Here is a 142,786-nt window from a genome sequence, read left to right on the forward strand (position 1 = left end):
GCTGCTGTGCAAGGAAGGAGGGTGCGGTGATGGGTGGTTGCTAGGTGCGGTGGTCGATTTGGGGCTGCTGGTTGTGTTCAAGGCTTGGTGGTTATTAGTTGTGCGGCTTTATTGATTGTTGAGGGTGAAAGTACAATGCTGCGTGTTGTGCAATAGGAGGGTGGTGGTGATGGGTCGGCTAGCAAAGAAGGGGGTAGCTATTGGGGGTGGCACTGGGGTGGTGGGGGCTGAGTCAGGTGAGGGATCGTGGAGGGAGGAAGGAGATGGTGGGGGATTATTTTTTTTTTAAATAAAGTTTATTTTAATTGTTAATCATAATTAAAGTTTTAATTAAGAGATAATTAGAGTGTGTTAAACGAATTTATAAAAATAAAATAAAATTGTTAACCAGACATTCAGGTTGTAGGTAAATTTACTTGTTTAAAGCGGATACCAATTAAAGGTGGTATTATTTAGAGAAAATCAAAAGGTCGACTTGTTTTTAGCGGACGGGTGAAAGGTGGTATTATTTAGAGCAATTTTTCCTATAAAAAATATAGGCATATACGAGTATTCTCTAGTTTCTATTTCTCTAGTTTACGGATCATGGAGTACTATTATTAAAAAGAAAAAGTAAAGGTATAATCATGTAAAGGGTTCTTTCAATCCTTCATCGCGGTGTTAAACTTGCAATCGAATAGCAAATTGAGCTGATTGAATAACGGATGTAGGACATTTTTTCTCTCTAAATTAATATTTTTCACGATAAATAAGTTATCGACCCTACTATGATTAGATCAATTATCATATGATCGATTTAGGTTAAAGCATATAACCTAAAGCTTTGTTTGGTTCAATATTATTAAAGGAAAAGAAAGGAAGGGAAGAGATAAGAAAGGAAAATAAGGGAAAGAAAAGAAACTATATCATCTAATGTTTGATTTGATGTTATTAAAGGAAGGGAAAAGAGAGGAAATTATTGTTTTGTATGACATTATGACAAATTATTTATGAGAGAATAGTTTTAATTGTATTGATGATCTTGGCTAATATTTATAGCGTACATAAGATAACCTACACAATATAAACTCTATCATATAAACTTCCATAAATCTATCTTAGAATATCACTAAGATATATTATTATCCTAAATATAATATCATAAGATATATATGGAAAATATATCACAATAATATATTTTCCTATATTCCCAACACCCTCCCGCAATCGTAACGACAGTAACACGAACGTTACGATTGGAAATTCGCACTTTGTTGAAGTTGATCGAGTTGCACTAATCTGTTGATGTCGCCTTCAATTTTTTTTTTATTTAAAAAAAAAGAACTTTTGCTACCACGACCCTTTGCTGGTGTCCATGGTCTTCTGTCACGGCCCTTTGCTGGTGTCCGTGGTCTTTTGTCACGGCCCTTTGCTGGTGTCCGTGGTCTTCTTTGCCACGGCCCTTTGCTGGTGTCCGTAATCTTCTTTGCCACGGCCCTTTGCTGGTGTCCGTGATCTTCTTTGCCAGGCCCTTTGCTGGTGTCCGTGTTCTTTTGCAATTTTTTTTTTTTTTAAATAATAAATAATACGCCAAAGGTGGCTTTTCTTCATCTCCTTGGAGATGCAATAATGGAGGAAGCACACTCAAACACTACAACCTAACCAAATCACATATGACCATTCATATTGATCACGTATCACATGGTTATTCCAAAAAAAAAAGATTAAATAATAAAAAAAATAGAAATTTCAAAGAGCAATACTATTGCATAGCGGAAGCAAATTTATGAATCCCACCGGTGGGTTTAATATTCTAACCCACCGGCAGGGGGAGTATTTGTGTGAACGGTCCCAAGATTTAACCTGCTCTTGATACCATGACAAATTATTTATGAGAGAATAGTTTTAATTGCATTGATGATCTTGGCTAATATTTATAGCCTACATAAGATAACCTACACAATATAAACTCTATCATATAAACTTCCATAAATCTATCTTAGAATATCACTAAGATATATTATTATCCTAAATATAATATCATAAGATATATATGGAAAATATATCACAATAATATATTTTCCTATATTCCCAACACATTAGTAAAGGAAGGAAAGTAAAGGGAAAACTAATTTTAAGCTTGATAGATTTAATTTCCGATTAATTTTTAGAACCAAACATAGGAAACCATATTTTTCCTTTCTTTTCTTTTCCTCCCAGCCAAAAAGGCCCTAAATTTGGAAACAAGGTTCTTTCAAATATTGTCTAGCCATTTCTGCATAAATAAGGGTGGAGATTGAAGAACAAGAATTCTATCTCACTCATGATCAATTGAAGATTCCACGAGGTCATGTAATTTACAATTAGCAATTCTTGATGACACCTTGTTCATGAAATACTCCGTAAATAATTTACTTTCCATTGAAAAAACAACAAATTGGTACAGAAATGCAATATAGCTCCTAATGATTGAGGAGTAAACTGAAGATCAAGCAGAAAATTTCTCTTGGGGATGATTTAAGGCACATCACTTAAAATTGATACACATCCTAAAGAACCTAGACAATATCTTTTGGTCCGAATAGAGAAAACATGTTTCCTTTTTTACTCTTTCTTCCTTGAATCCTTGAGTTGGCCCCTTTTGCGGATTCCAAGACAGAACCTTAGACGCCAGGCATCAATGAAAATCTCAGGCACACAGGATGCTATGCCCCAGAGAAAAGAGTGTGGCCAGTAAGGGGTGCAACGAGGCTCGTAGCCTATGTGGCGGATACCAGCCTTTGCATAACCATCTGTTGATGGGACAAAGAAGGAAGATCTCTTGATCGAAGCCATCTTTGTTGCTACATAGAGTGGAACCTGCAGCCATGAGCCATTTGCAATATGTTAAGAAAATGAGAATTAAAAAAGCTTGAAACTTGAAAAGGTGCACCCATGAGGCTTGTATCACACAATGTAAACATCCAAGAACAGAACAAAATTGGCCGCTGAGGCAACTTAGGACATTTGAATCAAAATTACACAATTTGTCTCTATAACATGTAAACATGAAGCGATTAAATAGATGCATCAAAGCCTCGGTGACCTGCAAACTGCACCAATTTCACAGTGATACAAGTCTATATAAATTTAATTAGTTGATACTCAAAACCTATTATATATGATAGGTTTTCTATACACACATTTCAAGCCCTCAGCAGAAAATTCCCCTGCAGGTTGGTAAATCGTGTCAGGAGTTCATTTCAAAAGCTTAGTGAACATTAGAGATGGACCAATATTTCAATAGTACAGGAGGATATCTCTATGAAGCCAGGGTCCACTAAGTGTAAATAAGGTAATATGGACTATACAGTATGTTACTGAAAGCATATAGAAGTTAATGTGCTTTTAGCAGAAGTATCCAAATTGCATGTCATTTCTGCTTTGTACCACGCCCTATGTTACTCGGACTCTTCATTTCACCTCACGTACCCGTGTCGGACCCTCGACACTCGGACATGGGTATGACACCCGGACACTTCACTTTTAGTTCAAAATCATGGATTTTTTTCACAAAATAGCCGAGTCGGACGCTTGGACACGTATTCGTGTCGGACATGGGTACCCGAGTCCAAGAAACATAGACCACACCAATTAAAATGAAAAATCCAATGCTTTTCTTTGCTAGCAACGGAAAGACTTTGACTATAAGCTTCTTATATCATTTTAAGGTGTGATCATCACCAAAGATCACAACAATATAGGAAAGACACCATAGCTAAATCACACCTCTAACAAGGAGAAATTAAAATTAACAAACACAGAACAAGATGATAAACTTGCACAGGCTAGGAAACTAGAAAACTTCTAAGGATGAAAACAAAGATAAAAGGCTGAAAAATAAGAACAGCTTATAGAGTGCAGGAAAGATGATGTACTAATGTTACAGAAGAATTTATTGTTGCTTCTTCCAGAATGCAACACAAGTGTCATCTTGCGGCTGTGTTTATGGGGGTAGGTTGAGCATCAAAAAAGGCTACAAAATAATGGAATCAAATGGTGTGTGTTTTGTGGTGCTGAACAGAAGGACCTGGACCATTTATTCTTTCTCTTTGAGTAGAATGTGAAGCTACAGCAGGGAGCACTCGAGTTGCAGGATTACCAGAATGTTATATAACACACACATAATTAGGAAGTAAGTTCTAGAAGTTACAGTGAGGTACTAATATAAAAAGAGGACAATTTCTAAAGCTTTCATCCAAGACTTTATTCTTTCACATCCAAAATTCCTGAAAAATAAATAAGTTCCTTTTCTCTTATAAAAAAATAATTATACTTTTTCACATTTTCAACGAAGACAAGGAGTGGGAGAGAGCAAATAAGCGTCTTCCTATAGGATCTCTTAATAGAATTCTTCAAAATAAAATAAGCAGTAAAGGCGAGCCAATTAGCAAAACAAGGGATCATCTTACAAGAAAAGAAAAGTAGGTCAATAATATTCTGAAGGTTGCACTGATCCAGCTAAGAAAAAGGCAACACGTTTTGAAATGTTCTCCATGATATATGGAAGGGCAAAGCAGCAATGCAAGTTAATGTCTCACATGTATTACTTGTGCAAAAATATAATACCAAAATTAGTTCCAGGGTGGTTAGAAATTTGGCTTTACTGTCCATAATCCATTCAAATGACTAAGCATAAGTCACTACCTAACATGTTGTATACACCAAAAAATAAGAATCATTGATCCAATTGATCACAAAAACGTCCACGCGTGACGGCATTGGTATATACTTTACTAAAATCTTATGATCAGTAATATGAAGCACCAATCTCATGTTTCTTACGGACAGCCAATAAAAGCACCAATCTCATGTTTCTAGTTTCTAATATATTGCATAAAATGCAATAGTATAAAACATAGCTACATTAGAATCTGACTTCACAAATGATGATTTAACATAAAAATGCATAGAATTATCAATAATAACTAGCTAAAAAACAACATAAAATTTGATCAAAGATGAATGAAACAGTACCTGACACTGCACATCAATCCCCATATTCTTGTACTCAACATACAAGCACCTCGAAAACTGATCAATATACCTAAAAACAAATCACAAAAAAAGAACAAACACATCAACATCAAATCGAGTCGCAAATTCTTGTATCAGACGATCTGACGGTCAAATCGAGTATTATCAGCACGAAAAAAGAGCACAACTTACGCTTTAGTGGCAGCATAGACTGAATAAAGAGGATCAGATGGAATAACAATAGCAGCACCAGAACCAATATTAACAATAGCACCTTTCCTCTTCTTAACCATTGTAGGCAATACAGCATGTGTAATCTTACTAGTTCCTTCAACATTAACTTTAATCAAATTATTCAATAATTGTTCATCAACTTCATGAAAATACCTAGCATAAGGGTAAGAAACCCCAACATTATTAATCAAAATCCCAACATCTAAACCCTCAATTGCTTCTTTAACCCTCTTAACACCTTCATCTAAATCCCCAGAAAAATCAACCACCACAGTTTTTATCTGGGTATTTGAATTTTTACTCTTAATTTGATCACAAACATCTTTGAGTTTGTCAGGATTTCGACCCACCAAGATTAGATTAACCCCTTTTCGAGCTAATTGGAAGGCGAAACCCTTGCCAATTCCATCAGTAGGCCCAGTAACAACTGCCCAAGAACCATATTTCTTCAAATTTTTTGGGGGTCTAAGAAAATTGATATAAACCCAAATTAGAACTCCTAAAAGGGTTCTTAGAAGAGTGAAGGATCCAATGGCAAAGAGGAAGATGACCCATGAAGGTTGGGATTTGAGTTGGTGTAGTAAACAGCCCGCCATTGATGGAGCTCTGTAAAAAAATGATGTGGGATCTGAAATGAGGATCTGAAGAAGAAAGGGGTTGATTGAGAGATTTATATAAAGAGGAGAGAGAAAGTGGGTGAAGTTTGTTAGCTGCTACAAGTAGTATAATATGGAGGAGTGACGGATGAGCAGCATTTAATCAAATGGTAGAGTTGTACTGTACTTTGTTTCAATGTGGTCGTTGGAAGTTGATGAGCTAAATTAATGAGATATGAATGTTCACAAGTGTAAGTAAAAGTGATGGGTTGAGGTCATTGAGGTAGGCATGGCAAATTGGCAACGAATGACACATACTCCGTATTAGATTGTTGATTTAAATTACAACTAGCTCTTTTTAATATTGATTTCAAATCAAATTATCAAAATTACATTATGATTTCAAAACAATAGTTTATAGAAATACACAAATAGAGAGGTCTCTACTGATCCGGTTCAATCCTTATTTTCTTACCGACTATGCTCACTAATTCTAACTCGAGCACATTTAATTAGTCATACTCTTAACCACGATTTGATTATATGTATGATATAACCTAATAGACCTAATCACTATGAACCGAGATTTCGAATTCATAATTCTAAATTAATTATTGGTTCCTAACTCGAGCAGGTGCGTGAATTGGTTTGCCCATACTTGTATTTGTGTTGCAATTGTGTTCAATTTTGCCAACCCGAACAAAAACCACCTTCTCTAAAAAAAAAAAAAAAAAAAAAAAAAAAAAAAAAAACTTTAGCAGGGGTCAAGTTAATTTTAGCAGGGGTCTAACCCAACCCCTAAAGATAGAGAACCAGCAAATCCGCAAGTTGGTGTTGAAGTAGCAACGTGGGCTACTTGGCATTCTACAAGGAAATGAATTTATAAAGGCCCAATCAGAAACTTGGTCCAAGTAAAATTATGATGATCCATGAGACAGACCATGACTAAAAGCCACTCGGCCCACTTATCAAACATGTTTTTTGTTGATGCGATATTGCAACATTATTCTAACATCCAAAATGTTAAATTACAATTTTACAAAGGTAGAGCATAACATGATTAACTTTTGATGTCAAAAGTGTTTCATATTGGATCATTGTCATCATTCATTTTACGTTTGTTCCTTGGACTAGAAATCTAGAATCATGCTATTTTGAAGATGTTCTCAGGAAATAACTTACAAATAGTCAAATACCGATATTTGTATACTAAACGCTTAATATTCTCCATATAAAGACTAATAAAATGTACTCAACAATCAACGGCCCAACATAACACAAACGTAATGCACTGCCAAGGATAATCGTGACATTAATGAGCTTTGTACTATCTCAATCTTAATTCCTCAAGCAAAGGCTGATTATGGGACATGGAAACTAGGCTAGCTTGTTCTCCTTTCGAAGAATTTTCTTACGCAAGTTAAGAAAATATCGAAGAAGCAACCAATTCACCAAGGAGTCAGGCACCGCGTTGATCAAATACCACTGCAAAGCATGAGTCCAGTAAGGAACACAAATGGAGTCATACCCAATCCATCTTACACTCGCTTTGCTGTACTGCTCCGGTGAAGGGACAAAAAAGGACGATCTCTTTATGGATGTCATCTTTGTTGCTACAAGCAATGGTATCTGAAAAACAATAGTCCCCAAAAAAGCCGTTCAAAAATTGCAATAAAACAGAACTCATCCACATTGTACAACATAATCAATTGACGGCGTTACCTGGCACTGAACATCAATTCCAAACTGCTTGTATTCCAAACTCAAGCTTCTTGAGAACATAGCAACATATCTGTGTAATTTAGAGAATTTGATGATGTCAGAATAAATTATCACGTTGATTACATGATTTTAACCGAGATGTGAAAACTAAATTTAGACGGAAGAATTCCTTATTTTTCATGCATAGATCAACAAACAACCATTTGTAGAATTTCGCCATTTTTTTTAATAGCACAATATTCCTCCCCAACTTCTCTGCAATTTACAATCACCAAAGGTTGGAGTTTGAAATAACTGAGTTGCAACTAAATTATTGCTACTTCCATAGTTTGACAAAAATAGATAAATTCCGCACAATTAAGGTTCAAATGCACCTAAACAACCACAATTTTTTTTCCTAGGGTCACAAATCTATTGAACAAAGTTTTTGTTAGGATTTATAACAAATTGAATGCTAACTAAACATTAATTATCCAAGACTTGAACTTTGTCATCCAAAAAGCTTCAATTAAGTAAGACGGATCAAGTGTCACAACTTCAGCAGCAAATCCAAGTACATAAGTCTAGATTCAATTGTCACATTACTAATTCATATTCCATATTAACGTATTTCACCACATAAAATTCATCTAAATCTATTAATCTAAATTATTAACTAGCAAAGAAATATAAGTACATAAAACAGAACATTAACTATTATCTAATCATTTTCAACACCCCCAGAAGAAAGAAAAAAAATATTATCTAATCATAAAGCAAAAATATTAATCCATAGTCGGGAAAAAAAAAAAAATTAAGCAAATGGAGCAACTAACATGAAACAGAACGAGTAGAACTTACGCTTTTGTAGAAGCATAGATGGAATTAAGAGGGTAAGAAGGAACAACAAGAGAGGAGCCACTTCCAATATTAACAATAGCACCTTTTCTCCTTTGCAACATACCAGGAAGAACAGCACTAGTAACCCAATTTACACTCCCAATATTCACATTTACCAAACTACCTATCCCTTCCAAACCAACCTCATGATAAAATCTTGCACCATTAGTAAATGATCCAACATTATTAACCAAAATCCCAACTTCTAATCCTTCAATTTCTTTCTTGATCTTCTTCTTAATCTCCTCCCCACTAATCTTCTCAAAGTCAATGACTATAATCTTAATCTTGGTCTTAAACTTTGCCCAAATCTCGTTAGATGTAGTTTGGAGTTTTTGGAGGTTTCTACCAATCAAGATCAAGTCAAGACCTTTGGAGGCTAGGTCAAAGGAGAGAGATTTACCAATTCCATCAGTGGAGCCAGTGATTAGAGCCCATGAACCATATTTGGTTAATTTTTTGGGGGGTCTTAAGAACATGGACCAAACCCATTTGAAAAAATTTGAAGATTTGGGTGAAGAAAACCAGGAATCCTATTAAGAACGAGACTAATACAAGGTTATCTTGATAATTTGTGGAAAATTCAGATGCGGCCATTTTATTCGAAAGAAAGATCCAATAATGTTTTGTGGATACTCGCACTACAAAAGAGTGATTAAAGTAGTAAAGTACATAAACTATTGATACTCGCAATATAAATTGCAAGTATCCCCTTGTCAAGAAAACTTGGTGGTTGAGCTGAATATGTTATCATTGAAGAATAAACTTTTCAATTATCACCACATATGTAAGTGTTTCACATTTGTTGAAGAAGAAAGAGGTTTTTAGATGTTTTGGAGTCATTTTTGTCCCTAGCACGCTTTTGGCTAAAAAATTTGGGGTGTTTAGAGAAGATTTTTAGAGATTTTGGGGTCATTTTTATCCTTTTAGCTAAAATGAGTTTTTTTTTTTTTTTTTTCACACAAATTAACATTATATAAGGCGTATAAAAACAATATAAATTATTTAGTTTAAAACCATAAAGCATAATTTGTTATTTTGACTGATTGCACCTACCAATTTGCACTCATTCTGCAGTATCCTTACAATAATTAGGTGGAATTTTCTTTTATGTTTGTAAAGAATTTAACCAAGGAGTATGTTCTAACAAGGTTTTAATCAACTATGGTTAGCTTAATTTCTACGGAGTGGTCTTTCGATCTATTGTAATTTTGAAGTAGAACAAAATTTGATGCATCAATTATAGCGGTAGATTGCAAAACCTAATAATTAAAAAAAAAATAATAACTCTAAACTTTTACCAGGAGGAAAACTTAGAGAATTGATTGATAGATATAAGTCATATAACCCAACAATTGGGTGTTCTCTAATTGAAAAAAGAATGGGGGTTTATGAACATAAAATAGATAACTAGCTATAAAAAAAATGAAAGAAATTAGTAGAGTTGGTGGTAGTTGGGAGTTATAAGTTGCTCTATCAATTTATTATTAAGAAAGGGGATTGGTGGTAGTTACGAGCAAAAAGGTCTCTTAAAATGCATTATATTAGGCAATAAAACTAGAGTTATGCTGATTAATGAACCGGTGCTTTTTCTGTGTGTCAGATCACACCGTGTGGTCGAGGTTACTTATTCAAGGATAACTTATTTAAAGGAACTCAGTCAGTTAAGGGTTATTTATTTTGAGGTTACTCAGTCTAGCGCATTTTCTGTGTGAGAGTAACCACTGATCAAATAACTTCGGCCTGATCGACTGAGTAATCCTTGACCGACTGAATAACCCCTGAATAAGTAACTCTTGAATAGATAACCCGGTCATCCACATATAAATTTTTTTTTAACCAATATGAAAAAATGTTGCCTAGATCTCATTAGATGCGGTTTGGACTTATTGGAGATTTTTACCAAAAAGATCAAGTCAAGACCTTTAAAGGCTAGGTCAAAGGAGAGAGATTTTCCGATTCCATCAATTGAGGCAGTGATTAGAACTTATGATTTTATGAACCATAGACCATAGTTGGTTAATTTTTTGAGGGGTCTTAAGAATATGGACCAAACCCATTTGAAAAAAATAGAAGATTTGGATTTTGAAATCGAAGAATCCTATTTACAACAAGGTTGATAAGTACATGGTTAATTGGTTATCTTGATAATTTGTGGTTGATGTAGATCCTGCCATTATTTCAAAAGAAAGGTCCTACAATATTTAGTGGATAGTTGCTGGAAGTAAGTACTCGGTAGTCAAGTACAACTAACTATAATAGAGTATGTACGTATGAGTGTTTATAAATAATTTTAGTTTAATAAAATCAGTAAATTTATAGAAAAAATATAATAGAGAATCAATAAAAATAATATATGAAATTGATGTAAATTAGTCCCAAGTTCGTATACTAATCACAAAATAATAAACCCCCAATTTCATTCCAAAAACCCTTAGTGAAGAATACCATCATTTAATTAGCACCAATTTCATAAATTAGGTACCTAATTTTGTGTTTTATTTGTATAATTTTGATTTGCAATTATAAAAATCGAAGAACATATCGTAAATATATGAAAAAATCGAAAAAAAAATCTATATGTAAGACCTACAGTAACGTCATATATATTGCTTTGGGCAATCTGGTGGAAAAATTTAATGTTTTTGAAAATTATATGTTGTAACTTTTTTGAAAAAAATATTGGTGATTATTACTAAAATGAGAAGAATAGTAGGTGTTTCGGTTGAAAACAATGGGACCTTGCCGAAGGTCCGCTGAAGTGGAGAAGACTGGATTCGGTCCAAGTTGTGTTGGGCCGAAGGTTTCCTGCACAGTGAACACACGTAAACTAGCCTCGGGGGTGTTTCCGAGGAAGGCCCCTCCGATGCTAAAGTCAGTACAATGTGTAAAAGGAAGACACTATGCAAGAGAGTTTGTAGCTTGAGGCTTTTGTGGAATATTCCTGAATGCAAGAATGAGCATATGAAATGGAATATCAATGTATATGTGATGTCCCCTTGAATGTGTTAATATGATGGCTTTTATACCTTGTCATACTTGGAGAGGTTGGGCTTTAGCCCAATTGGCTTACTTTGTGGGCTGACTTTTGACTTTTGAGCAATTGGAGAGTTGAACCTTGACCTTGGGCTTTTAATTGGATCATTTAGTGCTCCGGCCCAATTTTGACTAAATTGGACCCAAACAACTTGCCCCCCAGACCCGATTTGGAAGAATGACGGGTCGGGTTTGATTTAACTCAGAAAAGGAGGGAAGTAAATGATTTAATTGATCCAAAAATTTGAATTTAAACCGTAATTAATGAGATAACAACGGTTAATGATTTGCGGAAGTTGGACGGATAATGGGCAGTTTAATCACAAGACATGTGTTTAATGGTTACTTAGTGGGTACTTAAGAGAAATTAAAGCACAGACTCTTCGTATCCCGTACCTGGAGATATAAACAGAGGCGCGTCATTCTCCTCACTTATTCACCAACACGAACCCAGAATTCTTCGAGAGAGAAACCAAGAACCCGCATCAAAACTTCGCAAATTCCCCGAGCATTGAGCTTAGAAACTGAGACTTGCCACTACGAACTCGTAAATCGGCAACTTTCGCTTCAGATTAAGGTAAATTCCTTTGATTTCAGTTTATTTTTCTTCGAATTCGAACTCCTTCCCCTTTTCTTTCGACTTTTCTCTTCGAAATAATCCATGGCAAGAGGAGTTAGAGGTAGAGCCCGTGCTCCAAGAAGAGCAAGGCTGATTCCCGATCCTAGGAACAGGATTGGGACCTGGAATGGTCAAAGGCCGGAGTCTGACCCTGCTGAAGGGATTAGGGCGACTCCCCTTTCCTCGGCTCCTCCTCAAAGAACGGATGAGCCGAGTGCTTCTGGACGGGATGATGAAATTCCCGCTGTCCTTTGGGATATCCTCCCTGGGTTTTCAGAGTGGGAGAATGCCGAAGTCGCTTCGGCCATGATAAAGAACCGCCCCTACTCATGGTGGGTAGAGAACGCCGATCAATATCGATTTGCCGAGCAGATTGAGTTGCACTACGGCATTTTTGAAGCTGATGGATATTGGTGCCGAATGCCCTCAGCATCCGATAGAATCCATCGTCCACCCCCGGGGTATGTGGGGGTGTACACGAGACAGCTTCAGTATGGGCTGAGGTTCCCTTTGGACGTTTTCGTCCGAGACTTGCTGATCCATTACAACATTTCCCTATGTCAGCTAACCCCCACCAGCATCCGAAGGGTGATGACATACTTATGGGTCTGCAAGTTCTTCAAATACGTGCCGAACCTGCACTGCTTCAGAAAGCTCCATCGGCTAGTGCCAAATATTCAGAGTGGGCACGGAAGCCATGGTTCTGGGTGGTATCGGATTGAGTCCCGGCCCCAATACTTGACCATGTGGCCAAATGACTCTTCAGACAAGGACTGGAGAGGTCAATGGATTTGGGTTAGGGCACCCACAGATCCGGGCCACCCTTGCGTCTTCAGCGCTCCCCGGTACTTAGCTGAGCCTGATCCCGAAATGGGAAGTCTAGGTCCCCCCGCAGATAACGGGGCGGATCCGAACCTGGATCAGCAACATATCTTCGGCAAGCTGCCGAACCCGGGGGGGAGTGGTCGAATGCAGCATATCCCGGAGACTTGGCTCCCCGATACGCATTACGTTTTCCAAGAGAATATGCTAGCAGCTGTTGGCCTCAGCCGAAAGTTTAAGGATGGTAAGCTTCTTCGGCTGGGGCCGAGGCTTTTAACTACCTCTTTTTCTTCTCTCGCTTTGCTTTTTTATGCTGTGCCAACATATCTGAGCTAAACTTTTTCCCTTTCCTTTTTTCAGAGCGGGACGAGACCAACGTTGGTATTAACTACGCTCGTCTTGGTGTTAACCGAGAGCGAGTTGTAACTGAACGGGCCCCGTCTATCACTGAGCCGAGGCATAGGGAAGTTCATCTGGATTCTTCCCACTTCCAAATTGAGGCTGTTGCTCTGTATCAGAGGCAGAAGCCTTGGTGGAAGAAGAGAGACCCTTGGTTTCAGCTGCTGAACGAAGAAGCTGAAGCTGCCCGCACAGCCGAAGAGGTTGCACGGGTACTTGAGGCTTGCGAAGGAGGAGAGGGGTCCTCCAGAGCTGCTGAAGCCGAAGCTGCAGCTAGAGCAGCTGAAGAAGACGAGGCTTTGCTGAAAACCTCGGTGAGCTTTCAGAAAACTTTTCTTTTCTTTTTTTTTTTTTTTTTTTTTTTTACTCACACTCTTCTTCCCCCCTGTCTGTTACAGTCTGAAGAGAGTAACAGACACAGAGAAGGCAAAGCTCCTGTTCGTCCCGAAGATCAAATACAAGAGTCTTCAGACTCAGATATGGACGAGCAGCCCCTTCTGAAAAGGCGCCGAAGGATGGCCATCATCGGCCCTCATGACTTTCAGCAGAGGCCGATGACCATCGGCGTCGCAATAAGGGAACCTGAGGAAGGCAATGGATCGCCGAGGGTTCCCCAGCCAACACCCCAATCTCCTCAAAAGACCCCTCCGCCACCTCCTGAGATGGAGGTGGATCAGAGAACTCCCGAACCTAAGGGAGGGGTCCAAGAAGAAATCAAGAAGAGTGCTGCTGAGCACGAAAATAAAGATGCCGTGATGTCCAGTGCTGAGGGCTTCACGGCAGATATCGCAAGAGAGGTTGAGGCTTTCGTCCTCACCCCTGAAGAAGAGGAGGTCATAGTAATTGACTCCTCTGAGAAGGACGATGCTGAGGCAACCAAAGCTAATCAAGCTCCATCGTCGTCCTTCCCTTCTTTCCAGACTCTGCATTCTGGAGAAATGGGTTTCTCGGCCCCCCGAATTCCAATCCCAGATCACATCTGGGACCTCATATGGGGTCAAAACCGAGAAGGAGCTGCAGCCTACTTCGGCAATTTTGCTGGCATGTCCGAAGTAGACAGGGCAAGGATCTGGTCGCTGAAGGCCACTGCTGGGATGGGCGAATCCAGCAGATCAGTTCCTGACCCAGCCAGGTCTAACCAACTGCTGATGATGCAGGTAATTTTCCTTCATTTCCTCCGAAATTCAGCTCTTCATATATATATATTTTTTTTTTTTTTTATTTATTATATATTTTTTTTTTTTGTCTTCCTGTTTTCAGTTCGTGCACAATCAGACTCTCACTGTAGAGCTGATTGATACCCTACAAGATAGGGTAGACGCTGCTGTGCACGAAAAGAAGGTGGCTGAAGAGGAAGTTAAGCTTGCTAAGCTGAAGCAAGCAGCAGCTGAAGAGAAGCAGCAGGAGGTTGAGGAGTACGGTAAAAAAGCTGCCGAAGCCCTGAAAACCTTCTGCGATGCTATGGAGAAGGAGGTTTTTCCCCCACTGATGGAAGGGGAAAAATTCCTCCAGGAGCATATGGGAGTGGACGTCTCCAAATTCAAGGCTGCTATTGAGAGCCGAATTCAAGAAGGAACTGCTGCACAAGCTGAAGTGCAGCAGCGTCTAGAGGCTCTTGAAACCAGCCGAATGGCTGCTGAAGAGTTGCTCCTGGCCAAAGACGTCCAACTCTCAGAGGCTGCTGCTGCTGCTGAAGCCCAAAGAGCTAAATTTCAAGAGGCTGAGGATCAACTGCTGATCCAGAAAGTTGAAGTGGCCCAGGCTCAGACAAAGGCTTTCCAAATTCAGCAAGAGCTGAATGAGCTGAAGGGTTCCTCCTCCAAAGTCGCTGATGAGCTGAAGAAATCCAAGGAAGACTTGGAGGAGACCCAGAAGAAGCTGGCTGATGCTGAGGCTTTACTCAAAGTCCGTGTTTACACCCAAGAGGAATATGAGATGGGTTTCAGAAACGGATTCCGAGTATGCCGAAGAGTCTGCCTTCATGCTGAGCCGAAACTGGACTGGTCTAAATGTGCTGAGTGGGTTCAGAATCCCGAAGACCCTCACATGAAGTATGCAACTCCAGCTGAAGCTGAAATTCTTAAGGCTGAGGAAGCCGAAGAGGAAGCTGAAAGACTGGAGTTGGAAGCTGAGCAGAGGGAAAGGGAGGCTCGGCAAAGTGCAAAGCCCGCTTCTTCTGCTGCTGGGGCTGAGGCCACCATGGGGCTCAACGCTGATCAGTTTGATCCTCCGGCTGAAGCATAGGAACTCGGGCAGTCGTCTTCAGAATCTTGCGGTTCATCATGCGCTTAACTTTAGACTTGCCGCTTTCTGAGTTTTTTGCCTTGTTTTTTGCTTCAGCTTGCCTTGTCGTACAGCAGTTTTATTATTTTTTTTTGCTTATGTACGTATTTCGGCAGCTGTTATTTTCCGCTTGTGGGCGGCTGCCGATACTGAATTATTGAACTTGTAGCTCAATTTTTGAGAAATATTAATCTAATGCTCTTTTCTTCAGTTGCTTTATTTTTGAATGCTTTACTGTTTCTTTTCTTCAACTCTGCCGAACATAGTTGCACTGAGTGCTTCTTGCCCCCACAGAAATTGAAGTATGACTTCAGTTAAATAAGCAATTTCTGAACTTCTTCAAAATGGGTATCCGAAACACAGGGCCAACTGGAGGCAATGCTTCTGGGATACAAGTCTTACTGAAGATTGACTGTCTGAAAGCTGGATATCCGAAACACAGGGCCAACTGAAGGCAATGCTTGGGACATTAGCTTTCTGGGACTAACCTCTTTAGAACAAGTCTTACTGAAGTTTGACTTCAGCTGAAACACCACCGTTCTTAAAGAAGACGCGTATCCGAAACACAGGGCCAACTTAAGGCAATGTTTCGGATAATGGCTCTCTGGGATACAAGGCTCAGTTAAGGCAATACCCCAGAATTGTCCATGCTCATGTCTTTGGAGAACAGGTCTTACTGATGTTTGATTTCAGCTGAAAGACCAGTGTTCTTTAAAAAGACTGAGTTTTATAAGCCATCTGAAACCCAGTTACCCGAAGGCGAAGGTTTCAGACGAGGCTGATTTAAAAAGGCTGTTATCCTTGATTTTCTGTCTATCTTTGAAAAATGGATACCCGAAACACAGGGCCAACTTAAGGCAATGTTTCGGATAATGGCTCTCTGGGATACAAGGCTCAGTTAAGGCAATATCCCAGAATTGTCCATGGACTCATGTCTTTGGAGAACAGGTCTTACTGATTTTTGATTTCAGCTGAAAGACCAGTGTTCTTTAAAAAGACTGAGTTTTGTAAGCCATCTGAAACCCAGTTACCCGAAGGCGAAGGTTTCAGACGAGGCTGATTTAAAAATTTTCAACTGTTGCTGTTATCCTTGATTTTCTGTCTATCTTTGAAAAATGGATACCCGAAACACAGGGCCAACTTAAGGCAATGTTTCGGATAATGGCTCTCTGGGATACAAGGCTCAGTTAAGGCAATATCCCAGAATTGTCCATGGACTCATGTCTTTGGAGAACAAGTCTTACTGAAGTTTGACTTCAGCTGAAAGACCGGTGTTCTTTAAAAAGACAGGTTTTGTCAGCAATCTGAAACCCAGTTACCCGAAGGCGAAGGCTTCAGACGAGGCTGAATAAAAAACCCTTAAAGAGTAGATAGAACAAAGAAAATTTTGAAAGGATAAAAAGTTGTAAATATTTATATAAATGGCGGCTCCAAGGCCTTTCATTAGTTCAAAATGTACTTACAAAGATTGTTCTGCCCCGAAGGGTTTACACATGGTATCTTTTCAGTACATCAGCGTTCCAGTGATTTTTCAACTCAGTTCCATCCAACTGCCGAAGTCGGTATGTCCCTGGCTGAAGCTCATCATATATTTCGTAAGGTCCCTCCCATGTAGCTGAGAGCTTCCCATGGATTCGGCCTTTCTGAACTGCAGCAGCATTCCGAAGGACAAGATCTCCAATTTTGAGAGGCCTTGCATGGACCCTTCGGTTATGGGAGATGAGGTCTGAACTTATCCCGGGCATATCAGCTGCCGAGAAAGCAAACACATCTCTGTTATCCCGCAGGAGCTGAATAAGTTCACAACGGGTGTTAGGATCAAGGTCCATCCCGATTGTTACACATTTCTCAGCATCTCCTTCGGCCAACTCAACTGTTTCAGTCTGTTGGTCCATGTCCATTGCCGATGGACTGGACTCTTCAGAATCTGGTCTGCTGCCAATGTCAGCAGGTGTCCCAGTCTTTATGTTCTTCGGCTGGCTCTCTGAGTCTTTCGGCTCAGCTGAAGAGTCAACCTTTTCCCTTTCGGGACCTTTTTCTCTGGGCACGGATCCTTGGGCCGAAGCACTTAGGCCTTTCGGCTTTTTTGTGCTTGGCTCTCTTTCTTTTTCCTCCTCATCCCTGTCGTCATCTGGGCGACTACTGGATGGCTTGAGGTAGTTGCACCTTCGGGCGTCCTTTTGGTTGCCCTGTATCCTTTCGGGGAAGCCGGCGTCTGAGACGTAAATCATCAGCTGATGATAAGTTGAGACGACCCCTTGGATCTCGTGAATTATGGGTCTCCCCAAAATCACGTTGTACACTGAAGGAGCGTCGATGACCAAAAACTCAATCATGACGTTCCGGGCTGCCTCATCGCAACCGATGGTGACAGGAAGCGTCACCTTCCCATCTGGATAAGTTGAAGCCCCATTGAACCCGGATACCGGATAGGGTACCGGCGTAAGGTGCTTGGGCTTCAGCTTAATTTGGTTGTAGGCCTTTCGGAACAGAATGTTTGCTCCGCTGCCACCGTCAACAAGGACCTTACTGACGTCGTGGTTGGCCACCGTGGCGATGATCACCAACGGATCCTCGTGAGGGAACGTAATCCCCCGGCAGTCGGCGGCTGTGAACGTCATGTTCGGCACCGGCGACTGGGGAGATTGAATGTCAGCGTTGTTCACCTGGTGAGTCAAAGCTCTAAGGTGACGCTTGTGCTCCCTCCGAGAGTATATTCCTCCCGAGATAACATTGATCGGAGGGAATTTCCCCTCCTGTTTTTTACTGTTTTTCCGGGGGAAATCAAGGTCCTGCCGAGAGTCCTTTGCTAACCTCTCGGATTCTTTTTTCTCGCGGTGATCCGCGATGTATTTTTTCAAGTATCCCTTCCGGACCATGTCCTCTATCTGGTCCTTCAGCTGGATACACTCCTCAGTGTTGTGGCCCGAAGACTCGTGGAACTCACACCACTGATTTTTATTTTTTCGCTGATACCACTCTGGGAGTGGTCTCGGCTTTCGGTAACTCTGCTCCTCCTTCGTCACACTGTAAATTTTGGCGCGTGGAAGAGAGAGCGGAGTGTAGGACTCATATCTGCCTGTGTATGAGGCAAACCTGTCCTTCTTTGGGTCGCTGGCCGGAGATGGCTCCGGAGCCTTTGATTTTCCCTTTGCCTTATGGCCTTGGCCTTCAGACAAAGGTATTTGCCTCTGTTTCCCTCCCCCGGATTGAGGTTGGGTTTTTGCTTTATTCCATTCTTCGGCTCGGATGAACTTATCCGAAGCACTAAGAACTTCCTCCAAGGTCTGAGGGGTATGCATGACCATGAAGTCTAGGAATTTTCCTGGCTGAAGGCCATTCTGCATTGCAAAAACAGCTAGCCCCTGGTCCAGCTGAGAGACGCTTGATGACTCGTTACTGAAACGGGTCAGGTAGTCTCGGAGGCTTTCGGTTTCCCCCTGTTGCAGACCCATGAGCTCTGCGGTAGTCTTCTCTCGGCGGTTTGCCGTGGAAAACTTGCTCCTGAACTTGGAGGACAGATCATCCCAACCTGTTATGGAGCCTTGCCTTACTCCCTTGGAGATCCACGCTTGCGCGACCCCCTTGAGAGTGGTTGGGAAATATTTGCACCAAGTCGCCTCGGATCTGGGGCAAAGATGCATATGAGTCTCATACGAGGCCACGTGGTCCTTCGGATCCGTGGTCCCGTCATATGTGATATGCGACGGTATTTTAACCGTGGGTACGCGCTCTTCCAGTATCCATTGCTCGAATGGTGAACTAGCGGGAAGCATAATGGCCTTGCCCTTGTTCCTGGCCGAAGGGACCGCGCTCCGCCCTCTTAGAGAGGTAGGAGTGGTTTTCGTCCCTGGCTGGGAAGTCTGGGCCTCGGCTGCAGGGAACGAGAGGCGACTACGCACGCTCGGTTCCTGGCCGCCGAGTCGGTCAAGGACGCTTCTGCGAGCAGTCTCGGGTTCCCGGCGAGTAGATTTTGGCCGAGAAGCTGAGCTGCTGCTCTTATGCGCTGCTGGTCTTGAGGATGAGGATCCTTTAAATAATTGAGAGTTCTTTTTCCTCTGTTTTTCATTTTTCCAAGAATCCTCCTCCCACTCTTCCAGCTCCCGGAAGGAAGGAAGCTTCCCACCGTCATGGTCTAACTTCCTCCGCTGATGCCGGGTATGCGGAGGAGTTTGATCACGAGGCGGTGGCATATTCTGTGCCCTCATTGCCTCCATGAGTACTGCCAGCGCTCTTGCCACCTCTTCCGAACTGGGCCCCGTCAAAGGGGTCCCCGGCCGAGTGTGGTAATGAGGCCGTGCAGCCGATGGTTGGCTTTGGGACACTGAATATGTCCTATGATCAGACTGACCCCTGCTAGACCGAGAGTGGTCCGGCCTATATTGAGAGTCATGCATTATAGGAGATAGGGAATCCTCCTTGTGTGATCCTCCCCCCGAGCCGGCACCCTTGGGAGAGTTCCGGTCCGGCGAGGGCGATGGTGTAGGGGTTTTAGGCTTTTCGCCCGCTCCTTGACGGAGGCTTTTGCTCTTGCGGTTCTTAGCCATGGCTGCTAAGATAATTGCAAGATGATCTTGGTTAGGAATTTGGCTTAAAGATTTTTGAAAGTCTTCCCCACAGACGGCGCCAAATTGTTTCGGTTGAAAACAATGGGACCTTGCCGAAGGTCCGCTGAAGTGGAGAAGACTGGATTCGGTCCAAGTTGTGTTGGGCCGAAGGTTTCCTGCACAGTGAACACACGTAAACTAGCCTCGGGGGTGTTTCCGAGGAAGGCCCCTCCGATGCTAAAGTCAGTACAATGTGTAAAAGGAAGACACTATGCAAGAGAGTTTGTAGCTTGAGGCTTTTGTGGAATATTCCTGAATGCAAGAATGAGCATATGAAATGGAATATCAATGTATATGTGATGTCCCCTTGAATGTGTTAATATGATGGCTTTTATACCTTGTCATACTTGGAGAGGTTGGGCTTTAGCCCAATTGGCTTACTTTGTGGGCTGACTTTTGACTTTTGAGCAATTGGAGAGTTGAACCTTGACCTTGGGCTTTTAATTGGATCATTTAGTGCTCCGGCCCAATTTTGACTAAATTGGACCCAAACAGTAGGTGTTCATTCCAAAAAAAAAAAAATCCTTAAATTAATTTTCAAATTAAAATTTACTTCATTAGTTACTCATTACTTAATATTAAGATCTTTTTATGTACTATGTATACATCTATTTTAAACAATCAAAAATAAAAACTAAAATACAAAAGAACTAATGTAGATGGGAGTACTCACTATATAGATGGGAGTATTCACTCTCATGCAAGAAAGCAAATACTTCTGCTAATCTGAGTGCAGTTTTCATTCTTTTCTCCCATGAAAAATCTTTGCCATTTCCTGCGAAAATCATTTCGGAGTACATTTTTTTTTTTAATAAGTAGCGAAACTATTGAAGAATTTATCACGCTTGTAGTCTAAATTAAGGAATTATTTAAAGGTTTATTAGCTTATAAAACTCACCATGTAAGTGGTGTTCTAACGTTTTGTTAGCCACAAAGTTATACACCAACATTCACTCACGACGAAAGGTACAATAACCTTTCAAGGAAACAATATTGTCATGCTTAAGATGTGTAAATGTGTAATGGTTTTAACTTCTGAGATAAATTCTGCTTCTCCTTGCAAAGGGCCCCGGACATTGAGCTTATCGCGACACGTGTACCATAAAAAAAGGGTGCCTCTGTAAACATTGCAACAACAACAACAAAGCCTTAGTCCTTTTAGGATGATGTGCAGATATTTAGAGAAAATATATAGTTATGATTAATGCTTCAATTTTGGTGTTTTTTTTTTTTTTCTGATAGGGAATTTGTACATAACACGCGACACAAGCCAACAATCATGTGTTAGTCATCTTTGTCTAGCTAGTATGCAAGGTGATTTACTGATTTAGCAGCTTCAATTTTTAGTAGAGAAGGAAAATGAAATTTTTGTGAGAGAACATAAAAACATTAAAGGCAATTAGTTAGTTAAATGCAATAAAGTTATTCCCTTTATTTTCGAATAATTGACAAAGTCAAACATAACACATGTGTCAATACAATAATTTAACCTTAGATATATATGAATAAATATTAATGAAAAATATTTTAAAGTTGACATATATAATGAAATTTTATATCAATACCTATGTAAAAATATATTTTATGATAGAATTTATTTTTAAGTTTGACCATAATTTTTACTAATATAAAGGTTCTTAATATAATTTTTAAATTAATTTTCATTAATATTTAATTATAAAAATAAAGTCAAACTAATGCATTGACATGTGTGTAAAGTTGACTGTGTCAGATATTCTGAAATAGAGGGAGTACACGAATATTGTAAAAAAAAAAAAAAAAAAAAAAAAAAGTAAAATATGTTAATTATTTAAAAACGGAGAGAGTAGTAAATTTGATCCCGTACAACCCCTCAAGATCTTAACTAACTAACCTAGTTGATCTAAAAGTTCATAATTTTTTTTGTAATTTGGAAATATGTATTACCCAGTAGCTAGTATACTAGTCATATATAGTTTATGTATTACTTACTTGGTGAGATCGAACAGATGCAGCTGAACTTATAGATTGGAAACCTAGCATGTGGATTTTGAAAGCAGGAATTATTGGGGTTGTGGCTCCTATGCTCGTCTTTTGTCCTGTGTAATAAGTAGCTAGATCCTAAGTGATCAGCCCTAGAACTAATTTGTGATAAATAACTTATTGTTCGTGAATAATATATTAATAAGTACGTATGAGTACCATATTGTATAAAATTAAAGTGACTTTAATTTAATGACGAAAGTCTGAGTTAATGGTCGCGGATACAGAAACCCCCACACGAGGATACAAAACAACATTATGTTACAATTTATTTATTATCTTCAAAATATACCTTTATATTTAATTTATATATGATGATATCAAAGAATTTGATTAAGAGATTTGTTATTGAATTATGCTGATGATCTCCTTCGTGTGCCTATAGAGAGGCGCCACGCATCAAGCCAACTATTGGGAAGGTAACTAGCCAAGTATCATTGAAGTGAATGTGCCCAAAAGGGTGTACACCTTGCTTCATACCCAATACGCCGGACTGCAACCGCCGTATAATCCTCAGCCGTGGGGATGAACAAGGTTGGTCTCTAGACGGATGCCACATTTAAGGTCATTTTGGTTACAACATACAATGGTACCTTTGAACACAAATTAGTTAATCAAGGTAATAATTCTATATCTGTACTACATTTGTACTTTAAAGTTTACAATAACTTTGTTTTATGTACCTGGCATTGCACATCGATCCCTTATTCTTGTACTCCACATGAAGACTTCTCGGGCTGCCCAACGTATAATTTGGTCCCACATCACCCTATAAATAAAATGTTCTCGAGAGAAGATTATCCTAATTTATAATTATTTTTATGTATATGAAAAAAAAAAAAAATTTAATTAAATTAATTGTTTATAAAAAGTATTCTGATAACGATGTGACCTTATTATATTCAATTTAAATTTCATCTAACTTGTCAATGTCAATCCCTTTAGAGTTTTAACAAACGATAAATTCTAATCATTACTACTTGTATTAACTACAATTATTTTTCCCGTCAAAAAAAAAAAACTACAATTATTTTTATGTGGATAGATTACCTAGTCAGATCAGTAATAATAATAATGTGGGTATATATATCAACTATCTTGCTAACGAGTACTTTCGAATTAGTTAGCTATATATTGCTTCAAATAATATTAATGGAATGCATATCATAATTACATATCTTAATGTTTAATTTACTTTAATATTTTCAATTTTACTTTTTTTATCTAACGCTTCGAAAGGTGTGTGGTTAGATTTTGCCACACATCAATACGAGTATATGATTACATCCAAAACACGTTGCATAAAAACATGCCACAGTTGAGGAAGTTAGGCCAATTTCTCAATGGATCCTCATTTAATAATATTTGGCAGTTGAGAGTTGGAGCATTAATTAGACATAATTCCATTGGAACTAGAGCTGGGCATGAGTTGGGCTAGCCTGAGGGTGGCATGGACAAGACATGGTAGCGATCCGACACGGCACGAGAAACGAGGGGTGGGCCGTGCCTTGAACAAAAAAATAAAAATTAGGCACGAGCCCGCGGGCGACACGAACTTTTGGCCCGTCAGAACGGCCCACAACACGGCCAGCCAGCACGACCCATAATAATAAAAATAATTAAAAAAAAACTATAAATAATAAAAATAAAAACAATAAAAAGAATTATTATAAAAATAAAAATAATAAAAAGAACCATAATAATATAAAAAACTATAAATAATAGTAATAAAAATAATAAAATTAATTATTTAATAATAAAATTACTTAATTAATAATAAAAATATTGGACTGGCTCGCGACCCGGCACGACCCGGCCCACCAGGTACGTGGGCTGTGCCGTGCCGTGCCGTGGGTTAGGATGTGCCATTTGATGGCCCGACACGACACAACCCGTCATCATCCAGGCCCAACACGGCACGATGCCCAGCTGTAGTTGGAACGTAAGGTAGCTACTAATTCTAGTAGATTGTGTATACGTTAACATTTCTAATTTCTACTCCATGTTCTATTTTAATTTGTCCAAATGCGTATGTCATTTTCTATTTTTAACATGTTGACAGTTCATTTTTAGAAAGGTTGGTAATCAGAATATTCAATCTTAAATCCTTAATTACTACTATGAAATAGATGGGTAACCACTGACAAACCAACTTTTTTACCAAGTATTCATTAACCATTTCAAATTCAAGCGAGGTTATTAATATGAATAATAAATATTACTATGAAATATTTTGTTCGTTTTACAATAAGGTAAAAATTAACGAGCGCCTTTGAGGCGTTAAATAAGAGAATTAAATATCAATCAAGATACTAAAGTATGATACTCGGCTGATTGACGCGTGATTTGACATACATTTCAAGCATAATACTATTTTAGGTAAATAGTAACATGCTATACCGTACCGTGCTTTTTCGTGCCGGCCCAATACCATCTTTAAATTAAGTAAAAAAGAACGGAGAAAATATATATAAAATTAAACAGTATAAAAGTAAAGAAAAGGAAAAGGCAGTTATATAATTATAAAATTAAATAGTTGCACTTACCCTTTAGTAGCAGCATAAATGGCATAAAGAGGATGAGAAGGCACAACAATGGAAGCACCTGAACCAATATTTATAATTGCCCCTTTCCTTTTTTGTAACATATTAGGCAAAATTGCTTTAGTAACTCCATTTATAGATCCAACATTTACTCGCAAAATCTTCATCCATGTATCTTCATCTATTTCATGAAAATACATAGCTGTTGGATATGTTATTCCCACATTATTAACCAAAACTCCAACATCTAACCCTTTAATAACACTCTTAACCTCTTTTATAGCATATGATATCCCTTGAAAAATCTATTGCCACCACTTTGATGTTTATGTTACGGAACTTGTGTTTGATATCACAAGCGACATGTTCAAATTTTGTTGCTCTACGACTAACAAGGATGAGGTCGAGGCCATGAGCTGCGAGCTTAAAGGCGAAGGCTCTTCCGATGCCATCGGAAGAGCCAGTGATTAGTGCCCATGAACCATAGATTTTTTGAGGTCTTTTGGGGGTCTAAGAAAGGAGATGCATGTCCATTTGAGGAGACTTAATGTGTGTTTGAAGATGAAGAGGATGCCTAAGAATGAAACAAGGGATATACATAGAGGTTGGGTTAGAAGGAGGTCATTGCAAGCTAGAAGCATGGTTTATTGTTGGTTAAAGAGAACAAATTCTTATTAAAAATTTCATGGGGGATATCTACTTATATTAAGTAGCTAAGTATGGGTACCTATACAATACATTTAATTATGTCCCCTTCAATAAGTAAACGCCGTCTTATTAGTTGCTCCATATGATCAACGTATGATACTCTTCCATTCTCATGTACTCCTTCCATTAACTATGATAATTTTCTATGGGGTAGTCGTAACAGGTGTTACAACTATAAAGAAATAGTAAATACTCATTATAAGGTTGTCTCAATTAGAGGTGTCAAAACTACACCCGACCTGATCCGAAATCGACCCGAAAAATATTCGATTCAAATTTCGACTCGCATGGATACAATAATTTAATATGACTCAATTTTAAAAATGAACCCGACCCGACCCGACCTCATCAGACCTGATCCGAACATCCAAATTGACACCTCTAGTCTCAATTAGTACACTCATTAATTTTTCTCAATATTCTAATGGTCCTCATACATATTCACACACCCTTTATTTGTGAATATAATACTCATCCACTTACCTTTTTATTAGCATTTTTAATTTAACTATTCACCCACTCGCATGATAGTAATCAAATGAATAAAGTATTGAACTATGCAAAATGAAGTGATGCACTAAAATAGCTACAAAAGGAGTAAAACTTTGCATAAGAGACTGAGTTCAATACCAATATGATAAAAGGGAGTGATAAATGTAAGAGGGAATACCAAACTTTATAAATTTGGAATTGTATAGCAATAACATAAATCAAGCAATGCTATAAACAAAATGTTGCATGCCTGCAATACAGAACACAGATATACAAGAAGAATCGACAAAATTTACTTACATTCAGAAGAATTATGTACGTTAATAATAAAGTTAACCTCATGGTCTTGTATAAGAAAAATGCAGAAACTCCTTTCCAATAACTCTCAGAGGAGGTTCATATCACACCATATACTTTTAAAATACCAGCGATTACAACAAGCCTGCTTGATCCATCCATGTTCCCAACCATTCTACTCTTCGATATTCTGGATCATCAGGTTGGTGGAGATGTGGCAATATCATTGATTTGTGAGGCTCGAGATATGGAAAGTATCCAACCCTGATCACGATTGTTGTGATGGCATAAGATTGTCTTGGTGAAATGGATCATCAGCGGCATGAACATAGCTGAGTCTTGGAGTGACGTTCCAGCTCATAGCCAACTCCAAATCATGTCCATTAGCTTTTGCTCCAGCTTCTTGAAGCTTCATGTAATACATGGATGACCAATATTCCCTTGCCAAGTTCTTTCGAAAAGGAATTCAAAAGGGGTTAGTCACTTAGTCCCTCATGTTCAGAAGAGGTATTTCTGTATCAGTGGGATTTTAATGCTGTAAAACTAAGCAAGAAATATCATACCGTTTTTATCAATTGCAATAGCTCATTGAGAGCAGTTTTGAATAAATCGGGGTGAGCAAGATCAGCAGAATTTAAAATTTGTTGACGAGTCCGGTGGGATATGTTCACCTCCATAGGAGACCCTGGCATTGAATAGTTTCCCGTATTATAAAGTTAACAAAAGCAAGCAAGAATGTGTATGAACTCCATAAATATCTAATTTCAACTCAAGTGAAGGGTCAGATGGATTCTACATGCTTATGGCTTATGGTCAACCAACATAAACAGGAGATCAAAGCTTGTGCACACAATGAAGATTACTGCAGCACAATTCCTATTTCAAAAATATATATCAATGGATCTATAGGCCTTGTTTTCTTCACATGAAAACTCTTCGATATCTAAATTATAGAGCTTATTCATCCCTGAACCAAACTCATCTAGAGTAAACTTCTTAGCCTTGATTTTAATAGGATTTATTTGAACATCATAGCCCTGTGTGCAACTGAACTAATTAGCCTCGAACTGAAATATATCTAAACGGTACTGAACTTTACAGGCCTTATATTAAATTTATCTGAGCTTATGTGAGAAAACTCATTTTCCTAAAAAGAAAATATTTGCTACCAGCAGGATTAAAAAAAATTGAGATAGCAAATTTCTTAATTAGCCAAGACAATACAGTAATATAGTTGCTTTTGTATAAACGTGTACAAGAATATCTTGAGAGGGATAAGCAACCGTTTTGGCACTAACAAGATTAACAAAACGAAGATCGTTTTGGTGATGCGCTGAATGTAAAATCGAACACACATTATCATCAATTTAACTGATTTTTTTACTAGCAGATTAATAGATGAAGTCTGAATAATCTTCTTGACTCACCTGCAACAATGTATTTCTGAATAATGTGCCTTGCCATATAGATTCTTCTTACAGTGTCATCTGCAGGTAATTTTCCAAGCTCCAGCACTTCCTCATAAAAGTGGACACTCTCCCCAGCCAAACAACTGCAGCTCAAAAATATTAAAACTCATCGTCCTCTAAACCGGCATTAAAGAATGGTAAAATTACATTGTTTATTAATCAATAATAATTCACCTTGAACCTCAATAGCTTTATTTGGATAGCCAATGTGTACAGCAGTATAGAGTACTCCAATATTAACTAGGTAATCTAATTTATGTCGAAATTTGAAAAATTTGAGGAGAATTTAGAGAAAAGAGATCTTAAAGAAAAGAAACCTGTCAGCAAAAGCCATAAAGGATTGTCGGAATCTTTTATCCAAAAGAAGCTTATCAAGAGGTTCATTGCAGTCAATGGCCATTGATTGCCTCTGTAGCTGAATTTCATTGCCAGGAATGCCTAAAGCCTGACCCATGCTTTCGTATCTGGGGCCCTCCCTTTTCCTCAAGCTGATTTGTGAGAGAAGTGGTTGTGAGCTTGAATAAGAGAAGAATGCCAGTATGAATATGCTTGTCTGTGGACCACAAGATTTGCCTGAAAAACATTAGTCGACTAAACTATAAGATGAGCTTCAGCTAAAATGAGATGTAGACTTAAATGGTCACAGCCAACAGCCCAGCAGAGCAAAATAAGTTGCATACCATTAATGCAAGCAGAAACCTGGAGCCAACTCGAAGCCATTCAACATCTTCATGAATTTCATTCAGAATATACGCAACCACCCAGAAAACTGAAATTCAAGCAAGATAATAAGATAAAAAGGAAATCAATTGTGTGATTTCAGGTAGGAATAGACAGTCAGCCATATCATCCAGTTAACTGTATCACTCACTGCATATGTACCATCTAGTTAACTGTGTCACTCACTGAACATCGTAAGCCAGTGAAAAAGCTTGATAAGAAGAAGCAGCATACCAAGAGAAACTGTAGAAACAACTACTCCTCGCCAAAGGTCTTTGAGTTCATCAAATCTGAAATTCACATGCTGAATGGACCTTGTCAACCCAACAAATATAACAACATATGCAGAGTGTAGGACCATTGATGGAGTGACCCACCGAGCAGACATTTGACACCTATAGTTCAATGGTTTCTTCAGCTGTATAACTGCACCAGAATATACGCAGTGTTGAAAATTAATCAATTAATAATGGCAGAATCGTCAAGAAAATCCAATATGCATAGAAGAATTAGAGTAAGAAAAAGTTGAGCAGAACAGTGACAAATAAAACTCAGTTTCAGATAAAATGGCTTTGACACCATCAGCATCTTACTCAAGGATGCAACAACCTTAAATACCCTTAAAAATTAAGGAAGAGTTACTACAAGCCTACAACCAACAGCACACACTAAGCCATACTCCATGTATCGTATGTTCATTTGTTTTCCTCTGAAATTGTTAGAATTTTGAGATACATTTTACGGCACAAATGTCCTTGATATGCAAATAAACCTCCCTTTTTTGAGGGACTACTATCAAAAACAGAATTCAAGCCCGCATTTACTAGAATATACGACTATATGTAGTACGAAGTAGTGTTGATACTTGATACTGACCAGTGACCACGGTGGTAGATGTTTGATCTATTAACAGAGAAATACAAGCAATAAATTTGGTCAATAAAACAGTCCACTTACTAGCAGCTCCAGCAATCCAAGGGAGGAGAACCAATGGGAGAATTATATGTGACCTTATAGGTGGTAACCGCTTCCTGAGACATGAGAATTCTGAAAGTTAAGCTATATCCCTGAATTGGCAAGATAATACACCCAAAATACGCTTTTATCAGAACCTATCTAATTAATTCATCACTACAAGAGTACAAAGGAAACAGGAGGGTTTACATGGCCATCTCATACTCCTATGATTTTATCATAGAAACTTAATATTTCATGTTTTTAAGTTAGACTTACTTGACAAAAATGAAATAGAGATGGTAGACTTGTACTATGCGACAGCTAAGCAATAAACCAAATCCGAATGGTCCTTCAAGCCAAACTGCAGACAAGTAGCTCAAAGAAAGTTAGATTTGCACAAAGCTGAGCAAACATATATATTTTAGGAAAATTTGAAAAATACCACCATGTATTGTTTACATTTTGTACAATACCACCACAAGTTTTTTTTTTATAGTATAATACCACCTAGTTTTCTCAAAAACCTAAAAAACTCCCACCATTTTTGCCCAACTCCCTTATATGACGTCACAGTGGGTCCTACTAACCAATTTTCCTTCGAATTTCACCTTTCTTCTTCCCTAATCATCCTAATTAACCAGTTATACCCTCGATTTTGCATTGTCGTTTGGCTTGAAGAACAAATTAGCGAATAAAACCCCTAAATAACGCCTAATTGATATTAAAATTAGACAAAAAGGAAGAAGAAGGAAGAACAGAGGTGAGAATCAAGGGAAAAGAGAGGAACAATTGGTAGTGGGACCCACCGTGACGTCATATAGGGGAGTCGGGCAAAAGTGGTGAGAGTTTTTAGGTTTTTGAGAAAACATAGGTGGTAATATACAATAAAGAAAACTTGAGGTGGTATTGTACAAAACGTGAACAATACATGGTGGTATTTTTCAAATTTTCCTTCAACATATGATGAAAGTGGATACTACCTGCCCAGATATAGCAAGACTGCCACCATTGCCTTCTTTCAATGCTGATCAAATTGACTGACATCTATGATGAATTGTGCAAAACAACTTACGAGTTAGAAAAAACGTAGCGAATCAAACATCTAGCAAAATTCACCACAATGTACATGCATCCTCACCACAACCGATACCAAAAGGTCCAAGCTAGCAAGAATCTGTACAGCCGGGACCCAAAATGCACTGCCTTTTGGAATTGACAGCTTGTGATATAGGAACGGGAATGCCGAACGGGCAAGAAGCCTGTACAGGAAAGCAAAAATATTTACAGTATAAGCAAGCATACTACCAAGCCATCAAGACATAATAGCAAGCCTAACTTCAAAGCTTTGGCAACTCATGAAAGTCTTGGGGGATGGTTCAGTACCCAAGACCTCAGATCGAATCCTATCTACATTACTATCACTACCTAGCAAAGACAACACATACACCCAACAGACAGTAGATTTAACAATAATTTCAGATAAGATCAATAAATTTTATTAACTGAATGAAAAAATTGGATAGTCCAAAGTAGCATTACCCTAGAGACTAGAAATTAACCAGCAATAACCAAACCAATTGATAAGTAACCCATCAACTTTTAGCATAAAATTAACCAAAAATCCCCCAAAAAAACTCAGAAAAAAACTAATCAAAAACAGTATTCAGTGAAGCACATTTTACAGGTTCATATAATTAAGTTAAATTAGCACAAACAAGCAAGAATCATTGACCCATTAAAGCAAAAATGATATTATTAAAAGGGTTAAAATTAAAATTGATGAACTAATTACAACTAATACAAAAATGATGCAATTGATAAAAGGGGAAAAGTTAGAGCATACAGAAAAAGAGAAATGGAAGATACAGAAACAGCAACATAGTCAGTTGGGCAACCTCCAGATTCTGCACATCCTTTCATTTTCATAAATCTTATTATTAACAATTGAAATTACTCATATCTCTAATGATGTTGCTGTAAATCAGATGTTTCAGCTTCCATTATTCTCTCTCCTCTTTTTTTTTTTGTTTTTTGTTTGTCTGCTGAGTGTTTTGAGTGAACACAGTCAACGGTCATAGACGTCAATTTCAACGTTTGTTAATTGTTATTTTATGTTTATTCCTTTGAAAAATCTGATAGTCTGGTATAACGTGATTGGCACATGCTCTTCTAGAAGGGAGGGAGGTGGTGGTGGCCGGTGGGTCGGTTTGGTAAGGGAGAAGCTTTTGGGAGTATGTTTGGTCGAGAGAAGTTTTACTTATTGAACTCTTTTAAAATTTTAACTTGAGTTTTTGATTGAGAGAAGCTCGAGTAACCTCTCAAATAACCCCTGACCTGATAACTCCTGACTGAACTCCTTGAATAACCTCTAATTAAACTCCTCAAGTAATCTCTGATCGAGAAACTCTGACTGAACCCCTCAAGTAACCTCTGATCGAGAACCCCTGACTGAACCCCTCAAGTAACCTTTAACCAAGTAACTCGAGTAATCCTGTCCATATGATGTAGTCAACCACATATAAAAAATGGCCTAAAGTTTAATACAATGATGGTAAAATGATGAATCGTAGAATTGACGAGGGAAAAGAAAAGTGGTGGAATAGGAGATTTATTATTTTATTATATGTAAATTTGAATTACTTGTTTGTAAATTATGTTAAATTCTTTAGCACGTTGAGGACTAGGGGTGAGCAAATCGGGTACCCGGTCAAAATTTTAGGATCCGGACCCGGAATTGGTTGGGATCGGGTCCTAAAATTTGGAACCGGAACTGGAACCGGTACAACCGGGTCCTAAAATTTAGGAATTGGAATTGGTTCCACCGGGTACCGGTTCCGATTCCGGGTACCCACTTATACATATAAGTGTTGAAATATGATACAAATCATAATATTTTTTTTGGTGTATTTTTACTTTTAGCATTTAATACTTATATTTTTATATACATTAAGCTATTTTAATTATATTAAATATTAATATTTTTTTATTTTATTTTACTAATTAGTTACGTTCAACATATTTTTGTTTTTTAAAATATTTTTTGTACAATATATGTTGGGTAACCGGTATTGTAGAGCGGAGAGAAAAATCTAGAAACTTTAAGGTTTTGTTTGATAGTGGGTTAAGAGTTTTATAAGCAGTTGGGCTTAGAAATTAAAATGGGCGGTACATAACTCTTTAGTTTCTTAAAAACACAAACAATTCACATACTATATCATATACAACCGGGCACCCAGTGGGTACCGGGTCCAAATTTTAGGACTTGGAACCGGAACCGGTTACAACTGGGTCCGAAATTTTGGACCCGGTCCCGAAACCGGTGAGACCAATTCTGGGTCCAGACCGGACGGGTCCTAACCGGTTTCGGATCCGGTATTGAATACCCTGGATCTTTGCTCACCCCTATTGAGGGCTATTATAGTAATCCTTATAGACATGATCAAAGGCATACTGCATACACTTCATTCTATCGATTTTTCCACAATTTAACAAGAATTACTATTTTTTTTTAAATTGCAAAAAGTTGAGATATAATTAGAGATTTTTGTAAAAAAAAATAGAATTTGAGATATTGTTTGATTTAGATTAACAAGTATCCTAATTCCTAAAGAATTTGTGTAAAAAAAAAAAAAAATCCTAAAGAATTTACTTTTAGATAGAAAACAATATTTAATGTATGATATATCCTAAACACAATATTTTTTTTATCTTTTCTTTGTGCAATATATATATCTTTTTTATTTTTTGGTGAGATTGTGTGCAACATATCTTTTAATAACCCAATATAATTACAAATTAACAATCTCTCTAATAATATCAAACGTTGCAATTAGAGGGCAACAGAAAACTCCGTATATATTAACTCCAATGGTAAATTCTTCTAATAAGCAACGTTCAACACTACATAATTAGCATGGAAGGATCATCATCAAAAACAAAGAGCGATAAAAGGCTTATAGAGGTGACCTTAGCATCAGGCAAAATTATAGAAACACCATATTGGAGCCGGAAACTGAGTCTTTATAAGCAAATGCGTACCTACGCTGTAGTGTAGATGGATCCGGCTAATACAATCATGACTCGTCTTGACAAGCATGGTGGTTCGAACCCAATATGGAACCACAATTTATTCTTTGTGGTGGACAAAGAAGGTAACAAGCAACTTGTATTCTAACCAAAACTTCAAGTTCAAGGTCATAAACATAGAAAAATATTCTTCTGCCGTAGGCCTCATGAAAAAAGATCGTCTCATTGGCACTGTCTCCTTGCCGATGAAGGATATACTTGCTCATACAATTTAAAACTTCAACAACTGTAAGATTATGAGTCAGAACCAAAAAGGCGGGGGGCTGATGCTCGCGGGATTGATCAACATCAAAACCAAGTTGAATACTTTACTCGTGTTTCTTGGAGAAGGACCGGAACGTAAAAGAAGTGATTGAGAATTGCCCCGTGTGCACGATTTGCTTGGAGGGAGTTGATGAACAGAACCACGAACAAAGGAGAGATGGTCTAAGTGTTAGATGTGTGGGTTATCAAGATATGTGGTCACAAGCTTCATGAGGCTTGCATAGTTTCTTGGTATAACATGCAAGGCACACACTTGTCCTACTTGTTGTAGGGTTGTGCATCCTGATGATACAAGTATTGTATTATAACTGCGTAGTTGCATAACTAATTGGGGTAATCATCATTTTTTTTTTTTTTTTTTTTTTTTGGATAATTTGATTGTAAGAAGCAAACTTTTTGGCATGCAGGATGTTAATTTGAATTGTTATTTATTGGTCAGTTCATGGTTTAAAAATAAAATAATGTCTCCCAATTCTAATCAAATATGTTAGAACCTTTTGTACATGGCATATTATTTATGCCCATATATCTCGTCTGCACATCGACCCTTAAAATGCATATAATGATAAAAATTAGCATTACAGATGTCAATTGCCACACCTTGTGCGGTTGTGCCCCCAATTGTATAACAAAATGGCACAACAGTACAGTATCGGATGGTAACACTGGCGGAGCCAGGATTTTCAAATTGGGGGGACAAATTATGGATATAATATAAAAGCGAAGACAGTTGCATTATAATGTATTTAATTCTGATATACCAAAGCACCAACAAGAATAGAAGTATAAGCAATCACATGATAATGCACTAACAGGATTATAAGCAAAGGATATCACAAAATCTAAAGTGTTGCACATAATGACACTTAATCAACAAAAACATAATAAAAGCAGAACCAAATATACTTGCCTAATGGAAGTCCATTTAATATGGGCAGCTCCCAAAGATTGTGTTTGTACATAAAAATGGCTAAATGTTGCTCCTTCACCGATGATCACCTCAAGAACATAATTAGTCCAATAACACTTGTTACCATCTCCACCTAAAAACACCTCAACTATACCCACCTCTCCTCCCTTCTATCAACACCAATACTCTCGGGTTCGAAACCGGCAACATATTCGACTCGGCATCACTCCCTTTCAGTGAGAAAGACCTCAAATTTAAAGGGGCATCAACTCGGCACCCTTCAGGCACATAAATAAAGATCAAATCAGGAGCACCAACCCCATTTAAAGACCAAAACAAATCCCCTTCAATATTTGACACAAATTCCGATACCCTTTTCAGAATATATAGCCTCAGAAAATAAGTAAAGTATGGGGAGAAAGAAAGGGTTATTGGGTTAACAATTAAAATTGCAAATTGGGGATTTCAAATTTTCAATTAGAAGAACAAATTAATATATTTAAGAGTTAAGACATACCTTTAGATGCAGCGAAGACCAGAAGATGACCGAGGCGGCGACTGGCGACTGACGGACGACCGACGACGATGAGGGGTTTGGCAGGCAGCGACCGAGCGACAGACAGGACTTTGGTTTTTTTAATTTTGGTGACTGTCGAACGGAATTGAAGGCTGTCCGCTGTGCGCTGTCGTCTGTCGAACCTCGTCATTGGCCTCACTGCTGCGAACTGCCGGAGAACGGTGGACAGCGTCAGGCGACTCTGGCGAGGTGAGGGCGAATCGAAGAGAGAGAAATTAAAAATTGAAAGACTTAGGGTTTGGCTGCAAATGTCGCACAGAGCACTCTGTAATTGCGTTTTTTTTTTTTTTTTTTTAAATTTTTTTTTTTTTATTTTTTTTTTTGAAAATGGGGGGACAAGTGTCCCCACTCGTCCCCTTCTAGCTCCGCCCCTGGATGGTAATAATCACTAACGCAACCACAAATCACCTGGTTACATGCATAAATATGTGACTTGCATGGTAAGTTTGTATATATATATACATTAAAGTTTTAGGCTTATAGCTCGATATTTGTGTAAATGATCTTGATGTCTGTTGCCATAGAACGGCGACAACAAGATTATATATTCAGTGAACGAGAAGCCATTGGCACAACTAAGCTTGAATAGACGATTGTAGCATAGCTATACACAAACCCTACAAGTGTTGCCCTGAAAAGAAAAAAAGGTGCAACCATATATGACACATTATCAAGAGAGAGGACTGGCGGAGTAATAGCTCACCCCTGAAAAGTTATTCCTGGATGTATGAGGGTAATTTGATGATCAGATGCAAAAATTCATTCAAGTTACTAGTATATTCTTTGTACCAACCTCAATAATCCCAGGAAGTTAAGGAAACCAATAATCAGATAAACTTTCAATTGTGATTTGTGAGGCAGCATGTAATAAGGATAGAACAACACCATCGATTCTTATTAACATGCTTCAAGCAAAAAGATGGGAGGTTTCATGATTTTTAAGTGCACTTCATGAGCTTCTAGTACATCATATAACTCCAAGCATAAATTTGTGGATTTTATGCTCTATAAGGCAATAAGCTATAACACTATGTTAAGAGGTTAGAATAGTTCACTAGTTTAAAGTTTGCCACTTAATTTTATTTTTTAAAAAACAAAAAAACGAAATCACTTCCAAAGATCAAGTTAAACATTTGAACAACCCTAAGCCTCAAGATAAATACAAGAAAAATTTGTAAAGAAGGATCTTTTTGAAGGACGCTTTTATGAGATAAGACCTTTTAAGACAAAATTTGTAAAAAAAAAAAAAAAAAAAAAAAAAAAAAGACCTTTTAAATTACCTAAGGTTGTGAGGAGGACTTTGGTTGGTTGTCCCGAGAGTACAGTCAACGCCTGGTATTCTAGGTGACATTTGTCACTGACATGAATCGAACTTTGCACCTTAAGGATGCAAGACGGTCTTCTGTGTCACTGCATGGTCTGCACCAAAAGTCAATTCTTAAAGGGTTAGGTGTCGGGAGGCCGGGTCACATTAAACTTTAAGTGGACCGAGTCAGGTTGAGACCTGTCATTTTTGCCCCAACCTTTTTACTTTACAAAAATATGGCATCCATTTTCGCTCTTCCTCGATAGATAAATTGATATGTGACTCTTTAAGTTTCTATATATGTCCGTTTACCAATTATATATATATATATATATATATATATATATATATATATATATATATATATATATATATTAATTAGAGAAGAATCACAGTACATAAATTAAATCTGCCTTAAATCCCTAAATCAAGGGTTGTCAATTCTCATATTTAATCACTATTAAAATAAATCAGATTTCAAAACCACCAATATATAATAAAAAACAAGCTAAATTCAAGTTTGATTGGAGGATAAAAATGGAGTCGTTTGACTCTTGAAATTACCCTTATTATCTCTCCTTTACCCCTATGAATCTTACTACATACAATTGATACAACGAGGAAGCCCCAATTTATCACCTTGGTAAACAAAATTCGTTTATCAAGAGGAAAAATTGTAAATAAATTTACAAAAATGTCTAGCCGGCATAGTATTTTCGTAATAATATCAACAATTGTAGGTCTCATATTCACTAAAAAGTTGTTGATTTATTTACGATTTTACCATTTGATAAACAAAATTTGTTTGAGCGATCGGAACAAAAGTTTTATTGTAATCAATCCCCTCTTGTTGATGATTAGTTGATTTTTGAACCCAACCAAACGTGATTTGAGATGGTCAACATTCTCATTGATCAATTTTCAGTTTCGAGAAAGAAAGTGGAAGTATATGTACTCAAGGTTTGAGGTTTTATTTGTTGAACGATGGGATTTTATGTGGCTCAATTGTGTATGATTCACTTTTCAAATATGATATACTCAATGACAAATTTGAAGTTTTACCGCTTTTACCTAAAGAAAAACAATCTCTAATTTATTTGAAAAAAAATTATAACTTTGTCAATGGTTCAATAATTGGTTATGATAAAAGCAAATTATACATTATTCTAATGGTGGAGAATTCGAAATAGAAGAAGGAGATGAAAAGGGAGTGGGAGAGGAAGAAGATGATGTTGAAGGAGTGAAATAGGAAGATGGAGAAAGAATGACAGAGACGGACCTAAAATCAAAGCAATGGGATGATCCACTTATTTTTAATAAAAAATTCTTATTAAAAATATTTATAATATGAAAAAAAAAACATATTTAATATTGAATTATTAAATATGATAATGATTATGTGCAAATTTTGAGTTGTTTATTAATATATATAATTATATTTGTTAACTATGTGCAATATAATATATATGTAATTTCACGTAATTTGTTAATTTATAAATAATTTCATGTCATAAAATCGTTACATTACACAAAATTAAATTTGTATACACATTATATAAAAATATTATAATACCATATTAATTCTATGAGCATTAAAAAGGTAATTATACTTTCGTAATGATTTACAAAACAAAATAAAAGTGTAATTATTTTTTTAATAAAATACATTTTTGTTTCTTATAAATAATGTTTCATATCTCAATTAAAATTTATTTATATGTTTTAATGATTTATATCAATACATTTATTTATATTTTGTTAAACTTTATTTTGATATTTTAAATCCACATATTTTGCTAGATTCGTCAATGGGGGTAGAAGAAGAATTTTCTCAAGAAATCGAATGGCTTGTGGAGAAATGTTTCCTATACAATAGTATTTGGGAAAGTTTGTTTTGTATGAATTTGGAAAAAGTACTCCTTGGTTAGAACCATTAAACCAACCTAATGTGACTAAGTTTACATTTGATGACAAGATTTTTGTTAGGAGGATTTGGTTGTTTATCATTCTCATGAAAATGAAGCTTCAAGAGTGTTGAGGGCTGACGAACACTTGCATTGTGAGTTTTGTATAAACATATATATATTTATATATATATATAAAAGTTGACTAACGTAAGATCAAATCTAAGTACATTATGTGCTTTACAATTATGACATCTATTAGCTGATTTTTACTCTTTAATTTAATTATTATATATGATATGTACATTGTTAATAATCTTCTAAAAAAACATATAAGTAATAAAATAAATTATTTTCAGCATTTTTTCATTTGATTCTCTTTTATCATAAAACATTTAGGTGGTGAAAAATCTTGTTCTTTTTTTAAACAAAAACGCTAATAACTTCAATCTCATGTTTAAGGAAAAAATCATATACCTCGTTATTTCCTTGATTTATAATCATAGAAAATGTGCTAATTTAATATCTATCAATAATTTGACCTATTTGTCCAATTATAACTCGCTAATTAAGCCATAAATTGTATCTTAAACTTGAACAAGCTGCTGGATATTCATAGGAAGACAAACATCAGAACCACTAATACATTGAGATGCAATAACAGAATATGTTGCTTGAGTTAGATGATAGCCATCCCAAAAGTAGTGTTCGTCGGGTGCTAAGCATGGTGCTTCCACTGGTATGCACGAGAATGTACCATTTCCCCATGCATTGCAACACGGATTGCTACTATCTCTTAACCCTGCAACATTACGTGTACATGAGTCACTTCGAGGTCCATTCATTTTAAAATAGTTTTCGTCAATAATACTTGGTCTATTGAGCACATTGAAACTATATTGCATATGAAATATGTAAAAAGGCTTACAAATGTTGGCATACCATATTTTGTGGGATTGATGACAGCATCATATCCTAGTCCATGTGCTTTCCCTAAAATAAAATGTGAGTCTTGGAGAGTAGTAGTTAAATTCTTGAGCAATAATCCAAGTTGAGTGTTGAACATATTCACGATTTCATTTTTAATTTCATCGCATTTTCCATTTAGTTTTGAACTCTTAACAATCGATGGAATGCAACCAATTGGACCTAGTTCGAACACCAGAATCTTCCTTGCTCTGAAATTATAGAGTTTCTGCACTTTTAAAACAAAAATTATGTATCAAATATTATTTGTGAAAAGCTAACTTTTAAAATGATGCAATAAATCAATAATTTAAAACTAACGACAAGTAAATGTAAATTTTAGACTTTGGTACGTACACAATGTATTTCTCGGCTATAATCTCATTACTACACAATTTAAAATAAATAATCTATGTAAAATTGATAAGATAACCTGTAATTTTAGTGATAGTGTATCAACGAGGAGTTGTGCAAATTGTTGAGGATTATATTGTTTCCTTGTCTGAACAGGACCAAAATAAGTATTGATGTAATCATTATTTCCCACTGAGAAAATGAAAATAGACTTGGCCATGTGTTGGGAAAGCTCGACTGAGTTTTTATATTTTGAGGACAACTGTTTTTCAACTGTCTCTTTGAACATTTTCATTTGTTCATCTAAATTCAAGCATTCACCCTGTAAAATAAAAGACGCATGTTTAAACATAAATTATCTTTAATTACGACTTTGTTTGTATATCAATAAAAATTAATACTTTGTATTATAAACTAAAACAAATTTGACAAAATTTCATGCGATAACTTTTTTTCGTTGTGTATTAACAACAAAAAAAGGTACAAATATGATAACCTATTGATTTAATTTTTTTTTTTTTAATCTTTTAGAAAGTTTGAATTTACAAAATATATGATAATCATGTGTCATGCATGGACATTTAGCGTGTTTTGTGTGTGGCTGGCCACACCGTGTGACCAACTAACACACGAGTAACCCCTGACCAGATAAATCCTAGCCGATCGAGTAACCCTTAACCAAGTAACCTTGAACATTTAACCCTAATTGAATAACCTATGACCAATAATCCTTGCCGACCGAGTAACGCTGACCGATCGAGTAACCCCTGACTAACCGAGTGACCCCTATTGAGTGAGTAACCCCTGATTGACCAAGTAACCATGACCATTCTTTTAAAAAAAAAATATGGCTAGCCACATTGTATAGCCAGCTACATATGAAAGTTTGTGATAGACATTAGAGTCACTACACATAAATCATCTGAACTTTCTTTAATACACACTTTTTTGTTTACTTATGAAAATGTGTGGGCCTCACTTTCTTGTAGCCCATAAACACTCTTTGGGTCAAGTTTGACTTACCAGTTCACTTTACCATAGCACTTACCAAATTCCAACCCAAATCCAATTGGACTATTAGTCTTGCAACAAACACTTATATTTCCCCAAATAGGCACATACTTGACTTGAGTAAACAAAATCAACTAGCCTCAAAACTCTACAAAAATCAGAATACTTACATACATCCAGGTATATCTAAAGTTCTAAACGAAACATAAAAAATTTGGCTAGGACTTACGAGTCTACCTACCACATGCTTTAGTAGCTTACCTAATTGGGACAGAAGAATTAAATCAATTATTTACCCAAATAAATAAATAAATAAATAAATAAATAATTATATACATATAATTCCATCATATGTTATTGAAACAAACAATCACTGTATAAATTTACCCTTATCTACTAATAAATTTATAACACTCGATCAAACTAGGCTCGTGAACCACAAGTTAAAGCAACTTAGCTAATTTGGATAGAAGGAGTAGCTAAATCGATTAATTATATACTTTATATAATTCCTTCATATGTCAATGAACAAACATATAATCTATCTATACTAGTATATTAAAAGGCGTTTCTAAAAACGTCTATGTGTCACATAGACTCCTCATTGCGCCATGTCATATACTCAATTCCTCAATATTTCATGTGACCAACTTAATTCCTCAATACGCCACGTCACCCACGTAACCAACAATAACACTATATAATGCCTTAACTAAATTAAAAAAAAATATACTTCCTCCGTTCTTTTAATATCGCATTACTTGCCTTTTAGGAAAGTTTTACAAATATTGCATCACTTCCATTTTAAGACAAAAAATATCTATATTCACACTGCAAATACCCAACATACCCTTACTTTTTTCTCACTTACTTTTTATTTTATCTTTACATTACATGGACAATTTTGTATTTTTATGTTTCTCTCTCTTACTTTTTCCCACTACCAAATTTTGCCTCCAAAACCCCTATGATGCAATAAAAAAAAGAACGGAGGAAGTATGGATGATGAGGTTTGAACACACAACCTCTTAGAAGAAAAGTCATTGTTTAATCATCTAACTAATTGTCACTTATGTTATAATCTTTCACACAAATTAATGTTGTACTACAAAAGTATTGATAACATATACATATAAACTATTAAATGTCTTTTAAAAAATTAACAGTTGTACAACTAAAAAAAAGTAGCAATCTGGGGCAACGCGCGGGCTATATACTAGTTGGACTTTTAAAACATGGTAATAATAAACTCTACATGGTATGTATGCGCAAATAAGCTAAGTGAATCATAATTGTCCTCTAGTGGTATGGATTGTACCTTCTAACCTTGAGATTTGGGGTATACTCACTAGATCGAGACACTTTGAGGGTGGTGATCACTTACCCTTTTCCCCTCACTCTTAAAATGTTAGACTCATAAATACCAGACCAAAAAAATTGTGTGGGTTGAGGTACGGTCAGAATTCTTCTCCTAAAAAAAAAAAAAAAAAATGGCAACTAAGTAAAATCTTGAATATATGATCTCTAATACATATTACTCCCTCTGTTTTATAATGTTAGTCCCATGTACTATTTTGGGTGTTTCAAAAAGATCTATCCATATTGAATGTGTTCCATTTTTAATTTAATTTTTTTGGAATAAATTGGTTGTGGATTGATGACATGGCTGTAAGTAAGGAAATCTCTACCTTGAATTATGCATTATATGACTAATGCTTTTCCAAAATAAAAATCAAAAAAGTTAAATAAGGTAAACTAATTATAAATTATTTTGTACTTTAATGTTAGATTCCAAATATTCTTCTTTTCTTATTTTATGTGATTGATTTCATATGCGACTAACATTATGAAACAGAGGGAGTATGATGTAGGAAGATAACGAAGTATGATTTTTATTTTTTTTTTACTTTATCTATGTGATTGACTTAATTATATCACCACTAAGGCATTAATCGAGTAGGATAAGAGATAGTAGTATTGTACACGTATGCATCATTGTTATTGCATTGACAAATACAATTTTTTTTTTTTGTTTTTGGTGTCTAGAGAGCCACAAGGACATGTAATGAAAATCAAATCCAGAATCTTCTGGGATCGAGACAAATATAATGTACGATGTCTAATTTTTTTTGTTGACAAAATATTTTCGTTACTCATACTTAATTGCATATTAGTATTACGTTAATATTCAGCGCATAGTTGAGATATATGTAAATTAGCCAAAAAAAAAACTAAAGTAACTTATCCTGATTTAAGACCTACAATGAAGATAAGTTGGGCCTAAAATGGCAAAAATATATATACGTTAATACATACCAATATGCGTGCCAAAGTTCCATATCACTATATCAGTATATCACATTGAATGAGCAAAATAATTGCAAGACACAATCAGGACACCATTAATCATCCTACACACCTTTTTTTACTCATTTGCTCATTAGCAAAAGCGATAAACGAGTAAAAAGTGAGTATAATTGTCATTTGGCAGGGTTTAGGGTAACTAATTGGTGTATACTACCGAGTACTCCGTAGTATACTGTGTGCTACAGAGTACGTGACTACGTCCAATACATCTTTTATATAGTCTGTATAAGTTTATAAAGTGTTAACACGTACTATACCACACCCAAATTTAAATTACATCATATTTCCTGTGTTTTTGAAAGTTCGACTCACTTGACATTTGCGCGGTTTCCAATGAACATCTTTGACTATGAATATCTCCGGTTATGTATAAGTGAAACTTATAAAAAGTTGATATTTAGAAAATTTATAATAAGGAGAATCTAGCAAAATCTCATATGTTTATTTATTTCTATTGTATAAATCATAAAATACGGTCAAAGTTATTTTCTTTTGACCACATAAATAGTAAGTGAGTCGAATTTTCAGAAACCGAGGTAGTATTACTTATTAATACCCTTTTTATGATCAATTAAATTTAGAGACTAAATTATTATGTGAAAAGAGTTAACATATGTATTGCTTACAATAAACTTTCCTGTTTCAGGAAGAATTCCGCAAGACCCAGAGGCGTAGTTATACCCCAAATACGACATTGGCTGGAATACGCTAACTCGTGGAGGAGGATACGGCACTCCAAGGTAGTCAGCTACATACATAGCATACTCAAACCAATCAATTTAAGCTCAATAGCAAGAATTTCGAATATGTTTCATTTTACATTCATATTTCTAATTAATAATACCATAATTGTTTATAAATTTCAAGGGAGCGAGAACTAAAAAACCGATGTTAAAAATTTCACTATAATTCTCGTGTCTACTACGTTAAAACTAGATAAACCGCACATAGTAATTGTGTTATACGTACCTATAAAATCGGCAACGGTTTTTCCATTAGTAAATCTTCCCGTTGGTAAACTTCCAGGAAAATCGAGACCATATGGGAAATAATTAGCCTTAGCCAATGTAGGCAATAAATTATTATTCCCATTATCCAATGTTGAATCACCAAATATATAAAGCCCTGGAACAAGAGGTTGTGTTGAACTACTTTTTGTGGACAGCAAAATTGAGAAAAATAAGAATAATATGTACAAAAATATTTTTCTTGAAACCATTATTTGCCTGAAAAGATAGAAGGGGTTATCAAATACAAACAGTCGAACAGGAAAGCCACATTTATTTATGGATAGAAGATGAATGAGATTTATGATTTTACTTTGCTTTATACAGTGGGAAGAATACGAGAGTGAAGGATAGTTCAAGTTGAAAGAACTCCCCTTTTGATTCCAAGAGATGATGGGATCGATTCTCATCACCTTTGCTTGTGGTTCTCTAAACACCAAAAAAATTTAGTGGGAAGAATATGAAAGGGGGTGACGCAATCTGCGTCAATTGTCACGTAGCTTTTTTTTTTTTTTTTAAGGTGAGTCATGTTGCTTTCTTGCTACTTCTTGTTCTTGCAAATATGGGAATTAATCATTTTTATTTTATTTGTTGACAACTCTGAGAGATTTTGGTGTATAGGAATTAATCATTTTTATTTTCAAAAAAAAAATGACGATTGACAAATCACAAATGTCTAATTGTCTATGCATTATTAGTTTCATTTAAAGAAAAACAATATAAAATATTCTAAAATTGGGAAATGGTAAACTTAAGGGAATTTGTTTATTATATTGACTTTTGAATGACCAAGCATGGAAAGATTTTATATTCTTATTTAAAGCTCCATATAATATATATATATATATATATATATATATATATTCCGTCCCTAATATTTTGTTCCATTTGACTTTTCATGCATGGTCCCCAAAATAAGTCTTGAAACTATTTTTTTTTTATCTCTATTTTTATACTTGAATTGTAAAAATTATAAAAACTAGATTTTAATATATAAAATATACAATGAGATGAATCCAAATTAAAAAAAAATCCCATACGACTATGTTATTTCTAATAGATTAAGAGTAGTTTATGATCAAAGTTTTTTAAGTTAATTTGACCTATATTTACAACACAAACTATTGGGTGCGGCAGTCCGCACCCAACAGTTCGTGCGGCAACCCTCAAAACGAAGATGACGAAGTACGACTTGCGATGAATGTGGACGAAGATGACGATGGACGAAGATGACGATTTGAATTCGCTTGGGCTGCGATTTCAAGTGGTGCGATCTCAGGTTGTGCGTTTTGGTTAGAGGTGGTGTTTGGGTTGCGATTTAGGTTGGAGGTGGTGCGATTATGGGCGGCGATTTTGGTTGAAGGTGGTGCGATTTTGGTTGGAGGTGCAATTGGGGGAGTGCAGCGGTGGTGGTGTGATGGTGCGATTTTGGAGGTGCGATTTTGGGGGTGCAATTGGGAGGCAGCGGTGGTGGTGTGATCGGCAGTTGGGGAGCAGCGGTGGTGGTGTGATGGTGGCGGGTTGGGCAGCAATTGGGGAGCAGCGGTGGTGGTTTGATGGTGGCTATTGGGCGACAGTTGGGGGGAATTCCACATAGTTCGTTTATTTGGGGATATGGAGATAATTGGGAAACTCCACACTCATTTGAAACAGAGAGCAAGAAAGAGAAGAAGAGGTGAAAGAGGAGAGAGAATGAAATAAAAATATACGATATCAGTTAACATTAGGGACATACTAGACATTAATAAAAACGTATCAGTCAACAAAAGATAAATATCAACTAACAAGAGGAATATATCAGCCAACAAAAGGTACTTATCAGTCAATAGATGGAACATATCAGCCAACAAATGAAGCATATTAGCCAACAAAAGGATGAAATCAACAAATAAAAGCAACATGTAAGCCAACAAAAAAAAACATATCAGTCAGCTACATAAAACATATAACCAACAATTAAAATATACATATCAGCCAACAAAATAATGATATCAGCCAACTAAAGAAACATATTAGCCAACTGATGTCTGATAGCAGCCAACAAAAGAAACATATCAAAAATTATAAAAAAAAACATATCAGCTAAGAAAATGAATATATTAGCCAACATAAAAACCATATCTGCCAACAAATGAAACATATCAGCCAACACATAAAACATATCAGCTAACAAGTGAAATATATCAGCCAAGCTTGCCGCACGCAAATTTTCGTGCGGCAGTCTACACCCAATACCTTTTCTATTTACAATGGGGAAAATTTGTTATATACACCGAGTGTACCGTATACCCAGGATCATTTGCTCATTTAATCAAATAATTATTGGATATTATGCTCAATATAACATTATACCTCAGGTTCACATTAATAATATTAAAGGTCACTATCTATATTCAATATAATATTGATTACGAACGTATAAAACTTAGGTCCACAATAATATTATTAAAAATAAGTCTGCAAGAGTTTTTCCCCATCCTCAAATCTTCACTTCAATATAAGCTTCAATGTTCTGTCAATGTTGATGGATTCAAAAATTTACAAATAGTGGTTTGGACGTTTCGTGGCAGGTGTGGGTTACCATTGTCCACTGACCACCAATCAATAATCTGAAGTCATAGATTAACTAATTTTGGCAACCACACTCTCAATGATTATCAAAAATTATAAATTAAAAGTTTTTGGCATATCTTTCCTTAAAGTACTCAGTTAAGGCTATGTTTAATTAAAAGTTTTTGACATATCTTTCCTTAAGTACTCAGTTAAGGCCATGTTTAGCTCATCTTATTATTTTAAAACCATATATTCCGTACTTTATCATTTTATGTGCGAATTTCGTTGCTAAATATCCTTAGTAATAAAAAAATTATTCAAAGTTCTTCTCTACCTTATAAAAAGTACAACATTACTTTTATAAATAGTGTGCAGTCAATTATACCCTTTAAAGTGTATTTAAATATACATTACTTCCTCTATTTTTAAATACTTGCTCCATTTCTCCATGCGCGGAGTTTTAGGAGAAATTGGAGAAAGTAATAAAATATTGAGGTAATGGGGTAGGTAGAAGAAAAAAAATTAAAAAAAGCAAAAGTAGTTGAGAGAATTGAAGGAGAAAAAATATGAAATTAATAAAATATGATTTATGGTGGGTCCATTAGTAATGAATTAAATATTGTAAAAGTTTTTCAAATAAGGAAATAAAGTATTTAAAAACGGCCGAAAATGAAAAGTGGAGCAAATATTTAAAAACGGAGGAAGTATTAATCTTATGAATAGTGTGTTGCTAATTATACTTTTCAAAATGTGTATTTAAATATATATATCCTTATTTTAATGTACAAGTTATTTATTTATTTATTTATATATTATTATATCCGTTAAAATGTATGTTTACATATATACCCTTATTAATATGTACATTTTTTTACTATTATCTTTCAAAATATGTATTTACATATATACCCTCACTAATATGTATAAATTAATGTACAAAATGGAGGCCATTGATTTTGGAAGAAGAATGGATGTTTAAAAATTAAAAGTAAATTGAACAATGAGAGGCTATTCCTCAACCAAATGCATCATCGATCTGATAAAAGCTCAAACTTTGGTTGTGATTGGAGTTATGAATACGTCAACCACTACTTGAATAGAATTTACAACATGCTAATAAAGAAGTTGGTTAGTGGGTACACTTTGGTAGTGTTTTAATTACGAAGTATAATTTTTTTCCTTGAGAAAATTTAAGGGACTTTATTCAAAGAACCCACTTATAGTCTTGAACCCCTTGTATATCCTCTAGTGGAGTGATAGATAATCCTTGCATTTAAATTCTCAACAAATATATTGTCATATTTATTGAGAATTTGAAGTCTTGAACCCCTTGTATATCCTCTAGTGGAGTGATAGATAATCTTGCATTTAAATTCTCAACAAATATATTTATTGAGAATTTGAATGCAAGATTATCTATCACAATAACTCACACATTTTTGAACTGTTTCTTCGGGGAAGGATGCTGAGAAAACTTCCCACAAACCCATGCAAGATTATTTGTCAATCACACATTCCTCAAGTAGTGTTTTTGTTTCTCTCTTTTCAGTTAGTTTTTATCTAATTTTTATGTTTTTATTATGTGTTTTTTCTCTGGATTTTTCCAAATTGGGATTTTTTTTTTTTAAAAAAAATTATTATGTAGATGGCTAGAAATCCGAAACAATATTTTGCTTTATAATTTGGATTTTTGTTTTAAATTTTTGCTTATGAATTTAATCAAATTTACTAGGTTTATATTGATTTGTTGTCAGCACTAACCTTGGTAGAGGAAGTTGATGAAAATTGAAGGGAAAGGGTGTGTGGTAGAAGCAACGGTATGACAGGTGGGAAGCAGGCCCGACTTTTTGCATGTCCAACATGGGACATGTAACTGGGCCCCAACAAAATGGGTCCTTCAAATTAAAGGATTTGATTTATTTAATAAGCAATATTTGTTGTAATTATAAATTTATATATCATGTTTTAGGTAGAAGCTGAGTGGTTTTTAAATTTAAAACCATAATATAATGTTTAGGTGGTCAATGGTTTAACCGTTCAATTCCTTAATGCTATTATTTAAATAAAAAATAAAAAAAAATCAAAACATAATGTTAATAAAAATAAAAAAAAATTAGATTGAAAAATTTTCTATTATCTTGGAATTGTTGAATGTATTCTCATTATTCAATTTGAATTTATAGGCTACATAACTATTCTTTTATTTATTGTTGTGTTTACTTAAAGATACATTTATTGTGTAGAAGACATAAATTACTATTGACTAAGATGGTAAGTAATGTGATATTATATTCATGAGGTTTAATGTTCGAATCTTATAAGATATTTTTTCTGAGATCTACTTTATATTTATTTTATGTAAATTTGATGTACTTATTTGTAACTTATACTTTTTTCCCCTTTAGCACGTTGAGGAATATTATTGTAATCCTATAGACATGATCAATGGCATACATTGAACACTTCATTCTATGTTCCACAATTTAACAAGAATTATTGAGTATAAGATATTTCTCCTCTCTTCAAAATCCTAGCTTCCATTGTTGAATTTTGAAGGGATTTTTATCGGTTTTAATCGGTGGAAAATTCCAATCCTTGTTTCTTTAAAGTTTTTGTAGGTTTATAATAATGCTTCCTCCTTTTGGGAGGAACTTTTCTCCCTCAAAAGAAGGGTTTCTGATCTCCTTCGAAAGACAAGGGATTTTTCGACCTCCTTCGAAAGACAAGGTTTATCTCCTCTTTTTGGGGGAGAAATTTCTTAGTTTTGAATCCATCCACAATATTAGATCTAAAGATTGTCGTGAAATTATTTCATTGGTGAAAATGTTATCAAGTTTTCGAATACAGACAGATGAATCAGAAGAAAAACATCCTCACGGCTACAAAAGATCGTTAGATTGTCTCTCCAACAAGGCTGAATTTTCCTGCGATATAAGCAAGAGATGTTTCACAGTGCAAGATTTACTCGATGATCGTAGTTTTTATGAAGGAAAATTTTATTTGATTCAATATTTTATGTATTTGTTAGCGTCGAATCTCTATTGTAGATGTCGTATGACTTTTAATTAATGAAATATTTTTGCTATTCAAAAAAAAAAAAAAAAAGAATTACTACGAAATATTTTTTTTAAAATTGCAAAAGATTGAGATATAATTAGAGGTATTTTTTAAAACTAAAAGTAGAAATATTTTTTGATTTAGGTTAACATGATCCTAAAGAATTTACTTTTAGATAGAAAACGATATTTATTATTTGTTGAGACGTGAGAGTTGAGATTGTGCAACATATCCTTAACACTATATAATTACAAATTTACAATCTCTCTTATAATATCAAACGTTGCTAGGGGCTTGCCTCTCTCCTTCACAAAAAAAAAAAAAAATATCAAATGTTGCTATTAAAGGGGAACAAACAGTATATAAGGAGGTTTTTTATTTATTTTATTTATTTATTTATTTATTTTTTGTAAAAAAAAAAAAAAGAGCCGTGGATGATGAAAATCGATTCCAAAATTTCTTAGAACTGGGAGGGGAGCAATGTTCAGCACTACGTTAGCATGGAAGGATCATCAACAGAAACAAAGAGCGATAAAAGGCTTATAGAGGTGACCTTAGCATCAGGCAAAATTATAGAACCACCAATATGGAATCAAAATTTACTCTTTGTGGTGGACAACGACTCAAAGAGGGTAACAACTTGTATTCTAAGCATAGTTTCTTGGTATAACATGCAAGACAAACACACTTTGTCCTACTTGTCGTAAGGTTGTGCATCCTGATGAAATACGCATTCTATCATAACTGCATAGTTGCATAATCAACTAATTGAAATAATCATCACTTTTCTTATTTTTCTTTTGGATAATTTGATTTTAAGAAGCAAACTTTTGACATGATGTTAATTTGAATGGTGATTTAATGGTCAGTCTCATGGTTAAAATTAAAATATTGTATCCCAATTCTAATCAAATTTGTAAGGGTTGTACATTCATAACCTTTTGTACAAGCTAAGACAGATTTTTTCTCGTCCGCACATTAACTCTTAAAATGCATAAAATGATAACACTTAGCTATGAGAGTACGACTGTATGACGTCATAGTCCTTATGCTATGAGGTTAGAACAAATCACTGTTTTCGAGTTTTGCAGCTTACAAATTAAACATTGGTGCAATCCTCCCATTAATTGTCAAGATAAATACAAACGGAGTATTATAGTTCATATGTGATTTCACCACTTTAGTATACTACAATGTAGAAGCCTAAATGTAATGCTCCGAAGTTGCCATCAATACTTGTTGGATTAGGAAACTTGTTATTATTCATTTATTCATTTTTCTGCCTTTAATAATAATGTGTTCTGTCCTGGTAGAACAATAATGTTACAAAGAGATTTCTATTTCTTCATCAAGCCATCTAATGAACTTGGAATTCGAAAATTTATCAGATCATACTCAGTATCACTCATATATATGAAAACACTTACCATTGCAGATGTCAATTATCACACCTTATGCCAAATTGTGTATCTAAATGGCAGTAATCACTAAACTATTAAAGGCTAACACAGCCACAAATCGCCAGCTTACATGCAGAAATCATTGTTTTCATGTATATACATTAAAGTATTCTAGGCTTCTAGCTCGATATTTGTTTGGATGATCTTGATGTTTGCTGCCATAGAAGGGCACCAACAAGATTATTCAGCGCATGAGAAGCCATTGGCACAACTAAGCTTGAAGAAACGATTGTAGCATAGCCATATGCAAACCCTACAAATGTTGCCCTGAAAACAAAAGGTGCATCTAATGCCAATCATTTGACTAAAGCAAGCAACCAAATATGATGCATTATCCATAGACAAGACTGACTGATGTCTGTTGATGAAAAGGGAGGAATAGAATACCAAATAGCAAAGGATGATTTCCGACCACTTCCCAAGTGTAGAACGCCAAACAGAGCTGCAACTGCCAAAGCACTTTTCCAGTTCAGCCCCAGAAGCGGTAGCAGCCCACCCCGGAAAAGTAACTCCTGGACATCCCATCAGTCAGTTAGAAAACTGTTGGGCCGTTGAATGAGGGCAATTTGATGATCAGATGCAAAATTTCATTCAGGTTATAAACTCTATGCTAACCTCACTAATCCCGGGAAGGAAAGCAACAATCAGATAATCATATGCCTCTAGGGATGTCAGGACCTGCATTAACAGAGCACAAAAAAAAAAAAAAAAAAAAAAAAAAAAAAAAAAAAAAGACAAATGATTTGTAAGAGTGGCTAAGGAAAAAATAATTCGGAAATTAGACCTTTTCGCTCCAGGGAAACTGTACTTACCTGTCTATTGGCTCCTTCACTTGATTCGGAAAAATCAGGCCATATCTTCAGTAATGTATACCTTGACAAGGATATCAACACAACCAAACCAATAACCAACTCGAGATGCCATACCTGGAAATCAACTGTAAGAGAAAAGAATATATGTTACTCTCATGCTCTCAAACTGAACAATAGCAGAAACAGTATGAGAAGACAAAGATTAATTTGACAATCCTTTGACTTAATAAAAGTTGGGAATATTGACCCCTAGTAATGACAGATCCACTTTATACAGCACCTTATCATGGAGGTAGTTTGAAACAGGAGGTAGAGCAATAAAAGCAAAGTATATAGTAACTTACAAGTAAGCTTTTCGCAGAGGATATCAATTGACGAGCATTTGAATCAGAAAAAAAAGCACACACACACAAAATAGAACCATAATGAACAACACCATCAATTCTTCTTATTAACATAATTCAAGCACAATGATGAGGTACCAGGATTTTTAAGTACACTTCTTGAGTTACTGGTACTTCGGTATACCTCCAAGAATAAATCAGTGAATCTTATTATCTACAAGACTTGCTAAGAGGTAAGAATAGATCACTATTTATGAGTTTGCCACTTACAAAACCAAGAAAGATCACTTCAAAATTTCAAATTAAACATTGGTTCAGTCCCTCCAATTAAGCCTCAAGATAAATACAAACGGAGTATTATATGTGATTTCATCACTTTGCTATACTAATATGCAGAAGCCCAATTGCAATGCACAGTGTCAATTCTGTAAAAGATGTTAATAGAGAGATATGGAAATGAAACTTGGGAAAAAGCAGTAGCTCATACATGATACTTGGGAGCAGTCAAAGACAGGCAATCCTCTTGAAGATGCAATTTGAGATACCTGCAAGCTTGCCATCAACACTTGTTGGATTAGGAAACTTGTTACACAAAATTTCCTTGGTGATCAAACCACTCTAACATATACTACCTCCGGTTCTTATTTTCTTAAACAAAGAAATATTATTTGTGAGACAAAAGATCCTTTTGCTGCAAATAAAAATCAACGCAGGTAGTAAATGATACCACATAACAACGGTAACTTCTAATTAGAATTTGGATGTATGTAAAATATCGAAGTTAATGCATCAAACAATTATCAAACTGTCTTAGATAAAGAGAATTCTTGGACTAGCTAAAATATGGACCAGGATAGTAATCAAACTAACCTCCCGAATCGCCAAGCCTAGAGCCGCTATCAGCCCAGAAGTCACGGTACAGGCTCGAAGAACAGTGCCCCTTGAAGGAACATCATTAGTAACTAAATTAAGCTCACTTCTCTCATTCACCAAGGCAAAATCATCATTGATGGTATCAATCTTTGAAGGGACACTATCTTTCTCCCCATTATCATCATTGAATGAATTCTTACTACTATCCAATTTCACCTCACTTTGCTGTTCCTTAATTCTCTTCAGTTTCTTGGCTGATTTTCGGCCTGCGAAAGCCACTATCCTACCTCCAAATTCCTACTTCACAGGATCAAAATTGAAGCACATAAGAACTACAAACCCCATCCAAAATCATCATCCCAAAATCAAGATTAAAACTTCTAATTTCATGGTAATAATCTTACAGGGTTTAGCTGGGTGAGGCCAAAAGTGTTTCCATCTGAACAAATAAAGCCCAATATTCAACGATGTAAAATTAAAGCAATAAAATTAACCAAATAGTATCTCAAATTACAAAAATGAAACTAAAACAATAGTGGGTATTCACTAATTTACAAATTTCTGTAAGCAATTAGGTAATTAAGATAGGAAATTGAAGAAATTTGAAGAATATTAATTGAATAGAAGAGTATTACTGATGTGGGTTTTGTTGGATAAGAAGTTAGCTGCAATCCTCCACCTCCAATAATTTGCAGTGAGCAATCCCATTTTATCGTCAGTTCTTCAACAAGCAGCAGCACATACAGTACAGAATTGCCAAATTGAAGAAGCAAACTGACTTTTTTTTTTTCCCTTTGTTTAATCTCCTTGATAAAATGTTTAAAAGATGTCAACTTTTTGCGATTGTTTATTTAACAACTTATCACGATAATTACAAATTATTTTTACTCAAGTAATAAATTACTCCCTCCGTTTTATTTTATATTATGTCTTTATTATACTTGCTAATGGTGTAAATGTCAACATGTTACAATTTAAATAGAATGGATACTTAGAGGGATCAAGATTCAAGAACATGCAATAGTGATTTTGATTCAAAAAGTTAATAGTAATTGCCTTGATCATATTGACGATTAATCAATCTTATTATACTGGCCATCTAATTATTATGCAATATAGCATGAAGTTTTATTTTTATTTATTTATTTATTTTTTTTGAAAACCAGCATGAAGTTAATTTTAAATCCTTTCAGTTTGTTTCAGCTTTTTTTTCTTTTAGGTGTTTAGAGCCACAAGGGTGAAATTCTTTTTCAGTTTTCGCACAAGGTAAAAATATTGGCTATTTTAATTTGACATTAGTGGTAAAGTTGATAAATAAGTCACCCGTAGAGCATTTTTGGCAAATAGGCAACATCCATGGAATTCTTGATCATAGCAGTATGGGGACTATGGGCCTTGATGAAGACATAGAAATTAGAAATCTCTTTGTAACATTATTGTTCTACCAGGACAGAAAACATTATTATTAAAAAAGTGAAAATGAATAAATGAATAATATATTACTATTAACATCAACAAAATTAATTTAGTAGATAACACTATATGTCTATATCTATAATCTAATACAATTCTAAAGTATCAATAGTATTGCTGTTGCGTGTGGCCTAGAAATCTATCCCTACAGCCAAACTTCATTACAAAATGGTTCCCAGTAACCATATGTGCAAAAAGAGCCAATATGCAATAAACCCAAGACGAGCTCGTGGCCGACTCATTAACAATCGACCACCAGATACCCTGCATGAATTGGAAATGAAGAATTAGTACCGGGGTAACAAATGAGATATGACTCTAAACGATTATCAAGTTACTTAAGATGGGAGGCTTTGGCTACTTATCATATTGGTTGACAAAATGAAGGCATAACATTAGCTTCCCTAGGCCGGTTTGATAAAAAACGTATCCATCTAAAACATGGATGAGAAGCCTTGATAGTTGCTGGAATATATCCGGCTTTGAAATGCAATCTTATGTTTCACAAAATTGTCTGGTACATTCTACTCATGAAGTAGAAACACAGTTTGTTTCAATACAGAATCAGAGTACGTCATTTCTTCATTTGCTACTACTACGTTTAGTAAATCTATTCCCTAAACTCCATCTTAAGCCCGTGTTGTGCACTTTTGAAAGTTTGGTACATATGTTTCACTCACCAGTTCATTTCATTTCATTCCCTTGTCCTATAACTTATAAAATTGAACACGTATGTACTGAACATTGACACGTCACATATAATAAGATTCAAGATGAGATAAAAGCTTACCAGATTCCATCAATCCGATCAGCTAATATCTTTCCTTGTATTGGAACAAGACCTGATGTGTTAAGAGACTTGAAGACATGACCTGAAAAAAAAGATGTGAAATTTAAGCATCCCAAAAATTGTAAGAAAACTGTAAACCAGAAAGTTCTCAGCCCATTATTATACTGACCTTTATCCTCAACTGGTTCATTATCCAACAGTCGACTTGATTCTGAATCAATATTTACAGCAATATGATCACTTGACCCCTTCCGCAATGTTCTTACATGAGTAGAGGATGGGACAGGAGAAATTGTAGCTTTTGATATGGAACCCTGAAAAAAAAATAAAAAATAAAAAAAAAGGAACTCCTACAGTCATACACCAGTCGGTGGCCGGCACATATACAACAATAGTTAAACATGCCAAACTTCTATGCAGCAATATCACAGTTACACTAGCACACTCTCCAGAAACGAACAATGATATATACACCAAAACACATGAAATCTGATAGAGTAACAAAGACAGAAACTTAGAATCAGACTTTAAGACTTTTATATGAAAACTATTGGAGGATACCCAACTAAATTTCGAAATTTAGAATAACTAACCAAGAAATACATGTAATGCCTTAATAGTCAAAAGCTATATAAGCAACCCCAGTGCACAAAGCTATCCAAAACCTTCTAACTCATGACACATTAATAATTTATGTAACCAAAAAGACATAAGATACAGAATGTTAAGTAGGTAATTACCACATCTTCAATTTCAGAAATCTCAGATGCTGAGGGTTGTGAAGTTGCTTCAAAAAGGCTCCTTTCCTGGATTGTATCAGGGGGAACTACCCTAGATTGAAGTAGATCTTCAAGTTCTTTCACCTTCAATAACAATTCATCCACAGCTTTTTGACTTCCATACAACTTTGAATCAAGTTCATGGACTTCAGATTTAGAATTTTCAGACTCCGTAATTATAGCCACTACCATCTTTTCTAACAATTGTAAGAGATCCCTTGTAGGGATTGTCCCCTGGTCCCCAATTGCATTGCCTCTGATTTTATGGATGATCCTCTGCAAACCTGATTCAAGATCAACTAACTGACCCTTGACCTCAGCCAACTCTAGCTCATCACTGTCCTTCCAGATCTCTGAGCCAAGTTCATGGTCTTTAGCTTTCAATTTTTCACATTCCAAAGTTAACGCCATTACCATCTTCTCCAGAACTTGTATAAGATCACTTGTAGCAAGAGGCTTCAAGTTATCAATTTCATCACCTCCCAAATTCTTGATAATTCTTTGCACACCTGCCTCCAGATCAAGTAATTGCTCTTTAAGCTTTGCTAATTCTTGCTCAGAATTGATGCTCTTTTTAACCTCTAATTCAAGTTCATGAACCTTGGTTTTCAAATTTTCAGAATTGGAGATTGTCGTCACTACCTGCTCTTCTATTACCTGTAAAATATCATCTGTAGAAAGAGGGTCCCCAATTATATCTCTGGTGGCAAACTTCTGAATAATTCTGTCAAGCCCAGATTCCATGTTTATAACTTTGCTCCTAACAATCGCCAATTCTTGCTCATGGCCAATGCTTTCTTGAATTCTTTCCTTCAGATGTTCTATTTCATGAAGTTGATCTGTAAGGGCAGTCTGCAGTTCCTCTTTTTCATGGGAAAGCAATTCAATTTGATGTTGCAACTCAGGAAAGGTATCAACTACATACAGCAGCTTCTTTATTTGGGATGAATCCTGAGGCTCCAAGTCCCCACCCTGAGAATCTTCCATTAATACATCTATCCCATTTGTTCTACTCACAAGATTCTCCACATGAGATGCCCAATAAAGTGCCTCTCCTGCCTCTGAAATCGAAGACATAAATAATGAAGTAAGATACTAATTATGCAAAAGCTCACAATATTACAAGTCCTCCAAATATTAGGTGGACAAATTTTGAGGGAAGAGACGAGTATATATACAAGAATATGCTCACCTTTCTCTTTCATTAGCAAACTGCTCTGCAATGATGATATCTCAACATCTTTCTCCCTCAAGCTAGCCTCAAGTTCTTGATTATTTTCCATCTTAATCTTTAGCTCGTTGCATGTATTTTGTAGTTCAGCTAAATTAGTCTCCAATTCACGGACCTTCGTATTGGATAGATCCCGTTCCTCCAGACTCTTGTCAGCAACTATTTTCAATTCATTCAAACTATCCTGCAATTCCTCGACTTTTGACGAAAATTCGTTCCTTGAATTCTCCAACTGCTTGCACACACCACAAGCTTTTCTGGTAGCAAATAACAGCATCTCAGTAGCTTTCACGTGCTTGTTTTCACTAAACTTTGGCTCGTTTTCTACATGATCACAAGATGTAGTTATTTCTGCCATTTGTTTGTCAACTTCAGATTGCAACACTTGTGTAGCTTCAGTACAAGCAGACAGCAAAAGTGAAACATCATCTTCCAGAGGGACCACTTTATTTTCTAGAGCTTGATAATCTGTTTCCATACTTTTCACCTTCTGGTCCAGGAATTGTAGCTCCTCAGCCATAGATGTTATCAGTTTGCTTGTAGACTGTAATTCTCGCACAATAGAAGTATCACATTCACTCAAAAAGGAAGAAAAACCATCAACTTTCTCAGAGAAGGTCCTTTTTCTCATATGAAAGCTTTCCGCTATCTTCTGAACATATAAGGAAATATCACTACCCTCTACTGCATCTGCATGACCGCTAACACTATTCAAACTGACAATTTCATCAAGGCTGACTGAAAACAACTTTGACAGGCAAGAGGGTTCCTGATAAAACAGACAAGTGAAAAACTAACAATAAGCTTCCTTAAGAAACACCAATGGAAGATCAGCTAAAACCTGGAAACTTGCAATCAAGAAACTTAAAATATGATATGAAGCTTGAAAATGTGAAGGAATTTACTTCAATGTTTTTGGAATCAACCTTTAGCTTCACAACAGGATTCAAAAGGTTGAGAGGGGGAGGAGGTTCCTTAAAACATGGTCAATTAACACATATGTGACAATGTGTCCAAACTCCAAACGATAATGGTAACCAGCGAGGAGGGTATAAAGGATGGTAAAAAAATCCAAAGTTAAGGGGAGAGAGAGAGAGAGAGAGAGAGAGAGATAATGAGAAGAGAATATCTGGTATGACGCAGGTGAATGCAAATGCAAATTAAAGATTAACAATTATAAGCATATGATTGCATGTTACCTCAGAGACGGGATAATTTTCTGGACTCAACTTAGCACATTGACCCCTGATGATATTGAAGAAGTTTTCCATCTCTTTGAGGCTTTCAAATTTTGACTCGCAAAATATTCTCAGAGAAGAGAGTAAAGTCTCATCTTCCCCAAGCAGTTCAAGTCCTTTAAGGTGATCAAAAAGCTCCAAGGACCTGCTTTCCAAGCTACCATGAGTTCCAGCCAACTCCTCTAAACAGGTATTAAGTTTGGAACTTAATGTTGATATTTCCTGTTCAGCAGCTTTCTTTTCACTATCCAGTTCAGCAAAATCATTTTCCGCCTTTGAAAGTGCATCTTCAAGAGATTTTACTCTCGAGTGTGCCTCTTGCAGCTTGCTATCCCAGATGTCAGCTTCTTCTTTCAACTCCTTCAAGTCTTTCTCCAAGTTAGTTCTAATTACCTGTGCAGCATTGTTTTCATCAGTTAACACAGAAATTCTGCTCTCTAAATGAGATACTGTATCTTCAAGAGTTTTCACAGTTGTGGTAGCATTTGACAATTTGCTGGTTAGATCAATAATTTCAGATCTTGCTTTATCTAATTCTTCCTCTGCAAGAAATCTACTAGATTCAGCTTCTTCCTTCTCCTTGCCAAGCTTGGAGAGATTGGTTTCTGCGACTGCAAGAGAATTTTCCAGCGCTACTTTAGCTGCACCGGCTTCAGCAAACAACTGTGCCTCTAGTATCGCTTTATCCAGTTGCTCTTGAGCAGAAGCCCGGCCAACTTCGAGCTCTGTCTTCTCTTGAGCAAGTTGAGAAAATTTCTCTTCTGCAACTGCCAGTGCATCTTCAAGCGGCTTGATAGCTGACTGAGCTTCTGAGACATTGGTAGTCAAAGTTTCAATTTCAAGCAATGCATTTTCCAACTGTTGCTGAGCCTGTTCTTTGATAATTTCACACTCGCTTAAGTACCCAGCAAGCCATCTCAATTTTTCAACAGGCTCTTCAAAACTTGAATCTGCAGGTAGTGTAATGCTACTAATTGACTCTGTCAGAGAATTTAACAACTTGTTGCTCATTGAGAGATCCCTTTCTAGTAGATTTCGTTGATCATTTAGAGCAAGAAGATCTTCCTCCAGCTTTGCAATGCCCTGAACCTGTTCAGATAGCCTACTAGTCTCATCTTCATAATTACTGATTGCCAGAACTTTCTGCTCTAGTTCAAGCTTTAACTTCTCGATTTCTGAACTCTTCTCGTCAATAAGTTGCTTCAGGCCTTCTCGTTCTTGAACCAGTCCCTTTCCCTTTTTCACCGCCATTGATAATTTTTCCCGTATTAAAGACGATTTTTCCTCAGTCCGTTCAAGATCCTTCTGCAGCTTGTCATTATGTTCCTGAAGAGTGGCTATTTCTTCAGAAGCCTTTGTTGAATCAACTAACAACTTATCCATCGCTGCTTTCATCTTTTGGGTCTCATCTTCCAACAAATTCTCGTGGAGAGCCAAGTCTTGATCCTTAACATACAAGAGCTTCTGCAAGGTTTGATAAAAATCATCTTTGACTTCTGATGATTCATGAGTTGAACTGCTCCGTTCTTTTATTGATGCAAGGCATTTTTCTACAAGCACGCCTGCCTCTGAAAGTTGGCTTTCATCTGCTGTGACTTCAGAAGCCTCCAGCAAAATCCTCAACATGTCTTCCTTCTCCGATACAGCTTGATGCTCTCTTTGAAGGACTGCTTCAAATCTGTGACTCATATCGTCCAACTCCATTGTGACATAATCCTTCTCCACTAGGACAGTTGAAAGTGAAGCAACTAAATGGTCCATCTCATTGGAAGCCATGTCCCTTATTCTAGAATTCTCCATAAGTGATTCTCTTGTTCTTGTAATCTCATCCTGTAGCTTTCCTATTTCAGTATTTGCCTGATCAAATGATTTGGCAAGCCAGTTAAGTCGAGATTCAAGGTCTGAAAAAGAAATATTTTCTGGGAGATCAATTGACAACAAGGCATCAGCCAGTTGATGGAACTTCATGGAATCATCCTTCAACGCATTCCTCTCTTCCACAAGCCATCTGATTCTTTCAGTAACATCCTTTGAAGTTGACACCTCTGGAATACCACTCTGAAGTATAATATCTTCCAACTTTTCAAGCATTAGATCTTTCTGCACTAGCATATCTTGCAATGATGCACCTGACATTTGGCTTTTCACCAACTCCTCCTTAATCAACTCAGCAGCTTCTAGCGCACTGGACTTCTCCTGCAATTCAACAAGACACTTCTCCAGTTCACTTGTTTTATCAGCTATAGTTTGTTTCAGTGAGTCCCTCTGCTGAACCAATGCCTTCCCCTTAGTCACAGCCATGGAAAGCTTTTCTTTGGTATTAGAATACCTGTGTTTTTCCTGTTCGAGTTCAGCTTTCAATTTCTCAAGTTCTGCATTTGCTGAGTCTGCAATTGCCCTATGCATGCCAAGTTGCTCCATCAGCTTACTGTTTTCGCTTTCCATATGGCTCATCTTCTCAACAAATTCTGTTTCCTTATTTCTGAACCCCAGCAATTCTTCATTTGCTGCAGCATATATCACCCCAAAATCAGCCTGCTCTGCAAGTTCAGGCCTCAACTGCGCTAAACACTGCCTTAGCTGATCACCTTGATAAAGGAACCAGTTATAGTTTTCCATCAAAGAAAACACACTTTTCTCAACGTGAGCTATTTTCCCTACAAGAGAGTTATCCAGTAATTCTCCTACATACACAACAGATGCGAAAGAACTCAGCATCCTGTTTGTAGCATCCTCCATGTACTGATCCTTCTGAAATTGAACCTCAGCTGACTCATTTTGAACCGAATTCATATAAGAATTGACAACTTCACGTGACACTGAAGCTTCTGTGGATTTTGTATTCAAATCCTGAAACTCTTCTACAACATTCCTAACAAACATGGAGCATTCATGTATCAATTCATGCAGTGGTGTTTGTTCTTCATCTGCATGAAACCGGTCAAGAGACCCAGATTGTTTTTCATTAAGCAACAATTGCTTATTGATTAAATCCCTCATCTGATCTCGAAGATTGGCAATCCCTTTTGCAGCCATCTCCATCTCATCCTGCATTACCGAACAAAAAAATAATATCACTATACCATCTAAATTTACAAAAGTTTACAAGGGAAAGGTCTGTGAGAACAAGTGAAAACCTTGTGTTCCCTCACAATGCTTTCTTTCTCATTCACAGTCTTATCTAGCATGGCTCGCAGCCTCTCCATTTCATCCACCATGTAATCATTCTGCATCTCATTGTCCAACCCGCTAAATTGAGCCCGGGGCTCATGACTTCTGTCTTCTTCCCACTCTGGGCTCTCTTGAGTCATCGACTCTCTACCATCAGCTCCCAAATCCTCAGGGGCATCAAGAAACATATCTTCCCTCCCAGCATCCTCAGACACCACCACACCATCAGAATCTCCACCACTTCCATTATTATCCGCATTCACAATCACCCCGTCATCATTACTGTTATTACTATCATAATTGGCTTCCCTTGAGCTCATTTCCTGCATTAATACAACACAAGACTAACTTAATCCATTGACATCAACAATTTTATTGAAATAGCAATCACCTACACAACCAAATATAGCAATAAATAAAGCCATAAAAGTTCACCCTTTATTCAATATACATCAATGCCTCTAGAGAAGGTCTTTCCCTTTGTGATAATAGAGACATTTCCAATCAATTCTTAATACATTACACAATAGTTGTCTATTATAATACACTCAGTATAAACCAAGTTGTCGAGATGATACAGATCAACCCCTTCTCGCGCCAAAGATCTTACCCTTTCAAAAGTAACTTTCTTTCCATCTCTTTTCCATTTCCATTTCCATTCAAATTCCAATTAACTGTTTTTTTTTTTCTTTCTAATTCCATTCAATTATTCACCTACATAAAACCCTACTATCTAAAACTCAAAAAAAAAAAAAAAAAAAAAAAAAAATCTAATTCCATTCAATTATTCACCTACATTAAACCCTACTATCTAAAACTCATCATCAGCTTATTCAATTTTTCATTTCGGATTCGAACATGAATACCATGAACAACACAAGTTTCAAATACTCTTCCAAAGTAATTATTATTTCTATAATAGCTCTGTAACAACAATCTAACAAATGAACAAATTAAAACCCAAAAAATAATCAGCAATCAAACAAATAAAATGACAATATAACTAAAATTAGTAACCAAATTAAAAGCATTAATGCTAATAATCAATACCTGATTATTAGTTGACTCAGAATTAACACCGACATCTTCTTCATCATCATCATTAATTCCTGCTACTGCTGATGATGTTTCTGGGTTGTTCTCAGAATCATAATTTCCCGACATTCTTAATCACATTCAATCAAATTAATCTACAAACAAAACTCAGAATTCAATCCCCCAAAAAAATTGAGAATTTGAAAAAAAAAAAAAATACCAATAAATCTGGGAAGAAACGACGTCGTAATGAAGAAGAAATAGTGTTTGTTAGTTGACTCTATGTAGAATTGTAGATCCAATTGAATGAAATCGTAGAAGTGAGGTGAAGTTGGAGAGAGAAAGAGAGACAAAGGAAAAAGATGATTGATACGACGTCGTTCTTTTCAGTCGATGCAATACAAATTACAAACCTTAATTAATTTTTATTTTTAAATATTTTGTGAATACCGATGTTTTTTTTTTTTTAAATGATTTTGTATTTTATGGGATTTAGGGAAAATATAATGAAATAATGATGAAAGGAAAGTGAATAATATAAAAGGAACAAGCAAAATGAAGGTGTTACGTTGTTGGGACGAATGTAAAAGGAACAAGCAAGGCAAAGGCGTTACACGATGAGTTTGGGGATGTGTGTGATGCGTCGACTGTTTATGGTGTTGGACTAAGTACCAACTCATCTCAAATCTAATATTTGTCAAACTACTCTATTCCAAGTTGTACAAAGACAAAAACATCGTGCGATTATCTTTTGTGGTGCTTTTTGGTGCGCTATGTGGTGTGTCGGTAATAAGCTCGGTGAAAAAACTATCGGATTAGATCAGACTAATGTGTGATATGAAATGACATGACATGTCACGGTAACGTACTTGTTGGACATGTATTTTTTTATTTAAAGAAAAACAATGTTGACAAGTTATAAATGAAGTGGCATTTTTGGGGAAGTGTATGGACTCATACCTCGTTTTGTTATATTAGTTGAGAGGATTTTCGAAAACATACACTCGAAGGATTGATTGATTTTCTTGGCTTATAAATGGGTAGAGTCGTAAGATTTAGAGAAGATTTTGCGTGAGACCGGACTCATTGTGAGTCCAATATGTTTGATAATAATAATCTAATACCAAACAATAATAATCTAATACCAAACAATAATAATTTAATACCTAACAATAATAATCTAATACCAGCAAATAATAATAATCTAATACCTGACATTAATATTTTTAGGGCTTATTTCCCTACACTCTCCTCTGATTTTCTCTCTCTTCAACCTTCTCCTCAATAAACGCATCTCCTCTTTCTCTCTCCTCAAGATGAAGGTGTTGCGTCAATGGCGGAATTTTCGATGGCCAAAGAATCACTCACCATGCTTATGTCAATGGCGGCACCTTCATCATCATCATTTAGGTCATCTTCTTCGCAGCACATTCGTCATCATCATCTAGATCGCCTTCTTCGATCCTACTTCTATATGCTTCAATCTTCCTATGTCAATGGTGGCACCTTCATCATCATCATCATTTGAATCATTTTTTTCGCAGCATCTTCATCATCATCATCTGGATCTTCTTCTTTGATTCTGCTTCTGTATGCTTCGATCTTTCTATACTTCGATTTTCGATGAGTCACGGTGATCGTATTTGGGCGACGAACTCACTGGGAGTCCGTCTCACCCAAATTTTTTCGTAAGACTTATAATAGTTACTTCCCTTGATTTGAGCTAATTACATATTAAAAATATATTACAAACAGGTAAAATTTGATTAAAAAAAATGTGACCTTAACTCTGTTTATAACTAAGTGACAAGATGTAGCTCATGTTAAGATAGATGTAATGAAGTAGCAAATGTTGTTTCTCAGTTTATGAAACTTATTTCCTTTAAAGAGCATATATGTCATATAGTCTCCAAACTTGGCAATCTGGAATTCAATGAAATTATTCTTTATGGAGTATATATTTATTTAAATAACCTTGAAATTGAAACTATTTTTTAAGTGTGTATATATAGTTTTGCATGAATAGATACTTTTCGAAATGAAAAGTTAATTTTATTTAATGTTATAAAGCTTGTACCCTAAATTTCCAACCAGAATTTCATTTAATAATTTTTTTTAGCTATTATTGTTTGACTTACCCAACTTTAAAATCTATGAGTAGTAATAAATAGAGACTGCTAGCATGTACATGGATTTTCCAAATAGTTTTTTGAAATAGTTCTTGGAAGAATCAAGAGAATCAATTATAGCCTAATTTTATAATGAGGTTCTTGATTCCATTTTAGTAGAGATTCACTTAAAAAAGGTTCTTGTGTAAGGCATATTAAAATTATGGTTATGTATCTACGTGTTTTTGGCATGTGGATTAAAATTTTGGAGTAATTATTAGGGAATTCAACATTGTAAGGGTTTTTTAGGGTAAATATCTTGAGTTGTGTAACTTGGAGTAAGTATAGCCCACTACCTGGTATGGATAGTTGGAGTCCATACTACAATAAAAAAAATAAAAAAAAAATAGAAAAAATAAAAATAAAAAATATATGTAAAATTTTAAAAGCTAAAATAAAATGGAAAAGGAAAAAGGATTAAGGGGGGTAAAAAAACAGGAAGAGCTAAAAACACTAACTACTCACGCAAAAAAAGCTCTGGTGGTCGGAAAATCAGTCCCACAATCAGAGTTTCAGTACTCTTCATCCTCAAGGAGCGGTGCTCGATCTACCAAAGATGCGAATTTTGTGGCTGATTCAAATGAAAGAAGTTATTCGAAGTTTGATTGATGAAAGATGGTAGTCGAAGGACGGCGAACGATGTTCAAGGTCTTCCAACATAGACGAGTTCTCTGCCGGATCCCAACTTACGACTTCAGCCATGAAAAATGGTGAGTTCTATGCTTGGAATTTTCAGAGTTCGAAAGATTTTAGGTATGAGGGTGTTGAAGTTGACGACGTTAATTGTTTATCGGTGCTCAGTTATTATTGACTTGTATACTGTTATTCTTGATTTGTATATTGTTATCTTTTATTTGTATACAGTTATTAGTAAATTGCATACTATTATCCAATAAATTATTTTTGGTGAATTTTAAGTCTTTGTCGGTGCTCAGCTATTATTGACTAGTATACTGTTATTATTGATTTTGTGTACTTTTATGGTTGATTTTTATACTGTTATTATAGAGTTAATATTGTTATTGTAAAATTGTATTTTAGTATTAAAAATCCGATAGTGGTGGTGGACTAGTGGTAAGGACGGTGTGGTAATTCCACCGACACAATGTACTTGACGAAGAAGAAGACGAAGACGAAAACGAAGATGATGAAAGTGTATTTTGAGAAGTTTTCCGGCGAAAACTCCGGTGGAAAAAAGATGGAAAGAGGAGAGAAACTATATTTTTACAGCATAGTAATTTCTGGTGACTTACTATGAAAACATTGCATAAAATTACATATTTGCCTCCCGTATGGACCCAATGAGTCCATACCTGATAGTGGTCTATCACTACCCCCTTACTTGTAGGCATAAAATAATAGAGAGAATGAAGAACCATTTAGCAAATCATATACCAATAAATAGACTTTATATAAGAGCATCCAAGATCCAACCACAGAAGGAAAAAAAATAAAAAATCTAGGCATTACTACTTACTCATCATCCATTTCTAGCTCATTGGCCTTATTTAAGTCAACTTATGTCTTGTTCTTTTGAGCTAAGGAAAACATAATAGGTGTCGAGAGAGCAACGCAGAATAGATTTAAGTACTACGTAAACTAGAATGATTATTATTATTATTATTATTATTATTATTATTATTATTATTATTATTATTATTATTATTATTATTATTATTATTATTATTATAACAAAAACCTACAAAGTCAATTGATTTACAAGAAATTAGTGGGGAGTCGAGATACAATCTGGGCCCCCACCCCTCTAGCTATAGCGAACCCGATCCTGTTGAATATATGAGCAGCTGCACGAGCACCAATATCCTGAGTCCTAGCAAACGCCTGAATCCGCTTCAGCAACGCAACAGCATCCTTCTCTAATTCCCCCAATGAAGAAAAGGAGAAAGGAAGAAAACCATAGCCAATTGCCCTGCAACACGCCCCATACTTGTCCCGCTTCCGCTGAGCTGCAGCCGACACAACACGACCAGGAACAAAGTCAGACAACCCAGATTGAGTCAAAGGAGAAGACCCCGTCAAGTCAACACATACATCAAGACCTCTTTCCCAGGAATAAAGCAACACATCTTCCGGTCGAAGGGCCCCGTCATTCCCTCCAGTCAACCCAACGTTAACCTCCTTCCTTGCAGAAATCCCAGAGCGGAAACAAATATCAACAAGGGTATCACGAACAACGTTGTGCCGATATTTAATACCTACCATCCCAGCACAAGACACCGCATGATCCCCATAAATATCCCCATCAAAAACCCTAGAGCAAGCAGAACACGGAGCCGAAACGGAGAACAAGGGAACACCCAACCGGTAGCAAAGAACACAACGGTAAGTCTTACCATTCATAGTCTGACCCAAACCTGATATCGGGACCGCTCGCAACCAGGCAGATGTGTGATCCCCCTGATGGGACATCCATAAGGCGACCTGACGCGGAGATAAGGAGAAAGTGGATTCTACAGATGCAGTGACCTTCGCGAAATATATATCTGCCAAATTTTTTCATGAGGTTAGGGGCAGCGATCTCACTAGGGTTACGCAAAAGGTCAGTATCCACAGTCCTATTAAAAAGACTAAGAGCGCCATCGAAGGCCGGACCTGGACCATCAATACCAGAATTGCGAAGAAGCGAAGTCTGAAGACCAGAAGACTGCAAACGCGACGCAAGGAAAGCATAGTGATGAACATCGCCCGCTGAATAGACACCCAATCCACCATAAGAAAAAGGTAAGGTGGCAAGTCGCCATTGCAAATCACCAAAACCTGGCCCCGAAGCAGTTACAATGCGCTCCAAAGAACCTCGAAGGGCCACATCAAAAGAAACCTGGGCCGCTTCAAAAAGACGAGGAGGACACGTACGCATAGAAAAGTAGAGTTTTGAAACCCCAGTACACGCACGAAGTAGTAACAGCTCACATTGGGGATCCTCAAGCTTAGCAACAACATCCATGAGCTCAATGGTCTTCGAAACTCTCTACGAAACAAGCTTACCACAGAAAGAGGCATCCGCACTGACAGGACCACCAAGCAACTTAACACCATGAACAGGACGAGCAATGTCAGGAGGAAAGACACCGGCCAAACGGCTACGTGGGTCCTCCGTGGGCCAGAAAACTTCCGTTTTCTCAACGTTAACATGGAGGCCGAGACTAGGTCCCTCCACCAAAATCAACTCCATGACCTTCCCTACCACCAAGGTGTCACCAATAATAGTGCCATCATCCAAATACCAAGCCTTCAAACATAAGTCGAAAGAATCCCTGATTCGACAAACCAACGGATGGAGCACCAAGGCAAAAAGCAAAGGGCTAAGAAGATCACCCTGCTGCACACCTTGACATGACCTTAAGGTATGCTCCCCATAAAACAGCCTGGCTGGAGTAGAGTAACAGAATTCAACCCAACGCGAGAGAGCTGGACAACGGAGACGGACCTCACGCAGTAAAGCCATACGATCAACCAAATTAAAGGCATTCCGGAAATCCACTAGCAACATAGAGAGGCCAACATCACCACCACGAGCCTCAACCAAACGATTAACAACATGAAGAATAGCCTCACCACCCGCCAGCACACCAACACCAAACTGAAGACCTCCTAAATAGTTTCCCAGACGCGGACCAATTAAAGCAGCCCCAACCTTTGAAACCAGACGCCTCCAAACAGTACCCACAGCAATAGGTCGAATACCACCACCAGGCTTAACAAGTGGCGTGAGAGGAGCACTGGCGATGTATTCTCCCAACACAGCAGGACATTTCCCAGCGAGAAAGAGATTAACCACCTGCGTAATAGAGTCTACCAACTCATCCGAAATAGCAACTGCAGCACCACCCAAGCAATCCATAAGGTGTTGAGCACGCAAGCCGTCTCTACCGCATGACGTACCACGCGGAAAACCCGTAATCTGATCTAAAACAACAGCAGGATTAGCAATAAGGGGCTGATCAACGGGGATATCCGGTAAGATAGGAGCCGGAAAGGAAGGGTGCTTAGCTTGCAAATCAGCAAGAGTAGCATCATTGTAAGGGGCAAGACCAGAAGACGAAAGCACCCGAACCGCAGCAGTGTAATGTCCGTCACTAATCTTTCTCTTACATTGCGTAATATTACGCTCAGACAAATCATGCACATCATCAGCATCCAACAGAGGTAGAGACACATCAGCCAACGTATCCCGCACAAGATGCACAGGACCACCAGGCTCACACCAAGATCGAATAGCAGCGGAGATACTCTCTTCCTGCCGCTGCCGCCTGACACCCGAAGAACACTCACGACTACTCCTTGGAGAAAAGGTTTTTAGAACACAAAGAGGCAACACAAGCAGTTGAACCCAACAAGAGACGTCATCAGGCTTGCATATCACCTTATCAAGCGCACCTTTTAGAACCCGAGAGAAACCCAAGCGACACTTAGGAGGAATAGATTTCACCGAACGAAACCGCTTAGATAGCAAACTATCCAAGAGAGCAACATCGAATGCAAAAAGAGGCTCACAAGGCACACTAGGAACAAGATCAGATACTCCCGAAGATGGACCCTGCGGTTTAGAAAAACCATAAAGGATGAACCGAACAATACCATCCCCAGAATCAGGTGGGGCCACAATATCATCAGAACCAGGACCATGTCGACACTTCGTACGAAAAGTATGCGTCTTGAAACACTCCCCAAAAAACCAAATTCCCATACGACGAAATGTTGACTCCGCCTTTAAGAAAATGGCCAAATCAGAAGAAAGAGAGTGTCGAGTCAAATCTCGTGCATCCCCACAACAATGACGATCACGGAGATGAGTGAGTAAATAAGCTTTAGTGAGCCCATTACCTCCACCATCCTGACACCCATTAAGACCCACAAATGGACAATGAAATCAAACTATAGGAGGCACAACACCCACCACAACTTGCCACGAGAAGAACACAAAACAGCACACCAAAAACTACACCAAAAATGCACCCGAACTATACACTAAAACCACACCCAAAAAGCACCAAAAACTGCACCTTATACACACCAAAACTGCACCCGAAACTGCTCTGAAACCACACCAAAATTGCACCAAAATCACACCCAAACGGACCACCAAACTGCACCCAAACCCGAGCAGGAAACTGCCTGATAAACAAAGAGAAAACCGTTTGAACCTTGCGCTGAAAACAGCCTGAAATTCGCCCACAATAGCCCCAAACACGACCACAACACACCTGAAAACAACCCAGAAACGAAGCCTATTTGCCCTCAAAAAACCGTTGCTGGAAAACCACCCAAAAACTCCCTGAAACTGCACCAAAACACGCCTTGAGATCGCACCCAAAAAATAAGATGATCGCCTAATTTTAAGCCTGAAAAAATGCCCCTTAATACGATTGAAACCGCTAAAAAATTGAAGCCCTCGCCGGACCTATTAGCGCCTGGAAAATTGCCGGGATATGGACGTGGAACTTGCCTGAAAACCAATCGGAAGCCTGAACTACCCAACTGCCTTACCTTCGACGGATCTTCGACCGGAGAATGACGTGTTAGCCAGAGCCCTCGCTTGACCTGATCGAACGTCGGAGATGCTGCTGGAATAGTGACGCAGAAGCCTGAACTACCCAACCCTAATCGCCCCTAAACGGGCCTAAACGAGGGAAAAGCAGAGTTTTTAAATATTATTATTATTATTATTATTATTATTATTATTATTATTATTATTATTATTATTATTATTATTATTATTATAGAAAAATTACAAAAACCTACAAAGTCAATCAATTTACAAGAAATTAGTGGGGAACCGAGATACAATTTGGGCCTCCACCCCTCTAGCTATAGCGAACCCAATCCTGCTGAAGATGTGAGCAGCTGCACGAGCACTAATATCCTGAGTCTTAGCGAACGCCTGAATCCGCTTCACGCAACAACATCCTTGTCTAACTCTCCCAAAGAATAAAAGGAGAAAGGAAGAAAACCATAATCAATTGCCCTGCAACGCTCCCCATACTTATCCCGCTTCCGCTGAGCCGCAGCCGACAAAACACGACCAGGAACAAAGTCAGACAACCTAGATTGTGTTAAAGGAGAAGACTCCGTCAAGTCAACACATACATCAAGGCCTCTGTCCCAGGAAAATTGCAACACATCTGCAGGTCGAAGAGCCTCATCGTTCCCTCCAGTCAACCCAACGTTTACCTCATTTCTTGCAGAAATCCCAAACCAAAAATAAATATCAACAAGGGTATCACAAACAACGTTATGTCGGTGTTTAATACCCACCATCCCAGCACAAGACACTGCATGATCCGCATAAATGTCCCCATCAAAAAACCTTGAGCAAGCAGAACACGCTGTCGAAACGGAGAACAAAGGAACACCCAACCGGTAGCAAAGAACAGAACGGTAAGCCTTACCATTCATAATCTGACCCAACCCCGATATTGGGACCGCCCGCAACCAGGCAGAAGTGTGGTCCCCCTGCTCGGACTTCTATAAGGCAACCTGACGCGGAGATAAGGAGAAAGTGGATGTTGCAGATGCAGTAACCTTCGTGAAATATATATTTGCCAATTTCTTCATGAGTTTGGGCAGCGATCTCACTAGGGTTACGCATAAGATTAGTCTCCACAGTCCTATAAATAAGACTAAGAACACCATCGAAGGCCGGTCCTGGACCAACAATGCCAGAATTGCGAAGAAGCGAAGCCTGAAGACCAGTAGATTGCAAACGCAACGCAAGGAAAGCATAGTGCCGAACATCATCCGCTGAATAAACACCCAATCCACCATAAGCAAAAGGTAAGGTGGCAAGTCGCCATTGCCAATCACCAAAACCAGGCCCCGAAGCAGTTACAATGCACTCTAAAGAAGCCCGAAGGGCCACATCAAAAGAAATTTGGGCCGCTTCAAAAAGATGAGGGGGACAAGTGCGCATAGCAAAGTAGAGTTTTGAAACCCCAGTACCCGCACGAAGTAGTAACAACTCACATTGGGGATCATCAAGCTTAGCAACATCATCCATTAGCACAAAGGTTTTCGACACTCTCTGCGAAACGAGCTCGTCACAGAAAGAGGAATCGGCACTGACAGGACCACCAAGCAACTTAACACCATGCACAGGAGAGCAATATCTGGAGGAAAGACACCTACGAGACGGCTACGTGGGTCCATCGTGGGCCAGAAAACTTCCGTCTTCTCAACATTTACATGGAGGCCGAGACGAGGTCCCTCCATCAAAATCAACTCCATAACCTTTCCTACCACCAAGGTGTCACCAATAATAGTGTCGTCACCCAAATACCAAGCCTGCAAACATAAGTCAAAAGAATCCCTGATTCAACACACCAACGGAAAAGGAAAAGAATCCTTGATTCGACACACCAACTTATTATTATTATTATTATTATTATTATTATTATTATTAATTATCAATTTTTTAAAAAAAAACTAGCAAACTAAGAAAGGAAAAGAGAACAAAGAAAAAAAAAACAAACAAACGGAAAAGGAAAAGGAAAACTACTGACTATAGTGAATTACTCCCCCCCCCCCCGTTTTAAAATACTTGCTCCACTTTCCATTTCCAACCGCTTTTAAATATTTGCTCCATTTCCTTATTTGGAAATTTTTTACAATATTTAATTTATTTCTTATAACTAGTGACCCAACATAAATCATATTTTATTAATTTCATATTCTCTCTCCTCCAATTCTCTCAATTACTTTTGCTTTTTATAATTTTTTATTCTTCCATCTACCCCACTACCTCCATATTTTATTACTTTCTCCAATTTCTCCTAAAACTCCGTGTATGGAGAAATGGAGCAAGTATTTAAAAACGGAGGGAGTACTAAACATCCTAACTGACAAAATTCTTTATCCTTCGAAGCTTCTAGAATAGATATAGCCTAAGCTACACCAATACCACTAATATCTTCCAATAAAATAACACGAATGTCCTTTGGAATCACCACCAAAAACACCCTGCTCTGCTTCCACTCCATAGATAGAAAGCCCGATTAGCCTCTCTATACTGGTTGATTATGAATCATGACAAATCAGATGTTATTTTATCCATCTATTAGTTTTTTTTTTGGTGATACATCACACACTCAATTGATTGATGTGACGTAATAAATAATCCTACCAAATCACTATCAACAAATTTTATTTTATTTATGCATTGGATGTAAGTATGTAACCTCACTTTTTATTTTGAAAGATGGATGTAACCTCACTTTAATTAAACTATACTCCCTCTGTCCCATAATAAATGAGACGTTGGACCTTTTTCACTATTTATGCATTAGTTTTTACCATAATTTTTTTACTAACATAATAAAAACATATTATATAAAAATAAAGTCAAACTAGTGTATTAACATGTGTATAATGTTACTGTGTCATGTATTATGAGACAGAGGGAGCATAGTTTAATTAAAGTGAGGTTACATCCATCTTTCAAAATAAGAGGGAGTACATGCCTTTCATTTTAAAGCAAAAATAAGTCTTTTGAGTTTTGACACCCAACAAGATATAAAGTTAAAATAAACCCATTTCCTCAACACGAAAAAAAAAAAAAAAACAAAAAAGTTTTAAAACCCACAATTCGTAAAGCAAGAAGTTACAAGTTACAACAGATTACAGAGATGAAGAAGACAACAATGGAGCAAGGGAAGAAGGAAACTAAGAGAGTGCTGATAACATTTGACATCGATAGAACCTTTATTCGAAGCACTGGTCCCAATTCCAACCACCTTCATCGTCAAGCTTTTTCCCATGCTTTGCTCCAAGTTTTTGGAATTGATGGTACAATCGATGTCATTCAGGTTTATTAATTCATAATCTAATTTAAGCTTTTTTGGGGTTTAATCTTAGATACCCACTTTCAAATTTTGTTACTTTGTTCTAATTTGGGTGTTTCTTCATATAATTTGTTCCCAATTTGATTAAGGGTATTGTTCATGTTGATGGGTTTTTAATTTTACTATTGAATTGGTTGTTTTCAATATTTTTCTTGAAATGGGGCATGATAATTTGTTATTATGGAATATTATGAGTACTTTACAGTCTATATGATCCAGTTTATTTGTCAAAAACCTGTGTAACATGGAAAAAGCTCCGGTTTCAGAATCGAAAACGTTCTGAAAATGGGAATGTCTCAAGTCCCAGTCATTTTTAGGCTTCATTAGCTTGGAAACATTGGGGTTTTGGAAACAGGAAAACCTCAAAGTCCTAAAATTGGGATAGGAATTGAGAATATTTCATTGGTCATGTTTAACAATTTTTGATTGTTTCTTCTTTGGCCTTTTTGTTTCAAATTTGAACGGAGTAAAAGGGTTGGCATTTGGTTGCAATCTTTTTCTGAATCTATATGATAGTCGCTTCTTTGTGATTGGAGGTCTGATTTGGATACATGTAATCCATGGGAATGAAATTATGGTGATTTCATTTGGTGCTTGTTCGTTTTCATTAAGAGAAATATTTAAATAGCAACTTCAAGTTCTAAATTATGAAATTTGGCTACTAGTTGGTTGCTACTTTTTACTTCAAGTTGTTTAAATAGCAATTGACTACTATGAGTACACGAGCTTAAGTCTTTTGGCTAATAATAGAGAACTAATATTCTTGTGCAGCATCATGGTTCGACCGATCCTGCAATCCTTGTGAACACGCTTGTCCACTATGGGATACCATCTGAGGTTGGTAATTGGTATCCATTTGGAATCTTGCTGCATTTTTACTCTCGATTTCATATATTCATGCCTTATTGGAACTTATTACTTGCTTTGTTTATGATAGAAAACTGCTGTAATTGATACTCCTAGTCACTAAAATAGAATTTATTTCTGGTCTCTATTGCACTCTTTTATGCGAAGGTAATAATAGAAAAGTACCATTGCAATAGGAGTTTGATACAAATCACATGATTTTTATCGCCAGGCAGGGTTAACTAATCATTGCACTCTTTTATGTGAAGGCAACTATCTCCTCGAAGTAGTTATATACAGTATAAGCTTAGATGAGGTGAGGCATTTAACATGGTCCCCTAGCTAATAATCTATAAGTAAAGGCCCAACTGTCTCAGCGCTTTCGTCTATGAGGGATATATTGCTGCTGTCATTACTGGCTCAACGTCTAAGAAATTATACTACAAGTTGATGACCAAAGTGCTATATACTAGTATATGATTGCATAGACTAATTCTTTTGTCCTGATACCCAAATGGTTTAGCTCTGCTTTAGCTGTGTAATTTTAGCTGCTAACTGCTTGTTTATATTTGCACACTTATCCACATGTACATCTGAGTTATGATTTTGTTTTCGTTGCTTATAAAGGTTTCTACTGAAAAGCTCTCGGATTTAAAGTCAAAGATGATTGAATATGCTAAGGGTCATGCTAAAGACATTGGAGAGGGTCTTGAAGTGCTTCCTGGTGTTGAATCTCTCCTTCAAACTTTGTCATCAAGAGATGCATAGTCTTTGGACTAGTAAGTGTGCGTAGATGCATGTTTCTTGCTTCATATCCTACACAATCCAGCATAACTCTCATTTGGTTGTCAACCACCTGCTCTGAAAGTATTAGTTGTGGTCTCTGAAACTTTTTGTACGATTGTCTCTTTTTCAAAGTACCTTTATTTATTTAATTTTTACCCTGAGGACTTCTCTAGTCATTTCTGCAAGAAAACTCAAATAGGAGTTTTAGCTTTGAGTTTGAATTCACTTCAATGCATCAGGCATTCTATATTTCCATTTGCATGTGGACATGAAGTAGTGGGAAATAAAAGAGAAAACCTCCATAGATCAGTGGGGGTGGGGGGTTTGGGTACTGATGCTTTGTGTGGTCGTAGGTGCTCCACTGTTCAAGCTACTTTAGAATTCATGGTTATCAACAATTCGACATCTTTTCTCTAAATTATATATCGACTTTGGTTCAAGCTGGTATTCTTTGGATAGGTGCTGCCTGCTAAAAAGGCTTAGCCTCTATGCCTCGGGTGTTAGTTTGTTTGGCTAAATAGGAACAGTTGGAAATTCTAAGTTCAGTCTATTTCCAGGCAACCTATAAGTTTCTAGATTTATTTTGGTCTAAAGGTGCAATGTTATCTGGCTACAACACATGCTTAAATTAAAGGGATTAGAATTGCAGTAAATGACCTCTGTTATCCGAATCTGATCACTTTTGCGCAGAATTCTTTTGTGATTTTGTCTTAATACCCTCGTTATGCTCTAGGTTACTGGCAACTTGGAAGAGGTTGCATGGATGAAGATGGAAGGCTTGGGCATCGAGAAATATTTTAGTGTTCCACATATTGGAGGGTTGGTTGACTATTCATTTGTATAACTTGATCGATCTTTTTCTACATTATCCCTGGCTGATGATTACCTGATCTCAGGTTTGGGAGTGATCACATTGACCGAGGTCACCTTGTCAAAATTGCAGCAGAAAGGGCTGAAAAGCTTTTTCCGGGGAAATTTGATTTGCGAGTGCATGTTGGAGATACAGTATGTAAAATTGTAAAATCTGTCACCTTCAAAAAGAAATTTGATTGTCAAGATATTTGCTTACTTTTTTGCTTCATTGCTTCAAACACAACCATGCTGTAATAATAAATGGGAAGATGTTTTATAAACCATGGCTCTAATCTGCTGGTTGACATGTCTGCTTCTTATGCAGCCAAATGATATTCGAGCAGCTGAATTTGGGGGAGCTTTGGCAATTGGTGTTTGCACTGGCATCTTTGGGAAGGAGGAGCTGGATCCAGCTAGCACTGGAGGAGCTGTCGTTCTCCAAAATCTTTCTGATTGTGAGAGCTTCTTAAATTTGCTGGGTCTTTGAAATTGGGTCCCTTTGTATACTGGTATTTCAGGTGACCACAGTAATTATTGTTGTTCCAAATCTATTGATATGCTTGAGTGGAGTTCAAATATTTATGTCATGCAATAATCTTACATTGACTGCCATTTCTAATATTTTGACAATCTTTAGCAGAACTGTTCACAAAGTTTGGGATAATGAAATGAGATGGTTGTACATTTAATTTCTTAGCTTTTCCAGTGACTAATATAGTACTTACGAAGTTACAAACTCTCCCTTAGTTGCTCTTGCACCTCCCCTCCACCCTTCCACAAAATAACAGAAAGATATTTATCAGCTGAATTATGGTTATGATGTCAAAAATGGTGAAGCTTTTATAGTTTTATTAATACTAGGGCGGCTAATGTGTGGCCGCGCGTGCCATTGCTAGCCATGTTTGGGAAGGTCTTTCGATTTTGCCTTATGTCACAACTTTAGTTGTTGGTACCATTAATGAGGGAAAATATGTAAACAAATATTTATGAGGGTATTAATGTCCCCACACTATTCTTAACAGTTCAAAGACTGAGACAATTAACAATAAGGTCAAATAGGTAAATACATATTTTAAGGGCTATAATTGTCCAAACACTATTCATAAGAGTTATCTCAAACTTTTTAAAAGGTAGAGATAGGGATTGGATTTTCAATTATTTCTAGTAATTTTTTTTCCCTCAAATTCTCTCCCTTGCTCTCAGTCTGATGGTTGAGAAGATCTGAATTTTTTAAGGTCTTGAAATGAACACTATAAAATGCAGTCATATTGATTATGACAGAGGCCCCCTAGCTATAACATTGGTGGAACTGTGGAAGCCTTTTTGTGCACAATGTTTGTACTACACTAAGCATTTTTGTGCACTATGTTTGTACTACATGAAGCCTTTCTGCATCAGGTTGCTGATGAAATTAGTTCTACTCAGCAATCACGTCACTTGATCTTTTTTTTTTTTTTTTTTTCCCTGGCTGGTTCTCTCGTTTATTGATTGAAATCGTTGAATATATTATTGCTTGCAACTGAATGACCCTTTACATTTTGAAACTGTAATAATGGCTAATGACAAAGATATACGGGGTATAATAATTGAGTAGTGGGAGCATTTTGCTGATGCCTTATATGGAGTAGTTTAAAGTTGCAATCAATCACAGTTGGTGTAATTTTTAAAATTAAAAGCTAGGGTAAAAAGTTTGCCATTTGCCATTTTCAAAAGGAATATAAAATATTGGAGTTCATTGACTTCTGGCAGGTCAACTACTATTCAATATTCTATATACTGTTTTGGTATGCTTATTCATTCCTTTTGATAGAAGTCCAGAAGTCTATAAAGTATTCATAATTTATATAAATGGGTGTATGAAATATGCTGAATATTCTCTGTGACTTTGAACTTTTAAAACAAGGTAGAACCTTGTCTTTTGAACTCTGTTTGCATCTATCTCTACAAACTACCTTGTCAGAACCAAAAAATCCTCAGAGGAAAGAGAGATGGAACAAGGGAAGAAGGAAATTAAGAGAATACTTGTTACATTCGACGTCGATGGAACCTTAATTCAAAGTGATGGGACCAACTCTAACCATTTCTTTCAGGCTTTCTCCTATGCTATCCTGCAAGTCTTTGGAATACATGGTACTATCAATGTTATTCAGGTGCTTTATTCATTATCTCATTTGTCAAGCATTTTGTTCATATTAAATGTCCACTTTATGGTCGTTTTTACTTCTGTATATTAAGTTTATTATCACTGGTAATTGGCCCCACCTTATTTTTGTCTTTATTAGTTTGGGTTTTGCTGATTAATAATAATGAGTTATATAGATTAGGATGATAGTTGAGCAGAATTTCCTAGTATATTGGGTGGTTTTCCTTAACATGGAATGTGTTAGGTTTGCTGTGATATGGCATTAACTGATAAATGATGTTGTTAGCATCTCAAAGTTTGGTCAGAAATCATTAATACCTGAACGACTAATCAACCATGTATGTCCTTGATTTTTTTTCCCATTTGATCATTCCTGTAATATGTCACCTCCATTTTAATTTAAGGGAGCTGAAACACAAATGTTATAGCTATGGATATGATGGACTGCAAATGGTGATGTAACTTCTACTGGTATTTCTCTGATGTGAAGTACAGAGTAGTTGATAACCTGTTGGATAAAGGGTTGAATAAAAAAGTTTACTTTTTCTTCTTTGTTTGTTTATTTTTTTATTTTTTATTTTTATTACAGGTTTAGTGTATATTTGACTCCTTGGCCCTTGCCCATTTGCCCTGCCCTAGGCTGCTAGGCAAGTGCCAATTAGATGCATTGGGTTGGGCAGCAGTATGGTGCAATATGATGTTTCACTTAAAATTTTCTTGGTTTTGATTGTACTAAATCATGTTAGTGCACATCTTCATGCCTGTTTACTTTGATTAAGAAAATGGTTAAATACAAGAACTTGAACAATGAATGTTGTGGATGCTGGCTATTGCTACTCTATGCATACTGCTTTAAGTTTTGTTAATTGCTTTCCTTCCCCCCATTTTTTAGAATTAATGGAAGCTAAATCATTGTTTTATTGATATAATCCTAATGATTTTTTTCAGCCTCATGGTTCGACTGACCCTGCAATCCTCGTGAACACACTTGTCCACTACGGTATATCATCTGAGGTTGGTAGCTTTCTGGTATTACTGCAATTTTTGTTGTTGTTTTTACTATCATTCTATTTTTGCAATGTAATTTGGGGAGGGGGGTGTTTGAGGTTCTGCTGTATTAAATTTTCGCACTTTGGTCTGGAAGACATCTCTGAATTTTCCATAGCATTCTAGCTATATGGTTTCCTTGCTTTGGCTTTAGTTACTAGTATTTCCTACTTTGAACTAGGCCAGATAAGTGTGCTTCAATTTATGTTTCACTCCCAATTGGCCCAAAGAAGAGGTATAGCCTTGTAGGTCTTCAATGCCACAATATTCAGATCGTAAACATAAAGCTCCTGTTCACTTAAGTTTAAAGAAGTCATCAACTCATCAAAGGTTTAGGTTGATAAGTCCTTAATCGATATCATGTTGTGCTATATGGAGTAAGTTATAAGTAAGACAAAGAGATGGACTATAATAGCAAAGAAAACGCTTTTTACTTCATTCCATAAATAAACAGATTAAATTGTAGCATATATGTTAAGAACCAAACAACTAACTAAAGCTAATAAGTTTGAACACTATCCATGATCTGATGAATTGGTACCATGGCTAACCCACAATCAACTAAATTTTAGCAACCTAAAACTTGCTACAAGCCTACGTATTGATTGATTACATAAAATACTCATGCTCCTATATATATACCACTATATAACTGGCCCATCAAGTAACTTCCCCTAGAACGAGGAAATATATTAACTCCTCTCAAACTATACTACACTGAAGATCCGACGTCGCACCTTTCTTTCAATTCGGTGACACTCATTTCACCATTTGCTGTTATTTTTCTGATCGTCCATTTTGACAATATCTTAATTAAATTTCTTCTTGTTGTATCAAGGTTGCTACTGAAAAGCTCCCGATTTTGATGTCAAAAATGACTGAATATGCAAAGGCTCACGCTGAAGACCTAGGAAAGGGTCTTGAAGTGCTTCCTGGTGTTGAATCTCTTCTTCAAACCTTGTCATCAATGGATAATGTAATCATTGGTTTGGTGAGTTCATATAGACATTTTCTCCTTGATATATTTAACAATTTCTTTTATCTGGTTGTTTTACTTTGTTGTGAGTCTTGTGCTCCAGAAATTTGAACCTATTCAATCATTATTGTGACCTCTCATTATAAGGAATAGGATATCTCTCCTATTTTTTGCGTTGATACAAACATCATTATAAATGAAAATAATTATTCAAATTTGGACATAAGCATGGTCTTTTTGATAGATATCATAATTTATGGGTATCAAGAAAATTAACCTGCTAATTGGCAATGCTGTTGGTGCTGATATATTTACTCCTGATGCTTTAATTTGCTAGTTGTCTGACTGCATTCAGCTTAAACTGTGAGTAGCTTTGATTGCATTCGACTTGACTGATTACTCTGATTCTGTCCTACAAGGTTCTGCAGTTTGCTTTAACCTTTATGTCTCATTACTCCTGCTATCAGGTTACAGGTAACTTGGAAGAGACTGCATGGATGAAATTGGATGCATTGGGTATCAAGAAGTACTTTAGTGTTCCGCATTTTGGAGGGTTAGTCAAAAAAACATGTCAGCCATAAGTTAATTGTTTTGTTAGATTTCCATGATTGATGATAGTTCATTTTTCAGATTTGGGAGTGATCACATGGATCGAGGTCATCTCATCAAAATTGCAGCAGAAAGGGCTGAAAATCTATATCCTGGGAAATTTGATTCCCGACTGCATGTTGGAGACACAGTATGTGGAGAATCTACTCCCTATAACTTTGCTTATTAGATGAGTTGCTTCCTATGTTCCTATGATTACCTGCAGAACCTTGGGTTTTTTTTTTTTGTCTCAAAAAGATGATCTAGTGTTCTGAATTATTTGGATATTCTTTCGCAGCCAAACGATATCATAGCAGCTGAATGTGAGGGAGCTTTGGCAATAGGAGTTTGCACTGGCGTTTTCAGAAAGGAGGAGCTGGAGCAAGTCAGCAATAGAGGCGCTGTGATTCTTCAAGATCTCTGTGATCATAAGAGCTTCATAAATTTGCTAGTAATATAAGTTGAATTATGTTAACACGTGCTACATTATGTAAGCAAGGGGTTGCAATATGTCCTGTTATGCCTTAAATAACATCTAAGTTTATCATTTCAAATCTTAATCTGAATGCTCTTTAAAGCTTGAAATCAGCCAAATTCAGTTATTCACCTAGTGTGGTCATGCTATGTAGAGTACTTTCGTGTATATGCTCTTTCACCTCCCTGTTTTGGAGGAGCTTTCCTGTTGCAATTGTTGGTATTTAAAGCAAAGTATCTTTTTTCAAAGATGTACATCCAAAACTTAAGTTGACTTATACCCGTTGTCACTCTCCCAAATTTTGTACATTCTTTTTTTTTTTCCTCCTCACAACACTTTGACTATTCCACTATTTATATGCTTCATTTTGATTAGGCATGATGATTTATAACTAAGAAAAAATATTTTCACTTGAGATCTTGTTAGATTTGCCTCTTTTTTTTTTCCTTTTATAATATCAAATTTTATAATATTTTACATAATGATAAATAGAGAGCTTTATATTAAAGATATTAGTGATTTAAATAATGCACATTCAGGATAATCTAAATCACACTTAGCAACAGATATCCTGAATATTTTCATGCCAGCAAAACATACTTTACAAACCAAAAGAACAACCAGGGCATGCGATAAATAGAGAGCTTTACATTATACTAATATATATACCTTGACAATTGCTAGGCAGAGATTATAATTACATGTTGGAAGATTAGTTTTTCATTCTACTGTACACCATTTACATTGCATCTGGCTTTTTCTGCTGATTTCAGATGAATAATTTTACCTTAATTCTGTACAATTTTCTGACTGATTCATCAACCATTTTGGCAGAAGTACAGAAAGCTCGAAACTAATTTCAGTTATATGACTAAGTTCTTCTTAAAGAGCTGGATTATGTTAAGTAATTATAATAAACCCAGAAAGGAGCTTCTGTTTTATCCTTTGGCAAACTTTGAATATAGAGGTAAAATCTTGACAGTTCCTCTGTTGATACTGCCTCTGCATCTATTACTTCAGATTCACTTGTCAGAACCCATAAATCCTCTGACTTTACTCTTTTTAATCCTCCTCTGCAGAAGGGGCATGATGCAGACTTTGTATTCCTACAGTTTTTGGACAAAGAAAAATTCAGCCATCCATTCATTCTTAAAAAGAAATATATACAAACGAAGTAAAAAATAACGCGGTTATTTGACTCATACCCTAGTCCCTCCTCAAGAGTCAAGACATATTCTTATCGCCTTTAAAAATAAGTTTTGGGATGAACAAGTTCAATTACGAGAAATTCTTGTGCAAAGAACCAAACTTGAGTGTCTCAATAAACATCAAATTTAGAACCTTGAAAACTTTATGACGGATGTATGTTAAAAGGTCACACTCAAGAACGAAAGCTATATTATTTAGTTTTTCGACTATCACAAGGAGCGTTAATCTTGGGTGTAAGTAACCACGCAAAACTTTTGACAGTGTTGGGCGGTAAAAAAAAAAATTACTGTAGTTTTACCAGTTTCGGTAACAGTTGATGCACATTGCATGACAGCAGCCAGGCAAGACCATTTTAGTAGTCGGCACCAAACATATCCCACATTCATCCTCTCTTTCTTGATCAATCACATTTTGAAGCCTACCCTGCCCTAAGAAATTCTCCTTGTCACCACTTTTCTTGGTCAAATTTATTCTACTTTCGCGCTCCACCAAATCATTGTGAAGCCTTGTAAGGGAAGGAAGTATGATAGCTGCCAATTTTGATATTGTTTGAAGCAAGTTAGCACGATACAATAATAATATTAATGAGCGATGATAAATCCATCTCAAATATGAGCAAAAACGACCAAATCTTCGGGACACTTTTAAAATTAAGTTTTTTGCCATGTATTGGGACGTTGTTTCAATTAAATAAATCCATCCTTGCTATTGGATGACTATAGTATTATGTACTCCGTAATTATTTAATGATCTTATTATTTATTTAATGTACATACCATAGAATTCTCTAACTGTTGCCTTGCTTCCTTGGGTAGATATATGGGTTCTTCCATCTGGATAAACCTATATTGAAAAATTCAACGAATTTGATTAATTAAACTAGCTTAAGAAAATTGTTTGCTTGGGAAACAATTTTTCATGTTCATATCCCCCAAAATAATACATGTATGTAGTTATGAATTCGATTCTCTATTTTAATAACCAAGAGTCCAAGATAACGTATTTGGGGACGTAAACAAGACAATAACACCAAAGACCCATTTCCTAAGAAATTCTACTTCCTATACTCGCGTTTCACAAACCTAACAAACCCAATAGTCTTACATGTATTGTAGAATAGCGAGTTTAAAATTAACCAATGTAATAGCTAGCAAAACATGAAATGATAAAATAATCGCGAACAAACATAAAAACATATTAATTCTTTTAATTTACTAAAGTCTAAGAAGAAAGACCAACCTCATATATTAGAATGTTGAATAGATTGAAGTAAAGTGGGAAAAGGCAGGAACAAGAACTATCAAGCCATTGGAGCAAAAGATAAAGCAAAGGTGACAGTTGATTGTACTCCAATTTCATATGAAGGCAAACCCCTTTTTTTGGTTTTGGAATTGCAGCTACCCTGTTACAAGAAATTATATAGACATATTAAACATAACATTTCATATGAATCAATATTTTTCACCTTTTTCTAAGGCTGTAACTTTTTTTTACATACCATATATATAAGTAACGGAAAATACAAAATTAGGTAAGCCTTCGCCCCGTCGACAACTGCGCACGGGGCAAAGGCGTAAAGCATAAGATTATGTACTTACAGGGCATTGGCATGCTGTATATCAGCTTCTAACTCCTTGAGTAAATCTTGGTATGAAGACCTTCCTACTTGGTAATACACCATTTCCATATTTTCTAAGAAAAAAAAATTAAAACAAAGTTTAGTGGCTATTTGTTTTTCTAGGAAGTGTTTAGGGATGTTTTCTAGAAAAATTGTGGTTTTCAGGGAATAGAGGAGAGAAAGAAAGCTCAAACTTTGAGTTTATATATAAATATTAATGGGAGATTGTGTCTAATAGTGAGTAATAATTAATTAAGGTGGCAAAGTATGATTTGTGCTCCTCATTATCTTCTTGTGTTTTGAAATATATTTCCTTCTTTTTAAGACAAAAGCAGATTCTATTTGGAGTAGTATAATTAATTGTTTTAGTGGTTGTTGGTAGGTGATTTTTTTTTATTTTTTATTTTTTTTTTTTTATTATTATTATTATTATTATTATTATTATTATTATTATTATTATTATTATATTTTGAAGGGATTATTTTACATATATATATTAAAATGGATTATGACATTATGATATGGACTAATTATTATTAGTTAGATTTTTTTTTTTCCAATATTAAATATTATTGGTAATTGTATGACTTTAGACCTTATTATTATTTTGGAACTCATATCTCCCGTGTCCTAAAAGAAAAGGGCTTAGCCTAGGTCATTTTTTTTTTTATATTTTATTTTACTCCGTATTTTATTTTATTTCTTTTTTGAAGGGTTGACATAATAAATAGTCTTAAAGGTAGAGGGATTGAGAACTTGGGAGAAATATAGCCAGCCACTAGACATCACCCCCTGATAATTTGGCCTATACTTGCAATTAATGTCAACCATTTTGCTCTTTTTGCAAAAATAAATAAATAATACTGTAGATTATTCTTACAATCTTACTAGCTAGTAGCTACTCGTATATAGTGTGTTTCTTGTTAATTAAGAATATTCCCAGTTATTTGTTTAAAAAAATACTAGACTTTTAAGTATTCTCTAACATTTGTAATTGTGTAAACATTGGTGTTTTTTTTTTCTTTTTTTCTTTTTCTTTTTCCCTTCTTTTTTAATATTTGACTATGACAATTTTTTAATACTCGTATCAAAAAATAATTAAAGATTGCTAAGTTTCTTGTGTTATACGTAACTTCGTATTACACTTTTTATGGACAATGATCGATATTGAGTAGTTTTTTTTTTTGTTTTTTTTTTCTTAACATATAGATTTAGATTATTCCTTCAATTTCTCACTTGTTTACCAAAGAGTCTAGTAGTCTACAATTGTTGATTTTGTCTTCTGTTTTTTTTTTTAATTATTATTATTTTTTTTTTAAATCCCTCTTAAAATATTTATTTTATTATTTAATCTTTGAGAATATTTGATATGTGGTGCTGTGATGTACTCTGTAATTTATAAGCCTTACAAGTCAAAGTCAAACTCAATGTCACTTCAAAATTCTACAATTTATTATTGCGTCATCATTAATTACACTACTAAGTGTTACATATTTCACTTTTTATTTACAAATTGATTTTACTACAGAGTAGTATGATTAAAAAGTACTCGTACTACGAGTACATATTTGTATTGAATTAAACGAACTCAATTTTTTATACTACTTCCGTTATATATTAATTGTAACTTTGCGCTATTATTTGTGAGACATAAAATATTTCAAAGTTGTAACTAATATATAACGGAGGTAGTAAAACACTTGAGAGGTCAAACTAATCATTGGACAAGGCTTAACCAAATTAGGCAAACAATAATTATATTTATTCTTTAAAAATAACTTTAGGAAAAATACACTTTAATAATTCCAACTATGGGCGATTTACTTTTAATAATCCCAACTAAGATTTATTATCTAATAATCCCAACTATGCTATCAGTTTGCCTCCAATGGTCCCAATAACCGATAACCTGCTGAAAGTGTTTTTTTTAGCCACGTGTCAACACGTGATTGGTCCAAAATTTTAAAAAAATAAAAATAAAATAAAAACATAAAAAAATCCCAAAATTCCCAGCCACCACCCTTTTTCCCCACCGTCAAACCCTAACCCCCACCCCTAACCTCGCCGGAAACGGCCAGCCACCCCCCTTAACCAACTAAACCGGCCGGCCGACCCCTTTTAACCCACCCCCGAAACCACCTCCTAGCCAACCCCGACCCCCGAATTTGAAGCAGCGTTTTAACAAGGTGTGACTGCAGGTGGTGGCGGTGATTACTCCGAAGCCATCGCCAAAGAACACGCCTGTCGTCACACTATCTCTGTGAACCAAAAAATCGCTGCGAAGGTGTGACTGTAGGTGGTGGTGGTGACTATAGGTGGTTTTTGGGGGTCAAGGTTGGCTGGGCAGGTGGTTTTGGGGGTTGGGGTTGGCTGGCCGGTTGGTTTCGGTGGCTAAAAAGTGGTGGCCAGCCGGTCCGACGAGGTTAGGGGGTTGGGGGGTTAGGGTTTTACGGTGGGAAAGGGTGGCTGAGATTTTTGTTTTATTTTGTTTTTTTGTTTGTATTTTTTTTTTTTTTTTAAATTTGCACCAATACTTATAATTTTTTTTTTTTAAATTTGAACCAATACTTATAATTTTTTTTAAATTTTCTTTTTAAATTTTTTTTAAATTTGAACCAATAATTATAATATAGTATAATTAAATCTAATAATCATTATATTCATTATTGTTCTACACTTTTTACTTGTTTTGTGTAATGTTTCTATATAAGTAATCCAAACTATTTAGCCAATTAAATCTAGTCATCATTATATTCATTATTTCCTTTGAAGCAACATTAATTATCTATCATTGGTACATGTATAAACTAGACCGAAAACTAATGACCTGATAGTTACGTATCCTACTAATATAGACTCGATATCTCTTGTAACACTCCTAAATCGAACCCAAACAAATGTCCTAAACTAGTTGTCACCTTTGATCATGATGATTTCATATACGAGTATGAAAACGTACTTAATTTTTCCGATTTCATATAAACTTCCAATCACATTAATCATAATAATGATCTTACGACAACTGCATAATGGCCACCTTAATGCGAAATTTATATACGCTTTTAAATGCTCATCACATCAATCAGTCCCAAAATCTATCTCATATAATCAACTCGATCATAATTAGAAATCGGCCTCCAATCGGCCATTATACCAACTAGATTAGCATCAAGAGGACTAGATCGAATAAAACACATCATCATCAAAATTACTACATCACATGAGTATCAAAACTTATATAGAAAGATCGATTTAAAAAAAAAAAAAAAAAAAAAAAAAAAAAAAAAAAAAAAAAAAAAAGAACGAATCTGCTCTATAAACAAAAATATTCTCTTGTAAATTGCTGCTTTGAAATTACAATCACACCTTTAATATATGCCAAAGGAAAATATAATGAACCGTAATAAGTAAATCAAAGTAAAAAAAAAAAAAAAAAAAAAAAAACAATAACTAAACATATATGTTTAAAACCTAAATAAAAATAGTAAATTCATTATTAATGAATCAAACCCGAGGAATAATCTTGGCTCTCAATGGATTCTTCATGATCACAGTAAACTCAAGCTTCTCAGTAAAGTCAACCTTACTATTTTCCGGAAATGCCCTCCATTCAAATTCTTGGACCAACCTTGCAATCAATAAATTCACATGTATTGTTGCCATACTTAGACCCGGGCACACACGTCTACCAGCCCCAAATGGTATCATTTTCACTTCTCGTACCCCCGTTATATCCGCATCTTCCCCACCCGTTAAAAACCGCTCTGGGTCGAAATTTTCTGGGTTTTTCCAAAGTTTCGGATCCTCGGATATTCCGGGTAAAAATAATTCTACATTGCAACCCGTGGGGATATGGTATCCCCCCAGGGTAGCAGGCTCAGTGACCGCGTGAGTTAGTGAAAAGTAAGTCGGAGGGTGTTTTCGTAAAAGCTCCTTCACAAAGGCATGCAAGTAAGGCATCTTATCAAGGTCCGCCTCTTCAACGGGCCGGGTACCCACTGTGGAGCGAATCTCGTTATACATCCTCTCTTGTATTTCCGGGTTCTCAATGAGTCGGGCCACGGCCCATTCGACAGCGGTCGCAGTAGTATCAGTTCCCCCGTTGATAAACTCCGAGCACAGGGTCACTATCTCGGGCTCATTCGGGCCTGAATTCCGACCCTCAACCTTGACCTCAAACAGCGTGTCGAGATACGAGAACTGCATTGCCGTAGGATCCGATCCAACCCCGGCCCGAAGAATGGCCCGTCGTTGTTCGATGAATGGGCGAAGCGTCTCGATTTGCTTCCTCCGAACCTCCAAAGCTTCCTTACGTTGCTTAGAGAAAAACAAGCTAAGAATAGGGAGAAAATCGTCAATTCGCGGGTTCACCGTAATCAACACCTCCTTTAACGTGTGATCAATCTTATCGATAGTTTCCTCACTCATATGAACTCCGAAACACATCGACAGCAATATGGTAAACACCGCGAAACGAGCATTCTTCAGCACGTAAACGACGCCGTTTGGGTCCTTCTCGGCCTCGGCTTTGATCCTTTCTATGAACGTATCCATAGCAACATTACGCACACCTTTAAACTCCTTTAGTCTAGATGAGCTAAGACCGTTTTGAACCATGTTTTTTCTTAGGGACCGCCAAACCGGACCGTAAGTTGCGGCATTGACAGTAAACTTGTCGCAACTAAAGATCCCTCGAGTGGGGGTCTCAGCGGGTCGGGTGGCAAATACCTGACCCTTTTCGATCAGTGCCTCGTGTGCTAACTCGGCGCTGCTGACTATAATCAAAGTACGTGACCCCATCTTGAGGGTAAAGATGGGGCCGTACTTTGGTTTAAGGTCTCTTACGTATTCAAAGAAGTATTTTCCCGAGTTAGCAACCTGGAATAGGTTGCCAACTATGGGCCATCCTGGAGGGCCTGGGGGAAGTGTACGCCTTTCCCCAAACCTTGACGATGATTTGACCTTACTCTTAGAGGAGGAGGAGGAGTTATTTTGAGTGAAGATGAATCCAAAGGAAAGAGTTGTAATCAAAAGGATTGCTAATGAGATAAAAATGAGGTGATAGTAAGAAGAGAAATCCATGATTGTATGTACACTCTGTTTAGTACAGTGTGCGGTAAGGGGTGTGAACGAGTCGAGCCGAATATTTAGAGAAGTGAGTGATGAGTATAGAGAGGCAGTTGTAGCATCATAAGAGAAAGTGGAATGGTGGGTAGGAGTTAGAAGAGGAGGGGGGTATAAGAAATGGAAAATGCTGGAAAATTTAGGTGATTGTTATGAAGGGTACCTGTGAAATTTTAATTTCCAACGCATTGGTGAGGCTAGTTAAATGTTGCAGCTGCCAACTACAGCCCTAATAATAGTTAATGTTGTATAGTGTAGTGGGACATTTTTAGTAGTATGTGGACTATAAAATTATGCCTTTAATTTCATGTTATGGAAAAAATCATGGACATTCTTGGTATCTTCAATATATAAATGTTTAGTCAAAGAGATAAAAATTTGATTTAACTCTTTTAATAAAGGCTAACTAGTAGGCGGCTATAGATAGGTGAGATTTTGGTTAGAAATTTTCTTCTCAATTTATTTGATTATGTGAAGTACTCCGTATGTGTTTATCGTTTTCAAGGTTGGTTTTATTACCACTCGGGTAATTATATACAAGTACGTAGCTTTTAGGGTTACCAATAATAATAATAATGTATGGCAAACAACTAATGCGTTGATCGGTGTAGTTAATGTTTTACTTAATTTACCGTATTATTCTTTAGTTATTTTTAATTATCAATAAGTTAAAATAATTAAAAGGTTGATATTTTAAACCTATAAAGTGAGAAAAATTAAACAAGCTAAGATCTCACGTATGTATATGACATCTTAATTCTTAAGTAAGAATAATCACTAAAAATGGTTAATGTAAATTTTGTGAACAAGCAACGTCAGATGTCAAAATATGCTAACTAATTAAACAAGAACGAAGAAAATACATTTTGATGCTCATATAGGATATTACTCTAGCAGTAATGAATACATAACTTTAATAAGGGTCAATCGGAGTTGTTTATACGTAACATATTTTCATTTTAACTCCTCGGACGATAAATATAGATAATGTTGTCCGTATATATTAAATGTGATCAACAATTTTGTCAATTTACCATCAAAGAAGTAAATACTTAAATAGTTAAATGTGCGTATGGGCGGTGGATAGAAAGACTAGTTTACTACAATTAAGTCAATAGGTAAGGGCAGTAGGTTATTAGTTTCATTTAACTTCCGGTATGAGATAATTTGTCAAAATTAAAAACTTTATTAACTTTTTTTCAATAGTGGTTTAGAAATATGAACATTATTAAGAATTATGAATCAATGATATTCCATATATGTAGCCTTAATGTATAAGCTTTAAACAATTTTTTTTAATGGTATAAATTTGAGAATTCTGGATAAAAGTACGCTCGGATCAATATAGTCAATATTAATGTAGTCATGTAATAGGAAGTTTTGAAAGAAAAAACATATATATCCTACAAAATAGTAAAAATATGTCTAAACTTCATTAAATTGGGGGTTAAGGTTTAATCCTCTAACATTTTATTTAAAAATAACAATACTTAACCACTATGCTACAAGTCTACAACTTTTTATATGTATTTTTCAAACACATACTCCGTATTTTTTATAACCAATAACTATAATAAAACCTGGGAGGGATCAGGCCCCTCCCCGCTACAATTAAGATCCGTCATTGGTTAACACACTATTCATACAAAATTAATGTGTAGGTGTAAGCTTGTTTAAAATGAATATTGGACATATATGATAAAATATTAAAATGAAGGCACTCCTTCCATGCCTCCATCACTCCATGTATGATTAATTGTAATAAAAACAAAGTTTAAGGGAAATTGTAAGGCCAGATGTTGACCAAAGTGATTATTTCATTATAAAAAAGTAAAGTTTGTGGAATATTAAATGGTTAGTAGGAGAGAAATAATAATTTTTCCATTCTTTAAATATTGTAATATTTGTGATTTTAGTTTTGACATTATTTACACATTAATCTTTAACTACATAAACTCCATGCGTTTCTAAATACTCGCAATAGTTTGACATTAACGCTATATTTCGTATTAACTTTGATTATAATTTATTTTTACTACTCCGTATTATATAAAAATCAAATGTTATTGTTATACTTCTTCCGTTCTCTTTTAATTGCAACGTTTTGATTTTCACACTTAACAATAATTTCACACTTAACAATAATGCATAATTTCAACTCTTTATATATATAATTATAAAGTTTTAAAAAATATTAAAATTTGATATTGTACAAATATAAATGGATCTTGCTAATGAGTGCCCCGGGACGTTAAATAACTAATTTATATACAACTTAAAATAGTGCTAATTTTGGACACGTTGATCGGGGTAATTAATGTTAATGAGTGCCCTGAAACGTTAATAACTAATTTATATACAACCTAAAATAGTGATAATCTTGGAATACATGTGAAAATCACACGTTGATCGGGGTAATTAATGTTTAATTACCTAATATTTCCATTTTTATTTCTTTTATCTAACACCCGAGACGCTTGTAAGCTTTTGCCAATATAAATTTAGACGAATCTTATAATATTCCACATGACTATATGTTGTCCAAGATATAATAAAGTTGCTCAATTCAAATGTGACAACATGAATAGTGCAATAATTTTCTAAAATTGTAACTAAAACAAACAAAGGAAGTAAATTATATCTATATCAAATTTTATAATCTTGGGTCACGAGGAATTGTCATGTTTTTTTAGACCTTGGTGTAAAAATATCTTGTGTGACACAATAACACAGACATAACACAGTGACAGTGTGAGTGCGTGACAAAAGTTTATTTTCTTTTCCTGTATACTTCAGCTTTAATCGACTACAGAGAACCATTTTTTTTTATGCTAACTACAGAGAACCAGTGGTTGCTTTCACTGTTTATTTGGTATTGTTGCCGCCAAAAAAAATCGACATTATGAATTATATATCTCATCAAAAACTTTAATAATTTCTGCAAAATAAAGGTAATGCACTCAACAATTCAACCTTTTTTCTATATCAATTACATTACTGTTTGCGTAGAATCAAACAAACTCTCAAATTCTACAAAATTACAGTTTACGATCATGAATTTTTAAGTGCTGCTATTATATTTATATGTTAATTATCTTTGAAATGTTGATTTTTTTTCTTTTGCTTGATTCTGATTGGAAGATATTTATATAACCAGATTTTGCTAAGAACTAATTGAAATGTGTAGTAATTGCAAATTTTGCCTTGAATTAGACCTAGCTCTTCCGAATTTGCTACTCCTTATTAATTTTTGCCTCAATTTGGGGTTTTTCGTACTGATACATTTTGTATTACCCTAATTAATTAAAATGAATATCTAATATCATAATATGTCTTTTTCTTCAAAAAAAACATCATAATATGTCTTTAAGAAGTTATTTTTCTGTTTAATCCTTTTCAGTTGTTTATTGTGACCTGTGAGTGTGCACGTTTTTTTTTCAAAAATGTGAGTTTATCGCGTTTTGTAGGGATAAAATTGCGTAAATCTAGACCTTATTGTCGAAGTGGGTTTGGATGGGGCTTTTATTGTGTTATGTAAGCTAGTAACTTCAGCTGTTACATGAATCATGTGTAACATACTACAAGTCCATAACATTATTATTTATAGTTCGATGCCTTCGACTGAGGCGATTTGTAGGGGGTCTGATACATGTATGCAATGTCAATGCTGCACTGTATAGAGGTTATTGCTGTTGGAACCTCTTTATTACTCAGACTTCTTAAAGGGGTTGGCACCTTGGTGGGTCAATATGTTACTCCCCGAATTGAGCAATTTTGCTATTTTACTCGGGTGGGCATGGTACAACAAGGATAAAGGTGTCGAATCTATGCCCTTTACCTGACCTTACACTCGGACACTAGCTACATTAACCACCACTAAAGACGAGTATGTCTAACATGTCTTAAGTGGGTTTGATGAGTATTTATATATATGTATCCAAAAGGCTCTAAAGATAAAAGTTGACTTCAAATATTCAAGCCAAGTAAAAAAGTATAATGTTAGATTTTGTGTCCACATTTTGCCTATGAATTATTTTCATATTTTTTAGTTTAGATTATCATTGGTGAAAACTGTGTTCAAGAATTTAAGATGCCATGTTCTCTAGCACATGTTTAAATTATTGACAACGTTATAAAATTTGAGTCTTTAGCATTTAAATTTCTGCCCATACCCAAGTCAGAAGTATCATAGTTTGGCAAGTTGAATTGATTACTATGAATGATGAGGTTGCAAGCTTGTAGTTTGCAGCAACTGGGTGATATCTTTTCAAATCTTGATCCAGGTTTTGTTTTGTATACCAGTTGCACAGACACTGTTGTAAGTAGTCTTCAATGGTGACGGGTGGGAAAGCTTGTCCTATATAGGAAGAAGAGGATGTGATGACTTTATAACTCATTATGTGTTATGTGTGTGTAAATATTTTGGGCCTACAATAAAGGGCTTGGTATGCTAGTGTATAGGTCATTTGTATACATATGCATATATGTTACGGTCCATTGCAAGGTATGGGATTTAAGTCCCACATCAGCATATGGGGGGCTAATGTGGGGTTTATATAGGGCAATGAGCTCTTCTCCTCTTGAGCTAGCTTTTGGGGATTACTCTCCTATTGTCCTGTATCAATATACGAAGCATATTTCTAATCTTACACTTAGGCATGAGCACGAGTTAATTAAGGATCATATGCACACTTAGGCATGAGCATGAGTTAATTAAGGATCATATGCATATCATTAAGCATTAACAATATATATTACTTCGTATTATAATTTTTTTAATCACGGTTATCTAGATAGAGTTGAATGGTGGGTATATTTTCTGATTGATAAACTGCCATATCTAGAATCCTGGAACATAGTTGAATTCCAGCAGCATGTATATGGGGCTAATATTATCCTAAGGACAAAGATTAGTCTCGTTCTATTCTATTTTGTATTAATCATTTGTAATTTCTAACGGACAAAAGTCTGTGGTGCGAAGAGTGTAATAGAAATGGGAATGGACATGCCCCAAAATTCAAATTTTATCATTTTAAATAATTAGATCAAGTAATTTTGTACAACACATGACTATGCAAAGTTATGCTACATTTGTATGGGTAACATGAATTATCTTACATGCTTATCTTGCAGATGGGGTTAAACGAGCATTTGACAAATCTGGACTCTCTATCTCAAGGAAGCTTGTCAGCAATGTTTTCCTTGAAGATTGTGCTCTTCCACTACCTGAAGAAATATTCTGGTTGTTTTCTGCTCCTTTCTCTAACATCACTGCATCTTGTACAGCCATGATAATTTCCTGCATTTTAGGCCGTGAGGTTCCATGTTGTTCAACACATTGTATGGCTACTTCAGCCACTCTCCATGCAGACTCTAGCTTTACGCTGTCTGCTAGCAAAGGATCAATCATGCTTCCAACATCCCCCTTACGGATTAATGATCTTGCCTACAGAAGGGCAAAATTATCACTGATGTTGGTCATACATAATTTGCTAAATATTAAAGATATTAACCAAGTAAATGCATATCAATTGTGGTTGTTTTTAATTCATAACGTATGGCATGTTATTCTTGGTTAGCTGCATGTGCACTTGATAATGAAGTTTAATATCTGCTGTCACTTTTTGAGGCTAGACCTCCAGAAACCAAATTAATTTCATGTTTCATATGTTGGAAATTTGTATAGCTACCTAAGATTCTTTGCTGTAAGAATAATTTATCCAATGATTTAAACATACAATGCCCCTGAATTATGAAGCAAAACAAACATACCCAGTGTACTATATTCCAGTCAGTCCCATAATCTTCTGTGATGGGCTTTCTTCCAGAAATCAGTTCCAAGAGAACAATACCAAAACTATAAACATCGCTTTTCTCAGTGAGCTGCTGACATGCATAGTACCTACAGGAGCAAGGTACATGAACAGTTAAGTAGAAAGCATGTTTGGAAATAAGAAATGATTACTTAGATGTTTCATGAAGAATCTTACTCCGGGTCTAGATATCCTACTGTTCCTTTAGCTACGCTTGATATGTGAGTGAGATCTTCTTCAGCTTGTCTTGAAAGGCCAAAGTCTGCTACTTTGGCCCTCATATTTATATCTAAGAGGATGTTGCTAGTTTTTACATCTCGATGAATGATACTAGGACTGCATCCAGTGTGCAAGTATTCAAGGCCTGTGAAGCCAGAATTTAGCATGCCTTTGATACCATATAATTCAGGGAGAGAAATTATTCATGTAATACCTTTAGCTGCATCTTCTGCAATGCGCAAACGAGTTAGCCAATCTAGCTGTCTCTGTTTGATAGAATCTGTCAGACAATGACTTATATTAGGTGTCAGATTGTATAAGTTAAGACATGATCACAGACAGTATAAGTAAGAAATTGGGTTTGAAAAGCAGACCGTGTATGTGGTCTCGCAGGGTCCCGTTATGCATGTATTCGTAGACCAAAATTCTATGGTTTGCTTCTTCACAATATCCAATAAGAGGAACCAAATTTCTGTGATGAATTCTTGATAACAGGGAAACCTGCAATTATCATATGGTTCATTAGGCAACATTAAATATCTAGGATTGATATTGCTGGACTTCTCTCATGTAGAATTTAATATACTAAGATTACTAACTTAGCTTGATAATGCTTCAAAATTGGACTTAAGATGGTTGTGTACTATTCATGTTTAGCTGAACTTGCAAAGTTAAGGCTTTGTATGAATTGTATCACATTCGAGCTGAATTTAGTTGCATGACTTACAGAACTGCTTTCCTGGCCACTTTCTTAAATGTGTATGATTGTAAACTCTTTTATACATATAAAGGTAGAGATAAGATTACCTCTGTTAAAAATTGTTTGGTTCCCTGGCTTGTTGGGTCACCTATGATTTTAACTGCGACCTCCTTGCCATCCTTCATCCTACCATAATAGACAACTCCAAAGCTTCCTCTTCCAATGTTCTTGGTGAATTTCATAGTGGCAGCTTCTATTTCAGACAGCTTAATGCAACAAGCTACACCATCATCCATTAGATGCGCCCCTCGTGTGAGGTTATGGCCGTTTTGAGGCTTGGTAACTGCATGCAAGGAGCCCCCTACTTCATACAGAAATATAATAGATTTTTGTAAGCTGTTCGCCCTTGATGTATTTGACAATACAGGTAATAAGCATAAAGTTACCTTTATAACTATTTTGCTGAGATGCCTTTCTTCTGAATTTTCGCAGTGATAGCCAAATTACTAGGATTATAAAAGCTACCAATGCTGCCACTGAAATTCCTACAACCAGCTTCACTTTTGTCCCTAGTCGCATTCCTTTTGTTAACCCAGGATTTCCGTTGTAGCTGCAACAGACATATGCTTTAGAACCACAATACACTAAGAGTCCCCTCTTGGAGGGCATTGGGACTGGTAATTAATTTATTGAGTTTTCTGCATTTGTTTGAGGTGTACTCACTTGAAAACAATTTTCCTGCTTAGTAATGCCGGAGGTATTTTACCACTAAAGTAGTTGTTCTGAATGTACCTGCACAGGAAATGGAAATTCTAGATTGCTGAGTACCAGACCAATTGGTTGTATTAAATTACATGCAATTCCATCATGAGATAGGAGTTTAAGGCAAGTTGGGAGAGGGTCTGCCTCTTTTTTTTATGAGACTTACAGCTCCTGTAAACTCGGTAAGCTACTTAGATAAGAGGGTAAAAATCCATTGAGTCTGTTGTTCTCTAAATGCCTGCCCACGGAAGAAAAGTGTGAGAACATCGTCAAAATTTTGCCAGAAATCTTATCAATAGTATGCATGTTTGAGCTGTAGCTTACACAATTTTCAAGTTGAGGAGGTTACTGATGTCAGGGATGGGTCCAGTGAAGGAGTTACCATCCAACCACCTGACAAATTATATTAGAAATACAATGAATAGCTGCTGAAAATATGTACAAGTTCAATTATTCCATGAATTAGAAAAACAAGCTTACAATTCTGTCAGTGCATCCATATTCTGAATCTCAGGTGGTATAACCCCTGTCAGATTTCTCTGTGATAAATGTCTGCATGGAAAACCAGGAGAAACCTTTAGTACTAATTTCCAATATGCAAGGATATCTGTAGTCTTTTCTTGACAAACAATTTGATCATGGCACTTGCTTTCTTATGGTACTTTTCACCCACATTCAAATCTTGAATTTGTCCTTGTATATATATAGAGCAGTTTGGTTTTTAGTTGACATTGCAGACTGCTCACCCTTGGAAGTTATAGGTATGAGTTATACAGTTTCACTACTAAACTGAACGGAAGTAGCCTGTAGCCCTAACGGTAACAATCTTACTTACATTGCAGTGATTCGTCGTGGTGCAGTTGAGCTGCAGAGTACCCATTCCCATCGTGTTGGAGTGCAAGGATCCCCTTTATCTTGTTTCCCCGGGTCAGCAGGCAGCGTGGCAAGAATGGCATTAAGGGCAATCACTTCCATCAGGAAAAAAAAACATAATCAACATCAGTTGGGGTTTGTTTAGGTGAGGCAGTATCTGCTAGAAACTAAATTTCATTTATTTCTGTATCACATCACAAAACTACCATCTTGAGCATCAGCTTTTGAACCAATCTGAACATATTTGCTGATCTCAATTGCACTCAAGAGCGGACCTTCTGTTGAGTCTGGTGTCTTTACAAACGAAAACGACAGAACAAAATCCAGAGTCACATTCATGTAGCTAGGTTCATAAAGCTTGTAGGTTCCATTAGCGTTCTCTGCTATATTCACAACTGCATTGCTGTAATCAGGTACATAAGGGTGCTCCATTCTGAACTTCCGAGTCTCATTCGATCTCAGATTTTCTATCTCTGCAAAATATGCAAAAGCTCTAGCATTGCCTGGAAAATCCTCTAGGGTCAGCCGGTAGGTTAGGTATCCTTCTGTACCAACTACCGCAGTTTGCATCACTTTAACGGGTGGATACTCTCTGTTGTTCACTTCTATGTTCTTTGTTGTATCGATTCTTTCTGTTCCTGGAGCTACTCCTACTAGAAAGTTTGGCCTTTTTACTTGGTCTGATTCCCATACTCTATCAAATGGGTCGTCCGGGTACCTTAAATGAAAAAATTCTATATTTGATACTCATGGTTTTGCAACAAAACATAGTGGACAGTCAATAGATATTTGTATAACTGTTACATGTATAATAAGCAAACTGTGGTCATTTCAATAAAAAAAAATAACAACCATTCAATGCAGAGTATAGTTGTCATTTCAGATTTTGTCATACATTACAGTTACTCAGTATTTTCCAAGAAATTGGTTCATACCTTATGGGATCTTTCGTAGGAGCTCCAAAATTCACCCTAGCAGCAACCTTCATGTAGAAGTTGTCCTCATAATCCGTGGCGTACATTGAGAGATTCAGTGGGCGAAGCTCCAGGGTAGAGATAAAGGGAGACCCTGTAGTTGCACAGCAAAGACAGACATCAATGGAGCTTGAAGGTGCTCTGATGATCATCTCTTTAACATACGTTCTCGATCCATCGAACACCGTTACGGTTGCCCACTTAGTTGCATCCAAGTATAACAGAAAGCTGGGGTATGTGTCTGCAGTTTCTGTGCTTCCATATAGGAATGTTGCCCTTACAAGGTACCTTCTCCTCTCTTTTGTGTCTAATGTATAACAGTATTTCCTGTCATCTGTTGGGAAATCTCTTCTCTTTTTGTAGGGCTCCCATTCATCATTTAGGTTCTGAATATCTACTGTTTTTCCATGATTCATAATTCCATTGTCTGAAATCCATGCTAACCCAGTTTTTTTGTCAGTGTAATTACTGTCTCCTCCACAATCTATACTGGTAAACTCTGCATATAATCATATGAAAGATTATGAATAAATTGGCTTTGAAGGTTGAATACATGTTAAAATTTAAATTCAAAATTAATCTGAGTTAATAATAGTAATACAATTACATACCTGTTACTTGGGAGAATATACATGGTAAAGAGAGAAGAAGTAAAGCCAGAATCTGGAAATATGAACCCATTTAAGATCTTGAAAAGAGAGAGGAACTATATACTCTTACACTAAACTTCTTTCAGTGTTTCAATAACAAACATTTTTGTGCTCTTTAGTTTTTGGTGCAAATTCTTTACCTGGCCACCTTTTGCTTTTGTTTATCTCCAGCTTTTACTTTTCATTTTGATGGAATAGTTTTGAATCGAGAAATGCTTAACCAATTATGGCTACTTAGACTCTTTACCTTGAATTAGTTGTCATATTGTCTCAACTTTATGTTAAAGTATATTTCGCATGATTTAATCTTTCAAATAGACCCCTTCATAATATTGGACTACTTTTATCCTTTTCTCACCACTTTACTCAAATTGTGCAGTCATATTGAAAAATTTAATCATACACTGTTATTTTATAATAGAAAAGATGATAATTTAATTAAGGCATGTTAAATTAGCATTTGTGAATTGTGACTATTAATTTCGGACAGAGGGAGTATTTTACGTATTCCCTGGCTGTGTTTAATGTTCAATCACGGCTCTGAACTGTTACTTTCCTCAATTTCAGTTTTTTATTTGAATGTTAGATGATGGAATCTGCTTTTTCTGATATAAAGTCATTTTGCTTGATTTTAAGCGTCACTTTTTTCCTTACCTCAGGAAAAGAATACACTATGCAACTTTAAAGCCAAAGAAAACAGTCGAGTAAATTGGAATCAGCTTATTTGCTGTCTTTGCCTAGAATCGTAGTAGAATAATAATTGTGGTCGCTTTTTAATCACATATCTGAACTCTCTATACATAAACCGTGTGGACCTATTTATGCTGACATTTGAGAGATTGCCATATATCAGATTTGATTTGATCTTAGAATATTTCCTGTGGTTCCTAAACTGTGGTCTTGATTGTATAACCTCTCTATTTCAGTATTGTCTTTCAATTTTTTGTTTATCTTAAATTGACAGTTTTAAATGTTTACCCCCCAGTATGTGTTAAATCTTAAAGTCTTGATATTTGAATGCTCTGTTCTATTATTGGACACTTAACAAGTACTCCTTTGGTTAGGAATTTATAGTCACATTGTCTCAAACTCTTATTAAGGATCTACCATTATTTTACTGAAATATCCCTATGAAATATGATAGTTGTCTTCTTTTCATTCCCCCCACCCCCCCCCCCCCCTCTCAAAAAAACTTTATTTACATAAAAGAGAGTATGTTTGGGAGATGTGATAACTTTTTATGACATTTTAAAATATTTAGATAATTGCTATTAAAAAAAAAAAAAAAAAGTCAAAGACGAGACAAGTATTATGATTAGTCATGCTAATGATGCTATCATTCATTAGTATGCAAATGTTTTCAATTAATGGCCCTTACTTAGAAAATAGAGGAACCACTAAAATAGTTCACGCTCCACAGTTTATTTTCAGCCCATGGAGCTGTCATGGACAATAACCAAAATATAAAAAATATAAAATATAATGACAAAATGATTGTTTTTGTAATATGATCAAAGGGATCTTTACCATGCATTCATGCAAGGGTACTGGATTTTGCATGCCATTATTTTGAGTTTTAGTATTCTATTTCATTTGTCTTCCTTCTCTTTTATTTAGGTACACTTGTAATTGTTTTTTTAAATCTCTCTTTCTTTTTTGTCCCTTTAGACCAAGTCAACATCACCTTTTAAAAGCTCAAAAAAGCCATGGAGAGTGGTGTTTTTCTTTCATATGAACACAAATCAAGGTTGGTCCAAATTTCATCAGTAGGTAATGTGACCCTCACTATCTTCCAGTAAAAAGGTTCATTTAATTTGTTTGTTCATATTTTAGAAGTACCATCTCATTTGTTTGGTTCATAGTTTTTTTTATCAGTACTATTGTTGTCCTCTTGGTTGTATGTTTGTTTGCTAGTACTATAAGTTTCTTTCTTTTGGATTTTAATGAAGTACCCTATCTTGGTTTTTTCGTGGGAGTTATTGCATTGACACTACTAGAACAATACCAAGATTACCAACCTAAATTCTTAGAGGGATGGTATTGGCTGCATGAAGTTAAATGCCACATTGTCACCCCCACGACCCTACGAGGTACGCGTGTACATATGTATATATGTATATATTTTTCTTCATTTATTTCTATCCAATGGAATGCAATATGATCCTAAAAATCCAATTACAGAGTGTAATACATTTTTTTTATAAAACCTTTCCATTCCGGACATAGGTGGTCTACCAAAAATCATCTGTGATAAACTTGTAACAAATGTAATGGGTCATCTTATTTTGGGTACTTCTTAAGTTATCATGTTCTGATCCATTGGACTTCACCTTGGGGTTATACCTATTTGGGCCATCTTTAAATCTTTATTGAGTAAGACATAAATAAAGCCCATTAGTGCTCAGAAAAAGTGGCTTTGTCATCAATTATTGATGATGAGCAGTTGAGCACACTCCAGAATAAAAAGGCAAAATAATACTTATAAAAAGGGGGTGAAAATCAGGAAGTGCTTACCTACAAATTAACATTTAGTTGAAAATTGAATTAGGTAGCAAAGAGGTGGTATGTGGGGGGGTCCAGAGGGAGGTTCTATTGATCAGCTTCTGGCATCACTTTTCTTGATAATTTGGTTGTTAAATGAAGAGTTTTGAGCTATATTATTATTATTATTATTATTTATTTTTGTATGCATCACATAATAATTTATTGATTTCCTGAAAGAATTTATGTCATAATTTATTTGTAGTGAAATCTTAATAATCTTATTCTTTTTATCACTATATGATCTACCGGAATGGTTTGTTGAAGAAATTAAGAAATGATGTTTTACATTATGACTCCAGTAAGTTTAGCTTGACAATTTTAAATGTGACGCATTATTTTAACATAGAATTGACGACACTATTGACTATATTTTTCAAACATATATTTAAAAATTGCAATATCATAAATAAAAAAAATTGGAATTGAATACGAGTCTGACCACAAAATTATTTGGAGAAGAAGTTTAGACAGAGGTTGGAAGAGAGATTAATTGAAGACATCCTTTTCTTTCCTTGGAGAAGGAAAAAGGTTTAAGCAAGTGTGCTTTATCTTATACTTATCTTTTAATGGCAACTAATTTTTAAAGTTGTCACTACATACCCCCTTTCCTTTCCTTACTGCTCTTCTTTACAACATTCTCTCTAGAAAACTCTCTCTCTCTCTTTCTCTCTCTAAAATCCTTCCCTGTTTTCATAGGTGTATTTTCTAGTCACAAAATTCTGGTGAAAAGGCTCAAAACAGGACTTATGTGGCAGAAGCAGCCCAGCAAATCTTCTTACAGAGAATCAATCAAAGCTCTTGAAGCTGATATTCAGCATGCCAATAATCTGTAAACTTTTCAATCTTCTGTTTTTATAATTTGAGTTTCTAATACATGAACATAATGGGATATTTCATATTTGTAAGCATATCTCTAATTTGTAAATCATTTATATATTTTTCGAAGTTCTTCTCACTTTCTGTTTTCATCCGTTCATATTTTTGGGTGTTGTATACCATGCAAATGGTTAAAACTTTAAAGTTGGTGTATGCAAGTATATATCATGGAAATGGTTAAGTTAATTTGTTGAAGGGATTGTTTATTGTATGACTTTATAATATTTTTTTAGGTGACAATTTATATTCCTTTTGCATTTGTGTAGCATCCCCCTTTTTCTGGGGTTTATCAAATTCTGTTTTTGATTTGATTCTTAGAGTGTTTCATACTGATTTAATAAAATTTGTGTTTTAAAATTTCCAGGGCAGCTTCTCTTCCAAGGGACTACTGTGGGGATAGTGTTCAGATGAGACTATCTTACAGTCCTTTGGCACCCTTTTTCATATATTTGATAGAATTGATGGATTATAGTTGTACAGATGCCCTCCCTAATTTTTTGGGACTGCATCAAATTTTAGTATACAAGGTGCGCCTGCCTAATACCCTATGTTGTACATGTTGTTCTTCGTTACTCCCTCCATCTCATTTTATTTGAGTCAAATGGGGCAAGTAGAATGAGACAGAGAGAGTAATTTCCTTTTTCTTATTGTTTCCTTGACAACAAACTTACATTTTGGAAATAAATGCTTTTGATTAGGTTTATGTTGATGGAATGCCAACAATGTCTTCCCAAGAAAAGAAGGCTTCTTTAAGGGAATTCTATGGTATAATAAAATGAGTCTTGTGTTGCTTTCTTTTCTTATTATATGTTCTCATTTGAAGCATAATTTGAAGCCTTTTAGGAAATGTTTGCTTGCAGCTGTGATATACCCGTCACTTAGGCTGCTAGAAGGTAATCTAATTGAATTGGAAGAAGGTAGCAAAAAATCTAGGAGCTCGGATATTATGAGCCGAAAGAGATTGGATGACAAGTGGAAACTTCCTGATAATGATTTGGAGAGGGATGATGAATGTGGGATTTGTATGGAACCTGGCACTAAGATGGTGTTGCCCACTTGCGGTCATTCCTTGTGCATCAGTTGCTTTCATGATTGGTATGCTTGTATTCCTCTTTTACTGCTTTAAGTCTCGGAATTCTTTGGCATTGTTTTTAATGAAAGGTTATTCAGTTGGGGGAGGTAAAGAAGGTATAGCAGATGAGGGATTTCAATTCTTTGTTTTGATTGATTAACAGGTAGGACAGGAATAGGTACATATCATGGTTGATCATATTAATATCTTACTTTTGAGAGGATGTGCTTTCCGGATAAGGGGGTAAGTTACATCATTACATGGATCACATGACATTGATATTGGCAATTGAAACCTTAGTTTAGGATCCGAAATAAATTAACAATTTGGTGATCACCCCTTTCCAAGCCAGTTAGAAAAGAATTAAGGGAAGGAGAAAGGCAAGGCAATGTATGGTTCTGAAAATTCTCCTTTGGAATTTCCTTGGATGGTAGGATGTGAATAGTCCTAGGCATCCTTAACCTCTTCTGTTTCATCATTTGTTTCCCTTATTTGCATCCTCTTTTCTCACTGAATTGAAGCCAAAATGGGATTCTGTTATTTGCAACGGTATGTTTCTTTTTAATTGACTGTGTATTGACAGGAATTCAAGATCAAGGTCCTGCCCATTTTGCCGGGGAAGCCTAAAGAGGGTAACCTCTAAAGATTTGTGGGTTCTCACAAACAACCATGAGGTTGTTGACTCGATCACCATTGCAAGAGAAAACCTGACCCGTTTCTACTTGTACATTGATAGCCTTCCACTTGCAACACCTGATACCCATTTCTTCGTGTATGATTACATGATATGAGCTAGAGAAAGAGGAAAAGAACCTAAGAAAGTACTTTGTTTTAAAGGAGCCAACCACTGATTGTATATAGTGTCTGGTATTATGTTCACCTTGCGAATTTGCGATGGTGGATTAACAACTGTAAACGTTGTCATCAGATGTTCTTTACCTGGTTAGATATTCTGCTGTTTGTGTTCAGACATCAGTGGAAGCTTTAGATGTTCAGGTTGTGGAAGATCGCCTGCAGCAAAAAATAAGAACGCTTCCTGGTTGAGGCATCTGTAACCTAGTGTAGAAGTAAGTAAAGGTATGCTTGACATCCAACTCTGGCCTTTTAGAATCTGGGAAGGAATTGTCAAGTTACTCTATTGTGTATCTTCTGGGTTTCCCCCTCTCAATAATTTGATGAATTTGTGCTGGTGTTACCCACACATCTTTTTATGATTAACAACTAAATGATCATTGACTATATATCTTAAAGTTGTTCGTTACTAGTGAAGTAATATTCCGTTCATTCAGAAATGTCCTTCACATTGTCCCAACTTCTCATAATTTTAAATAATATGACTTGATATTACTAATATTCGTCAAAGTAGTTGGTTATTATTCTCACATTCTAAATTTTGAGCACCTAGGAAAAACCTATCACCAAGGATACTAACCATAATTTTTTTTTGGGCAAACACACTAACCATAACTATTATGTTACTTCCCATAATTAAAATGTGTGTGTGAAACATAGAGCGAATGATAAAGATCAGTGACAAATTTATGCGGTTCTTAAAAACGATTAAAAAGTGTTAATTACATGCACAAGTAGAGAGGAGAACAATCTAGTAAGAATTTGAAGAAATCACTCAATCAGTACAAAATTCAAGGTTCACCTAATGTGAGGATGTTCAAAGCGTTGAATCCAAAGCATTTTAATTCACAAAAAGATTCATAAATTGTACGTAAAATATTTGTATACTGAATATTAAGTTACTTTTGTTGTAATTGAGCATGAATTCGGACCGATTTCTATCATAGATCAATTTGGTAATCAACATAAGACTGCTTGATTGTTACTTTGTACTGTAGTCGTTTTAGTTAGTTAATGACTACTCTCTCCTTCCTTTATGTTAGTTACACTTTAACTATTTTTCTCTCAAAATAAGATGCCAAACGTAATCAACAAATAACAATGAAGGGAGTATTATTGTTCTTGCAAGTCGGTTAACAATAATCGATTTGCATAACGAGTTAATGACCAACTTTTGTGCTAATCAATCACTTAATATGTGAAAAGGTAGCAACTATTATAAACATATTTGTCTAATCACCGTTTTAATACTACTTGATGAAGAACTAGTTTTGAATAATTTTTAAAAAAATATTTTTTTTATATGGAGTACTAAATATTTTTTTTTTATGACTTGACCACATAATAAGGTCAAAATCAAAAGTCAATAAAGTCAAAAGTCATTTATCAAATAAGACCTTGGGGTCAAAATTTGTAAAGTTTTGACTTTTTTAAGTTGAAATGAGATGTGATTCAATTCTAGAGATGAACCATTAACCTTTATTATAATGAAAGGATAAGGAAGAAGTTAATCAACTTGTCATAACTCATAACTTCATCTCTTACATTCTTCTTATGATAGAGGATTTTGAGCAAGATATTATTATATTTTTCACGTCTCTTTAGTTATTTATTAATATTATTATCTTCCTTTGTAATATTTTATTTTATATATGAAGCTTTGTGAATTTATTCTTGCCAAAAATTATAAATGAAGCTTTACTCTATTTTATTGCAAGTTATTATTCTAAGCTAAGGTTGAATATGTAACTTTATACCCTTTTAAACCAAAATCATGTACAGTAATATCTCAGCAACCAAATCAACCTATTATCTTTGTTGATTTTGACTGTTAACTGCCCCCAGATTCCAAATTTCACTTGTGATTTTTATTTTGTAGTTGGTGTACTTATTTTGGACCATCAAAGTGTTTTCACTTTCTACTTAACAGTTCCTTTCAAGATTCTTGTTAATTACCAATAATAATCATATTGCTTAAGCAAAAACAAATTTCGTTAATGACAAACTAGTTCCATGTTATGACAACATGACATTGAAAGATATCCTCGTGAAAACTAAAATGGAACCTCTTTAAAAAAATAATCAATTGACCTTTTTAGCCTTACAATAAATTATTATAAAACCGTGAAACAAATTTTCTCCAACTCCAATTTATCCCTTTAAAATGTACGGAGTACCAAACATATATATTTGGGACAATTGGTTTTCTTGTTCTGCTTTGGTTAAAAACTATATGGGCCTTTCGCTTTGAATATTTGATAAATGGGCTAGCCCATCCAGATCCAGAGTTTTCGTTTGGACCTACAAATTATATTTGTTTCATGAAATCTTGATTGGGCCTGGGTTTCCCAACTGAATGTCATTGACCATTTGGATATCTCAAGAATGATGACCGAGGCCAAGAAAAGTAAAAATTAAAAGGGATTTTCTTCTCAAGCCTCACATAATCACACCGATTAAATAGCAAGTTTGAATGAGACCGTCTTATACTGATTTGCTATGTAATGTAGAGAGATTTAGGTGCGGATTCTTCATAAATAGAAAGTTACATATTGTTCGTTTGCAACTTTACATTCCATTTAACTTGTTTGACAATGAATTGTTAGTTGATTCACTTGACTTAATGACCGGAAATCCAATAGATATTAATAGGGTTAATTATTTAAGTTTTACCAAGTACTTATATAGAGGTTGTATCTAATTTACCAAGTACTTCTCATACTTCATAATTAACGTTCACATTACCTTTTTAATATGTCCTAAAATACATGTTCCTTCCATTTTAAGTAAAAGTTAACTATTGTTAAAATATTATATCTTCATTTCTTCTTCCAATCACATCAACTATTGATTTTTTCCCATCCAATCACTTCCTCTATTTTTTCCACTTGCAATAATAACATTCAACAATAAACTTTAAGGTCTTCACGAAGTCAACTTAAGTCGATAACTTTGGATCGGAGGGAGTATATATATTACTTGGACATCCTTAAAAGCCGCAACCAAAAGATGCACAATAGAAGTATCATGTTGCAATAATTGTATTGTTAGTACTTCCTCATGCATGTCTAATTCATACATTTTTCCAGCATCTTCTACTAAGCTAATTAACTAATTGTAAATACCAGCTAGGTGTCTTAGTTATATAGGTTGTTAAAGAATTAAAATTGCACAAATATATAGGTATGTAGGGAATACAACACCTGAGGGCATCAAATTTGTAAGCATAAACCATGAAGGTAAATGGGTGAAAATTCTTTTGCTTTTCATTAAATTAAACAAAAGAACTTTCCACCTTCTAGGAAGTTGGATGAAGCTCATCCTCATTTTATTTGACACCAATTAGTCCCTTTTTTTTCCTTCCTTTTTATTATAATAAAAATATTTATAGTTATTTATTTTTTTTTATTTTTTTTTAAAGTGTACAATAAATAGATATTATAATATATAGTTTTTGGATTAATAAAGAAACATTTTTAGTGGGCATTTGTCCTTTTAGAGCCAATTGAGTTTCTTTTGAAAACTCTCTTTCTCTCTAAAACACTCCCTACCCCACTCTCTAAAGAGTAGTACTTCTTACAAAAAAAAAAAAAAAAAAATCTCATTTTTTTATTTTATTTTATTCTCAAAAAGTTGAAGCTAAGGTTGATTTAAAAAAAAAGTGAAATTTTCAAGTATATATAATATTTCATGCATTTGAGTTAAAGAGGAGTTATTAATTGACACTTGTCCAATCAAAAAGTTGATTAACAAAGTTTTGGATCCACTAATGATGCTTTTTTATGTGTACTTGACCTCAATTAAAATCACATCAAACAAAAATGTAATGTTTGTGAACATGAGTGCAATATTATGTGGAGTAATTAAGAATTGCTAGTTAATTCTTGTTGGTCAATAAGGAAAACATAAGTCCCATAATTAAGTGCAAAGAGATCTTTTCTAAAGGAAAGTTGTACATTTTTAATACTATTTATTGTTATAGTTGTCACTAATTAATCTAAGGCAATACTACATACATGGTAATTAAAAATTTAATATAATTAATTAATTAGTAGAACTTATACGGTCCTTCTAAGTGACAGATTTTAAATAAGCATATATTCTTTGAAGTACTAACATCCAATAATCACTCTCAACTAAAACAAAATTCTTGTAATTTGGGAATCAACCCTTATAAAATTACCACTTAATTAGAGAGTTACTAATTTCATCATTACTCGTAGATCATTCTTGATGTCATCGTCAGCCGCCTTTCCCATTTAGGTGTGTTAGCATTAAATCCTAAGGATTTAACGAATAATTATTTTACAAGAACTTAATTAGTGGAGCTTAATTAATAATAGTAGAAAACACTCAATCATAGAGTGATGATAAGTTATGTACAATTAAAACCCTTACATAAATCAAACCTAAAAAAATTAACAAGAATTTTTTCCCTACAATTTATTGGTTATTAGGGTTTAGGAATTAAGAATAATCAACTTTTTATCTCCACTTACATTTTTTTTTATATAAATTAATGATTGAAAAAGCTTGAAATTCTCACTCTATTACATTATATAATTATATAAATTAAATTAAATAAATATTGACAGCTTTGCGTTGTCAGGTCACTACTCCTACCTGAAAGGGATGCTTTAATTTGTCCTAATTCTATGTTGATAGGATGTGTCACTTGCACTTGCTTTAGTTTTTTAATTTCTAAGGGTTTTTTTTATTTATTTTTATTTTTTATTTTTTTATCTCATCATATAAATCATGTAATAAGTGAACGTACACTTGTTGCCTCATGACCATTTACCAAAAAACTAGGAAAAAAAGGATATTTTGCATGGAGTGGAATGAAACCCTAGCTATTGGCTAGGCCCCCAATGTAATATTACTTTCATTTCATAATAATTGTAATAATTTGGCTTTTGCATTATTTACATGTTTATTTTGACTTTATTTTTTTTTATCAAAATATATATATATATATATATATATATATATATATGTTGAAATATAAATTTTTAATATTTCTATATTAGTTTTTATGTAAATTTTCATTATATTAACCTTTTATACTTCTTAATAATATGTAAATATTAATGGTCAAAGTTGTGCATTAGCAGCAAGTATGTGAGTGTGCCAGTCAAAATGTTGCTATTATTAAAATGAACGAAGTATTAATCATGTTTAATTTTGATTGCCATAATTAAACTTTGTGTTCGGTAAATTAAAAGTTACTTCGTATAATTTTTTCACTTAAAACTTGTTATTTTCATCTTATTTCATAAATTATTACTTATTCTCGACACATTAGATTGAACTAGAAAATTTTAGATCAGGATTATTTGTTACTAGTTTTGTGTCCGAGCGATGCCTAGATGGTTGATAAAATTTTAAATAACATTTTTACTTGAATGTTTAATACGGTCAAATACTTCGTTTTGATAATGTAGGATATTTAGACACACGATATCATATGGAGTGTACTTTGTATAGTTTTGTTTGTAAATAGATATCTATATTATTATTGACTTGAAATTATTTTTATTGAACTTAAATTATTTTCACTGAACTGAAATAATTTTTACCAAACTAAAATTATTTATACTAATAAAACTTAGCTTACTGATTCTCTAATATTTTTTCTAAATAAATTAAATAACAATGCATTTTGTATGCGGCTAACCACACCATATGACCGGACAAAGTAACCCCTACATAACTGATCGAGTAACCCTGTAATACTAACTGAGTAACCTCTAACACTGACTAAGTAACCCCTATCTATAACACTGATTGAGTAACCATTATAACACTAACCAAGTAACCCCTATAGCACTAACGAAACTCTGATCTTGTAATAGTTGGTGACACGGTTAGACCAGCTACGTATAAAAGTTTGTGATTAAATATATATATTATAAATGTATCTTAATTTAAAGAACTTTTTGAAATGAATTTGATGATGGAAATAGAATTGAGTTATAGGATATTTATTAAAAGTTATGATTAGTTTTGTATATATGAAATTTTAGAATTCTATGGATAATAAAACTCTATACAACAATTTTATCTTAATTAAAAAATCTATCCAAAAATCACTTATTTAGTATCATATATGTCACAATAATACATATTTTTCGCCTACGTGGCACGATACTTGGCGAAAAACTAGAATGTCAAGTGTCGCTGTCTCGTGACCTGGTTGCGAGTCCGGCTTTATATATTAGTGATATGATATGCATGTATGAATAAAAATTGTGAACAATTAGATATTAAAAAATAATGTTAAGATGAATCCAACAAAACCACACTAATTAATGATGTTATTTTTTTTCTATACTATAGAGTAAAGATACATTTAAAATTTGGTTAGTCCAAAACATCATATCAAATCAAATCAAACCAAATTAGAATAGAAAGATTCAAACTATATACTACAGAAACTCCTTATTTCAAATGAAAACAACATATCTTTAGAACTGTAATCTAATAAAATTGCATAATAAGACATTGATAAAATGGTCAATTTTTGATTTCAAGTTACAATTAGGGGCAGAAATTTTGAATCTGGGACCTATATGTATAATGTTATCAAGGTAATAAATCAATATGTAACTACCTTGTAGGCTCTTTTTTCTGTCCGAATGAACCACTTAGACAATGCAATTTACAAATAGGGGTGAGATGTTTGAGAATCTACAACTTAAGGTATACAAACCCTCAATTCTTAACCACTAGGCTAAATCCTCGATCAATCCTTTTAGGCTCTTTCTAATAAGCTAATTGTTTTATTGATTTTACTTAAGAATGGCATAAAAAAATTTCATCCCCCCCCCCCAAAAAAAAAAGAAAAAAAAAAAAAGTAAGGCATAAAAAGGGTAAATTAATACAGTACATGGCTACATGCATGTTTTGGAGGAATGGAGGGTATGTTACAATGCTTACCAACGGTAAGAATTACTACTTGGAGAGTGGGTAAAATAATATATTTTTTTTCTAATCCATTGAGTTTATAAAGCAGAAAGCTCATGAATGGCACTAATCACAGATCTTGTAATACATACTTGTATAACTTTAAATGGAGGTAATTATTTATTAAACACATTTCACTTATATATTAATTAGCTTAGTACTATATAATGACTTTCTTTTTTTTTTTTTTTTTTAATAATAATAAAAATCTAATTTTGTTAAAATAGGATAAACTCTCAAAACTAATGCTCAATAGTATTGGACCTAAACCAGTGATTTTGCTGTTAACAAGGTGCTTTTTGATTATACAAAGTAAATTATATGAACAATTGGGCATCTTAAACATAATTAACTTTAATAAAAAAATTCTTAATTAACTAAATTAATTACTAGTATTTGGATTAACTTTATAGATGTGTAGGGGTTTCTCCCAAAAAGTGTTGCTATAAAAAGCACAAGTCAAAACATAGGTATGGATGATAATTAGCCAAATCATAGATCTATTTGTAATTAGAGTACTATTAATTATATTAATTCCTAGCCTAAGGCATGCACATTACATTATTATTGTAGAGAATTGTATCGTGGCGCACCAACATTATCTTTTAGCTACCTTAATTATTGATATATATTATACTTTGTCAAAAAATAAAATAAAATTTATTGATACATTAAGTACATTATTAATTATGTTGTACTCCCTAACTAGCTAACCTAAGGGGAGTTACTATACTGTATAGCATGTAACAGTAAATCAATCATCAGTCATGAATGAAATTTTAGCACTGCAGGTGCCTAGTTATCTAGTGAACATATTATAATTAAAGAAGAGGGGTGATAAATGATCGAAGTTTGATACACACATATTTAGAAAGTGGACTAAGATTTCTGAGTAGTCATTAAATACATTTTCTAAAATGATAGAAATGCATGGAAAAATTACGCATAGATTAGTGTTATTAACGTTTGATTTTACTAAAAAATTCCCTTTTAACTAATCTGAACTAAAATGTCATTAAAAGTGAATGCTCTCTCCGTGTTTAAATAAGTGAAACGTTTTGACTTTTACGGAGTTGTAGGAAGGTTAGTTGAATTTATTAAAATAATAGGTAGTGGGTTATAAGTTTGAGAAGAGAGAAGAAAGAAAGATGTTTTATGACGACCATAAATAAGTTAGAATATTATTAAAAAATAGAGAAAAGTTACTAAAAAAAGAAAAACGTTTCATTTATTTGAACACGGTCGGAAATGGAAAACATTTCTTTTATGTAAACACGGAAGGAGTATTTCAATTGTCAAGGATTATTCTTGTATATAGGAGGAGAAACACAACCATTGACTGGCTTAACCCTATTTCAACCCTAAATGAACCCAAATTGTATTGAACTCAAATCGAATGAAAATTCCGTTCCCAAACATAGTTATAGTGGTCTAGTTGAAATTAACTAGTCCGACCCTAATATAAACCCCTATTCATTTTAAATAAGAGAGCAGTATGAATTATGATCAGCAAAACCAAACTGAATTGAACACAAATCGAATGGAACAAATTTCGTTCCCAAACATATAGTTATAGTGGTCTAGTTGAAATTAACTAGCCCGACCCTAATCTAAACCCCTATTCGGTTTTAACTAAGAGATCAATATGAATTAACCTAAAAAAATACGAGTATGTAGAATAATGACGTGGTGATCCTGAACCACCTAATTGGAGCATTTTTGCGAGGCGGGACCGTTATGTAGCAACCTAGGACAGGACTAGAGGGAACAGCTTATATTAGAGTTATAGTAATAGCCGGCGCCAAATATTCGTTATATTCTGCGTTCATTTCAAAAAGCTTCCTTCATTTCTCCCCCCAAAAGATTAAAACTTCCAGATTGAAAGAGATTGATAGCTCTTTCTGTTAAAGCTTTCTTTGGAATTTGATATTAAATATACCTTACAACATAAATTCCCTTCTTATATAAATCCCACTTTCTGTTGCTTCTTCTCTGAATTTTTTTGAATTTCCCTAACTAACTTGAGACTCTACAACTGTTTTTTGACACCATTTTTACTTACAGTTCTCTTAGAAAATGGGTATGGAACATGGGTTTTCGACACCGAGAACTGAAACATTTCCTGCTGGATTGAGGGTTCTGGTTGTTGATGATGATCCTACTTGGTTGAAAATTCTGGAAAAGATGCTCAAGAAATGCTGCTATGAAGGTTATTTTGTGATCTTTGCTTTTGTTTGATTATTTTTCCAGATTTTGCAGTCTAATTGTTTGGGAAAAGCTTGAGTGAGTGTATTTTTGAGCTTGTGCCCAGATGATTAATCTGTTCTTTCAGTCGGTTATTTTGATGATTTTGGTGTTATGATGGTTTGAATTGAAAAGGGCTTTCTCAGATTTTATTATGCTTCCATAATTTGTTGTGATCATAGGTTTATTATATTATTCAATTAAATGAGGTAGCTTTAGCAAAAGGAGTTGTTCTGAGATATGATCATGTTGCTTTTTTAGTTAGTTTTTGGAGTACTGATGATCTATGCTAGAAAGGGTTTTCTGAAACTTGATTACTGTAATTAATTATGCCTTTTTTGGATCATGATTCTTACATATTACGATTCAAAAACGATGGAATTGGTGCCAGCGGGGTCCAAGTAGTATGAGACAATTATGCATAAGAACTTATGATGATCCTTTTGTTGTTGGGTCACTAAGTGTGTTGTTGTGGTACCTCAATTGAATCTTATCATTGCAACGGAGAAATTAAAATTGTGTAAATCTGAAAGTTAAGTTCTGGAGTTATGTTGACAGAACCAATCACATATGGTGGTTGCATAATTGAGAATATCGTGATAGAAACTCAAGATTTGCTAGCTGATTTCCTTGATGTGAGGCTGTCAAATTGATCACCAAAATGAATCATACTATATTCTTATCATGTTGGTTATGTTGGTTCATGTGATGTGTGGAATTGAACCTAAATCCCTGAATGAGCTTCAGCCAAGATAATGTTTCCTATTCTCGAATTAGATTCTCAGTCAATTTGATAGAATTTTGTGAAAGGTATCTGCTTTACTATTAAAGAATAGTGGAGCTTTCCAGGTTGAAAAAGACGATGGTTCATATCTAGTGACTAGTGACTAGTTCTATCTGTTCCTAGTTTTAGAAGACAATTTCTCTAGGAAGAGTTGCTATTTGGTCCATGAAGAATCGCCTTTTTTCTCAGCAACAACGACTAACTAGATCGAGTTACCTTCTTTTTTTTTTTTTTTTTTTTTTTTTAATTTCCAATGTATTCTCTGCTAGTTTTTGTTTATTTTTCACAAAATAGTTCATTTAGGCTGACTGATTTATATAGAGTATTTGATTCATCTTCATGTCTTTGCATATTGATATTCAAATTGTATAGTGATATAAAGACTTCTTAATATTCATTTAATCAAAGCAAGTCTCTTTGGTAAAGAAAACTATGTGTTATATATGACATACTGAACTCCATGTTTTGTGCAACTGAACTCCTATAACATTCTTTTTATATGATGGGTGTTCAGTAACTACTTGTGGGCTAGCTCGTGAGGCTTTGAAATTGCTTCGTGATCGAAAGGATGGATTTGACATCGTCATCAGTGATGTCAACATGCCCGACATGGATGGCTTCAGACTTCTCGAGCATGTTGGACTTGAGATGGACCTGCCAGTTATAAGTGAGTTAGCCTTCATTGGTTTCAAGTTTATTGTCTAAATTTAATCATGTCTTTGTATTTTCAAGTTTTTTGACCTTGGAATATTTTACATCTTGACAAGTTACATTATATTTACCTCATTTACTCATGCAGTGATGTCTGTGGATGGGGAAACTAGCAGGGTAATGAAAGGTGTTCAGCATGGGGCATGTGATTATCTCCTCAAACCAATAAGAATGAAGGAGCTTAAAAACATATGGCAGCATGTAGTGAGGAAGAGAATGCATGACGTGAGAGACATTGAGTGCTTTGAAGATAGAAGCGGAACAGACCATTCTTATGATGGGCTCTATGGAGGTGACCAAATGTTTGTAAAGAAAAGAAAGGATGTAGACATCGAAAAAGATTCAAGTGATCCTTCTACCACAAAGAAAGCTCGAGTTGTTTGGACTGTGGATCTCCACCAAAAATTTGTGAAAGCTGTAAAACAGTTAGGCATTGACAGTGATAGTAAGTAATTTTTTCCCTCAAAATTCTAATCTGATTGGCTATGATGGCACCATAGGTACAGTTCTTGCAGTATCTTTGGTGTGCTTTTAGTCATTGATGCTTTGATATTGTTGCTCATTGTTTAGATTTATAAGCATCAATGTTATTTGAGAGTAATATACTTGGCCAGTAATCTGTCAATTATGGAAACTGCTGTCTGTTGTCTAACCCTGAAATTGTTTATTTTGCAGAAATTGGTCCGAAAAAGATATTGGACCTCATGAATGTACCCTGGTTAACCAGGGAGAATGTTGCTAGCCATTTGCAGGTCAGTATATTTCTGTATCATTGCAAGCCTATATCTGCTAAAGGCCATCTATCATTTAACATCAAATTTACTCCATTGCCTCTGAAGAGGCTCCCGCCCCTGGATGTCGTAAAGTGTTGTTGATGTACTACAGCATTAAGTCTGTGGTAGCAAAAGTCTATTTCTTGTTGACCCATAATCAAATACGCAGCAATCATCTGCTATTACTCCATAAATAAATTTAAAAAAGATAGTTAAGAATGATTTTAACTGTAAAACAAATGATAATAGGTCAGTAAGATGTATGATCAGTTACAGATTCAGTTTTCAGAGTCTACCCTATAGTATTTTTAAATCCAAATGTGACCATTTACTCTTCGATAAATAATATTGTTCTGCCCCATGATTTTCACTTGTAATTTCTTTTTAAATCTCTCAGTGCATTTGCTACTTTCAAGATTGATACCATCATATCAATTGTAGAAAAAACAAGGGGAAAAAATTAATTAAATTCGAAGTTATATTTTCAAGAGCCATTTAGGTCAAGAATAAAAAGGTTCTCTTTTATTTTGACTAATTTTCTTAATAGACATTTTTGTCGTGAACATTTTGGAAAAGAGTTAGTATGAAAATGATTTAACATCATGAAACTATTTTTTTAACACAAATATATGAATAATGTATCTGTACTGTTTAGCATTTTTTTAAACACAAGTCTTTGAAGTTACAAGAAAGTGAAAATAACACGTATTTGCAAACAGGAAGAGCATTTCCTAAAATGTTGCATCTTAGATTTGTTTAGTTGCCAAACTTATCTGAAAGATTATTTCTGGTCACTATTCTCTTCTCTAATATGCTATCTACATGCTGTGGTATAACTTTCTTTTTGGAAAATGCCTTAATTATGCAGAAATATCGGCTTTATCTAAGCAGGCTGCGTAAAGAAGATAAAATGGAAAGCTCTTTTGGTGGAATGAAGAATCCAGATCTTTCCCCAAAAGAATCCAGTGGAAGTTTTATTAGCATCCAGAACTCCAATTTCGGGCAACATGACATTACTAGCAAGCATGTATATCAGGGAAATCAATTGCCCGTTCAGACTGTTGATTCTAAATCTCCTGACAACGATCCAGAAAGCAGCAAATTGTTGCCACTGCCACTAACAGAACATATAATACCTTTTAGTACTGAAGATTGTGATTCTCACACTAGGAACTCACAGTTAGGCCTCAATCATACTTATGAGTCTTTGGATATGAGTGTAAAGCATGCATCATTTGATTCTCCTGTTTCCGGTCAGTACCCTTGGAGCAGAGAAGTACCAGATCACCTGCAGTTTGAACCTGAGTTTAAGGCACATCCAAAACTGGAGAGTTGTACTTTCAACCAGCCGACTGTGCCTATTTTGCACCAGCATATCAGTCCTGAAATCCTTGAGCCTGCTCCACATATCAGTCCTGGTCCATCAATCAGCAAAAGCAACAACATAGGCCTCGTTGATATCATATCATTGAATGTTAAGGAGTGTGGCAATGATACAGGGAAGCTATCGCCTACGGAAAGCGCACTTGGGTCATATCCTCTGTCAAATTCTGATGTTCTTGGATGTGTTTCTGACATGAAAAGCCAGAACTTTAGTCAGGGAGTCAGCAGTTTTAAGGAACCGGCCCTGTTTGAAAGACCGCTTCAGTCGTTTCCTATACAATCCGAGAGTCATCTTGTAGGTGCACGAGGTTTAGATCCCTGCTTTGATGTGACACTGGAAATGAAGAAGCAGATTTCCTGTCAGAGTAGCATAATTGATCCGAGTAGTGTCACCGGTTCTGAATCTGAGCTGAGAAACCAAGTGTTAGGGAGTGAATTGGCGTCTGGACTCTTAAGTGAGGATATGTTTCTCTGGCTTCAATATGGTGATGTTACCTCAAAAGATTTTGGGTTGGATTACATAGGATTCACAGGGTGCAATTTTCCTGATTTTGACACTGAAACTCCTTTACCACCTTATATGCCGAAGTTGGATCATGAGTATCTTCTTGATTGGGTGTAATATCCTCTTGATCACATCTGTTCTCGATCAGCTCTAGATGAGGGAGCTTGTAAGGAGACCTTCCATGAAATACTTCTTTGGTACTGCCAGAAACTGGGTTATACTTATAATGGCCCTAATTCCTAAGTAAAGACTCTTGAGCCATGTACAACATTAAATGTCAACAATTAAGAATTATATAAACTTTTTTTGAAACTTTTATGTGCAGTGCATTTCATCCCGAGAACAAAGGGTTTCTCCCCTATTCCCATGGCGCAATTTAATACTTCATGTTTGGATGTCTATATAACCCAACTTGTAGCATGGTTTATAACAATTGAATTCTGCATTTCTCTGAATCTCCAGTCCTACACTGGTGAGGGCAGGAGATATTGCTCTAAGCAATGTCTTGAGATTTATTTGTTCAAGTTATTTCAGCTAATGCTGAATGGATGTGTTAACCCAGAATGTGATAAGTTATGGTGGTTGCAACATATTGTTACCTAGCATTGTTAAATTAATCCAAAAGTATACCATGCACTATGCATCAGCTCATACAGTCGATCTTTATCATGTTTCACAGAGGTTAATGATTTAGGTAACCTTGTGCTGAATTTACACTGAGTGAAATTCAAGGAGTAACAGAATGTACATCAACATTACATACATATAAAGAGATTCCTGCCATGGGTGGGGTGTGGAAAGAGAGGGACAAAATTTCCATTAAATCAAAAGAATTAACATGAAAAAAGTCGTACGACAGATAAACTTCTAAACAGCTGAATAGGCTGTAAAGTTACTAATTTTTTTTTTTTTTTTTTTTTTTTTTTTTTTTTTTTTTTTTTTTTTTTTTTTTGGTTTTTTGTGTGTGTGTGTGTGTTAGTGCTCCTCCGTGCCTATGTATGTGCACCTAATAGAGATTGTAATTCGAATGTTAGTTTGCCTTGTTGGTACTTATTCAATGTATAATAGGAGCTTAGTTAGTTAGTTAGTTAGTTATGCTGAGTCAACAGGTTTGTTATAAAGTTGGATGTTACAGTTTGTTAGGTTGTTATTCTTGTTAGGCCAAGTGTACAAAGTTTGTTAAAGTTGTTTCTCGATCTTACTACCCTTAGCCAAGTATTCAGTGAAATACAGTCAAGATTCCAGTATACCGTTACATTCAAACACTTTAAGGGGGCATTTGGTTGCTTTACACATAAGATTAACTATTTAAGGTGGTCGGTTTTTTTTTAGTTTCCTCTAGGGTTTCTTCTTTGGGATAGTTTTTCCTAGTCTCCATTGCTAGGTTTTTCATGAAGGTTTTCCTTCTCTCTCCTCCATTTTCTCTCCATCTCTACCATCTTTTTTTCCTCTTGGTCTCAATTGTGAATCTTTGTAGGGGCTTCCATTGGTGTTCTTACCGGTGGTAAGCCCCAAAAAACCTTTTAATTACTTTCAATAAATAGATCTCATCCTTGAGATGATTTTTCTCTTGAATTTAATTTCTTTTTATATTTGTATGGCGAGAATTGAAGATCTAGGTTTTCATAATCTCTACAAGAATGCGAAGAACCACATGAGTATTTTCACTCAAACGGCTACGCATCAGTGGATTTCAAGCCGAATCAGTGTGAACTCACAGATTGTATTGCTTTAGTTTTAAGGTGTTATGTACTTGTGTTGGAATTCTTGATTTCTTAGAAATTATATGTAAGTGTCGTTTGGCTATATTTTATTAATGAAATCCCTTTTTTCTTGTAAAAAAAAAGGAGAGGCGTTTGGTTCGAGGAATATAGGTATGAGGTATGAATTTAGAATAACTAAAACTCATACCATATATTTGGTTGTCAAAAGTATGAATTTTAAACCCATACCTCAAACCCATGAGGTATGGGGTTTAGAAACCTTTGGGGGGGGGGGGGGTGGGTTTGGCCCATTCCATTCCTTTAGTTATCAAATAAAAGAAGGAAATAGTAGTGAGAGATGTCATTCCAAAATTGAACCAAACACATGGTATCAAGTTCCAACTCGATACCACCTTCACCCCATTCTTGATTCCAAACCCATACCACTCTGCGAACCAAACGCCCCCTAAATAGTTTCTAAAATATTGACTGGTATGAAGTCCCATGGTTTTCGTATTTGTGTAGGCATGTTTAAAGTAAGTTGTACATGTTGTAGGCACAGAAAATTTAAATAAGTGCCACCTGGATATTATATGGGTCAAAAGTCAAGATATAGACTTGAAGCTAATTTGACTATTAATTAAAATTATTTAAATTGGGTGAATAACTTACATTATCCCACTTTAGTTATATTAATTAAACTTGTTTATTTAATAATAAAAACTCATTTAAAATAGGTTATAATAGTCAAGCAGGCCCAACTCCAATGTAAATCTAATCCTAACTGTAGGGGTGTCTTATTCTATAAATAAAACTCTCTCTTTATTTCATTTGGGGGAGGAAACAAAGAGACTACATAAGAAAATAGAGAAAACCTCTCAAAACCCTAAACCTCTCCAAAGAAAACCTCTCAAATCTAGAAGAAGAACAACAAGCATTCGATGTGCCGTTCTACTCTAGAAGATCACCCGTGGAAGAGATCAAGCCTCGACGACCCTCAACACGAAGGAAAGAAGAAGTTCAAATCATCAAGCACATGACAAGTTCGTGCCTCTACATCAATAATCTTTGATAGAGATCAAGCCTCGTCGGCCCTCAATCAAGAATTCAAGTCAAAGGTCTACATCAACAATCTTCGATAGAGATCAAGCCTCGTCGACCCACAATCAAGATTTCAAGTCAAAGGTCTATATCAACAATCTTCGACAGAGATCAAGCCTGGCCTCATCGATCTTCCCTCAATCAAGAATTTAAGTCAAAGGTCTACATCAAATATATTCAAAAGAGATAAAGCCTCGATGATCCTTATTCAAGAATCTAGTCAGCCTGTGAAATAAGTCAAAGTTAAAGTAGAGGTCGAATTAGAGGAGCAAATTAGAGATTGTACCCATAAATTATCAAATTAATAGAATTAACTTTGTTTCATTTATATATTCTAAGACAACAATAGGTCCTGTTTAATTCAACTTTTTTTTAAGTGTAAGTTCAGATTATTAGATACTTTTTTTTTTTGAAACAAAGATAATTAGATACTTATTTATAATAATAATAATAATAATAATAATAATAATAATAATAATAATAATAAATATTAGTATAAAATTAAAATAGAAAAATAAAATAATTTTAGATCAGAACAGAAAAAATAAGTTCAGATTAAGTCAAATCAGATCAAGTCCGCCAAAATAAGGTGAACTTGCCTAAGTTGAATACTAAACGCGCGTAGTACTTCCTAAAATAAAAAATAAATATAGAGTAGACGTCACCATATATTTCACTACGTATTAAAGATAATTTTTATTTTTTTTTAATTCAAAACCCAAAGGAAGCTTAAAAGTCAAAACCTTGTGTTAGTAAGGTTAAGAGAGCTAAACCCTTTTCTTGTTTTATTGTAGTATCGAGTCTGCTGGGAGCTAATTTCCTTTTCTGACCGTTTTCGAAAAAAAACAAAAATTAAAATAAATAAATTTGCAGTATGTTTCCTAGTCATAGTTGATATGTTCATTTTATATAGTATTTTACCCCTGTCCCTTGGTCATATTTAGGAGTATTGGCGTGATGCTTCCTAGTCATAGTTGATATGTTCATTTAATATAGTGTTTTACCCCCGTCCCTTGGTCATATTTAGGAGTAATTTTGGCTCTTTGGAGCCACTTTTATTACTAATATGTGTTTTCTAGTGTTTTCGTAGGTTTGGTATTGTTTTATAGGAAATTTGCGGATTGGAGCATTTTCCCGGACTTATTTGAGCCACTACGAGCATTGGAGAATTATGACCACATTTTGTAGCCCAAGACCGGTTAGAGTCATCAAATCGGTGATTCAGGGCTCGGCAAAGAAGAGACTGAGGCAATGGACCAAGGTGGAAAACCCGGAATTGGGCCAAGAGGAGTAGCCCAAATCGAAGTCCATGCTTGTCTGGGAGCTCGCCCGACCGGGTGGGTGCCTCGCCCTAAGCTGCACCCGGTCGGGCGAGGTAGAAGGAAGAAACGCGCCCTTCGCCCTGTCTCGCGCCTGACCGGGCGCGAGTGAAGATCCAATAGTTAAAAAGGCACGCCCGGCCGGGCGCGTGTTTCTGAGGGTGTTTTGACGATTTAATTTGTTTTTTTTTTTAGTTAGGATTTTTGTGCTTAAGTATAAATACGTTTTTTAAGCTAGATAAGCTTACCTTTTTTTCATTACTTAATTTCCAGATTTTAGTTTTAAGCTTTTGGTTAATACTTTTATTTTCTCTCTCTACACTTTGAGTTTATGCTATTCATCGTTTCCGTTCATTTTGGTAACGATTTCTTCCCCCTTATTTTCAGTAATTAATTGCTTTGATTAATCATGTCTATTTTATTTTCTTTGATTAGTTTAGATTAAAATATGTGTGAGTAGTTTATTTTCTAGGGTTGTGAGAATCCATAAATAATATGAAGGGGTAATTTACTATTGTTGATTGTTAATGCTTTGGTTAATTTCCTATTGATTGATTTAATGTTATGCAATTAGATTAGGCCTGGTTTTAATTGTATGAGTTATGCAATATTGATTCGAGATTCGAGAGATGAGAATTGATGTTTAGGCTTAGTTTCAATAGGCAGGTTAATTTATAAACTGGCAATTTCATGAAATGCCACTGAGTACTTAAAAAATTCACCAAATGCCATCGCGTTTTTCAGAATTCACCAAATGCCACGGAGGTTTAGTATAATATCACCAAATACCATTTCCGTTAGTTGACTGTCAGTGTCCGTTGGTTGACCGTTAATTGACCCATCACTTGCCACGTGTCACCTTCTGATTGGTTCGTTTTTAAAAAAATATTTAAAAAAAATTAAAAAAAACCAAAAAAAATAATAATAAAAAAAAAAAAAAACCACCAAATCCCCACCCACCACCCTTTCTACCGCCCTCACTGGCAGGCCGCCCACCCCACCCTAAGCCCCTCCCTGCCGCCGAAGACTGAAGCCCTTGCCGCCAGCGACCCGCACCGGCAGTCGTGCCGGCGGCCCCGCCCCTTCCTCATTCCCTCTCCGTCATCTTTCCACCACCATTAAAACCCACATTCAAGCTCGAAGGCAAGAACACAACATGTTCATTTCTTCACCATTTTCTACAAAATTACTATCAAAATGCCCACAATTAAGAATGCAATAACATGGGACAAACAATTTCATCAAACAAGCATCACACGAGAAAGCCCCAAATCGATTTTTCAAAGGGGGTTTTCGATTTTTTCACAAATTTGCATTAAATTCGACAATGAAGCAAGGATTATACATGGAAATACTTACATTGCAATGAGAAGAAGAAATTACACACAAATTGCAGTGAAAACCAGCGGAATTCGAGCCAAAAAACGAGCACCCACTAATCGAAAAGGGGTTTCGGGTTGTGTGGGTGGGTGGCCGGAAATGAAAAGTGGAGGGGAAGGGTGTTTGGGTAGGGTGGCCGGAAATCGAAAAAGGAGAGGAAGGGGGGTGGGGTTTCGGGGTGGTGGAGGAAGGGGGGTGGGGTTTCGCGGGTTAGGGGTTTGGGCTAGGGTGGGTGGCCGACGGGGAAAGGGGAGGGGATTTGCTTCGACGGCAAGGGATGGCTGGGGATTGGTTTTTTTTTTTTTTAATTATTTTTAATTTTTTTTGGTTTTTTAATTTTTTTTTAACTTTTGTATAATTTTTTTTTTAAAAACGGACCAATCAGAAGGTGACACGTGGCAAGTGGTGGGGTCAACTAACGGTTAACCAACGGATACTGACAGTCAACTAACATAAATGGCATTTGGTGATATTATACTAAACCTCGGTGGCATTTGGTGAATTTTTTAAATACTCAGTGGCATTTCATGAAATTGCCGATTTATAAATGGTTAAGTCAAGGTTCGAGAGATGTGATTTAATACCAGTAGATTAATTCTGTGATTTTAATACGCAGCGTAAGCCCTTTATGATCTGATTAATTGATGCATTGATAAATGATTGTTGAGTTTTACCCTGGAATTTTATTTATTGGTGAACCTATACCTTAGGCTTTTATTTATTGATTTCCTCCCTTATTCAATTTGCTTTAGTTTATTTATTTTCCTTAGTTTCATTCTCACAAAAATAATTTTGCTACTTAATAGTTTAGATTATTTTAATTATTTAGGAATAGAAAGACTTGTTTCCCTGTGGATTCGCTCCTACTTCCCTATCTACTTTAGTTAGAGGACTTAGGTAATTCTTTTGATAAGCTGATACGACTTTAGCCTGTCAAAATTTGGCGCCGTTTCCAGGGAGACGGTTTTATTTTTATTCGTGATTATTTCTGTAGTCTAGATTATTTTATTTCGTCTCAGAGAACGCAAGTTCTTTAGGACAGTTTCTCATATTTGTTTGTTTAGTTATGTGTTTATGCAAAGGAGTTCTCTATCAGGTTACATTCCATTCGATTCTGAAATCGAACGTTCTTTTCATAGAAAGAAGAACCTTTTTAGACAGGTACAAGCTACCTCCGAGGGTAATACACCTTTGGAACCCCCATATGATTCTAGTGACACAGAAGTTTCTTCAGAACCAGAATCAGAGATGACGACTCAACCACCTCGCAAGCTCAGCGATTATTCGCAGCCGTCCCTGACGGATTTTCCACATCTTGCTCCTACACTTAATCTCGAGGGAGTACAATTCGAAATTAAACCCCAGTTTATTACTATGATCAAAAGGAAGCAATTTAGCGGAACTAAGGGTGAAGATCCAAATCTTCATATTTTGGATTTTTTCCAATATTGCAACACTATTAGGAAAGCTAGGGTCATGCAGGACCAAATCAGGGAGATTCTTTTTCCCTTTTCTTTATGTGGTAAAGCTAAATTATGGTACAATGGATTGAATAGAATTGCACTTGGTATTACTGACTGGGATACTCTTGCTCTGAATTTCTATAATAAATACTACCCTGCAGAGAGGACAGCTTTGTTAAGGAGTTCAATCCAAAAATTTTCCCAAGAAGCTGATGAAAGTTTATATGAAGCTTGGGAAAGATTTAAGGATTTGCAGAGAGAATTCCCTCATCATGGTCTAGCACAGTGGAAAATAATCCAAGCCTTCTACAACGAGATTGGAAATCATCTAGATCAATCCTAGATTCAACAGCTAATGGAAGATTTATGAATCTTCAAGTAGATGTAGCAGGAACAGTTATCAAAGAGATGAAAATTTACAATTCCCAATATGGAAATCCTAGAGATTTTGCAAACAAAGGGAAACATAGTGTCGATTCGTATCCTTTGTGAAAGCTCTGTTAACTTCTATTTGTCAGAAATTAGATAATATTAGTACTGCTATTCCAACCACCGTAGCTAATGTTTCTGCTGTTAATAATAATAATAATGATGCTTTTTGTGAAAATTGTGGAATTGTAGGTCATTGGGAACAAGATTGTAGGAGTTCCATGGAGAAAGTTAATGCCTTCCAAACCTAAGGCAAAATAACCCATACTCCAACACTTATAATCCTGGTCTTCAAAACCATCCATATATTTCCTACCGGAGTACCAATGTGCAAAACCCTCCAGCTCCACAACAACCACAACAAACACAACAAAAATATTACCAACCTCCTAACCAAAGGACCCAACCACAAAATCCACCTCCATCTACTGACCCTGCTTTGTCAGAAATTAGAACGATGTTAGCTAGTATGCAAAAGAACATGCAGAGTAGGGACGCACAAATTGATTCGATCTTAGCTCATAATAAAATCATGGATAATCAAATTGCACAACTTTCCTCTACTTTACAAACTCGCAAGCAAGGAGCCCTACCGTCGCAGCCAGTACAACCTGCAGATCATGTAAATGCAATTACTCTGAGGAGTGGTTCACACTATGATGGGCCTCCTATGCCTAAGGATGATGAACTTGTGTTAATAAAAATTGCAAATCTTGATTCTATTATACCAAATGATCTTGTTACTGGCCCTGCAAGGCTCCAGGGTAAAACTAACATTTCTGATGATACATTGTAGGATACAACTCCAAAGAATGTTACAACTCAAGACAAGAGTGGAGATGTACATAAACCAGTTATCAAACTACCATTCCCTAATAGACAATTTAAGACTAAGTTGGATAAGCAGTTTGGTAAGTTTCTGTAGGTTATGAAAAACTTGCAGGTAACAGTTCCTTTCATAGAGTTAATTACATAAGGTCTTGCATATGCTAAATTTATGAAAGATATTTTGACTAGGAAGAGAGCCTTTAATGAGGTAGAGACTATAGCTTTTACAGAGGAATGTAGTGCTCTATTGCAAAATAAATCTCCACCTAAATTAAAGAATCCTTGTAGTTTTTCTATTCCTTGTCATATTGGTAATGTCTTCATTAATAAAGCATTATGTTATTTGGGTGTCAGTGTTAGTGTTATGCCATCGTCTGTGTGTTCAAAGATTAATATGGGTGATTTAAAAGTTACTAACGTTACTTTGCAAATGGTAGATTGTTCTGTTAAATACCTTTTAGGTATTCTAGAGGATGTCCCTGTTATTTAGAGTTGGTAAATTTTTTATCCCTGTTGATTTTGTTGTTTTAGACATGGCTGAGGATACACAAATTCCAATAATATTAGGTAAACCTTTCCTCTACACTGCAGGAGCCATTATTGATGTAAAAAATGGAAAAATATCTCTATATGTCGGAGATGATAATATCACTTTTAATCTAGGGAAGGTTTTGAAAGGTCCTATGTTAGAGGAAAATTTTTGTAGTATTGATGTGATTGATGTTATTTGTGAAGATAGCTTACCACAGATCCTTGTGAGGGATCCCTTGGAGGAAGTACTTTGTGGTGATTTTACTACAGGTGATGCTGGTATTTGGAGCAGAGAGGTGGATGCTATAGAGAAAGCTCTCGTACTTGATGACCTTGACCCTAAGGAGAGCAAGAAGGTAATAAAATTAGTTCAGGAATCAAAACCTGTACAGGTTAAAAAACCTGAACTAAAATCTCTCCCTTCTCACTTAAAATATGTATTTCTTGATGAACAGGAATTACAGCCTGTGATCATTAGTACTACACTTGATGACCCACAAACTTCCCAACTTCTTGAGGTTCTTCGAACCCACAAAAGGGCAATTGGGTACAGTATTGATGACCTCAAGGGTATAGCCCTGATTTTTGTATGCACAGGATACACTTAGAGGACAATCACAAGCCATGTATTCAACCCCAGAGAAGGTTGAATCCTAACATGCAGGAAGTAGTCAAGAAAGAGGTTATGAAATTACTTGATGCAGGTATTATCTATCCTATTTATGATTCAAAGTGGGTGAAACCTGTACAAGTAGTTCCTAAAAAGGGTGGGATGATTGTGATTAAAAATGATAAAAATGAATTGATTCCCACTAGAACTGTAACAAGGTGGCGTATGTGCATTAATTATCGTAGATTAAATATTGCCACCAAGAAAGATCACTTCCCTCTCCCTTTTATTGATAAAATGTTAGACAGGTTAGCTAATCATAAGTTCTTTTGCTATTTAGATGGGTACTCGGGATTTTTCCAAATTCCAATTCACCCTGAAGATCAGGAAAAGACCACATTTACATGTCTTTATGGTACTTTTGCATATCGTAGGATGCCCTTTGGTCTATGTAATGCCCCTGCTACTTTTCAACGTTGCATGATGAGTATCTTTTCTGAGTTCATAGAGTCTATCTTGGAAGTCTTTATGGATGATTTTAGTATGTATGGGTCTTCATTTGGTGCATGTCTAGCTAATCTCACTAAAATTTTGAAAAGATGCGAAGAATGCAATTTGGTCCTAAATTCGGAAAAATGTCACTTTATGGTGACAGAAGGAGTGGTTCTTGGTCATATTGTATCTGATAAGGGTATACAAGTAGATAAAGCTAAGGTTTATGTGATTGAGCAATTACCTCTACCAGTTAATGCAAAGGGGGATAGAAGTTTCTTAGGTCATGCGGGGTTTTATCGTCGCTTTATCAAGGATTTTTCTTAAATTGCTAAACCACTAACTCAACTTTTACTCAAGGATGCCCCATTTGATTTTATTGACGAGTGTCTTAAGGCTTTTAACAGGATTAAGCAGGCTTTGATATTGGCGCCTACATATGTGCTCCCAATTGGAATCTTCCTTTCGAGATTATGTGTGATGCTAGTGATTTTGCAGTAGGAGCCGTGCTAGGATAAAGAAAGAACAAAGTTTTGTATGCTATTTATTATGCAAGTATAACTTTGGATGAAGCCTAAATTAATTATGCCACCATGGAGAAGGAGTTTCTTGTTGTGATTATGCTTTAGAAAAATTTAGACCATATCTAGTTGGCTCTAAAATTATTGTTTTTACTAATCATGCAGCTTTGAAATATCTTATAGCTAAGGTGGAAACAAAGCCTAGACTCCTTCATTGGGTTCTCTTGCTCCAAGATTTCAATGTAGAAATTAAAGATAAAAAGGGAGAAGAGAATGTTATTGCAGATCACTTGTCGAGGGTAAGGTATGATGAGGGTAAGGATTCTCTTCCTATAGATGATTCTTTCCTTGATGACCACTTGATTACAGTTGTAGAGCAACACCCTTGGTATGCCGATTATGCTAATTATTTGGTGGGCGGTACTCTACCTCCTGATTTGTCCTACCAACAGAAAAAGAGGTTCCTTTATGATGTTAAACATTATTTTTGGGATGATCCTTTTTTGTTTCGTGAGTGTGCAGATGGACTATTTCGCAGGTGTATTCCCGAATGGGAAGTTCACGGTGTACTTACAAGATGCCAAAACTCACCATATGGAGGACACCATGGTCCCACTAAGACAGTAGCAAAGATCAATGAGTCGGGTTTCTATTGGCCTACCATTTTCAAGGATGCTCACTCTTTTGTCCAAGCTTGTGACTCTTGCCAAATGACTGGCAACATCTCGCGGCGGCATGAGATGACTCAAACCGGTATTTTGGAAGTTGAAATTTTTGATGTTTGGGGTGTTGATTATATGAGACCTTTTCCCTCATCAAAAGGGAATCGTTATATCCTTGTCGCGGTTGATTATGTATCTAAGTGGGTTGAAGCCATTGCCACACCTACCAATGATGCCAAGGTGGTCCATAAGCTCTTCAAGAAAACCATTTTTCCTAGATTTGGAGTCCCTAGAGCCGTTATTAGTGATGGAGGATCTCACTTTCATGAGCGAAAGTTAGATACCCTTCTCAAGAAGTATAGTGTCTACCATAGTACGGGTTTAGCTTACCATCCCCAAACTAGTGGCCAAGTTGAGGTTTCTAACCGTGAGATTAAGGCTATTTTGGAGAAGGTGGTAGCAAAGTCTAGGAAGGATTGGACAATAAGTTGGATGACACTCTTTGGGCGTATAGAACCGCATTTAAGACCCCCATTGGTACATCCCCCTATAGACCCCCAAATTTTGATGAAAAGAAGGAAAAATTGGACTCATAGTGCTATAGCGTGCCCAACCGGGCGAGCACCTGCCCGACCGGGCACGAGAGGAACTCCGTATACGAGAAAAATTCGCCCGATCGGGCGCGAGAGAAAGAAGAATTTTGACCTATAAATCGCCTGATTGGGCGAACATTCACCCGACCGAGCGCGAGAACAAAGATGAAAAAGAGTCAAAATCGCTCGACCGGGCGAGGGACCGCTCGACCGGGTGCGAGAGGAAGCGAATTTGGAATCTTAAACTCGCCCGACCGGGCGCGAGCCCAGCGATTTTAATTTTTCCAGATTGCCTTTCTTTCCCCTGTAGCTTTCCTCTTCTTTCTCCTTTCTTCTTTCTTTCTCTTTCCTCCATAGTTTCTCTATATCAAACTCAAATTTCTCTACCTTATCTCTAAGATCTTTCCTCCAATCCACCCAAATTCAGAAATTTTTACATATTCCTTCTCCTCTCTTCACCCTCTTTATTTCTATCCTAATTTTGTTTGGTGTTGGAACAAAAAAAAATTGTAGTCATATATTCAAGATGTTTGGAAAGAGGGCAAGAACACAAGGGGGACGCGGTTCGGGATCGAGTGCACCGGTTGACCCGGCTCTACAACTACCTAAGTGGCCAACGATCAAAATTACAACTTCGCAACAACGTGAACGGCTCATCAACCTCTACGAACGGGAGGTACATCCTTCTCGGTGGTTACACCGAGACACCCTTCAATCTTTAGGTTTATATGAGCATGTTAGACGTTTTATGAACGATATTGGCATGCGAAAGTTTGTAGATATGCACTATCCCACATATAGGGAATTGACATGTGAATTTTTATCCTCTTTAAATGTGGTTCAATCAAATAATGACCCTAATTTGCATTTTCGGTTGAATAATAGCAATGTTAATTTAACTTATGTAGAATTTGCAAATTTATTTGAACTTGATCCTCTTCCCCCCACCCAATGGCATGAAGATTATAAGGCCGATGATATTTATCTTGCTTTGTCGGGCAAACCTTGCCCAAATTCACAACATGCTAGCACACCCCCTTTCCACCACCCCGTCCCTAAAATCTTCCAAAGATTTTCGAGGACTTGTTTTCTAGCTCGTCATAAACCTTACAACACCCAAACCAATGAGTCTAGGGTTGTGGGAATCCATAAATAATATGAAGGGGTAATTTACTATTGTTGATTGTTAATGCTTTGGCTAATTTCCTATTGATTGATTTAATGCTATGCAATTAGATTAGGCTTGGTTTAATTGTATGAGTTATGCAATATTGATTCGAGATTAGAGAGATGAGAATTGATGTTTAGGCTTAGTTTCAATAGGTAGGTTAATTTATAAATGGTTAAGTCAAGATTCGAGAGATGCGATTTAATACTGGTAGATTAATTCTGTGATTGTAATACGTAGTGAAAGCCCTTTATGATCTGATTAATTGATGCATTGATAATTGATTGTTGAGTTTTACCCTGGAATTTTATTTATAGGTGAACCTATACCCTAGGCTTTGATTTATTGATTTCCTCCCTTATTCAATTTGCTTTAGTTTATTTATTTTCCTTAGTTTAATTCTCACAAAAATAATTTTTCTACTTAATAGTTTAGATTATTTTAATTATTTAGGAATAGAAAGACTTGTTTTCGTGTGGATTCGACCCTACTTCCCTGTCTACTTTAGTTAGAGGACTTAGGTAATTCTTTTGATTAGGTGATACGACTTTAGCTTGTCAAAATTTAATCTTGATGAGTAATTTTCTAGAATTTATAAAAAATAACAATTTTATAAAGAGATAGTAGTGAGTGAAGGAATGTGGGCACGAGGAAATAATGAGTGTCGAAGGGTGGGGTTAGCCGGTCAGGTGAGGGAGTCATAGTGGTCAGGTGGGGTGTCAAAGTTAGGTGAGAAAGAGTGGTGAGGGTCTGAGTGGTGGTCGTGATAATGGTTGCCATTAAAGGCGGTGGGAGGTGAGATTTCAGAAAAGAAAAATAAAATAAAAATAGAATTTCCTGTTAAATAGGTTGTAGGTAAATAAGACCATTTTGAGCAGATTCGTATTAAAGATGAGATTATTTCCAGATTACTTGAAAGTGGAATTATTTTGAATAGAAGTGGCAAAAGTGTGATTATTCTCTTAAAATTTTCCAATAAAATATGACAATACTTTCATATGTAGTACTTAATTCCTTCGAATCTTCAATATAATTATTTTTTTTTGAAATAATTGATTCATTCTATATTATTATTTTAATAAAATTATTTGTTATTTTCTGTCTCAATTAAGAAATTTTGAAATGTTTTTCTTATTAGGAATTGGCTTACTAATAACATTTTTTTGATAATTAATCATGTTTAATTTCTAGTTATTTATGTAACAAAAGCACAACAATTATATATGTTTTCTATCCCAAATTGTATTAAATACAAAGTAATTATTTATGTTACAATCCATTTCTTTTTAAATCTTTTTAATACGCACAACCTTAATTGTAATGATATGATGAAATGTATCGAGGTTAATATTCCTACCCATAGTATTTAATATACAATTTTAAAATACTTAATTATTTGGTAAGTAAAATGAAAAACGATACCAATTTAACATTAAAATTTTAAAATATTTATTTCTCTGATTCATTCTTTTATTATATTTCATGTTTCATTTCAAAGTGTACATTAAAAAAAATACTATGGTTATATTTTTTCCATGTACAGTATATAATTAAAAATAATTTATTTTTATTTGTTTAAAAATATATTGTTGAATTTATAAATTTAAAAAATAGTGAAATTACCGTGCATGGCACGGTATCTAATCTAGTTACTAGTGAGTAGCCCGGGCGTTGCCTCGAATACTACTTCTATTGTTGTGCAACTGCTAATTTTTAAAAGCATTTAATAGTGTGCATGTAGTATGTATTTTCAATACTTTTATACTATAATATTATTTAGTGTGCAACATAAAAGCATAATTGACTATTTGCCTAGATGGTTAAACAATAACATTTCTTCAAAGAGGTCAAGTGTTCAAACTTTCTCATCCATATAATTTTTTCAATATAGTTGAGGCAACATGAAGTATTGTTGGTAGTGCGAATGATGTGGCATATTAAAGAATCGAGTGGATGACGTGGCATAATAAGGAGTTGAGTGAGTGACGTGACGTAGTGAGGGGGTCTACGTGGCGTAGACACATTTTTAGGAACGCGTTTTTAATAGATTAGTATAGATTTTAGGTTACTAAGTGTGGAATTGTGGATAATAATGTAATTTTGTGCATGTTATGTACTTATGTGATCAGCTTGACTTTAAGTGGAGCTTCTTACTCTCAAGTATTAAAGCATAATCACGATGGCACAAACCTTCCCTTAACAATAAATTCTTATTCTCATGGCCTCATAGTCAAATAAGCATAAGGGGAGTCTACAACCCAATTTCATCTCTCTATCCATGGTTGAGGAGACTAAAAATTTAGCTTTAATGGTGATCAATCATAAGAAATAACAATGTACGAAAACCCCATAAACTCAACTGGTTAACATAGTACACCACATAATATAAGCTAAACATCGTACAAGATGTCTTAATATTAAAATAAAATAGTAATCTTCAACACTAATAGAAAACACGCTCTTGCCCAAGTCTACACCGACGTGCGGCCTAATCTAGAAAAAACAACTTTGTTTCAAAAGGCCATGTAATCTTTTCATTAGTCGTTGAAATAAGGCATGTGACTAGTCGTTGGAAAGCCGCTCTTGAGATGAAAATTTTCCAATTTGAATCACTCCAAAATATTGTGTAGGAAAAAAAAAGATATGGTTAGTTAAAGTTGAACCTTGAGCAAAAATCCTCCAAAACTATTACAAATGCTCTTATTTCACTCTAATGTACTATTTCTTGCTTCTTTTTATTCTTCTTCTTCCTTTCTTGATTTTGTTTCCTTATCTCCAAGTAGAGCTGTCAAATCGGGTAAATAGCTCGGGTTCGTGTGGGTCCGGTCAACTTGGGTAAGGTCAATTCGGGTTAATGTCGTAACCAATGCGGGTCAGGTTCGGGTTGGGACATGCTTGAGTCAGGTCACGTCGGGCCATACAACTTATCGATTTAGGTCAGGACAATAACATGTCGGGTTACATTCGGGTCGGGTGAATAATAGGTCAGGTTTAATTCGGGTTTTAACGGGTTGAAACGAGTTTGGATCATTCTTGGGTTCGAGTTGGGTTCAGTTCAAGTCAATAATTTGCGGGTTATAATCAGGTCGGGTCATGTTCGAGACCAGGTCTCAAATATTGGTTTAATTTGGGTCTCAAGTTGATTTCAGGTCGGGTTCGGGTACATTTTTCGGGTCGGTTTGTTAATATATAGTACATGTATTGACATTTACATTTAATCATTATCAATTTCTTCGTTTATTGTAAAAGAAATAATTTCAGATAAGTTCATATTCGAGCTAATAAGTTTAAACTACATTTTTTTCATTTATTTTAGGATAAATAATTTCATATAAGTTCAAATATGAGTTTGGATATTCTGGTACGTACCCGACCATGGTCTTTAGGAATTTTTTAAATTCTTCGATTTTCGTGTCAAAGACTTGGTCTTTAGGGGTTTTGGGGGGCATGTTGGCCATTGGGTCCAAGTTGAGGTTAAAATTGTAAAAAAATGATCGAAAATGCCTTGTTTTACGTGTTAAAAATACCTCTATTTGCGTGAAACATGCAAAATGAGGAATATTCAATCATTGTTAGTTAATTCTGACCTCAAATTGGACCTAACGGACCAAAATGCCTTCCTAAATCTATGAAGAACATGTTTTACGCACGAAAATTGAAGAATTTTTTTTAAACCGTTAGATTTAACGGTTTTTTTTACAGTAGGTGGTAAAAAACAATTTTTAGAAATTTTTTTTGGTGGTAAAATAAAAGTTTTAGAAGTTTTGGTGGTAAAAAACAATTTTTAGAATTTTTTTTGGTGGTAAAGTAAAAGTTTAAGAAGTTTTGGTGGTAAAAAACAATTTTTTTGATTTTTTTGGTGGTAAAAGTCAAAAATATACTATTTTTCAAACTTCAAAATTAAAATTGTTAAATTATCCTATGATATGTAACAAATAGTTCAATTAAAGATTAATCATCTTATCCAAGTTAACTATAATTTTGTTGGGAAAATTTACACAATACATGGATAGCTAAGGTGGTAAGACTTGTATCGCAATACTTTGTTGGTCTCGAGTTCAAGTCTTGCTATAAACATTTTTTAGATGTCAGATCTAATTGTTGTGGAGGTGACGTGGCATCTTCATAGTTTAAAGAGGTTACACGTGGTATATATTGATGACTTGGCACGTTTATAAAGCTTAGAAAGGTGACACGTGACACATATTCTGTTTTAGGAATGCTTTTTAATATATAAAAATATAATAAAGAATAGATAGATACAGATGTGCTAAACTAGATTTCTAGCTACATAGATAACAATATAAGAGTTAAGATATGTGTGTGGTGTGGGAAAATTGATTTAATGAATCAATGTGTAAGCAATGTTAAAGGTAGATTTGTCAATTTGAGTGTTTGGGTCGAGTTAGCTTGGTTCAGGTCAATTTGAGTTAATTGCATAACTATTCGGGTCGGGTTACATCAGGTTTGGGTCGGGTTAAAAATAGATCGGGTTGAATTCAAGTCGTATTAGTTATAGGTTGGGTTGAATCCAGGTCGGGTTCAATTCGGGTCGGGTTAATAACAAGTCAGGTTGACTTCAGGTTTCAACGGGTCAAAACGGGTTTGGTTCAATCTCGAGTTTGGGTTGGGTTCGGTTCAGGTCAATAATTGATGGGTTATATTCGGGTCAGGTCATGTTCGGGTCAGAAATCCTAAGGTTAACTGGAGGCTTGGGTTGGTTTTAGGTCGAGTCATATCGGGTTTGGATCACCAATTTATCGAATTCAAACAAGTTAAGTCATGATCGGGTTTGAATAAAATTTTCGGGTTAGATCAGCTTTTGACAACTCTATCTCCAATAGGTTCTTTTGACCATCAATATGCACTAAAAACCACAAACAAACTTGTTAAACATAAAAAATACAAAAACATATAAAAATAGAACAAATAAATATATAATATGATGATTTCTCACAAAATCAAGGGTTAAAAGCACTCTAAATTCATACTTTGTAGGTCGTACTAATAATTAACAAATTATCAACCACTCGTTACCGTATGAAAACAAAATGTATTTAGGTTACAGTGTGGAAAATCAGGCCCGTCCCTAAGGGTAGGCGGGGAGTGCTGATATGTTCATTTTATATAGTGTTTTACCCCGTCCCTTGATCATATTTAGGAGTATTTTTGGTTCTTTAGAGCCACTTTTATTACTAATATGTGTTTTCTAGTGTTTTCGTAGATTTTGTATTGTTTTATAGGATATTGCAGATTTGGAGCATTTTCCCGGACTTATGATAAGCCACTACGAGCATTGGAGAAATATGACCATATTTTGTAGCCCAAGACCGGTTAGAGTCATAAAATCGGTGATTAAGGGCTCGGCAAAGAAGAGACCGAGGCAATGGACCAAGTATTCAAGACCTAAGGTGGAAACCCGGAATTGGGCCAAGAGAAGTAGCCCAAACCGAAGATAATCGGGAGCTCGCTCGACCAGATAGGTGCCTCGCCATAAAGCGCGCCCGGCCGGGCGAGGAAGGAAGAAGATAGGAGCCCTTCGCCCTGTCTCGTGCCCGACCGCGCGCGAGCGAAGACCCACTACTCATAAAGGCGGGCCTGGCCGCGCGAAGCTCTGCCCGACCGGGCGCGTGTTTCTAAGAGGATTTCAACGATTTTAATTTGTTTTTAATTAGGATTTTTCTGCTTAAGTATAAATACGTTTTGTTAAGCTAGTGACGGGGACCTCTTCTCATTAGTTAATTTCCAGATTTTAGTTTTAAGCTTTTGGTTAATACTTTTGTTTTCCCTCTCTACACTTTTAGTTTATGCAATTCATTATTTCTGTTTATTTTGGTAACGATTTCTTCCCTTTTTATTTTCAGTAATTTAATTGTTTTGATTAATTATGTCTTGTTTATTTGTTTTTCTTAGTTTAGATTTAAAGATGTGTGAGTAGTTTTATTTCTAGGATTGTGGGGATCCATAAATAATATGAAGGGGTAATTTACTATTGTTGACTGTTAATGCTTTGGTTGATTTCCTATTGATTGATTTAATGCTATGCAATTAGATTAGGCCTGGTTTAATTGTATAAGTTATTTAATATTGATTCGAGATTATTCGAGAGATGAGAATTGATTTTTAGACTTAGTTTTAATAAGCAGGTTAATTTATAAATGGTTAACTCAAGATTCGAGAGATGCGATTTAATACCGGTAGATTAATTCTATGATTGTAATACGTAGTGAAAGCCCTTTATAATCTAATTAATTGATGCATTAATAATATATTGTTGTGTTTTACCCTTAAATATTATTTATTGGTGAACCTATACCCTAGGCTTTGATTTATTGATTTCTCCTTAGCTTAATTTGCTTTAATTTATTTATTTTTCTTAGTTTAATTCTCACAAAAATAATTTGCTACTTAAGAGTTTAGATTATATTAATTATTTAGGAATAGAAAGACTTGTTTCCTGTGGATTCAACCCTACTTCCCTATCTACTTTAGTTAGAGGACTTAGGTAATTCTTATGATTAGGTGATACGACTTTAGCCTGTTAAAATTTAGCGTCGTTGCCGGAGAAATGGTTTTATTTTTATTCCTTATTATTTCTGTAGTCTAGATTATTTTCTTTCGTCTTAGAGAACGCAAGTTCTTTCGGACAGTTTCTCATATTTGTTTGTTTAGTTCTGCGTTTATTCCTAGGAGATCTCTATCAGGTTACATTCCATTCGATCCTGAAATCGAACGTTCTATTCATAAACAGAAGAACCTTTTCAGATAGGTACGAGCTACTTCCGAGGGTAATACACCTTTGGAACCCCCATCTGATTTTAGTGACACAGAAGTTTCTACAGAACCAGAATCAGAGATGACGGCTCAACCACCCCGCAAGCTCAGCGATTATTTGCAGTTGTCCCTAATGGATTTTCCACATCTTGCTCCTACACCTAATCTCGAGGGAGTACAATTCGAGATTAAACCCCAATTTATTACTATGATCGAAAGGAACTATTACAAATCTTCATATTTTGGATTTTTGCCAATATTACAACACTATTTGGCAAGTTGGGGTCACGCAGGACCAAGGAGATTCTTTTTCCCTTTTCTTTATGTGGTAAAGCTAAATTATGGTACAATGGATTGAATAGAACTGCACTTGGTATTACTAACTGGGATACTCTTGCTTTGAATTTCTATAATAAATACTACCCTATAGAGAGGATAGCTTTATTAAGGAGTTTAATCCAAAATTTTAACCAAGAAGTTGACGAAAGTTTATATGAAGCTTGGGAAATATTTAAGGATTTGCAGAGAGAATGCCCTCATAATGGTCTAGCACAGTGGTAGATAATCAAAGCCTTCTACAACGGGATTGGAAATAATCTAGATCAATCCTAGATTCAGCAGCTAATGGAAGATTTATGAATCTTCAAGTAGATGTAGCTGGAACAGTTATCGAAGAGATGACAATTCACAATTCCCAATATGGGAATCCTAGAGGTTTTGCAAACAAAGGGAAACATAGTGTCGATTCCATATCCTTTGTGAAAGCTCTGTTAACTTCTATTTGTCAGAAATTAGATAATATTAGTGATTAGGGGATTTTTATCCACCAATCACCGTCTGACAAGTGGACCAACCAGGTTCCGCCACGTGTCTTTCACGTAGGCCAATAGGAGCCTGCCACGTGTCAATTACAGACTCGTCCTCTGCGGACCAATTGAGACACGCCACGTGTCCACCCATGCCAAATGGGAAAACCGGCCACCAAGGCCCAATCCTGTTTAGAGGCCCGGTCAGCCCTAGGTTTACCCTAAACCTAGAGAGTGGCACGCTTCTCAAGACTATAAATACTCCTCTTAATCCTCATTAAGAGGAGGAGAACAATAATAACGCACGGATTATACATTAAACACTCTCACCTAGAGAGACTAAACCACTTTAATTTCCGCACTCATTACTCCTTAATCAGGTACTAACTTGACCGTTGGAGGCGGAGCTCTCAGGAGTCTCCGTTATTTTGCAGGTACAGGCGGCCGGTTCCAGTCTCGGTGTTGTAACTCTCCCGCAGGACATCAGAAAACCCCGAAACATTTTGGCGCCGTCTGTGGGGAGAGTACTTCTGAGATGGCATCCAAGTCTGTACCGACTCCTGAAGAGAGGCGTCCCCTAAACGACCCTCAAGTTCAGTCGGACCATGACACCGAAAGTGAATTTGAAGTGGAAACTCATACAGCTCCAGACGGGACCCTAAGGGCCCGACGTACCCGTCATACCGAAAGGAGGGAACGGGAGCATCTTCAAACAGGAAGCGAGCCAGCAGGCGCACCGCCTGCTCGGCAACAGCCGACTGATGGGTCTGCTCCCATCACAAGGAACGAACTCATGACCTTCATGAGGGACTTCAAGGGAGAGATTCAAGAGTTGATCAACAAAAAGCCGCCTGCTTCAGTCAAAGAGCAGTCGGCCAAAAAACCTTCCACTTCACTGAAGAGGAAGCCAGTTCAAGGGCGAGAGGCGACTCCTCATCCTAAATCCAAGAAGCGGGAGTCACCTGCTCTAGATTTCACAAAATTCCGTTATCCTACGGGAAATAGGAAACCTGTTCGTCACATTCAGGCGGACGGGTCGAAGAAAACATACACAGACGCTCGTCTGCTGTTAGAACAGAAGAAGAGTGACCGACTGTCAGAGTCGGCCTCTACTTCAAATTTTCAAGAAAGTTTACAAAATACCTCGATGAGGCATACCCAGTCGTATCATGAGAGTCAGTCAGGCGGCACCTCCCGTCAGTCAGGCTTTCATAGCGACCAGGCGGTACCAAACCCACCGTTTGTACCGCAACAACAGTATTTTATGCAGCCACCTCCATTTGGCGGACCTGCAGCAAAAAACGTCCAACCTATGGACTGGCAGCTACGGTTGCTTAGACTTGGTGAACAGCCGTCGGCCTTCTCCAAGGAAATTACTGAAGCCGCTCAGCCGGCCAAAGTAAAAAATGTACTAGTAGGCGCCTATGACGGCACTACTAACCCAGAAGACCATCTGATGGCATTCACCAACCTGATGTACCTTCAAGGGTTGGATGATCCCACTTGGTGCAAGTGTTTCCCAGCGACTCTCAAGGGAATCGCACAGCAATGGTTCGGCAACCTGCCGACTGGTTGTGTAAACAGCTTCAGGACGCTTGCTTACTTGTTTGCCTCCAACTTCGCCATGAACATCCCTGCGAAGAAAACGACCCTTGATTTGGGAACAATTCAGCAGGGCGAGAAGGAGGGGCTTCGTTCTTACATCAGGCGGTTCAACCTGATGAGAATACAGATTCAAGGGTTACCGGATGAGGTAGCTTATACTGACTTTTTTAGAGGTCTCAAAGACGGGTCTACCTTCAAATTTGATTTAGTTCGAAAAAGGGTGGAGACTCTTCAAGAGGCCTTGATTGAAGCAGAAGCATATATACAGGCGACTGATCTTTGTACGATAAAACAGTCGGACGGGAAAAGGTTCGACAAAAGAGAAGGACGACAGAAACAGTCGTCTAACAAAGATGAGAAAAGAAAAGAGGTCTGGGCGGCTGATTCCTCTAAACAGCCGGCCCAGAAAAAGAAGAAAGAATTCAAACCATACTCCCCAAAGTATGTGTTTAACAAGGATAACCAGTTTATCCTAAAAGAAATAAAGGGACGGTTCTCAATTGAGAAACCGGTCCCCATGAAGGGTTCTGCAAACAATCGGAACCAAGACAAAATCTGTGCTTATCATGATGACGTCGGTCATCACACCAATGACTGCATCAGTCTCATGCGGTACCTAGACCGCTTGGCTGAGCAAGGTGATCTTGACACTTATGTCAAGAAATCTACGGGGAACACTTCCTCCAAAAAGCAGTCGGCCAAAAAGAATCAACAGGCCGACAGCTCCGATACAGATGATGCAGTCGTCTACACCATTGCAGGCGGCTTCTCAGGAGGCGGCCCCACTATTAGGGGCAACAAAGATAATATAAGGCGGTTAGATGTAAATTCCGTTCACCAAGAACGGCCATCCAAATATACATTTCCTGAGATTGTCATCACTGAAGAGGATCTAGGAGGGGTAAGGGGGCCGCATGACGACCCTCTCGTTATTGAATGTAAAGTGGCCAACCAGAGAGTTGGCCGAATCCTCATAGATACCGGGAGCTCCTCAGATCTCATCAGCAGCAAATGTCTGTCAAAACTGAAATATCAGACGGACTGCATACATCCGGCCTCTCACCCTTTAATAGGGTTTGGAGGAGGAGTCGTCCACCCACTGGGACGAGTAGATTTACCCATTCGCCTGGGCAAAAAAGGGGAAGGACGACACATGGTAGTCCGGTTCCTAGTAGTAGAGGAACTCTCGGCCTACAACATGATTCTGGGTCGACCAACCCTGAATAATTCCAAGGCTGTTATAATCCCGTCTCTTATGCTGCTTAAGTTTGAGAGGGATAATGGAACAGTCGGCTCCCTAAGGGGAGATCAGAGGATGGCCCGAGAGTGTTATCTCTCGGATGTCAAGCCCACTGTTATGGCCACTGGGTCAAGTGGAGAAAAAACAGACCTTGACAATGTCAAGGAGAGTGCGCCTGTTCAAGAAACAGGCGACAAAAAGAGAAAGGCGTCCCAGACAGAGTCCGCAAGAAAAGCAAGAAAATAGCAATCATTGGCAGAGGAGCGGCCGGATGAGTTCCGCCCTCAGCCGGCTGGTGAGCATGCGGACCTGATCTTAGACGACTCACGTCCTGACCGAACAGTCAAAGTTGGGACGACTGCTCTGAGAAACCTTGGTGACGACTTTCACAACCTATTGAAAGAATACAAGGACATCTTTGCATTTGAAGTCCATGAAATGCCAGGCATTAGTCCTGATCTGGCAGTACATTAACTCGCTGTGGATCCGAAAAAGAAGCCGGTACGGCAAAAGAAGCGGAACCATGGCGAAGAAAGAAGTCAGGCGGCAGCCGCCGAAGTTAAAAAATTACTTGATGCAGGGTTCATTCGGCAATGTTACTTCCCAGACTGGGTTGCAAATGTGGTTCTTGTTAAAAAGCCGAATGGTACCTGGCGAATGTGTGTAGACTACACAGACTTGAATAAGGCGTGCCCCAAAGACAGTTACCCTCTGCCTAAAATTGATAGCCTGGTCGACTCAACAGCCGGCCATGCTTTGATGAGCTTTATGGACGCCTACTCTGGTTTCCATCAAATTCCTTTGTGGAAGAAAGATCAGGAGAAGACGGCCTTCGTCACTGATCAGGGGTTATACTGTTACACGGTCATGCCGTTTGGTCTTAAGAATGCCCCGGCCACCTTCCAACGTATGATAAACACTGTGTTCTTTGATCAACTTGGGAGAAATGTCGAGGCATATATTGATGATATAATTGTCAAGTCTAAACTTCAGACAGATCATCTGTCAGACCTCCGAGAAACTTTCGCCACACTCAGGCGGCACCATGTCATGCTCAATCCCAAGAAATGTGTCTTTGGAGTTGAGTCTGGGAAATTTCTCGGATTTCTCATTAATCAGAGAGGAATAGAGGCGAACCCTGAGAAGGTGCAGGCGGTCATCGACATGCAGTCGCCACGTACCGTCCGAGAGGTTCAGAAGTT

At 35.9% G+C, this 142,786-nt stretch overlaps 12 protein-coding genes and 2 pseudogenes across 20 annotated transcripts; 4 read left to right on the top strand and 10 right to left on the bottom strand.

Moving 5' to 3' along the window:
* Window positions 1-2,275: 2,275 nt before the first annotated feature.
* On the bottom strand, window positions 2,276-6,007 carry LOC110710104 (very-long-chain 3-oxoacyl-CoA reductase 1-like). The gene is made up of 3 exons (XM_021888369.1): window positions 5,188-6,007; window positions 4,996-5,065; window positions 2,276-2,838 (listed from the first exon to the last, which is right to left on the bottom strand). Exons 1-3 carry the CDS (start codon window positions 5,823-5,825, stop codon window positions 2,584-2,586), a joined length of 963 nt encoding a protein of 320 aa, XP_021744061.1. The 5' UTR covers window positions 5,826-6,007; the 3' UTR covers window positions 2,276-2,583.
* Window positions 6,008-6,890: 883 nt separating this feature from the next.
* LOC110710112 lies at window positions 6,891-11,195 on the bottom strand (annotated as a pseudogene).
* A 9,905-nt stretch (window positions 11,196-21,100) lies between these two features.
* LOC110710118 lies at window positions 21,101-25,602 on the bottom strand (annotated as a pseudogene).
* A 514-nt stretch (window positions 25,603-26,116) lies between these two features.
* Window positions 26,117-31,865, bottom strand: LOC110710128 (regulator of G-protein signaling 1-like). The gene is made up of 11 exons (XM_021888382.1): window positions 31,244-31,865; window positions 30,539-30,659; window positions 30,381-30,444; window positions 29,677-29,761; window positions 29,401-29,474; window positions 28,678-28,869; window positions 28,404-28,492; window positions 28,041-28,276; window positions 27,682-27,806; window positions 26,818-26,939; window positions 26,117-26,705 (listed from the first exon to the last, which is right to left on the bottom strand). Exons 1-11 carry the CDS (start codon window positions 31,324-31,326, stop codon window positions 26,523-26,525), a joined length of 1,374 nt encoding a protein of 457 aa, XP_021744074.1. The 5' UTR covers window positions 31,327-31,865; the 3' UTR covers window positions 26,117-26,522.
* Window positions 31,866-38,930: 7,065 nt separating this feature from the next.
* Window positions 38,931-44,965, bottom strand: LOC110710136 (GDSL esterase/lipase 7-like). Its single transcript, XM_021888393.1, has 5 exons — window positions 44,115-44,965; window positions 43,772-43,893; window positions 39,847-40,089; window positions 39,390-39,642; window positions 38,931-39,249 (listed from the first exon to the last, which is right to left on the bottom strand). The coding sequence occupies exons 1-5, from the start codon at window positions 44,560-44,562 to the stop codon at window positions 39,035-39,037; spliced, it is 1,281 nt and encodes a 426-aa protein (XP_021744085.1). The 5' UTR covers window positions 44,563-44,965; the 3' UTR covers window positions 38,931-39,034.
* A 6,177-nt stretch (window positions 44,966-51,142) lies between these two features.
* On the bottom strand, window positions 51,143-54,098 carry LOC110710165. Of its 2 annotated transcripts, none has more exons than XM_021888430.1 (8): window positions 53,887-54,092; window positions 53,656-53,690; window positions 53,249-53,548; window positions 52,866-52,923; window positions 52,035-52,159; window positions 51,838-51,900; window positions 51,610-51,734; window positions 51,143-51,489 (listed from the first exon to the last, which is right to left on the bottom strand). In XM_021888430.1, the coding sequence occupies exons 1-8, from the start codon at window positions 53,957-53,959 to the stop codon at window positions 51,342-51,344; spliced, it is 927 nt and encodes a 308-aa protein (XP_021744122.1). In that variant the 5' UTR covers window positions 53,960-54,092; the 3' UTR covers window positions 51,143-51,341. The 2 variants fall into 2 exon arrangements, with proteins under 2 accessions (XP_021744122.1, XP_021744130.1); XM_021888438.1 differs by having other exon boundaries at window positions 51,370-51,508; window positions 53,887-54,098.
* Window positions 54,099-54,731: 633 nt separating this feature from the next.
* Window positions 54,732-64,705, bottom strand: LOC110710144 (centromere-associated protein E-like). 3 transcript variants are annotated; one of them, XM_021888411.1, is made up of 9 exons: window positions 64,180-64,705; window positions 62,984-63,123; window positions 61,900-62,256; window positions 58,724-61,810; window positions 57,486-58,293; window positions 56,255-57,354; window positions 55,684-55,828; window positions 55,515-55,596; window positions 54,732-54,988 (listed from the first exon to the last, which is right to left on the bottom strand). In XM_021888411.1, exons 2-9 carry the CDS (start codon window positions 63,095-63,097, stop codon window positions 54,886-54,888), a joined length of 5,796 nt encoding a protein of 1,931 aa, XP_021744103.1. In that variant the 5' UTR covers window positions 63,098-63,123; window positions 64,180-64,705; the 3' UTR covers window positions 54,732-54,885. The 3 variants fall into 3 exon arrangements, with proteins under 3 accessions (XP_021744103.1, XP_021744111.1, XP_021744095.1); XM_021888419.1 differs by lacking the exon at window positions 64,180-64,705 and adding an exon at window positions 63,189-63,674; XM_021888403.1 differs by lacking the exon at window positions 64,180-64,705 and having other exon boundaries at window positions 62,984-63,674.
* Window positions 64,706-73,518: 8,813 nt separating this feature from the next.
* On the top strand, window positions 73,519-81,984 carry LOC110710181 (phosphoglycolate phosphatase-like). 4 transcript variants are annotated; one of them, XM_021888457.1, is made up of 12 exons: window positions 73,519-73,958; window positions 74,766-74,831; window positions 75,468-75,619; window positions 76,360-76,445; window positions 76,523-76,631; window positions 76,804-76,996; window positions 78,439-78,628; window positions 79,570-79,635; window positions 80,507-80,659; window positions 81,112-81,197; window positions 81,275-81,383; window positions 81,531-81,984. In XM_021888457.1, exons 7-12 carry the CDS (start codon window positions 78,467-78,469, stop codon window positions 81,690-81,692), a joined length of 738 nt encoding a protein of 245 aa, XP_021744149.1. In that variant the 5' UTR covers window positions 73,519-73,958; window positions 74,766-74,831; window positions 75,468-75,619; window positions 76,360-76,445; window positions 76,523-76,631; window positions 76,804-76,996; window positions 78,439-78,466; the 3' UTR covers window positions 81,693-81,984. The 4 variants fall into 4 exon arrangements, with proteins under 4 accessions (XP_021744149.1, XP_021744157.1, XP_021744140.1 ...); XM_021888465.1 differs by having other exon boundaries at window positions 76,523-76,643; window positions 76,804-78,628; XM_021888448.1 differs by having other exon boundaries at window positions 76,804-78,628.
* On the top strand, window positions 73,794-76,965 carry LOC110713729. Its single transcript, XM_021892178.1, has 6 exons — window positions 73,794-73,958; window positions 74,766-74,831; window positions 75,468-75,554; window positions 76,360-76,445; window positions 76,523-76,631; window positions 76,804-76,965. Exons 1-6 carry the CDS (start codon window positions 73,794-73,796, stop codon window positions 76,963-76,965), a joined length of 675 nt encoding a protein of 224 aa, XP_021747870.1.
* A 449-nt stretch (window positions 81,985-82,433) lies between the features above and the next one.
* Window positions 82,434-84,942, bottom strand: LOC110710208 (LON peptidase N-terminal domain and RING finger protein 1-like). The gene is made up of 5 exons (XM_021888483.1): window positions 84,515-84,942; window positions 84,156-84,318; window positions 83,693-83,759; window positions 83,215-83,446; window positions 82,434-82,813 (listed from the first exon to the last, which is right to left on the bottom strand). Exons 1-5 carry the CDS (start codon window positions 84,601-84,603, stop codon window positions 82,603-82,605), a joined length of 762 nt encoding a protein of 253 aa, XP_021744175.1. The 5' UTR covers window positions 84,604-84,942; the 3' UTR covers window positions 82,434-82,602.
* Window positions 84,943-87,538: 2,596 nt separating this feature from the next.
* On the bottom strand, window positions 87,539-89,912 carry LOC110710217 (cytochrome P450 77A2-like). Its single transcript, XM_021888490.1, has one exon. It carries the CDS (start codon window positions 89,614-89,616, stop codon window positions 88,039-88,041), a length of 1,578 nt encoding a protein of 525 aa, XP_021744182.1. The 5' UTR covers window positions 89,617-89,912; the 3' UTR covers window positions 87,539-88,038.
* A 4,758-nt stretch (window positions 89,913-94,670) lies between these two features.
* Window positions 94,671-99,838, bottom strand: LOC110710226 (probable LRR receptor-like serine/threonine-protein kinase At1g67720). Of its 3 annotated transcripts, none has more exons than XM_021888514.1 (15): window positions 99,611-99,838; window positions 98,961-99,498; window positions 98,232-98,743; window positions 97,988-98,120; window positions 97,633-97,704; window positions 97,477-97,545; window positions 97,319-97,390; window positions 97,114-97,182; window positions 96,837-97,000; window positions 96,498-96,733; window positions 96,065-96,191; window positions 95,905-95,970; window positions 95,649-95,835; window positions 95,431-95,560; window positions 94,671-95,104 (listed from the first exon to the last, which is right to left on the bottom strand). In XM_021888514.1, exons 1-15 carry the CDS (start codon window positions 99,678-99,680, stop codon window positions 94,781-94,783), a joined length of 2,769 nt encoding a protein of 922 aa, XP_021744206.1. In that variant the 5' UTR covers window positions 99,681-99,838; the 3' UTR covers window positions 94,671-94,780. The 3 variants fall into 3 exon arrangements, with proteins under 3 accessions (XP_021744206.1, XP_021744199.1, XP_021744192.1); XM_021888507.1 differs by having other exon boundaries at window positions 96,498-96,751; XM_021888500.1 differs by having other exon boundaries at window positions 96,498-96,754.
* Window positions 99,839-102,702: 2,864 nt separating this feature from the next.
* On the top strand, window positions 102,703-105,402 carry LOC110710244 (peroxisome biogenesis factor 10-like). Its single transcript, XM_021888521.1, has 6 exons — window positions 102,703-102,721; window positions 102,890-103,022; window positions 103,434-103,596; window positions 103,768-103,834; window positions 103,930-104,164; window positions 104,725-105,402. The coding sequence occupies exons 2-6, from the start codon at window positions 102,940-102,942 to the stop codon at window positions 104,930-104,932; spliced, it is 756 nt and encodes a 251-aa protein (XP_021744213.1). The 5' UTR covers window positions 102,703-102,721; window positions 102,890-102,939; the 3' UTR covers window positions 104,933-105,402.
* Window positions 105,403-113,776: 8,374 nt separating this feature from the next.
* Window positions 113,777-118,764, top strand: LOC110710253 (two-component response regulator ARR11-like). The gene is made up of 5 exons (XM_021888530.1): window positions 113,777-114,168; window positions 115,502-115,654; window positions 115,787-116,143; window positions 116,374-116,450; window positions 117,340-118,764. The coding sequence occupies exons 1-5, from the start codon at window positions 114,036-114,038 to the stop codon at window positions 118,474-118,476; spliced, it is 1,857 nt and encodes a 618-aa protein (XP_021744222.1). The 5' UTR covers window positions 113,777-114,035; the 3' UTR covers window positions 118,477-118,764.
* Window positions 118,765-142,786: the final 24,022 nt, after the last annotated feature.

The sequence above is a fragment of the Chenopodium quinoa genome, unplaced genomic scaffold (assembly GCF_001683475.1).
Source record: "Chenopodium quinoa cultivar QQ74 unplaced genomic scaffold, ASM168347v1, whole genome shotgun sequence".
NCBI classification, from domain to species: Eukaryota; Viridiplantae; Streptophyta; class Magnoliopsida; order Caryophyllales; family Amaranthaceae; genus Chenopodium; species Chenopodium quinoa.

Bases quoted from the DNA above. Each gene is read 5' to 3' on its own strand.
- LOC110710104 (XM_021888369.1), bottom strand. From the start codon at position 5,825: ATGGCGGGCTGTTTACTACACCAACTCAAATCCCAACCTTCATGGGTC. The intron at 5,066-5,187 runs GTAAGTTGTGCT...ATTTGTTTTTAG, and splicing joins GTCTATGCTGCCACTAAAGC to GTATATTGATCAGTTTTCGA. The intron at 2,839-4,995 runs GTACTGTTTCAT...TCATGGCTGCAG, and splicing joins GGATTGATGTGCAGTGTCAG to GTTCCACTCTATGTAGCAAC.
- LOC110710226 (XM_021888500.1), bottom strand. From the start codon at position 99,680: ATGGGTTCATATTTCCAGATTCTGGCTTTACTTCTTCTCTCTTTACCA. The intron at 95,836-95,904 runs GTATTACATGAA...CTGGCTTCACAG, and splicing joins TGCAGAAGATGCAGCTAAAG to GCCTTGAATACTTGCACACT. The intron at 95,561-95,648 runs GTAAGATTCTTC...TTGCTCCTGTAG, and splicing joins GTAGGATATCTAGACCCGGA to GTACTATGCATGTCAGCAGC.
- LOC110710128 (XM_021888382.1), bottom strand. From the start codon at position 31,326: ATGAAAATGAAAGGATGTGCAGAATCTGGAGGTTGCCCAACTGACTAT. The intron at 28,493-28,677 runs GTATGCTGCTTC...CTTGAATTTCAG, and splicing joins TGTTTCTACAGTTTCTCTTG to TTTTCTGGGTGGTTGCGTAT. The intron at 26,706-26,817 runs GTATGATATTTC...CCTTTTCGAAAG, and splicing joins TATTGCAATTGATAAAAACG to AACTTGGCAAGGGAATATTG.
- LOC110710244 (XM_021888521.1), top strand. From the start codon at position 102,940: ATGTGGCAGAAGCAGCCCAGCAAATCTTCTTACAGAGAATCAATCAAA. The intron at 103,023-103,433 runs GTAAACTTTTCA...TAAAATTTCCAG, and splicing joins ATTCAGCATGCCAATAATCT to GGCAGCTTCTCTTCCAAGGG. The intron at 104,165-104,724 runs GTATGCTTGTAT...GTGTATTGACAG, and splicing joins ATCAGTTGCTTTCATGATTG to GAATTCAAGATCAAGGTCCT.
- LOC110710165 (XM_021888430.1), bottom strand. From the start codon at position 53,959: ATGGGATTGCTCACTGCAAATTATTGGAGGTGGAGGATTGCAGCTAAC. The intron at 52,924-53,248 runs GTTAGTTTGATT...GCAAGCTTGCAG, and splicing joins TAGGCTTGGCGATTCGGGAG to GTATCTCAAATTGCATCTTC. The intron at 51,490-51,609 runs GTATTCTATTCC...TTTTGTTTTCAG, and splicing joins AAATCATCCTTTGCTATTTG to GGCAACATTTGTAGGGTTTG.
- LOC110713729 (XM_021892178.1), top strand. From the start codon at position 73,794: ATGGAGCAAGGGAAGAAGGAAACTAAGAGAGTGCTGATAACATTTGAC. The intron at 73,959-74,765 runs GTTTATTAATTC...ATTCTTGTGCAG, and splicing joins GTACAATCGATGTCATTCAG to CATCATGGTTCGACCGATCC. The intron at 76,446-76,522 runs GTTGGTTGACTA...ACCTGATCTCAG, and splicing joins AGTGTTCCACATATTGGAGG to GTTTGGGAGTGATCACATTG.
- LOC110710217 (XM_021888490.1), bottom strand. From the start codon at position 89,616: ATGGATTTCTCTTCTTACTATCACCTCATTTTTATCTCATTAGCAATC.
- LOC110710136 (XM_021888393.1), bottom strand. From the start codon at position 44,562: ATGAGAATCGATCCCATCATCTCTTGGAATCAAAAGGGGAGTTCTTTC. The intron at 43,894-44,114 runs GTACGTATAACA...CTATGTATGTAG, and splicing joins AACCGTTGCCGATTTTATAG to CTGACTACCTTGGAGTGCCG. The intron at 39,643-39,846 runs GTTATCTTATCA...TTAAAAGTGCAG, and splicing joins CACTATCACTAAAATTACAG to AAACTCTATAATTTCAGAGC.
- LOC110710253 (XM_021888530.1), top strand. From the start codon at position 114,036: ATGGGTATGGAACATGGGTTTTCGACACCGAGAACTGAAACATTTCCT. The intron at 114,169-115,501 runs GTTATTTTGTGA...ATGGGTGTTCAG, and splicing joins CAAGAAATGCTGCTATGAAG to TAACTACTTGTGGGCTAGCT. The intron at 116,144-116,373 runs GTAAGTAATTTT...TTTATTTTGCAG, and splicing joins GTTAGGCATTGACAGTGATA to AAATTGGTCCGAAAAAGATA.
- LOC110710208 (XM_021888483.1), bottom strand. From the start codon at position 84,603: ATGGAAATGGTGTATTACCAAGTAGGAAGGTCTTCATACCAAGATTTA. The intron at 84,319-84,514 runs GTAAGTACATAA...TTCTTGTAACAG, and splicing joins ATACAGCATGCCAATGCCCT to GGTAGCTGCAATTCCAAAAC. The intron at 82,814-83,214 runs GTAAAACTACAG...CAAAAACTGTAG, and splicing joins ATCAACTGTTACCGAAACTG to GAATACAAAGTCTGCATCAT.
- LOC110710181 (XM_021888465.1), top strand. From the start codon at position 78,467: ATGGAACAAGGGAAGAAGGAAATTAAGAGAATACTTGTTACATTCGAC. The intron at 79,636-80,506 runs GTTGGTAGCTTT...TGTTGTATCAAG, and splicing joins ACTACGGTATATCATCTGAG to GTTGCTACTGAAAAGCTCCC. The intron at 80,660-81,111 runs GTGAGTTCATAT...TCCTGCTATCAG, and splicing joins ATAATGTAATCATTGGTTTG to GTTACAGGTAACTTGGAAGA.
- LOC110710144 (XM_021888411.1), bottom strand. From the start codon at position 63,097: ATGTCGGGAAATTATGATTCTGAGAACAACCCAGAAACATCATCAGCA. The intron at 61,811-61,899 runs GTTTTCACTTGT...TCGGTAATGCAG, and splicing joins GCATTGTGAGGGAACACAAG to GATGAGATGGAGATGGCTGC. The intron at 57,355-57,485 runs GTGAGCATATTC...CTTCGATTTCAG, and splicing joins TTTGCTAATGAAAGAGAAAG to AGGCAGGAGAGGCACTTTAT.